Here is a 144,179-nt window from a genome sequence, read left to right on the forward strand (position 1 = left end):
GAGTTAATCTCTAAGCCTTTGCAATATCCTGCCTGAGAAGGATCTGTTTACCTGGGGGGGCCTCCAGACGAGCTAGAGATGAAAGGTCAGCCAGATGGGTGGTCAACCATGTGCGTGTAGTTAAGCCCTCAGTTAAAAATCTGAACCCAAGCCTCATGTGAGCCTCCGTGGTTGGCAACACTCCATGTGTATTATCCTACCCGCTGCCGGGAGAAGTCAGCTCCATCCAGATTTCACCGGGAGGTGGCAACAGGAAGTTCCATGCGTGTAACTCTCCTGCACCTCTTCCCTTGGCTGATTTTAATCTGTAGCCTTTTGCTGTGATAAACAGTGGTCATGAGTATGACAGTTTCAGTGAGTCCTGTGAATCCTTCTAGCAAATGACCAAACCTGAGGATACTCTTGGGAGCCCCTGAACTTGCAGTCAGTGTCAGAAGCGAAGGTAGTCTCAGAGACACCTGCACTCTGAAGGAATTGTATGGTCTTACTTTGTGGGGTTTGTTACTCAGCATTATGGTCCTGAGATCTATTCACAGTGTACCTTGTGAAGACGATTTATTCACTTCCACTGCTTAGGTAGTAATATTCGATTCACTTACTCTACTGCTGATGGACAATGGGATTTTCCTTCCAGTTCTGCCTTATAATTATTGATAGATCTGGAAGGAAAAATAGAGAAATCCACAATCATAGCACGAAATTGTGATGTATCTGTTGCAACTAATAAGAACAAGCAAAAAGACAAAAAATCAGTAAAACCATAGGTTTTTAATACACAATTAACAAATTAGATTTGATGTCATTCAATTCCTGAAACTCTTGAGGGCTTTCTCTGGGACTAATGATAATAAACATGTTTCACACACACACACTCTATTCTTGCACTGCTCTGAGAGCTGTTATCCCAGCTAATTGCAGAACAACTCCTCCAGCACTACAGCTGAGAAAACTGGAGCACAGAGAAGGGAGGGAGTTTGTCCAGAGTCTCCGGCTAAAACTAATGGCAGATCGAGAATTCAATTTCCAGGCTGAATCAAGAGCCAAGTTCTGAATTCCTATGCGGCTTTTTCAACACCTTCCATTTTCTGCCTCTTCTTGAGTTCAGGTATTTGCATCCTCCTTGAAAATCGCCCATTTCATCTAGATTTTAAAACTTATTAGCAGGAGCTGAGCTTCACATTGCAATGTGAAGTTCTAGAATTTCTGTCAGAATAAAACTGCTTTTTTTTAGCCCCATAATTTGTCTTTTCATATCATGAACCTTATACATTCATCTGGAGGGAACAGTTATAATCTTGCAGTGAAGATTCCATGACAAAAACAATCGTCGTCTCATCCGAGACCTATTCATCACGGCCAGTTTCAGAAAGCTTGACGCTGGAAAATAAACATCTCAACAATAACAACAGACACAATTGTCTGGGCGTCATCATTCACAGGAAGCAATTTTTCTTGAAGTAGTCTTAAGCGTAACTGCTATAAAAGCAATGCATGTTTTAAAAAGTACTTTCCTTTTGCGTGATCATTTGAGCTACGGTTGACTTTCTACCTTTGTTCTTCCTGGAAACTTGACCTGAGTGGTAAGTTGACTGAGTGTGAAGTATTTGGAGGTAAAAACTGCTGACTGCGCCCAGACTGGTACAAACCATGAAGGAACTGGAGACACCCGGTAGTGACACTACAGCTGTGGCTGTAAGGGCATAATTAAGTCTGACTGACCATTCTAACTTTTGCTACTTAAACAAAGGAGTTGTAAGAGCCCACTGGGGTTGCCTTTAACACCTGGTCAATACATCAGGAATACCAACTAATTCTCGGTAACCAACTACAGTCAGGATTCGTGGTTACCGCAGCCCTTTGGAAACGATCCTCTGTTCCCGGGGAAAACCGCCAAGTCCTGTTTCACTTCTCGCTACCTGGCACATTGGATCAATTTCATTTGCATACCGGCTGTCCTTCTTCCACAACGGAAGTTCCAGGAGGGCAGGAGCTTTCACTCTTGTTCACAGCTCCACTCACAGTACTTAAATACATAGTAGGGGTTCTGTAAGTATTTGTGGGATGAACGATCTGATGGGCTGAAATTCTACTGAGCACCTACTACGTGTCAAGCCTGCGTTAGGACGGTGAGGGGGGAGAGGTTATCGTCTGTGACTTTACAGAGCTAAGAGTCAAAGTCTTCAGACAATTCTCTACTGTCCAGAAATACTTCTTTATTAAAATGTTGTATGATTGCATCACTAAGATTCTACATGATTTAGTTCGCTGAGTAACCTTAACACCAAAACTTTGTCTTCAGAATGCTGCATTCTTACCCTGGGACCCCAAAAACTTCACAAACTACTTCAGTCACTTTTAAAATCCATCCCTATGCCTCCCTATTTAAGAGAACCGTTCCCACATTTATGGATACAATGGCCATACTAGTAGCCCAAATGTGTCCTAACTAATCTCTACTTCCAATTTTCTCTCAGGCGGTCTCCTTTCTTTGATTCTTTTCCACACATTTTCTCTTTAAAAAGACAGTAAATTTAGAGTCCTTTAAAAAATAAAGCTGAGCCTTTCTTTCCGGTGTGTATGTTCAGAGACGTCAGACCTTCTCAAGAATCACACACCAGTTCCCCTGATCGTAGTAGCTTCGCAGGACGCGGACGTTACTCAGAGTCTGGCAGGCGGCTTCCAGCTCCCCCTCACGGAACACGTGGTAGAAACGATGAAACACAGGACTTGGGTCATGGGATCCTCCCGGACCAAACGGCTCAGCAGGTTTGTCTTTCCCAGGGTTGCCCTTAAGGTGCCAGGGAACCAGTACGTCTTGAGAATGAAAAGAAGTCCTATTAGTGTGAACGGGGAGCTTGGAATCCGTAACTTCCCTTGAATTCCGCCCTCCCTCCTGGAAGTCACTGATGGAGGGCATTCGACATGCTGGCTCCTTATGGCCTGTGTCAGGCACTTGCTCCACAAGCAACTCTGGGCCTGGCGTATCGCTGCTGACCTCCTCCTCCTTCCCCTGGCTCATTCTGTTTTCTCTAAGATACTTGGATTTCTTCTTATTATATTCTTGTTCCATTGCCCAGACATAAACGAGTGCCTTCCCGCCAGGTCTCAGGAGTCGAACGAGTTCTTGGAGAGCGGCTACTCTGCGCTCCTACGGTAAAAACACACATTGCCATTTATCAGCCAAGAGGAGAAAGAGAGGAAACAGGAAGTTGGACTGGCGATAGCACTGCTTTTCATTACGACGAACAGCTTAGAAAATCTACCAAAATATAAAATAAAATAAAAAACAAAAAAGAAAAAAAAGAGACGGGAAATCTTCTGAGGGGAAAAAGTGTTGAAGAAATAAGGAAAAGGACATTTTTATTTGTGTTAATTAAATAGAGGCATAGAGGGTTTGCCACTTGGTTTTGTCCTGTGTTCAGTTCAGTCACAAGGTGCGTGGGGACTGCTGGTAATGCCAGCACAGGGCGATTTATAAAATTATCGCTGAGATTAAGGGAGAAACCACCCACACACAGGAAAAATAAGATTCTGTTTTCTTATAAGAAAAATATAAACTATTAAATTCACTTATTTTTTTTAAGTTTATTTATTTGTTTTGGGGGGGGGGGGGAACAGTGCAAGCGGGAGACGGGCAGAGAGACATGAAGATGTGGAGGTCGATCCCAGGAACCATGAGATCACGACCTGAGCCAAAATCAAGAGTCAGACACTGAACCAACTGACCCACCCCAGCGCCCCTAAATTCACTCATTTTAAAATTAGGGACCTGTGTGCCTAACTAAAAGCATGAGTAACATACCACCAGCAGCTAAATACCTGAATTTTGAGAAGAGAAGAAAAGCAGAATGGGAAGGAGAGGACACAGACGTCAGGGCTGCGGAGAAGGGCCGGGAAAGGCAGGTGGGGCATGGACAGAGAAGAGGCTCAGAGGCTGAGGAGAGACTGCTGGGGAGGCGCAGGGCGGATGAGCGCCTCCAGCCCCTGACAGCCAGAGCGCCGTGGCCCTGGATTTGAGGACACAACGATGAGGAAGGCCCAGGGCGGGTGGTGGGCGGTGGGCAGAGGGCAGAGGCCGACCGCAGCGGGGCACCTCACCTCCTTCCATGCGCTTTCTCAGCAAAGGGGGCAAACCACATAAGAGGAAAGAGAAGGGAAGAAAAGAAAAGCTAAAATAGGGTCCACGTGGGTGAAATCCATGAGCATTTCCTGCCACCACAGCCACAAGGTCTTGGAGAGAGAGAGAGAGACAGCACTCACCGCTGTTGCAAAATGGTGAATAACAGCAACGGAGACGCAGGCATCACAGGCCCCGCCGCGGATGGGCACAGCCAGCGCGTCGCAGACGAAGGCCTGGAAGTGCCGCTCTCGACAGATGTCCACGAGGCTCTGGCTCCGATCACAACCGATCTGTAACAGGCAGAAGCGACGAATCTCACAACCCCTTGTTTAAACGTCACGGGAAATTACGAGCACTGGGCTTCTTCATTACCATAAAGTGAGGGCGCAGACCTCGTATGCACCGTGAAGCAGGTAAAGCCAGGGTTTACCAGTTCCTACAGCCGGCACAAAGTCAGATTCCGTCGTTTAGGGGGCAGCTTTTATGATCTCACCAGGTACCAGACTGAGCTCAAAGTAGCGAACGGAAAGAAAACGACTAGTATAAAGATGGCAGCAGTGGAAATGGAAAGGCCTAATTGCCCTCTAATCGATCACCAACCTAGATCCTTATGTGAGATCGCACGTATAAAAACGAAAACTATTCTGTAAACGCAGACATTCGGTCCTTTGTGGGGACCTACAGATGTCCCTCATCACTACACCAACGATACTGTGCTGGCCCAGATAGCAAGAGGGTGGCTGGGATTTGTGCCTGCTTCTTTTTACTTTTCAGTACATATTACTGTACAATCAGAAAATAAAATCCCAAAACAACAAAAAAGTAAAATAACTTATTTCATTTTTTAAAGCTATTGAGTCTTGTTTTGCTAAACACCTAACCCATATAAATCAGGAATGAAGTGCTGAATTCAAAATCTGTCAAGTGCTATGTAATTACACCTTGCAGTCTAAGCGAACCGTCCCTAGGGAAAGGCAGCATGAAGGCAGCTCGCAGCCTCCCTTCATGTCCCTTGGCAAGGACCTCATGTGCCTTTCTGCCTGTGTCTGCTTCTGCGGGAAGCATCTGGGCACCGCGGCAGCCTCTCTCCTCTCTACTTTGGTTGTTACTGTTGTGTTCAGTTTTGCTGTTTGATTCTGAGGGCACCATGTGTGTGCACACATGTGTGTGCGTGTGTGCGTGTGGAGGGGAGGGAGAGAGCATGTATGCAGTGTGCACACGTGAAATGAGGGAGGACAGGGAAGGTGGGCAGGGCATCAGAAAGGTTAAACCACTAATTAATAATTTTCCCCAGACAGTTCTTTACTCATTCTCTACAAAAGAGAAAAAGAAATGTGAAAGCAGGTTTCATCAGATAGCAGTGGCCACCTCAACCTTGTGTTTACTCATCTGAATTTCTGATGCAGTGAGCACTGATTGTTAGGGTTCCCTTGGTCTATGTGAGAATAAGGAGCATGAGTCCTCATGTCAAAACAACTCTTTTTTTTAAGTTTTTTTTTTTTTAATGTTTTTTCTTATTTATTTTTGAGACAGAGAGAGACAGAGCATGAATGGGCGGAGGGCCAGAGAGAGAGGGAGACACAGAATCCGAAGCAGGCTCCAGACTCTGAGCTGTCAGCACAGAGCCGGGCCAGAGAGAGAGGGAGACACAGAATCCAAAGCAGGCTCCAGACTCTGAGCTGTCAGCACAGAGCCGGGCCAGAGAGAGAGGGAGACACAGAATCCGAAGCAGGCTCCAGACTCTGAGCTGTCAGCACAGAGCCAGACGTGGGGCTCGAACTCATGGACCGCAAGATCACGACCTGAGCTGAAGTTGCATGCTTAACCGACTGAGCCACCCAGGTGCCCCTCAAAACAACTCTTATTAAGTTAATGGACACTGCCAGGCTACTCATACTTAGTATGAATTTGCTCAATTTCTAGTTGGTATTAAACAGCTTCTATATTCTATCCCAGAGCTGCATTTATTTTCGAAGCATAATAAAAGGTACCACACTAGAGGTAAAATATAGCAATTTCCCTTTGATATATTTTAAGACAAAAAAGTCCCAGGGTACCTGCGTGGCTCTGTAAGTAGAGCAACTGACTCTTAGTTTGGGCTCAGGTCACGATCACATGGTTCGTGGGTTCGAGCCCCACATCAGGCTCTGTGCTGACAGTGTGGAGCCTGCATGGGATTCTCTCTCTCCCTCTCCCTCTGCCCCCCAACCTGTACTCGCTTGCTCTCTTTTTCTCTCTCTGCCTCTCCATCTCTCTCTCAAAATGAATTTAAAAAAAAAAATGAAAAAGTACCAAGGGCCCATTAATAACAGGGGCCCAATTCCCAAATGATTGCTGTCTTTAACTATGTAAGATACGTTAAGTGCTTTATTATTCCTTGTATTTATTTTCACCCATATTCTACACCACTGAGCTAGCAGTGACAACATCAAGATGACAACACCACTGAAGTAATACGCATATTACATTCTAGAGTTTGCCACTGTTTTTATAATAAAATTCAGTTCACGGAATCAGAAGTTTCAAGTATGTCCGACCCTGACAGATTGCTATAAATCTAGCTGAAAGTCGACAGGAAAAAAGTGCAACTTTACTACAGAACAAATACCAGGAGATAGAGCTCAACATGGAAAGAAAGTTATTACCCAAGAACCATAGATAAAGCAGAACACGGAGAAGAGCAGCCAAATAAAACAAGAGGAAATGTCCCTCTTCCCGCTGCCAGGCTGCTACCGTTACCTGTACAAAGTGCCCCTGTGTGGCAGTGTGAGGGATGGGACAGTCTCAGTCACAAAGCATCAGGTGTAGCGTAAACGTGATTCGTGCCGGGCTGAGTACTTTCATCCTGCACTTAACTGGCCTGAGTCTTTCATATACTACAGTCAAGTCATCACTATCTTTTTCTCTTTTCTCTTTTTAAATTTCCTTAAGTTTTTATACCAAGGATTGTACCCAGTACTTGAAATTCTCCTTAATGATGTTGCATAATGTCAACAATATGACAGAAAATGGCCTAATTATAAATACTAGCATTCATTAAAAGCTCTGTTAATTCTGTATGGCAGATGGAGATCAATGACATAAAAACACATACAGGTTGGACTTAAAATGTGTGCTTATACTCCTCTATACTTAAAAAAAATTTTTTTTCACTTATTTTTTTTAAGTAGTCTCCACGCCCAGAGTGGCGCCCTAACACAAGGCTTGAACCCACGACCCTGAGATCAAGATGTGAGCTGAGATCCAGTCAGACACTTAACCAACCGAGCCACCTAGTGCCTGAACTTGTTTATAATTTTTAAAATCTCCAACAAAACGTTAAACATGCAATTCTGGAAGGGCTGATAAAAAAAAAAGAAAAAGTATTCAAACTAGTAATCAAAGGGGCAAACTAGAAAACAAGATCTCGTTTTTCTCCCTCGAAGGTATCAAAAATATTTTAAAACCACAGTACACCATGGTGACGGCAGTAACGAAACTTGCTCTCAAAAGTGCTAGTGATGTTACAAATGGACTCCACCCATTTTCAAAAGCAGTTTGGCACACTGCTTTTCAAGGAAGATAAAAATGTTCACAACTTTTGACCCAATAATTGTTCTTCTAAAAATTCATCCTAAAAAAAGAAATAATCCAACATATGGAAAAAGCTAAACAGGATTTAAAAAAAGGGGGAGGGGCCTTTTACTGGGGCGCCCGCTAAATCTTACAGCAGATTCTCTGTGCTAATGTACCCACCGCGAAGATACACCCTGAGTCAGGTACTGTTACGACACTGCAGATGAGGAAACCTCCTCTCAAAGCACGTAGGTAGTTTGGCTCAAGTAAGATAGTTAAGCGGCGGAGCAGAGATTTAAACCTGGGCGTCTCTCACTCCAAAAAGCCGCGTTCTTCCTTCTTGTCACAGTGTTTCTCAGGGTAGATTCTCATTACTGTGTTATTTATAACAACTTCACACTGAACATGAGGAACCATCGAGTAACTCAAAGAGCATCATAAAGTCCGGGAACCATGTAAGGCCACACAGCAAAATGGAAATATGAAGCAATACAAATGAGTTATTGAGCTGTACACATACTCATGACAATATAAACATTACAGGAAAACACTGGAACGATCTTTCTCACAACAAACTGGTTTATTAGGGTGTTAAGATTCTAGGTAAACACCTTTCCTTCCATCTTCGGAACTGCAGCTACATTATCTTTATTACTTAGAAAATACAACATTTTTAAAACTACTAAGAAAACAAGCAATTACAGGGAGATCAGACGGGCAGTACACAGTTGAGAGAGCCAGGGAAGAGTCAAAGTCAGTCCGGTACAGTGAAAACAGCACTCGGAACTCGCGAGCTGAAGGGTGGCTCCAGCAGTAACTAGGCGAACAACCTAGGAAAGCCATATGGTATCTCAGAGCTTCTGTTTCCTCATCATAAAAATGCCTACTTCTCAAGGTTCATATGAGAATCAAACAAAATGATGTAAACTAAATATTTCACTAACCACAGCAGGGCTATGCAAATGCTATCGTTATTATTATATGGAACAAAGAGTGGACAAAAACTCGCATCCCAGAGTCTAGATACAAAGAGAGATCCTTGTATCCTCAAGGTACATTACTCTGGGTGAAGGCCCACCCACTTTGATGTTGTCGCATTTCCTTCAAGATTACACAACACGGCACTGTGTATACTCTGCTTTCCATGTAAGAAATTGAGGGTGAATTCACAGGTTTGCTCCTCACCATTCAACAAACCATTAATAAGCTTCTATCACGTGCCCAGTAGGTGGACAACAAACAGACATGATTTCAGGGCACCTGGGTAGCTCAGTCGTTAAATGACTGACTCTTTTGATTTGGGCTCAGGTCACGATCTCATGGTTCGTGGGACTGAGTCCCACGTTGGGCTCTGTACTGAAGGCACGGAGCCTGGTTGGGATTCCCTCTCTCCCTCTGTCTCTCCGCCCCCTCCCCCCTCCACATAAATAATTTTTTTTTTTTAATTTTCTAAATCTCTCTTAGCAGAATGCCACAGAGTACAGACTGTGCAGCTGGAGATGAGGCTCCAATACTTGTCCTGACACCATGTAACCATGAGCCTGTCATAGCCTGACTGAGCATTCGGTTTCCCATTTGTAAAATGGAGGGAGTAATGCCAGTCTCCCACATTGTGTGAGAACACACAGCACAGCACTCAGCTCACGGGAGGAACCTGTCGATGTTAATATCCCTTCTGTTCTTTCCTTTATTGGCGTAGTCAACAGTTAAAACACAAAACCAAACCAAACCAGAAACGTGCAGAAAAGGTTTATATAAACATATCTCCAATTCTTCTAATTATAAATAGGTTCCTGGAGTTATTCTTATATTTGCAATCCAGACTATTTATTTTATTTTCTTTTCTTATTTTTTTTTTAATTTTTTTTTTTTTTTAACATTTATTTATTTTTGAGACAGAGAGAGACACAGCATGAACGGGGGAGGGTCAGAGAGAGGGAGACACAGAATCTGAAACAGGCTCCAGGTTCCGAGCTGTCAGCACAGAGCCTGACACGGGGCTCGAACTCACGGACCGTGAGATCGTGACCTGAGCCGAAGTCGGCCGCTTAACAAACTGAGCCACCCAGGCGCCCCTGCAATCCAGACTATTTAAAGCAACCAAGAAAGTCCCTACAATGGATGAGTCAGGCTGAGCTCTGGGTTCATACTGTCTCACCTCTTATTGGTACTATTATAAAGGCAATAAATCTCTTGAAGGTCTCAAGTTTTGCTTACAAAATTTAACTCTGGAAATAAAGACAACAGCTAGTGCTGATGACAGAAATGAACAGTAACCGATGATGTTATAAAAAATGAAAAGCAGTTTATAAAAGTATCTACAAGAGAGCTTAAGCTACTATTTCAAAAATGCATTTCAGGGGCCCTGGGTGGCTCAGTCGGTTAATCATCTGACTTCGGCTCAAGTCATGATCTCAAGGTCCATGAGTTCATGAACCCCGCATTGGGCTCTGTGCTGGCAGCTCAGAGCCTAGAGCCTGCTTCAGATTCCGTGTCTCCCCCTCTCTCTGCCCCTCCCCCACTCATGCAGTCTCTCTCTCTCTCACAAAGATTAATTTTAAAATAATAAATAAATAAATAAATAAATAAATAAAGTGCTTTATTAAGGAAGTATGTACTAATACTATTAATGACTTTTTAAATTCTGAGACTATCCTATGTTCTAATACCTAGAATGAATGTCTCGGGTCACATTTCCTCCTGAATGTCAAGAAACATACATATTTTCAGGCTCAAAGACAGCTGCTCAAAGTACATTCAAATACACAGGTTGGAGCCTCAGCAGCTTACAAGAGCAGGCTCCCCTATATTGTATATAATTTCATTTCTGGTGTAATGAAAACTGTAAGTCCAACCAGACTTGTAGCTTTCATTCATTCACTGAACCAACACTTACTGAGCCTGCCTGAGAAGTCAGACAGTGCAGGAGGCTCTGGGAATAGCAGACAGGAAGGAATACACGCGGACAGCCACTGATTAAAATGAATACGAGCAATGGAAGGTAACAGTACTTGTGGGTTTCCCACTCTTCTAAATATATTCCTTCTCGAATAGCTTCAGATTTATACCTCAGTTTACCAAGAAGTCATTTTTCTCAATTGTAACAGGATAATGTTATCATCATGACTAAGTCAGTGTGGTTGACTTCAACCTAGCTTCTTGGTCACAGATGCTGCCTGACTAGATAAAGTTAAGGGTTATCATCAAGAAAGTGCAAAAGCAGGGGCGCCTGGGTGGCTCAGTCAGTTGAGCATCCAACTTCAGCTCAAGTCATGATCTCGCGGTCTGTGAGTTCGAGCCCCGCATCGGACTCTGTGCTGACAGCTCGGAGCCTGGAGCCTGCTTCAGATTCTGTGTCTCCCTCTCTCTCTGTCTCTCCCCCACTCATGCTCTGTCACTCTCTCCGTCAAAACTAAATAAACATTAAAAAAAAAAAAGAAAGTGCAAAAGCAGAGCTCATTGAGAAACATTTTGGACAGTGCCTTAAGATTACAAAATCAGAAATATCACTTTGATTTTAAGTGGCATATCAAAACCTACTTCTTCAACATGAAAAAACATAATTCATTCGATCTTTCTCTTTATAAACTAAAACTTCATCTAAACATAATGACAATATACAACTACTAACATTTTATCGTGATGAAAAGCTATGCTTTTATCTCTTAATGCACAAACCTTTCCTCAAGCACAGGAGTAACTTACTTTGTTGACATAGGTGTGTGATGTCAAGGATGAGGTGCAAACACATTACGCACAATCTGATGTGCTACAGTAGCCCGTGCGCGTAGATGGCTCTCATTCTCCTCGCCTACTGTCCTCACTCTAGTCCTCCCTCCCTAGTTTGAGAAAGGGAAGCTTCAGTCCTCCCAGAGCAGCGCTGATGTATTTATAATAACGCACTAGTGCAGGGAGAACTTTCTACTTCCCAGCATAGGAGAAAAAAAAGTCGACCTTAGAAAAAGGAAATTACAGCAACTGAAAACAGAAACCCTGGCATAAGAGACAGGTGAGTTTCTGGGCCTAGCACTGTAACCTCGGTCACATTTTTTAATCTACTTAAGCTTTAATTTCCTCAACAGTAAGACACCAGTAAATAATAACCTTTATATTTTCCTACTATGAATAAAAGCACACTATATTTGGCATCAGAGGCATGGGTTTAAATCCCAGGCATATTCCCTAATTCTACAACATTAGGGAAGAATACAGTCTGTGAGCCTCCGTTTCTTCATTAGTAAAAAACCAGATGAAAATATCTGCTTGACAACCGACAGAATCGGAGAAGATATTTGCAAATGACCTATCATGTAAAGAGTTAGTATCCAAAATCTATAAAGAACTGATCAAACTCAACACCCAAAAAACAAATAATCCAGTGAAGAAATGGGCAAAAGACATGAATAGACACTTTTCCAAAGAAGACATCGAGATGGCTAGCAGACACATGAAAAGATGGTCAACACCACTCATCATCAGGGAAATATAAATCAAAACCACACTGAGATACCACCTCACACCTGTCAGAATGGCTAAAATTAATAACTCAGGCAACAACAGAGGCTGGTGGGGAAGTGTAGAAAGGAAACCCTTTTGCATTGCTGACGGGAATGCAAACCGGTGCAGCCACTCTGGAAAACAGTATTTTCCGAGTTTTTTTCCTCAAAAAATTAAAAATAGAACTACCCTATGACCCAGCAATTGCACTACTAGGTATTTACCCAAAGGATACAGGAGTGCTGTTTCAACGGGGCACATGCACCCTAATGTTTATAGCAGCACTATCGACAACAGCCAAAATATGGAAAGAGCCTAAATGTCCATCGACAGATAAATGGATAAAGATGTGTTGTGTGTGTGCATGTATGTGTATGTATATATGTATATGTGTGTGTGTATATACATATATATACATATATATACATGTATATTGCTGAGTAATATTCCATTGTGTGTGTATATGTGTATATACATATATATACGTATATACGTACATATATACATACATACACACACACACACACACAATGGAATATTACTCAGCAATCACAAAGAATGAAATCTTGCCATTTGCAACAACGTGGATGGAACTAGAGTATATTATGCTAACTGAAATTAGTCAGAAAAAGACAAATATCATAGGACTTCACTCATGTGGAATTTAAGATACAAAACAGAGGAACATAAGGGAAGGGAAGCAAAAATAATATAAAAACAGGGCGGGGACAAAACATAAGAGAGTCTTAAATACAGAGAACAAACTGAGGTTAGCTGAAGGGATTGTGGGTGGAGGGATGGGCTAAATTGGCAAGGGGCATTGAGGGGGACACTTGTTAGGATGAGCACTGGGTGTCACATGTAGGGGATGAATCACTGGATTCTACTCCTGAAATCATTACTGCACTATATGCTAACTAAATTGGATGTAAGTAAATAAACAAACAAATAAATAAATAACAGGATTAAAAAAACCAGAAAATATCTGCTTTAACTTTCTCATATTTAGGAGGATCAAAGCAAAGAAAATGGCTTCTATAAATATCCTTTCCAGGGGCACCTGGGGTGGCTCAGTTAGGTGTCCAACTCTTGATTTCCGCTCAGGTCATGATCTCATGGCTCATGGGATTGAGTCCCATGTCAGGCTCTACGCCGACAGCATAGAGCCTGCTTGGGATTCTCTCTCTCCCTCTCTCTCTCTCTCTCTCTCTCTGCCCCTCCCCCACTTGCAAGCTCTTTCTCAGAATGAACATTAAAAAAAATGTAAATATCCTTTCTAACCTGTAAAGAGTTTTACAGATATAAGATAGTATTACTGATAAGATAATCTCAGGAAGCAAAATCTAAGGAAAGGGAAGGGGGAAATTACAAATAATGGCATGCATGCCCACAAATTCTCGGGGAATAAATAAGAATGAGTGCTCATTAATTTTCCACCTGTTGGTTACAACTTTTCTGTAATGGCCTAATCAACAAACAACATTCTATCATAAGGCAGAAGGTACTAACAACCCTTACAAATAAAGCAAAAGAGAGCCAGAGGCAACAATTACTTGCCATATATAACTCCTTATTGATGCCAAGATACTTTCCGTTTCCACAGCCAACATCAGCCACTAACGAACCACGGGGCAAAGCTTTCAAAAACTCCACCACATGCGGCCAAGGGGTATGTCGTGTGCTGCTGAAGTGCCCAGCAATCTCCTCATAGACTCGGTGGACATACTCTTGCTCCAGTTGTGAGGCTTCTCTTTCGCTCTCTGGAAATGATGGGGGGGTCGCCTTCATCTGGCTGTCACAGACCAAAGGGTAACCTAATGCGAAGATGAAGCAATAAAAACCTTTCATTTTTATCCAAGTGATTCATAAGGTATCATGTTTTCTTAAAAGAACAAGCAAATCAATCCAAATTTGGTGACGGGGGCTAAGCAGGCTCTGATTTATCAGTTTAAAAATAGCTGGTACCTAACAAGTCTAATTAGATGTGCAAGGGTCTAACACACACAGAAGGGGAAAAATCCATGTGCGACAGAAATGACCGCAAGTCTGCAGGCCATATAATGCAGGTGCCTATCACCACTCAGGATTAAGGGTCCTCTCATTCAGGAAAGCTTCCTGATGGGCCTGGCCCAAACAGAAGAAATTTAGCTGAACTAACATGACGTAGGGCTTTTCTCTTGGTGGGCAGAGGAGATAGGACTTCTGGGGCCCTCAGACTCTCAGAAAAACAAGCCCTAGGAGCAAAGTGCATCATTTGGTAATGATCACAGACATTTAAACGAGCACTCTTTGAAACAGTTTATATGTGTGTTCTCAGTTCTCATAGGAACATCATGAGCTGGTACTAATGCATCCACTTTACAGATGAGGCAACTGAAGCAGAGAACATCAAATAACAATCCTCAAGCAACAAAGATGGCAAGTCGTAGAGCCCGAACTACACCCAGCCGGTGGGAACGCCGGAGCCCACATTCTCAGTGACTACAGGTGTCGCCTCCTTCAGTCGAATCAGCCAACTCCAAGGAGAACACCATCAAGTCAAGATGACGAAGGAAATTTAGGATACACTGTTATTCTAATTAACTGAATTCTGAAGTTGTCCTTTGTTCTCTGCAATCATGTCTAATACTCATTTTAAATCCTTGTCTGTTCTCTGCTGTCCTATAATTTCCCTTTATCTTCGGCCAAAGTCCATGATACACATCGTTTAATTCTGGAAAATAAAGGAAAAAGGAGTGGTGTCCCTGGAGAAACCACAGTCAGGACAAAGGAAATAATCAGAAATCGTGAGGCAGCTAAGAATTGGGCTGCAGTGTTCACGGCTTCAGGAATTCTCCCTGCCTATAGAGGGTGCTGAACCTTGAGCAACGGGGCAGGAGATAGCTCATCTATGCTAATGTGTGAGGTGGAGCTCTAAACAGTTTATGTGGACGTTTCAGAAAAGGGCAGCCACAGAAAGCCTGAGGGCTCTAAAACGTACATGTGAAAACCGACAGGTTACCTTATCTTGGTCACATCAGAATCCAACACAATATACATTAGAATTATCCTAAACTGATCTTAGGAACATTTTTATTCTCTTGGAGATTATAAACATCTAAGTTAGCTAAAGAGAGGAGCAACCCTTATCCTTAAAAACCCACACATTTTGACAAAGAGTGTCTAAAAGATGGCCTTGAACGTGAAAATCATCTGTAAACTGAATATACATTCAGAGCTTCTACAATACGCCTTACATTTAATTAATGTCCACAACAAAGAAACATTTGCATAAGAAAACCGGCTTGTCTTTCCAACTAGACTTCAGTTCCTGGAGAACATGAGCCATGCTTTATTTTTCAGTATCTTATAAAACTACTGGCAGTTTACGGGGCGCCTATCTGACTTCAGCTCAGGTCATGATCTCGCAGTTCGTGAGTTAAGGCCCCCCGTCGGGCTCTGTGTTGACAGCTCGGAGCCTGGAGCCTGCTTCCGATTCTGTGTCTCCCTCTCTCTCTGCTCTTCCCCTGCTCATGCTCTCTCCCTTCTTCAAAAATAAATAAACGTTAAAAAAAAATTTTTTAATAAAAAAATAAATAAAACTACTGGCAGTTTAGACACTCAACAAATACTAAATAAGCTTTTTTTTTAATTGATAAAAACTTTGATGTTTTAAGGTAGCAATGACACTTTTAGCAAAAGAAACAAAAATCTGAAGTTTCACTAGATATCAAATATAGCAATTTCAAGTTTTCTAACAGATACTATTTACAAAATGAAAGGGATTTTTATTCACTGAGTCTAAGAAATACAGGTCATGATGTACTTGTATAGATAAGTAGAAATAACATACTCCTGACATGTTTTTGAGCACTTCTTTTATTCCCTTCTAGATTTCCAAACTGACCAAAACACAAACCACTGTTTATCCCCCTAGAGTTACCTACTTACTAAGGAACAATCTGTCATCTCTAACTTCCTCACTGGGTTAATGAGAAGTAATTTAGAAACAAGACAAGCTGTTTCCAATAAAAACTATTTTTGTATAAGTGATATTTTAATGTCCTACAAGTGTGACTCCAATAAATAAAATATTTATTCGGCATCCAACTATGCTCAATTACTATATTTAGGGAAAATAAAGATGAATAAAATGCAGTCCCTGCCTTCAAGGAATATAAACTCTAATGGGGATGGGTTAAGAAAAATCTACATTAAGTACAACACTAAGCAAAATATGGAAAATACCCTTAGTGAAGTTAAGACCGAGCTCTCCTTGGTTCTAATGGGACTTTAAAAGATTTTTACACTTGATTTACTCCATTGTACAGTGGAACCAAAATTATATACTTACTACAATTACAAGGTGTTTGCCTCACTTTCCTAAATGTAAATGATGTCCTTATTCCCCTCTTGCTTAAAGTTAAGTCTCCAACATCACTGGTGATAATTCCACTTTTGTGACCCTTGGATGCTTGAACAGTATCAAATTTTCTGGGTGTGATTCTAAAAACGACAGTCAAAATAATTTATTTAACACTGCATTCATAAAAGTATTTCAGGTCCTTTTAAAAACAGTAAGGGAACAGAGCAAATTTAGAAGAATTTATTGCAAATATCTACTGGATTTCCTGAATTGTTAAGCATTGCAGAGAAAACAAAAAATAGAAGTCTCTATCTTTTAAAAAGTTATCCTCAGGGTAATCACATTAAAAGAATGTCCAACTAACAAATTATTCAAGAGATACAAACAGAATAACTAATATTTAATTAATACCAATTATGAGAGAAAAAAATAAGGAACAGATGGAGCAAAGAGGAAACAAACTAAAAAAAAAAACCAAAAACAACAAAAAAAACCCATTTAAATCCAATCAACAATTACGTCAAATGTAAAAGGACTAACATATCCAACTAACCAAAGAATGTCAAACTGGATTAAAAAAATAAAGTCCAACTCTATGTCAATTATAAGAGATGCATACCTTAAAATAAGGACAGATAATGGTTGAAAAGAAAGACTGAAAAACAGGATAGAACAGCACTTTCAACAATAGCCAAATTATGGAAAGAGCCTGAATATCCATCAACTGATGAATGGATAAAGAAATTGTGGTTTATATACACAATGGAATACTACGTGGCAATGAGAAAAAATGAAATCTGGCCATTTGCAGCAACGGGGATGGAAGTGCAGGGTATTATGCTAAGGGAACTAAGTCAGGCAGAGAAAGATACCATATGTTCTCACTCATATGTGGATCCTGAGAAACTTAACAGAAGACCATGGGGGAGGGGAAGGGGAAAAAAAAAAAAAGTTAGAGAGGGAGGGAGCCAAAACATAAGAGACTCCTAAAAACTGAGAACAATCTGAGGGTTGATGGGGGGGTGGGAGGGAGGGGAGGGTGGGTGATGGGTATTGAGGAGGGCACCTGTTGGGATAAGCATTGGGTGTTGTACGGAAACCCATTTGACAAAAAATTTCATATTAAAAAAAAATTTTTTTTTAAATGTCTTTTCCACCCTGAATTATACTGGGGTCTTTGTCAAAAACCAACTGATCTTATATATGTGGATGTATTCTGCCCCAATGGTCTGTCTAGACACCAACACTATACTCTTTTGATTATGTAGCTTCAGTAAATTTTAAAAACTGGGTAAAATAAATCCTCCAAAACTGTTCGTCTGTTTCAAGATTGTTTTGATTATTCTAGATCCTTCCTATTTCCTTATAAATTTTAGAATCTGCTCATCAGTTTATATGAAAAGAGTCTTAAGATTTTAACTGGAATTACACTGAAACATTAGATCAACTTGGGACAACCTCTGAACAATATTAAGTTTCTATCCATGATCACGGCATCTCTATCTCTTCGTTCTTTCTGGTCTTCTTTAATTTCTCTCGGCAGTGTTTCATAATTTTCAGTGTATATGTGTTGCATATCTTTTGTTAAATTATTCCTAAGACTTAAAACTTTTTTAAAAAAATGTTTATTTATTCATTTTGAGAGAAAGAGTGGAAGCAACCTGGGGGAGGGGCAGAGAGAGAGAATCTCAGGTAGGTTCAGCACTATCAGCACAGAGCCTGATGTGGGACTTGAACCCATGAACTGTGAGATCATGACCTGAGCCAAAATCAAGAGTCAGACACTTAACTGACTGAGCCACTCAGGTGCCCCAAGATTTAAATCTGAGGCCAAGTTTTCTGCTTGATTTACCCTAGCAAGTTTATCTCCCTATAGAGGTGGGTTTTACATTCAGAGAGAATGTGCTAAGCCTCAAAGGTCTGAGCAAATTATACAAAAGCATAATTTTATACTTAATGTGTTGATTTCTCTTTACTAAGAGCCAGATACGTTTTTTCTACACACCTAAAAAAGAGAAAGTTCAACTATATCATTAAAATGGATTTGATCCTGAAGTGAAAATAATGTATTTCAGCTCTGTTTTCATTTTGTCACTGTTATACTGTTTCTTCAATTTGTTGTTAGAACCAGAATTCTCAAAAGGCAACAAAAGCAAAAATAAACAACTGGGACTACATCAAACTGAAAACCTTCTTCTGCACAGTGAAGGAAACCATCAACAAAATGAAATGGCCAGCTACAGAATGAAAAAAAACATTTCAAATTATATTGGTAAGGGGCTAGTATCTAAAATATATAAACAACTCATACAACTCAATAGCAAAAAACAGTCCATTTAAAAATGGGCAGAGGATCTGATGAGACATTTTTCCTAAGACATACAGATGGTCAACAGGTACGTGACAATGTGTTCAGTATCACTCATCATCAGGGGAATACAAATCAAACCCACAATGAGATATCACCTCATACCTGTTAGAATGGCTCTTACCAAAAAGATAAGAAATTACAAGTGTCGGCGAGCAGGCAGAGAAAAGAGAACCCATGTGCACTGTTGGTTGGAATATAAACTGGTGCAGCCACTGCAGAAAACAGTATGAAGGTCCTCAAAAAATTAAAAGTAGAACTATCATATGATCCAGCAACTTCACTTCTGGATTTTTTGTTTCCAAAGGAAACAACTTGAAAAGATATCTGCACTCCATGGTCACTGCAGCATTACTTACAACAGCCAAGACTTGGAAACAACCTAAGTGCTCATCAATGAATGAATGAAGAAAACGTGTGTGTGTGTGTGTGTGTGTGTGTAGGGGAGAGGGAAGGGTAGTGAAATATTATTCAGCCATAAAAAAGAAAGAAATCTTTCCATTTGCAACAATGTAAATGGACCTTGAGGGTACTATGCTAAGTGAAATAAGTCTGGCAAAGAGAAACAAATCCCATATGATCTCACATATATATGGAATGTAAAACAAAAACAAAGCAAACTTGGAACACGTGGGTGACTCACTTGGTTAAGCATCCGACTCTTGATTTTGGCTCAGGTCATGATCTCACTTGATTGTGAGATCAAGCCCTGCATACAGGTCTGTGCTGACTGTGCGGAGCCTGCTCGGGATTCTCTCTCTTTCCCTCTATCTCTGCCCCTCCCCCACTCGTATTCTTTCTCACAATAAATAAATAAACATTGTTAAAAAAACCTTACAGGTATGCTGAACAGACTGGTGGCTGTGGGGTTGGTGGGGGCGGGCCAGGGTAGGCAGAGCTGTGCAAAATGGGTGAAAGTGGTCAAAGGTACAAATTTCCAGTTACATAAATAAATCCTGGGCATGCAGTGTATAACATGGTGACTACAGTGAATAACACTGAACTGCATATTTGAAAGTTGCTAACAGTAAATCTTAAAAGTTCTCATCCCAACAAAAAAAGCCTGTAACTACATGTGGTGATGGGTGTTAACCAGACTTACTGTGATGATCATTTCACAACACAACACATACAGATAAAGAATCATTATGTTGTACACTTGAAACTAACACAATTTATATGTGAATTATATCTCAATTTTAAAAAGAATCAGAATTCCCAGGCTAATATCTTTTTAAACCACATCATAATTAATTCGGGTACTAAAACGAAGTATTTTACAGGTCTTGATGCTATTTTAAAAAGAATTTTATTTCAGGGGCACCTGGGTGGCTCAGTTGGTTAAGCGTCCCACTTCAGCTTAGGTCATGATCTCGTGGTTCTTGCATTCAAGCCCCACATCTGGCTCTGTGCTGACAGCTCAGAACCTGTAGCCTGCTTTGAATTCTGTGTCTCCCTCTCTCTCTGCCCCTCCCCAATTCTCTCTCTCTCTCTGTCTCAAAAGTAAATAAATATTTTTTACAAATTTTTAAGTATTCTATTTCATTTTCCAAAAATTAATTTTTGAATCTTGACCTAGTATGCTACAACTTTATTATATTCACGGTTTAGTTCTAACGTTTGTTTAGATTTCCTAGGATTTTCCTACATCCACAATCATAAAGAGTTTTACTTCTTCCTTTCAAATCTCAATAATCTTTACATCTTTTTCTTGACCTACTATCCTATGTAAAACACCCACTATAATATTTAATAGAGGTAGTGAGAGCAGACATCCCTGCCTTATTCAGAATCTTAGGAAAAAGCATTCCATATTTCACCATTCAATAAAATGTTAGCTGTGGGTTCCTCACAGATAGCCTTTATTCGACTGAAGATGTTTCCTTCTTGTCCTAGTTTGCCAAGTTTTTATCATGAATGGATGCTGAATTCTGTCACATACAATTTCTGCATCAATCAAGATGATTAAATATTTTTTTTTCTCCTTTGTCCTTTTAATGTCATGAATTACACGTTTTGGTTTCCAAATGTTAAACCAATCTTGCAATCCAGGGATAAACTCTACTTGGTCATGATGTATTTATATATATATCTCATACAATCGGATTTTCTAATATTTTTTAAGAATGTTTTCTCATCTCTGTTATGACAGATATTGGTCTGTAATTTTCTTTTGTTGTAATGTCCTTGACATGTTTTCGTGTCAGGGTAATGCTGGTCTCATAAAACAAGTTAGGAGAGTGGCTCTTGGAAAACAGCTTGCACTGAAGGCAATTTTTTAGAAGCAAAAGCAAGCAATCATTGCCTGATTTTATATGATTGTTACCCTGATAGCTGAAAATGATTAAAGCTATGGTATTAAATGCATTCAAGATATTTTAGTACAATGAGTATCTTGAAACTCTTATTAGCAAGTAAATTTCTCTATTGAGGACTAAGTAGTTCTCTGTTATGGCTATTTTTTTTTTTTTTAAATATGAAATGTATTGTCAAATTGGTTTCCATACAACACCCAGTGCTCATCCCAACAGGTGCCCTCCTCAATGCCCATCACCCGCTTTCCCTTCCCTCACCCCCCATCAACCCTCAGTTTATTCTCAGTTTTAAAGAGTCTCTTATGGTTTGCCTCCCTCCCTCTTTTTTTTTTCCCCTTCCCCTCCCCCATGGTCTTCTGTTAAGTTTCTCAAGATCCACATAAGAGTGAAAACATATGGTATCTGTCTTTCTCTGTATGACTTACTTCACTTAGCATAACACTCTCCAGTTCTATCCAGTTATGGCTGTTTTAAGTCAATTACTTCACTTGCCTACAATTAAAGCTTAGACAAAGGCCAAGCAATACTTAACTGCTTTTCTGAGATTTTCCGCAATGGGTGATCCATAGGTTAAGAATAATGAATTCTTGGGGCTTTTGGGTGGCTCAGTCAGTTAAGCATCTGACTTCGGCTCAGGTCATGATCTTGCGGTTCATAGGCTCAAGCCCCGCATCAGGCTCTGTGCTGACAGCTCAGAGCCTGAAGCCTGCTTCAGATTCTGTGTTTTCCTCCTCTCTGGCTCTCTCCTGCTTACATTCTGTCTGTCCCTCTCTCAAAAATAAATAAACATTAAAAAAAATTTTTTTAAAGAATGAATTCTTTAAACAGTACTGAACATCCTTTTTTTCCTTCTGTACTCAAATTATAATCTAGTTGAAAAAAATCTTAAATAAAAAGATAAAAACATTTTTTAGATTTAAATAATAGTTCCATAGAAGAGACATCTCAAGGATCAAACAATCTTTAGGAGTTTAAGGGAGAAATTATTTCAGGCTAATGTACCCAGAAGTTTTATAAATTATAAAGGAAGTCAAGGTTGAGCTCTACTGTAAAAACAAAGGAAAGGAAGCTTACTGCACTGAGGGCTGGCCCAAGTGGAAAGGCTAGAGGGTACAGAGGGCACCATATAAATTCGGAGGAAAGAGAGCAATCGAGCCCAGCTGGACCATCATGGTTAAGGGCACAGATCCTGAAGCCAGACTGCCTGGCTTCTCATCTTGGCTCTGACACTTAATGGTTCTATGACTCTGTACAAGTTCCATAACCTCTTTATGTTCCAATTTCCTTTAAAAATGGGACAAAGCATGGAACAAACTTTCCACTGTGACAGGATGAGTTAAGTCAGCAAAATGTGTGAAACTCTAAGCACAAGGGCTAGCACAAAGAAAACGCTCCAAAAGTAATTTAAAAGAAGAATCAAAGAAATGTATAAATAAGGGCCTCCCCAGGCAGTCGAATACCCTCATGGAGTGAAGCAGGTGGGCTTGTTTAGAAATGTGTCATTTGATGGGGCGCCTGGGTGGCTCAGTCGGTTGAGCGTCCGACTTCAGCTCAGGTCAGGATCTCACAGTCTGTGAGTTCAAGCCCCGCGTCGGGCTCTGTGCTGACGGCTCAGAGCCTGGAGCCTGCTTCGGATTCTGTGTCTCCCTCTCTCTCTGACCCTCCCCTGTTCATGCTCTCTGTCTGTCTCAAAAATAAATAAACATTAAAAACAATAATAGAAATGCGTCGTTTGCTGTTAAACACACTGGAATCGTTTCATTTCAAAACAACAAAGTGTTCTCTTCCACCCATTCTAGCTTTCCATTCTCTACTTGTAACACAGACGAGATCTATTTAGTTTTCAGGTGACTCTGTCACAAGATAAACACAACAGTGCAAGCACAGTGGTAAGTGACAGGGGATGCTCAGCCTCAGTGTAGGGAACCACAGAACCAGGCAGGAACTGCAGAGAACTTGAGAACGTCCGCCTCATCTAAAGAAGGCCACTGACTTAATAAAACCGCGGCCAAGGGCTGCTAGGGCCCATTGTTGTCACATTTCCCAATTTTCTTTTTTTTTTTTCTTTTTTATTTTTTTAAATGGTTATTCATTTTTGAGAGACAGAGAGAGACAAAGCATGTGTGGGGGCAGAGAGAGGGAGACACAGAAATCCAAAGCAGGCTCCAGGCTCCGAGCTGTCAGCACAGAGCCCGATGCTGGGCTCGAACCCATGAACTGTGAGATCATGACCTGAGCCGAAGCTGGATGCCCAACTGACTGAGCCACCCAGGCGCCTCACATTTCCCAATTTTCAAAGGACGCTGAAGACTCAGATTTTTATGTGAAAGCACCTGATTTTCTTACGTACGCAATTTTTTAACATGCTACCACACATACCACCACTACCCCAGCCAGAGAAAACACACCTGACCACTATATCTGACCCACGTGCTGCCCATCTGCTGTAAAGAGCATGGTGACTAGAACAGGAAATATGAACTAGATCAAATTAAGAGTTTGAGGGGCGCCTGGGTGGCGCAGTCGGTTAAGCGTCCGACTTCAGCCAGGTCACGATCTCGCGGTCCGTGAGTTCGAGCCCCGCGTCCGGGCTGTGGGCTGATGGCTCAGAGCCTGGAGCCTGTTTCCGATTCTGTGTCTCCCTCTCTCTCTGCCCCTCCCCCGTTCATGCTCTGTCTCTCTCTGTCCCAAAAAAAAATAAACGTTGAAAAGAGTTTGTAAGTAACATTTTAGGGCAGACATAACTGCCCTCTGGTCAATCTTGCAGAGATAACTCCTCTTAACAATGAACAGCACAATATACTTTGGATGAGAAAATAAAGTGATCAAAATGATGTTTAGGAGAATTAATCTGTACCATCACCCAGAATAGATTAAAATATGTTTATAACACAGGCTTATGAAAAGTCATTTTTCGTTTTGTATTTGCTGAAATACCACTGCTCTTAAGTTTAAATGTTACCAACAGTAAAAATGCTTAAACCTAAAAAAAAGAAAATGTGAATATTCTCAAAATTCTAGGAATACTTGAAGCCATTGGATCACCTCACCTTTTTCATTTACTGTAAGTGAAAATATTTTAGATGGCCATGAAAAGAAAATCAGGTAAATTTAAGCCTCACTGCACAAAATCAGGCCATCCGTTTTTACGGTTCACATTCAAGACAGGTTACAAATTCATTTACATGTTCATTTCCTTGAATTCTTATAAAAATGAATCAGTTAAAATCTTCAAGCAGGACATTATTAGTAAGTGAAGAACTCAGCAGTATTTTAAGTAGAATAGAAGTAAATTTTAATGGTATGATGTCTCCCTTCTCAAGACTAAAGATATATTCTTATCAAAAGTGCATAAACCCATTTCTTTGACATTAGATTCAGTTAAACAAACTCAAAGTGAGGGACATTCTAGAAAACAACTGGCCCCTTAAATATGCCAAAATTATGAAACACAGAGAAGTTGAGGAACTGTTTCAAATTAAAGAAGACTAAAGAGAACTGACAAGTTAGCATGTCATAGGCAGAGTCCCAGATCAGAGGGGAAGGACACTGTGAACTCACAGACGGATCCCAGATCAGAGGGGAAGTGTACTATAAACCACTAGGAAAGATCCTCTGCTTGACCAAACTTTAGTTGGCCTTCTCTGAGCCTGATTCAACCCCATCCTTGGGCAAGAGCCCAATTTTAGAAAGAATCCTGCTGAGTCAGTTTAACCAGAATCCCCCACTCTAGATATCTGATTGTCCTCAATAGCCAAACATATTCCTCACTCCCCAACTGGCACCCCCAGGTGACCTCTGATCTGCAAGCATCCTATGTGGATTTAGCCAGAAGTGCCCCCACCCCCGGGCCCCCGCTCTGGCCCCATCACTGGTGTTTCCTCTTCATAATTTTCCCTCTACTGACACTGCCCCACCCCCATCCCAGCTCCTTGGCTATCAATCCTGACTTTTCCTTGTTGTATTTGGAATCCGGGCAAGTTCTATACTGTGGTCCCTTTTCTCCTACTGCAACAGTTTGAGTAAAATCTGGTTTTGCTACTTTAACTACTGGCAGTCTTTGGCAGGACTGAACTATGAAGTACAACCAGCAAAATCTGTAGATGGTTTGTGTAAGACTGTGCTAAGAGTATTTTTATCAATGTTGAGTTTTCTGAATTTGAGTTGCACAGCAGCCTTCTATCATAGGGTTTGGCAAAGTTTTTCTGTAACTGGATCAAATAGCCATTAATTGAGGCATAGAGGGCCATGTACAGTTTCTGTGACATATTCTCTGTTGCTTTTGTTTCTTACAACCCTTTAAAAATGTAAAAACCAAAATAATAATCACAATCATAATAATCCTAAATTTAAAAAAAATAAAAATAAAAATGTAAAAACCATTCTTGGCTCAAGAGCTGCACAGAACAGGCTATGGGCTAAATCTGGCCAACAAGCCATAGGTTGCCAACCCCTGATGTAATAAATATACTTGCTCTTAGGAAAACTGCAATGAGGCATGGAAGAGTAAAGGATCATAATGTCTGCAACTTGTTCTCGAATGACTCAGCAATAACAATAATAACGATAATATGTACGAGAGAAATAAAACACACCGTAAAATGTTCACAAATGGTAAATCTAGGTGAAAGGTGAGGGGAGTTCATTATACCATGCTAGCAACTTTCCATTAAACTTGACTTTTATCAAAATAAAAGGGTAAGATTTACCAAAAAAGGGGCATAGATATCTCTGGGGATTTAAACCTGGACACCTCAATGTGCAGACATGGAGCCTGGTTCTGACAGCTCAAGCAGGAAAGAATGAGAACTGTCACAAAGGAAGAGGTATTCTGTCATCAAGGTCACTTCAATACATACCCATGTGTCCAGAGGTATCTAGATTCTCCGGTCATCACCAGCAAACTCCGACGAGGCAACATAACGGGCACCGTGATGCCGTCTGGGTGCTTAAAGTCCATGACAACCTTGAAGGAAAGACAAAAGCATAAAGATGAATCAAAAATGTCATGTACTCCAAGGGTAAGAATGATTAATTGATTCTGGCTTTCCAGGTTAACAGGGATTCAGACACGATAATGCTTACAGAAGAGTATAGCACGGTGGTCTTCAAACTTCTGTGCACATAAAAATCAACTGGACGGCTAAAAAACACCCTTCATCCATAGCCTCAAACTTAGCAGGTCTAGGATGAGGCCCAGGAATCTGCATTTCTAACAATCACCCCAGGAAATTATGATGCAGGTGGTCTGAGGACCATACATACAATGCAAAACACGAAGGCAGTGGTCAAATGCTAGGACTGGGGGCTGAAACATTCATATCCTGACTCTTCCATTTACTTGCTATATGACCCAGGACAAGTCAGTTAACCCCTCCGTGCCTCAGTTTCCTCAGTCCTTATAGGATTGTTACATGAATTAAATATATAATGGACATAAAAGACACTATCTGGCACATAATATAAAAATTCTGTAATTTAATTATACACAGGATATTAATAATTAATAACACCCCCCGCAAACAACTATTAGATGCCTATTCTCATATAACCCGTTTTGCCTTTAAAGTCATGCAACATTTTGGATACTGAAGGCTAATTTATAGGAGACAATCGAAGAACACAGGAACATTTTCAGTAACTCTTTCTAAGTTGTGCTCAAATATTATTATGAATAACAACCTATTAAGATACAACACCAGGAAACTATTTGTCCTCAGGAACCCAAATGCCAAAGAGTTCAGTCTAAACATAGCAGCAGCTGACAAAGGTGACTTTAAAAGGCACACCATGGGGCTAAAAAGTATTTTTAAGTGAACAATTCAATCCACTTGAAAAATAAATATGACAATGAAGTATCAGCAGGATGAATGGAACTTAGCAAAGCATCTTTGTTAAAGGTGAACTTTTAGCACACTACCTCGCATAACAACTGTTACCGACTATTATCGGTTCAAAGTAGACAACAGATACGAAAATTCCTCGTAAACTACAAAGAATTATAAAGACCCAAGGTGCTTTTCTCCCTTTCGCATCTCTCCTGGGAAATAGGGAAAATAAAGCGAACTGACAGAATTTCATTTTCTAACAATTATCTGTTCCAAATGATCACTTTTGAAATTTCAAAAAATCATGCTCTAAAAATATTCTATTTATAAACACTGCAGATGAATTCTTAAGTTGTAGGGTGAAGTATAATGATACCTGCAACTTTCCAAAATGTATACGTAAGACGATGGACTGATAAAAGAATGGATAGACAGACAACTATTCGATAAAGCAAAAATGTTAAAAAGTTAACTGTAGAATCTAGGTGGTACATATATAGGTATTTGCTATACAATTCATTCTATTTTCCTATATGAAAATTTTCATACTAAAAAGTTGAGGGAAAGGGAGAAAAACCCACTCTGACCCATTTTTATTTTTTTTTTAATTTTTTTTTTAACATTTTTATTTATTTTTGAGACAGAGAGAGACAGAGCATGAACGGGGGAGGGGCAGAGAGAGAGGGAGACACAGAATCGGAAGCAGACTCCAGGCTCTGAGCCATCAGCCCAGAGCCCAACGCAGGGCTCGAACTCACAGACTGTGAGATCGTGACCCCAGCCGAAATCGGATGCTCAACCGACTGAGCCACCCAGGCGTCCCTGACCCATTTTTAAACCAACACATGAAGGTTTCAATCTTCTGAAGAAAAACCAAGGTCCACGTAGAGGACAGAATGACAAGCAGATTTATTAATTTTTTTTTATCAGAGAAAATCATTTGTGGCTTAAGGAAATGAAAACTGCTGACAAGAAACTATTCTGAGAGACTAGACTCCCATTTATTCCTTAGATGAATATTTATTTTTCACTGTGTGAGCTTTCAAAGGCCACAATGGTAAGTGAGAAACATGTCCTTGCCTGCCCAGAGGTTACAGTTCCTGGCTAATTAACACTCAACATTTGTTACAAATCTACAGTGCCTATTTACTTGTAAAATGCAAACACATTTCCTTCCATCAACAGAGAGTAATGATCTTAAAATTCGGAAATCTCAGTTTAGACAAATGATCAGAACTAACAAGACAAGTATGAACTTGATGCTAATTATTTGGGAAATATTTGTCCTGAATACAGAAGCCAAGTTTCAAGGAAGAAAAATACACTACCAAATAAGTCAAATTTTACGGGAATTAGGTTACAATATACATAATACTTATCATTATTATTGATGATAATCATTATTAGTTTGCTAGACAGGCTCACAGAACTCAGGAAAACAGTTCACTCACTGCTTACCAGTTGATTATAAAATGATATTATAAAGGATCCAGATGAACATCCAGATGGAAGAGACGTGCAGGGCCGTGTGTGTGTGGGAAGGGGCACACAGCTTCCATACCCTCTCTACTGTGCCCTTCTTCCAGCACCTCTGCTGTTCATCGGCCCGGAAGCTCTCTGACCCCCAGACTATTGGGATTTTTACGGAGGCCTCATCATGTAGGCATGATCAGTTGCTAACTCTATCTCCAGCCCCTCTCGCCTCTGGAAAACAGGGAACAGGACTGAAAATTCCAAGGTCCTGACCTTGGCTAGGTCTTTCTGGTGAGCAGCCACCATCCAGGAGCCCACGAGGAGTCATCTCACTAGGACAAGACACTGCCATCCCCCAGGGAATTCCAAAGGACTTAGGAAGTCTGTGTCAGGAACCCGGGTGAGTTACCAAATTAGAACAAAAAATGCTCCTAGTACTCTTCTTATTTAGGAAATTTAGAGGTGTTTTTGGAGTTCTGTGCCAGGAACTGGGGACATAGACTAATATACCTGTTTTCTATTACCTCACAGGTATACAATGTGAGAGTTTGGTTTTTTTTTAATTTAAGAAAGTAATTTTTATTTATAAAATTAAAAGAAAATTAAATTTTTCTTAAAACAGTCTATCATAAAAGACTGTCATTATCATCATGTTTATTTAAGGTATCTGTATCTTAACAAAACAAGGCTTGTTAAGACTAAAAAAAAAAAAAACTTTTTAAAAAATTCACAAAGGATTCACAATCGATAATGCTCCCTGCAACTGCTGAATCATTCTGCCAATGTGACAGCTTTGCTCCACAGGAGCTTTTTCCAATTATTCTTTTTGGTTTTACCTATTTTCCTTATTTTCCGAGATGGCAGAGTCAATAAAGATCAAGGTCCCAGCAAGCTCGTGGGGCATGATGGAGAATAATGTTCAGTTCAAAGCAAGCAAACAAAAAATCCTAGACTTTCTGATCTTATAAAACCTTTATGCATTCAAAGTACAATAGAAGTGAAAACCCCAGACACAGCCATCACTCTATCCTCAAGGAAAGATGACTCACGACAGAAAAGTACATGAAATAAATAGATCTCCGTGTCGGCTAAACAGGAAAATGAAGAGTACATTGCTCCTGGGAGCATTTCCAAGAAAGAAGACAAACTTAATGTGGATCCTTACTGGTTAGAAAATTGGGTTGAGATCATGAACATTCTGAAACCCTGAACGGCATAGGCACGAGAGACAATATGATGTAAAGCATGACATGTGAGTCACACAGAACGATGAAGACTGATAGGGTGGAAGTCACTATGTTTGACTGAAGAAAACATCCCACAGCTGAGAATGTAGCAGGAGCTAGAGCAGTGCACCTGTTCCCCATTTCCTGCCAAATATAAATCTTCTGTAATTGCACTGATGTTTTCATTGGATTCAAATGAAGCAAGAATTTGCTTATTTTAAATGGCAAACAAGGGGGCTCCTGGGAGGCTCAGCTGGTTAAGCGTCCAACTCTTGGGTTCAGCTGAGGTCACGATCTCATGGTTTGTGAGTTCAAGCCCCACATCGGGCTCTGAGATGACACGGTGAAGCCTGCTGAGGATTCTCTTTCCCTATGTGTCTGCCCACTCAATCTCACCCCCACCTCTATCTTTCTAAAAAATAAATAAATGAATATTTTTTAAAAATGGCAAACAAGGGGCGCCTGGGTGGCGCAGTCGGTTAAGCGTCCGACTTCAGCCAGGTCACGATCTCGCGGTCCGTGAGTTCGAGCCCCGCGTCGGGCTCTGGGCTGATGGCTCAGAGCCTGGAGCCTGTTTCTGATTCTGTGTCTCCCTCTCTCTCTGCCCCTCCCCCGTTCATGCTCTGTATCTCTCTGTCCCAAAAATAAATAAACGTTGAAAAAAAAAAAAAATTAAAAAAAAAAAATGGCAAACAAGTGACTCTACATGTTTCATCAGGGCCATGTCTACCACATTTGGACAAGTGGGAAAGGAGAAAAGGAAAAAGGGAGAGAGTCACGAATGCAAATACACAAGACCGAAGCTATAAAGTATTTACAAGGAAATACAGGTCATGTCAAAAATGTCTGTTTACATACTTTCCTTGGACCACAAACACAGAATCCCAGGGTATCATGAGATATATAGTCCATTGTGGGGGAGAAGAGGAACTTAGAACATTTTTAGTAAAACAAATAATAGTTTTTTGTCTCTCTACAAAAAATGACGCCCCTAAATGTGTACTTTGCTAAACTGAAAAGTAGCTGGAAGAAAAGCCTGCTGATACGCCATATTATTCCAGGGCAGAGGAACTAATAGGAATTTTGTCTGGGACACTTGGAGAACACTGGCTGATGTCAATGACCTTTCAATCTCTTACCCACGCCATATAAGTCTGCTTAGTTTTCATCCTTTAAGGCAAGTTAAAATCAAAGACCAAAACAAACCTATTTCCCTTCCTGGACTCCTATTGGCAAGATATGTTTCCAAACAACAACAAAAGCAGGAGCCTTGAAATTTGCTAAATTTCTTGAAAGCTGAGAAGTCAAGATTACCAAGTCTTGTGAAACTCAAAGGAAAGAAACTGTGGCAGCCACACACCCTGAACATACTAGACCCACGGTCTCCCATTTGAAAATCACTGAAAGAAAACAAACTCTACTCCCTTGTTGCACAGTCAGAAGCAATTTTGTAATGTCCAGGCCTCAATATTCTTGTCGTGAGGAGCAAAGTCGCGCATTAGAACATATAGATGAGATGGTACTTTGTGGCACAGCAAAGTGGTCCTTCAAGAAGTACGTGCAGGAGAGAACTACCACTGTGGCCCAAATGCCCTCGTTCCCCACTGCCTCTGAGAGAGGATGCGAGAAGCAGGGCATCATCTGAGCTTCTGGTGTGAAAACTTTCCCCGCTGGTCAGATACCACGTCTGCATTTAGGATCCATGCCTGGGAACCTGCCTACAGTAGTGGATGTGTGAAACAAGCAAAATCAGGCTAAAATTTCAGAAGAAAACACCACAAACAACTCTAGAGCGTATGTCAGCAAATTCCACCTTTCGAATACAACTCTGTCTTCCAAAACTAGGTCTCCACTGCTGAAAGAATAGAGGCTGGCATCTCTACATCTTCCCCAAATACACATGATTTTGAACCGTTTTGTCTGGCTGAGCTCAAGTAGAATATAAAACAAAAGTGGAAGCATTTTTTAGTTTAAATGGTCTAAATACATTTGCAAAAGGCACAAAAGAGAGCAAAGTAAACACTGCACAACGGAAGAATACACTTGAAAAAGAAAAGATGCTGAATTGGACACACTGTAGCCACCACTGAATATTGTAAATGCTTAGCTTAAATGTCTGTAATATATTCATGCTCACGTGTTTGCACTGGGACCACTTGCTATCAGCTTTCATTTACCACACGGAGGCTTCATTCCTTTGCAGGAACTGTAAAGTGAAAATCCACATTCCCCAAAGTCGAAATCCAAAAACAAGAGACAATCACAAATCACTTCAGTAAAATTAAGTTTTGCTTTATATATGACAAAACTCCAAAGGTAATGAAACATTTTAGCTCTAAAAAACATTATTTGGGGGCACCTGGGTGGCTCAGTCGGTTAAGCATCCGACGTCGGCTCAGGTCATGATCTCACGGTTCATGGGTTCAAGTCCCACGTCGGGCTCTGTGCTGACAGCTCAGAGCCTGGAGCCTGCTTTGAGTTCTCTCCCTCTCTCTGTTTCTCCCTCTCTCTGCCCCTCCCCACTCATGCTCTGCCTCTCTCTCTCAAAAATAAACATTAAAAATTTTTTTAAAAATTATTTGATATTTTATGCTTATTTACTTGTTACATTCTGTCTAGTAGATTACACTCAACAAATATTTTTGAATGAACAAATGAATGAATAAATTCACCATCAACAATTTATTTGAAAAGAATAGGGTGATGTACCTTCCATTTTTGGACAGAAAGCTTCCAAAATTCCATTTAATTTTTTTCTGAGCTTTCCTCTTTAGGCAAAATAAGTCAACAGATTCACATACACAGATAACCACAATGAGACAGCTAAAGCAAAAAGAACAATAGTAGTCACGAGTATATCTACTCCTGAGGCCCTAGCTTACTTCTCATGAAGCAAAACCCACTTATTAGAATAGCTTCCATAGGTACCATAATGAGGTACTACTTCACATCTCTTAGAGGGAAGGGAAGGGAAGGGAAGGGAAGGGAAGGGAAGGGAAGGGAAGGGAAGGGAAGGGAAGGGAAGGGAAGGGAAAGGAAGGGAAGGGAAGGGAAGGGAAGAAGGAAGGAAGGAAGGAAGGAAGGAAGGAAGGAAGGAAGGAAGAAAATAAGGGGAGGGGAGGGGAGGGAAGGGAAAAGGGAAAGAAGGAAGGGGAAGAAAGGAAGGAAGAAAGAAAGGAAAAAAAATAAGGGAAGGGAAGGGAAGGGAAGGGAAGGGAAGAAGGAAGGAAGGAAGGAAGGAAGGAAGGAAGGAAGGAAGGAAGGAAAAAAAATAAGGGAAGGGAAGGGGAGGGGAGGAAGGAAGGAAGGAAAGCCAAACAAGTATTAAAGAGTTAAAGACGTGGAGAAAAGAGAACCCTTGTGCACTGCTGCTGGGAATGCAAACTGGTGCAGCCACTGTGAAAAACAGTGTGGAGGTTCCTCAAAAAGTTAAAACTAGAATTACTCTCTGATCCAGCAATTCCACCTCTGGGTATTTACCCAAAAGAAATGAAAGCACTGGCTCAAAAAGATATCTGCACCCCCATGTCCACAGCAGTATTATATACAACAGTCAAGACATGGAAACAATCTAAGTGTCCATCAAAAGATGAATGGATAAAGAAGGTGTGATATTTATACACAGTGGAATGTTATTCAGCCATTAAAAAGAAAGAAATCCTGCCATGTGTGACAACATGAATGGACTCGGACCAGGAGGGCATTATGCTGAGTAAAATAAGTCAGACAAAGACATGCCATATGAGCTCACTTAATATGTAGAATATAAAAAAATTAAAACACCAAACTCACAGATAGAGAACAGATTGGTGGTTGCCAAAGGCAGGGAGTGCAGAGTGGGTGAAATGGGTAAACAAACTTCCAGTTATAGAACTAGTAAACCGTGGGGAGATAAGGTACAGTATGATGACTAATAGTAATACGGTGGTGTATATATGAAAGTTGCTGAGAGATTTTAAAAGCTCTCATCACAAGGGGAAAACACTGTAATCATATGCAGGGATAGATGCTCACTAGAGTTACTGGGGCTTACTAGATTTACTGTGCTGATCATTCCGCAATATACACATATGCCACGTCATTATATTGTGCTCCCAAAACTAATACAATGTTATATGTCAATTACATCTCGATTACAAAACAAAAAACCCCAAAACTATGAAATATACACTAAAACAACAACAACTCACTGCTGGTGCGATGATTATGGTACATCAGTGTCGGCAGTAGGGGTGGCAGCACCAGTAGCTGCCGTTATTGTTGAATTCTTCTCAATTCTGTACAATTAAAATTCAAAAATTATATGCCAACTTCAATCTGTGACAGAGAGCACAGAAAGGAGGTGACTTCTCCATGGTCCATTAAGAGTTACCAGTAGGGATGAGCTACAACCCAACTCTCCTGACTTCTCCAAGGATGAACCCAATCCCTGTGTGAAAACATAAGGATCTGGACACAAGGCACACAGACTTTAACTTTTTCAGTTTCTAGCACTGCACTGGAACATTTGATTGAATGATGATTACAACTGCCATTGGGTGCCTATATTACCTCATTTCTATTTATTCTGTGAAAGATTAATATGAAATCCTACTGCCTTTGAAGTTGATATTGTACAGATTTAGCATTTTAACATTTTCTAACTCAACGACTCAGAATTCTAGCTAAATATCATAATTGTCTGTAAGCCTTCTATAAATATAGAGAACTGGCCTTCATCTCAGACATTCTGAATCAGAATAAACCACAGTACCTGCTCTGGAAAAAGATAGTCTAGATAGTCTAGAGAAACATCTCTAGATATCTCTAAAGAACAGAAATGAACCACAGGGACCTCAATAATATAAATATCAGAAACAGGCTATAAAACAAAAATTCTTACCAAGTTTACAGATATAAATGCTAAACCTGGAAATTTCAGCAGAGAACTGGAAATGATTTTTTTTAAAGACACTGTAAATTTGAAGAAAAACCAAGCAGATACTCTGAAACTGACAAATACCATGACTGAAACTAGGCCACTGATGAATGAGTTTAACAGCAATCAGACATGGTTGAAAAAAAGAATTAGTGACAGAAGAAAACTGTCTCTAACAAAATACACTAAACACAGAAGAGAGGGCAAGCAAAATAAAGTCTATAGAAAACAGGCAGATGGACAGAGAACAGAACAGAGGCAAAAATCTATAGGGATAATGGCTCAGAGTTTTCCAAAATTGATGGGGAGTAAAAAATCCACAGGTTCAAGAAACCCAATAAGTCCCAAGAATAAATAAACCCATAAAAATAAACAGAATAATCAGGCACATCAAAATAAAAGTACAGGAAACACAAGAGAAAGAAGAAAATCTGAAAAGAAGCCAGAGAAATAAACAAAGGTCATGGGAGTGATAATGTGAGCCACAAGGAAGTCAATGAAGTCTTGCACGCACTATAGGAACTGCCAACCTCAAATTCTATACCCAGTGAAAACAGCCTGAAGGATGAAGGTGAGGTGAAGACACCTGCAGACAGAATAACAGGGGCAGACAGCAGTGCACCCAGACTCAAGAAAATTTAAAGGTTGTACATTGTGGAAAAGGAAAATGATCCCAGATGGGAGGTCTGAGATCCAGGAATGAAGAGAAAAGAAAATGGTAAGTATGTCTAAATGATCACTAATGGTATAAATCAGGGAAGTAGCTAAAAAAAAATGAAGAGAATTCAACTGCACAGTAATAACAGTATGTAAATTATAAGGGAGTCTCAGAGTTAAAGTGTTCTGAAGTTCTTATACTATTCAGCAAAAAAGTAAAGATTCCAATTAAGCTTCAACTCTGAATGAATCTCAAATAATTGTGATGAATAAAAGAAACCAAACAGGAAAGAGTATATACTGCATGACTGCTGTATCAAAACTCTGGAAAATACTATGTAATCTAAGATATTAAGGAACAGGAGGACACAAGGAAACTCTTGGGGATGATGGATATGTTCGTTATCTTGAGAGTGGTGAAGCTTTCATGAGTGTTTATTTTAATATGTGCAGCTATTGACAATTACAGGTAGGAGCTGTTCTTGGAAGAAAATATTGTGGGGTACAGTGAAAATAGTACTTGGAAGCAAAATTCACAATTTTAAAAATGTACATCAAGAATGTTTCCCAGGTTCTACACTGATCGACTGGAGGAAATTAAACAGAGCAGAGAACTGAGGAAGAGACAAAGTCTGTTTTGTTTTGTATGGGAGAATAGCAGTGGGTGGAAAATGGCTAAAGACAAAGATAACAAGTTCATATTTAGAAAAAAGAAAACATCTTTTAGAGAGCTGGATATTCACATCGAAAATCTGAGGTGGGGACGGGGTAGTCAAGGCTGGAAATGTTTTTCTATCTCCCAAATTGCTTGTGAAAATGCTGTCCACATCAATAAAAGCTCTTTTAAGGAAGGAGCCAAGATGGCGTAACAGCATGGAAGCTTTTAGTGTGTCTTGTGTCCATGAAATACAGCCAGAGCAACACTAAACCATCCTACACACCTAGAAAACTGGTGGAGAATTAACACAACAATGCACACAACCTGAACCACAGAATTCAGCAGGTACATGGCACGGAGAGCTGAACTTGGGGAGTGAGAAGCCGCAAAATGTAGGGAACTGCTTTTGTGGGCAGAGAGAGGACAGAGACTGGGGATGGGGTAGAATACAGGAAAAGCACCCCTCCCCAAAAGCAGTTGGAGAGAAAGTAGAAAATTGGAAACAGCCGCAGGGACTAAACTAAAAAGGGAGAAAGGAGAAAGGAGAGGGTTTAAATTCCTTTAAGACTGTAAACAAGGGGAGCGCAAAGGCTGCAACTCCACAGCTCGATACCTGGCGGTGCTCTGGTGGGAAGGGTGAATCCCCAGGAACAGAGCGGGGTATGGGAGCTTCTCAGGACACACAGGGAAAAGCAGTTCCACTGCTGGAAGGACATTTGGTAGAGACTGTTGAAGCCACCTGGTCCCAGAAGACCCCGGAAGGCGGCCACATTCGCTGGTGCTGGGACAAGGTCGTTAAGGGTACAGCCTGGTGCCAGATTTCGGTTGCGATTTTCCATAATCCTTGAGATGCTGCTGCTACGCTATATCTCACGAACTTTTTCTGGGGCGGGCTGGCATCTGGCTGCAGTCTCGGGGCACCGGCAACAACAGGGTCCAGCGGGTGTACCTGGGTACAGCCTATATTTGGCCATTGCTTGGTGAAACCCTCCTGCAGAGGGGAGGAATGGGTCAAAGCCGCAGATCTTGGAAGTAAGGGGCCGGGGAAAACGGCTGCATCTGAGACAAGGCTTGGGAGAGAGGTACTGCCTGGGGTCTGGTCAGAGAGAGTAAAGAAGCGGGGAGTGGACGAGAGCTGAAGGCAGACGACGGTGTGCAATTGCCTATCCAGGAGAACACGCTGGGCAGCTGGGTGGCGCCATTTTCACCGCTCCCGAGCATGTGAATACGCACCTATGAGCGCCGCAACAATCCACCCCAGTAGGCTAGCAGCGCCATCTAGTGGAGAGCGGAGCTGTTATACCGAGTCCCGCCCAACTGGGACAGCTTCGCTCTTCAAGAACACAAACCTCACTGCCGGCTTAATTTATGGACTATAAAGAGCTACACAGACTGACTTCTAGGGGAAAATGAAGCAATTTCAGTCCTACTTCAATCTGTTAGCAGATTCATCTATTCATTTTTCTTTCTTTTTCCTTTTTCTCTTTTACAAATCTTTTCTTTTTCTTGAATACAGAAAGAGAAAAAATTCATTTTTATTTTCAATTTTCATTAAAAATGTCTTTAATTTTTATTACTATATTTTTCTTTTGTGTAAATTTTTTCTAACTCTACTTTACTTCCATCATTTTATTTTAGTCTACTTCAGTGTATTCACCTTTTCAAATTTTCAAACAATTTCCTTTTTTTCCTTTCTTTTTCTTTATTGTTTTTTTTCTTGAATGAAGAGAAAAACTTCATTTTTACTTTCAATTTCTATTAAAAATATTCTTATTTTTCATTACTATATTTTTTGCTTTTATGTAAATTTTTTCAAATTCTACTTTACTTCCATCATTTTATTTTAGTCTACTACACCGTATTCACTTTTTCAAATTTTCAAACAGTTTCTTTTTTCTTTTTCTTTTCTTTTTTTATCTTTTTTCTCTTTTTTGTTTCTTTTCCTTTTTCTTAAATGCAGAAAACAAAAACATTCATATTTATTTTTAATTTTTATTAAAAATATTTTTCTTTAATTTTTTTCTACTATATTCTTTACTTTTGTGTATGTTTTTTCAAATTCTATTTTACCCCCATCATCTTGTTTTAGTCTACTTCAGTGTATTCATCTTTTCAAATTCTCAAACGATAACCTTTTTTTTTCTCTCCCACCCCCCTTTTCTTTCTCTAATCTGTCAAACCACTTTCAACACCCAGACCAAAACACACCTAGGATCTAGCATCATCTATTCGATTTTTGTGCATGTGTGAGTTTTTAATTTTTAATCTAAATATTTTTTTAATTTTAATTTGTTAATTTCAATTTTTTCTCACTCATTAATTCCTTTTCTCCATTCAAAATGACAAAACGAAAGAATTCACCCCAAAAGAAAGAGCACGAAGAAACAAAAGCCAAGGATTTAACCAACACAGATATAAGCAAGATGTCTGAACCAGAATTTAGAATCACGATAATAAGAATACTAGCTGGAGTCAAAAATAGATTAGAATCCCTCTCTGCAGAGATAAAAGAAGAAAAAATAGCCAGAATGAAGTTAAATATGCTATAACTGAGCTGCAATCACGGTTGGATGCAGCGGCAGCATGGATGGACAAGGCAGAACAGAGAATCAGTGATATAGAGGAAAAAATTTATAGAGAATAACAAAGCAGGAAAAAAGAGGGAGATTAAGGCAAAAGAGCACAATTTAAGAATTAGAGAAATCAGTGACTCCTTAAAAAGGAATATCAGAATCATAGGGGTCCCAGAAGAGGAAGAGAGAGAGAAATAGGGGTAGAAGGGTTATGTGAGCAAATCATAGTGGAAAACTTTCCTAACCTGGGGAAAGACACAGACATCAAAATCCAGGACTCCCATTAGATTCAACAAAAACTGACCATCAACAAGGCAGATCATAGTCAAACTCACAAAATGCTCAGGCAAGGAGAGAATCCTGAAGGCAGCAAGGGAAAAATGTCCCTAACATACAAGAGAAGACAGATCAGGTTTGCAGCAGACCTATCCACAGAAACTTGGCAGGCCAGAAGGGAGTAGAGGGATATATTCAGTGTGCTGAATCAGAAAAATATGCAACCAAGAATTCTTTATCCAGCAAGGCTCTCATTCAAAACAGAAGGAGAGATAAAAAGTTTCCCAGACAAACAAAAATTAAAGGAGTTTGTGATCACTAAACCAGCCCTGCAAGAAATTTTAAGGGGGACTCTCTGAGAGAGAAAAGATGAAAAAAAAAAAAAATATATATATATATATATATACCAAAAGCAACAAAAGATTAGAAAGGACCAGAGAACACCACCAGAAACTCCAACTCTACAAGCATCATAATGGCAATAAATTCATATCTTTCAGTATTCACTCTAAATGTCAATGGACTCAATGATCCAATCAAAAGACATAGGGTAACAGAATGGCTAAAAGAACAAGATCCATCTATATGCTGTTTACAAGAGACCCACTTTAGACCTAAAGACACCTTCAGATTGAAAAGGGATAGAAAACCATCTATCATGCTAATGGTCAACAAAAGAAAGCCGGAGTAGCCATACTTATATCAGACAAGCTAGACTTTAAAATAAAGACTGTATCAAGGGATGCAGAAGGGCATTATATCATAATCAAGGGATCTATAGACCAAGAAGACCTGACAGTTGTAAACATTTATGTGCCAAATGTGAGAGCACCCAAATATATAAATCAATGAATCACAAACATCAAGGAACTCATCGATAGTAATACCATCACAGTAGGAGACTTCAACACCCCACTCACTGCAATGGACAGATCATCTAATCAAAAAACCAACAAGGAAACAATGGCTTTGAATGACACACTGGACCAGATGGACTTAACAGATATATTCAGAACATTTCATCCTAAAGCAGCAGAATATACATTCTTCTCCAGTGCACATGAAACATTCTCCAGAATAGGCCATGTACTGGGACACAAATCAGCCCTAAGTAAGTACAAAAAGATCAAGATCATACCGTGCATATTTTCAGACCACAACACTATGAAACAAGAAATCAACCACAAGAAAAAATTTGGAAAGGTAACAAATACTTGGAGATGGAAGAACATCCTACTAAAGAATGAATGGACTAACCAAGCAGTTAAAGAGGAAAGTAAAAAGTATATGGAAGTCAATGAAAATGATAACACCACAACCCAAAACCTCTGGGACTCAGCAAAGGCAGTCATAAGAGGAAAGTATATAGCAATCCAGGCCTTCCTAAAGAAGGAAGAAAGATCTCAGATATACAACCTAATCTTACACCTTAAGGAGCTGGAAAAAGAACAGCAAATAAAACCCAAAACAGGCAGAATACAGGAAATAATAAAGATTAGAGCAGAAATTAATGCTATCGAAACCAAAAAGACAGTAGAAAATATCAATGAAATGAGAAGCTGGTTCTTTGAAAGAATTAACAAAACTGATAAACCACTAGCCAGTTTGATCAAGAAGAAAAAGGAAAGGACCCAAATAAATAAAATCAAGAATGAAAGAGGAGAGATCACAACCAAAAAAACAGAAATAAAAACAATAATAAGAGAACATTATCAGGGCACCTGGGTGGCTCAGTCGGTTAAGTGTCTGACTGCCGTTCAGGTCATGATCTCGCTGTTTGTGGGTTCAAGCCCCACATCAGGCTCTGTGCTGATAGCACAGAGCCTGGAGCCTGCTTCGGATTCTGTGTCTCCCTCTCTCTCTCTGCCCCTCCCCCACTCATGCTGTGTGTCTCTCTCTGTGTCAAAAATAAATGAACATTAAAAAAAATTTTTTTAAAGAATATTATGAGCAATTGTATGCCAATAAAATGGGCAATCTGAAAGAAATGGAAAAATTCCTAGAAACATATATACTACCAAAACTGAAGCAGGAAGAAAAAGAAAACTTGAACAGACCCATAACCAGTAAGGAAATCGAATTAATAATCAAAAATCTGCCAAAAAACAAGAGTCCAGGGCTAGATGGCTTTCCAGGGGAATTCTACCAAACATTTAAGGAAGAGTTAACACCTATTCTCTTGAAGCTGTTCCAAAAAAATAGAAATGGAAGGAAAACTTCCAAACTCTTTCTATGAAGCCAGCCTTACCTTGATTCCAAAACCAGACAGATACCCACTAAAAAGGAGAACTATAGACCAATTTCCGTGATGAACATGGATGCAAAAGTCCTCAACAAGGTATTAGTCAACGGGATCCAACAATACATTAAAAAAAATATTCACCACGACCAAGTGGGATTTATACCTGGGATGCAGGGCTGGTTCAATATCTGCAAAACAATTAACATGATGCATCACATCAATAAAAGAAAGGACAAGAACCATATGGTCCTCTCAATAGATGCACAGGAAGCATTTGACAAAATACAGTATCCTTTCTTGATAAAAACCCTCAAGAGGGGTGCCTGGGTGGCTCAGTCGGTTAAGCGTCCAACTTCAGCTCAGGTCATGATCTCACAGTTTGTGAGTTCAAGCCCCGCGTCGGGCTCTGTGCTGACAGCTCGAAGCCTGGAGCCTGCTTCGGATTCTGTGTCTCCATCTCTCTGCCCCTCCCCTACTCATGCTCTGTCTCTCTCTGTCTCAAAATAAATAAAAAGCGTTTAAAAAAAATGTTTTTTTAATAAATAAATAAAAATAAAAACCCTCAAGAAAGTAGGGATAGAAGGGTCATACCTCGAGATCATAAAAGCCATATATGAACGACCCAACGCTAATATCATCCTCAATGGGGAAAAATTGAGAGCTTCCCCCTAAGGTCAGGAACAAGACAGGGATGTCCACTGTCGCCACTGTTATTCAACATAGTATTGGAAGTCTTAGCCTCTGCAATCAGACAACACAAAGAAATAAAAGGCATCCAAATCGGCCAGGAGGAGGACAAACTTTCACTCTTCGCAGATGACGTGATACTCTATATGGAAAACCCAAAAGATTCCACCAAAAAACTGCTAGAACTGATTCATGAATTCAGCAAAGTTGCAGGGTATAAAATCAATGCACAGAAATCGGCTGCATTCCTATACACGAACAATGAAGCGACAGAAAGAGAAATCAAGGAATCGATTCCACTTACAGTTGCACAAAAAACCCATAAAATACCTAGGAATAAATCTAACCAGAGAGGTGAAAAATCTATACACTGAAAACTATAGAAAGCTTATGAAAGAAATTGAAGAAGACACAGAAAAATGGAAAAAGATTCCATGCTCCTGGATAGGAACAACAAATATTGTTAAAATGTCGATACTACCCAAAGCAATCTACATATTCAACGCAATCCCTATCAAAGTAACACCAGCATTCCTCACAGAGCTAGAACAAACAATCCTGAAATTTGTATGGAACCAGAAAAGACCCCAAGAGCCAAAGCGATCTTGAAAAAGAAAACCAAAGCAGGAAGCATCACAATCCCGGACTTCAAGCTATACTACAAAGCCGTAATCATCAAGACAGTATGGTACCGGCACAAGAACAGACACTCAGATCAACGGAACAGAATAGAGAGCCCAGAAATGGACCCACAACTGTATGGCCAACTAATCTTTGACAAAGCAGGAAAGAATATTCAATGGAATAAAGACAGTCTCTTCAGCAAGTGGTGCTGGGAACACTGGACAGCGACATGCAGAAGAATGAACCTGGACCACTTTCTTACACCATACACAAAAATAAACTCAAAGTGGATGAAAGACCTACATGTAAGACAGGAAGCCATCAGGTGCGCCTGGGTGGCTCAGTCAGTTGAGCCTCCGACTTCGGCTCAGGTCATGATCTCGCTGTCCGTGAGTTCGAGCCCTATGTCGGGCTCTGTGCTGACAGCTCGGAACCTGGAACCTGTTTCAGATTCTGTGTCTCCCTCTCTCTCTGCCTCTCCCCCACTCATGCTCTGTCTCTCTCTGTCAATAATAAATAAACATTAAATATTAAAAAAAAAAAAAAAAAAAGACGGAAAGCCATCAAAATCCTCGAGGAAAAAGCAGGAAAAAACCTCTTAGATCTTGCCCGCAGCAACTTCTTAACTCAACACATCTCCGGAGGCAAGGGAAACAAAAGCAAAAATGAACTACTGGGACCTCATCAAAATAAAAAGCTTCTGCACAGCGAAGGAAACAATCAGAAAGACTAAAAGGCAACCGACAGAACGGGAGAAGGTATTTGCAAATGACATATCAGATAAAAGGTTAGTATCCAAAATCTATAAAGAACTTATCAAACTCAACACCCAAAAAACAAATAATCCCGTGAAGAAATGGGCAAAAGACATGAATAGATGCTTCTCCAAAGAAGACATCCAGATGGCCAACCGACACATGAAAAAATGCTCCACATCACTCATCACCAGGGAAATACAAATGAAAACCACAATGAGATACCACCTTACACCTGTCAGAATGGCTAACATGAACAACTGAGGCAACAACAGATGTTGGTGAGGATGCGGAGAAAGAGGATCTCTTTTGCATTGTTGGTGGCAGTGCAAGCTGGTGCAGACGCTCTGGAAAACAGTATGGAGGTTCCTCAAAAAACTAAAAATAGAACTACCCAACGACCCAGCAATTGCACTACTAGGCATTTATCCACGGGATACAGGTGTGCTGTTTCGAAGGGACACATGCAACTCCATGTTTAGAGCAGTACTATTAACAATAGCCAAAGTATGGAAAGAGCCCAAATGTCCACGGATGGATGAATAAAGAAGATGTGGTATATATATACAATGGAGTAGTACTCGGCAATCAAAAAGAATGAAATCTTGCCATTTGCAACTACGTGGATGGAACTGGAGGGTATTATGCTAAGTGAAATTAGTCCATCAGAAAAAGACAAATATCAGATGACTTCACTCATATGAGGCCTTTAAGAGACAAAACAGATGAACATAAAGGAAGGGAAACAAAAATAATATAAAAACAGGGAGGGGGACAAAAGAGAAGAGACTCATAAATATGGAGAACTGAGGGTTACTGGAGGGGGTGTGGGAGGGAGGATGGGCTGAATGGGTAAGGGGCACTAAGGAATCCACTCCTGAAATCATTGTTGCACTATATGCTAACTAATTTGGATGTAAAGTTTAAAAAATAAAAAACAAAATTAAAAAAAATAAAAATAAAAGCTCTTTTAAGAGGTTATCTATTTGACCAACCAACCGGCTCCATTACTTCTAGAAAGTACACTCACACCCTGAGTGTCTGCTGATCCTCGGCAACTCTCCGACACGCTCTCGAACCTCTACTCTCACCGGCTGGGCTGTACCTGAGCAAGTGAAGCACTCTGTGCCATCCACAAATGTTCTGCGGTTACTCGATTTAATCATCTGTTATGAAAACTGATGAAACTGACTTAAGAGAAGATAGGTTTTTTTCTCTATAAATCAGGTTGAATGCTGTTGAAAGACTCAGTAGAAGTGGGCAAAATAATAAAAGTTGTAACAGATGTGACAGTTCAATAATAAAACCTTAGAAATAGAAACATCAAAACCTAAGACCTTAAAAAACCTAAAACCTATGGAAGGTTCCATAGATGTCTTTAAGCTTTCGCTTCACTTTAAAGGAATGAAAACTGGAAAGACAAGGCAGACCGTGGACTCTCACAGAAAGGACCTACGTCAAAATACTGGTGAGTAAATTTATATGTGAGGTAAAACAAAATGTTTACAATACATATGTATCTTTACTAATATTATCCCCAAATCAGTGACTTCTCAATAAGCAGCCAACCAGTGGATCCAACTACATCTCCTAAAATTGACTCTATTGTAGTTTTCTGCACTCAACTGATAAATTTTATTCTAGTTCTACATACCTGGAGTGACAATAATGCTGCTATCTTGCTACGAAGCAAATGTACGAATTCTACCTGAAAAGATCCAAGAATTGGTACTTAGAAGACCCGAATACAACAAAATGTTCTATTTTATGATGTCGCACCACGAAACAGACTCTGTTAGCAGATTACTGGCCAAAATAGACATATCTCTTTGCCATTATCCTTACTGTAAGGGCATGAATATTACTGCATATAAAGGAGATAAAGAGTACACTTTAAAAACTGTCAGCAGACCCTCATTTGCCCAACTGACACAAAAGGGAATTTTGGCTCCCAAGAGACCTTGTAAGATGAGAAAATTACACAAATATAGGAATCTTCCGAACACAAGTTTGAGAAAATACTTAAGTGAAAACAGAATTTGATTATAAAAATGAACATGACCAAGTAAGGGAAAGCATTTATTTCTGGCCCACACACCAGCAGACCTACTCATCCACAGAAGTTCTGAATGTTAGGGACACACTGGATAAAAAGAAAAATGAAGATGTGGCCCAATGCCATGTTGACTGTACTATAACGAAAATAACCGTCCAGGGCGCCTGGGTGGCTCAGTCGGTTGAGCGTCCGACTTCGGCTCAGGTCATGCTCTCACAGTCCGTGGGTTTGAGCCCTTCATCGGGCTGCGCTGACGGCTCAGAGCCTGGAGCCTGCTTTAGATTCTGTCTCTCTCCATCTCTCTCTCTCTGCCCCTCCCCTGCTCACATGTGCTCTCTCTCCCTCTCTCCCCCCTCTCAAAATAAATAAATAAACTTTGAAAAAAATGTTAAAATTTTTAAAAATAAGGTAAAAATCTTAAAAGAAAAAAGAAACCAATATGAAAAATATTTACGGATAAACCAACTTCTTATAAAATTAGTACTTCTCTAAATATCTCTGTGTTTAATTCCAGCAGCGATCTGTGCCCACTGTGGTAACCGTCTGGACAGTCTTTCCATGAATCTTGATGTGATACATATGGACTTTGCAGGATGACAGAAGGTAACCAGACTTGCTATGGCTGATCAGTTTGTAATATATGTAAATATCAAATCATTACATCACACCTGAACTCAATATAATATTGTAAGTCAATTATACTCAAAAAAATTAGGAGTTCTCAGAAATTTTCTAGGAAAAGCAAGCAAGTCAAGAGCTAAATATAATCTCAAAGATTTTGGGCAAGGAGAAACAAACAAAACAAACACTAAAAAAAAAAAAAGGTTATGCTGACAAATTATTACTGGGATAGACACTGTAATAAATTTCTTAGAACAATTAAGGATGTCAAGGCTGAGAACATAGAGAAAAAAAGGACAGAAGTCTGGGAGCCAGTTCCAGTCGGGGGTAAAGAACCAGCAATTGCACAGTAGGAAAAAGCAAACACACAAGGCCCAGGTGTGACAGTGGGTAAATTCAAGAGGAAAAGCTGAGGTCACTTTTCTGGTGACCACTGGAAATCTTATTTTGAGGCCATGGGAATGTAACCTTCCTTTTGATACACCTTCCAGGAAGGAGCCCCAGAAGTAGCTCCCCCTTAGTAAGATGTCCCTACATGTACCCAGTGCTCAGAGTTAGAACGCAGTCCGCATACGCTAGCCCCCAATCCTTCAGCCAGGCAAGAGCTGATGTTAATGCCATTTTTCACATGAGACAAAGGGCTCCAAATACAGTCAACTTTTTAAATAGCGTGACAAACTTACCTGTCGAGTGAATATTTTTCCCCAAGTTAGAAAGATTCTCTACCCCTCAAAAACTCATTTACAAGAAAATCTGCTGTTCTTGTCGTAATGTGTAACATGGATGCTTTCCTGCTCTTACAGGCCAGCTGTAACCAAGATCCCCACCATGCAAACTGGCAGCTAACAGTTATGTGCCTTCAGAGACACCAAGCGGAGACAACAATTACAGCAGATTATGGGTGCAGCTAAGGGGCACGTTGTCCCTTCTCTACAACTTTCGGCTGTGGGGGACACTTAGTTCCCAGTCCTCCTATTTCCCCAGGAGGGGAGGGAAAGTCCCCTGGAGTGAAAGTACAGAACATAGCAGGCTTTCCTCCCCACCCCACTGCCACCCCTAACTTCCCAGGAGAGAAGGCCTGGCTTCCACTGAGTGGCTTGCCTGGGGCCATGCATCTGGCTGAGCTCTTTCCTCTCTCTTTCAGATCTAGCTGGCTTGCAGAACCTAATACATGCTCCTCCAAGTCCTGTTTTAGGGGAAGTCTCTGCCTCTATGAGGAAGGTGTCCAGCCATCTGGCTGTGCCAGGGACAAGGACGACGTGTCTCTTAGCTCAAAGGGGAAGTATTAACACGAACACGGCTACAGATCTAGGGCAGTCTGATCTCCAGTTATGTCTCCTTTCTCAGTTCAGTACACAGTTGAGAGGAAAGGACAAAGATGTTCTTTACTGATCCCCTAGAGCCATAAGCCAGTATTAAGAAGATAAAAATAAGCTAGACGAAGAAGACCTTTTTCTTTTTCCTACCCATCCTCATTATTTTTTAAAGCATTTAACAAAAAATCCACACATGTAGCTGATACAATGGTTCCGTCTCATCAAATGACACCAGCTTGCTTGTCCCAGAATCAACATGATCACACGAGTTCAGCACGGGTTAACAAGCCAAAGCACTTGGGGCACCTGGGTGGCTCAGTCAGTTAAGTGTCTGACTCTTGCTTTTGGCCCAGGTCATGATCTCACAGTTCATGAGTTCCAGCCCCGCATCAGGCTCTGTGCTGGCAGCCTAGAGCCTGCTTGGGATTCTCACTCACACTCTCTCTCTCTCTCTCTCTCTCTCTCTCTCTCTCTCTCTCAAAATAAATATCCTTTAAAAAAACAAACAAACAAACCCCCTAGTCAATAGTATCGGCCCTCAGCAGCAAGATTAGATTTTGAAGCAACCTCTAGTTAGATCAGATGACCTCATATGTTAAGGGTTCTTCTGGACTTAAAGTTCTGATTTTTAACTAAAACTCTATCTGCAGTTTGCAACCATCACTGGAAATCACACTTTTCACATCTTCTTTAGCAGTTCAAGTAAAGTGCAGCGATACAAACAAGTCAATGAATACACATGAGCCACTTATTCTTTACCTGTAAAAATGAGGATATTACCGTGTACTGCTCAGGTGTCGTGAAGAGACCAAATCACTTAATATACGTGAAAAAGCATCAAAATTCTGGACACGCACATTTCTGTTTTGTTTCCTTTCTGCGTGGCCGGCAGCTACCGCCTTCCGCCACTAGATGGCAGTGCTGCATGGGTAAGGCCAGTCTGGATTGTAGTCAAGGGCTTCAGGTGACATGTGTGAAAAATCAAATTACAGGGGTTTTCCTGGCATCCGATAAGGTAATAGAGTTGTAGATAGCTAATAAAAATGTGTGAACGTTTACCTCTGACCCCAGACTGAGAGAAACAATCTCATCCTCAAAAGCAGAATGTGTGTCAATATGAGCAGGAATTCCTGGGACAGAAAATAAAATAACATGTCACTTCATTTTTCCTTTTAGCAGATTTAAGACGACTCTAAATACAGCCGCTCATTACTATGGTTGAGAACACTGTGTGACAATCGGGAGTGTAGGATAATTTTAGTTAAAAGGAAACATTTAGGGTGAATGTGACTAAACAAAATCAAACTAAATCTCAACTAAAAACATCTTAACTTCATGATGAAGTGCCACTGGCACTCAATTTTGAAACCAAAACGTGAGAGTCACTGCTGACCTAGGACAATGACCCGGTCCCGGCCCGAGAGAAAGGTGTGAAAGATAAATACCAAAGCCACGTTCTCCTTGAACACTGGATCCCCAAGTACACGCAGGGCAAAAGCGACAGACAGGTGTGAGGACCAAGCCTATCAATAATTAACATGCGGCTTCCTCTACCCATTTCTCATCTATGTTAACTGAGTATTTCCTAGAAAAAGGAACTTTGCCACATGGTATGAGTACAGAAAACAAGTAAGATGTACCCCTGTCCTCAAGGAACATACAGACCAACAGAAACACTGATAGGTAAACAGGCAATTATAACACATTGTGATAAAAGCAGGAAAAAACACAAAACCCCACAACGTCTGACATTAGTCAGATCCTTAAGACCATTTCATTACTACAAACATCAAATGAAGATGCTACTAAATGCAAAAAAATCAGGACCCTAAAGATTTTTTCACTGACGTACCATCCTAGAATTGTCTTCACGTTCTGAGGGGAAAGAAGAGAGAGACCAGGTATCTGTAAATTATTTGGAACCTCTATCACACTTGTCTCCTATGTCCTTAAAACAATCTCCCCTCTCTCTAAATGAAACGTAGAGAAGTGAGTGAACAAAAAAAAGAAATCACAAAAAAAAAAAAAAAATCACACAGCAACTATGTCAGCCTGCTTACCTACACTTTGAGAAGCAAGTCCCTCAAGGGATTAACGTTTGCCTTACGTGTAACAAACACAAGCAAATTACTGTGAAGAGATAGTTTAAGATAAAAAATAATATCTTTGATTTTAGGGAGTTGCATACTCTACTTCGTTATGAAATATGTGGTTGGAGTCTTAAAAGAAGAAGCACTCACCATGTCCAGGTTCATACTGGTTTACAGTCAACTGATCGGGTTTGTGTTTAATGTAACCTTCTTTCAACCATTTCTCCAAAATGCCATCACAAATGTCAGGAAGACCTGATGTCGGTAATCATAAAGGTGAAACATATTAAAATATTTACTTTGCATGTTTTACTCAAGAATAAAGTCACTGTGAGAAAAATCACACAGCTTTTAATTTCGCAGTCAGATCCAAATGCAGCAATAGACCCATAACGCAAAACAAAATAAAAACAAAACCTTCTTGAGAAGCTTCTGAAGTTATTTTATTGATTTTAATCAATAAAGTATCCAAAAGAACACTTGTGCTGACAATTTTGGTATTTTGTAAAACAGCAATAAGATTATAAAAGTTACTATTATATACTAGACATTAGCCTGACCGCTCTTTTTAAATTATTTTAATTATTTTAAATTAAATTTAAATCTAACTTAGTTATTCCAAGTCATTTCCCTTTAGAAAAATACAGTTTTCAGGGCACCTGGCTGGCTCAGCTGATAAGATCATGAGACTCTTGATCTCCGGGTTGTGAGTTCAAGCCCCATGTTAGGTACAGAGATTACTTTAAAAAATAAAATATTTAAAAAACAAAAACAAAACACAGCTTTCAAAGTAGAACCAACTTACTTTCACTGGAGTCAAAAATAACAGAAAGTTAAAAATTTTACAGCATCCAATGTTGGCGTGGCGGGTGGGAGAGGAGGTACACGCTTGGTAAGAATATGTCGACACAGCTGCTTTAGGGGGCAATTTTTCAGTATCTACTAACATTTTTAAATGAACACAACCTTGATCTAACTATTCTACTTCTCCTGGCTTACTGCATGACAGGCGGGCACAAAGACACTCACAGCAGCACTATTTATAACAGCTAACAACTAGAAACAACCTAAATGTCTACCAACAGGGAACTAACTGAAAAAGCTACCGCTAAACACTGAATAAAATTAAAAAGCTGTATTAGATCTCCCAGACATTTAACGAAGGGAGAAGAACAAGCAGAAGGATACACGTAATATGTGAACATACCACATATAACCACAACATAGTGAGTATGACATACTAACAACTATCTACCTTTACAGGTGTCCCTGGTGGGATGTAAACTCATTTGTTACAGGACTGGAATAAAACGTACTAGCCGGTTAACAGTACTACTTCTGAGAAGTATGCGAATAAGGAAGGTGTTCAAGAGGGACTTCAGCCTTGGCTATATGTATCCAGTTTTGATAACAAAACTGCACTACGTATGTAATTTAAATGTTTTAAATTTAACCAATTATCTCACCAGTTTACCTAGAAATGACAAATGAAACATACTATGACATCCTTCCAATAGATTAAATCTTTCTTTTCTGACTCAGCATTTGTCACCGATTCACAATTACTTACCCCCCGGTAATGGCTTGCCTCTATCCACATTGTTGTTTTCATAGTGGAATTCATAACCAAAGTGCTTTACTCTTCTGTGCTTTAAAGATTTTTGAACTATACGAAGAGAAGAAAATAAACTACTTGAGAGAAAAAGAATTGCATTTCTTTGTATATTCGAAGTCAAAATTGTGAGTAAAGATTCCCTTAGTAATAGTAATTTTTGCTAACTGCTAAATTATTGTCGTTAATAAAATTAACCACTCTACCTCAACTCTGCTACATTTTCAGTCTAAAATTGTGACAATCCCTTTTTTCACTCCAGTCAACTTTAAAGAGTTAAACACAAACACTGCCAATCACAAGACCATTAAAGATCCGGAAAGAGTGAGGGTAACTAATTTGCAAGACTCTCCAGGAGGCTCTTACTGCATTGTGAACTGGTGATTCCTCACAGGAAATGTGCCTTAGAGGGGAGAGGATCAACTAAGATAGTACATGTGAAAGGGCTTATCTGTGTTAGCTCTACAAAAGTTAGCTAATAAATATTAATTAGTTTGGAGCTTAAAATTGATAGTTATATAAATGTCATTTATGATTAATGCTCCTAAGAATTATTGGTATGACTTGCCTAATATTAGATCTAGGCTACTTCCAATAATTTTGAGGAAATATTAGAAGTTTTAATAAAGCAAAGGAGGAGGAGGAAAGAAGGAGCAGTAACGTGGTATTTTGCAGAGACACTTAAATAACACATTTTAAAAGTTTTACTTACCATTTTGATTGCCTGTATCTTCTGTCCAGTTAATACTTTCCAAAAGCATTTTCTCATCCTCAGAAGAAATAATTTCTTCTACGACCATGAGGCCTGGAGGTAAGGCCTGAAGCCCCAACTCTTTCCATTGTGCTGTGGGAAACCAAATTAAAACAGTCACATACAAAACTTACAGTTTCTAAATACAAATAATTCTGTTCATAGCCATTTATGAGATCTTAAAATTCCCAATCCTTATATTCATAAATAAGAACACTAGAGGCACATGACATAGGAAAATATAAAAATAAAGACCAAGATAAAAATCATGGTACATTTTATCCACTACAGTTACCAACAGCAAATAAAACAATATTTACTTCAATATTATTAGAACACAATAGAGTTTTTTGTTTTTTGTTTTTAACATTTATTTATTTTTGAGAGACAGAGCATGAGCAGGGGAGGCACAGAGAGAGAGGGAGACACAGAAACCGAAGCAGGTTCCAGGCTCTGAGCTGTCAGCACAGAGCCCCACGCGGAGCTCTAACTCACAAACCGCAAATTCATGAGCGAAGTCAGATGCTTAACCAACTGAGCCACCCAGGCACCCCACGATTGAGCTTTTTAAATCTCACTAGGAAACAAGGTTTTTCATAATATCTACAATATGCTCCTCTATTTAAAAGCTAGATTGTCTGTAAATATTGAAAACACAAATTTAAATGCTCATTTTGGCCCTTAGGTTCTTGATACTAACTATGGTCAAGTAACAGAAAAAGGTAAAGCAACAAAAAACTTATTCTAAAGAAATAAAAATATCATTGTAGGATTGATGCATTAAGGAATTATTTGGTATATATTAAAATAATTTAAGTCCTTGTGTCCTTAAAGTTTAAGATAGATGCAACCGTGAAAGAAAAAGAAAGATAGAATTCATGATTAAAGGGAACAGTGCAATTCACATTTATCATTAGGGATCTCACTGTTCATGTTAGACTTGATTTCTAAAGCTTTTCTGCTGAAGAGTTTTCATCTTTGAATCATGTAATATAAAAATTCACAACAATAATAATATAAATGTCTACTAGATTTTATTACTATTTCAGAAATACAAATAGTGAATAACCTGATAAATATTTACCAAAGTGTTTACTGTATGTCAGGCATTATATTATTTGTTTAAATTATGTAAGAAACACTTGGGGAAAATTCCTTAAAGATAGGCAATTTATAGTATAAGAAATTCATACTTAGTTTTCTAAAAATACATTTAAAAAAAGATTAAAAATACCCCTTGTATTTGTTACTCAGTGGCTCTCTGGTGGTGATTATCAGAACATCTGTGACACAACTCTATTGTCTATTCATTTCTACCAAGAATTATCTCCAAGGTGGGGGCACCTGGGTGGCTCATTCGGTTAAGTGCCCAACTCTTCATTTGGGTTCAGGTCATGATCTCACAGTTCCCGAGTTCAAGCCCCACATCAGGCTCTCTGCTGACAGCATGTAGCCTGCTTGGCATTCTCTCTCTCCTCTCCCCCTTTGCCCCTCTCCTGCTCATACTCTCTCTCAAAATAAATAAACTTAAAAAAAAATGTTTTAAAAAGAATTTTTTCCAAGGTTATAAACATGATAACAATAGTCTTGAAAGTACATCTGTATCTAACACGGGATTTCAAATAAAGAACACTCTAGAACTCACTTTGGGCAATTTCTTACAGGGTGTTCAACATACTGACTAGGAGAAAACCCAAAGACAGTATTTTCTAATTAAAACTTACTCCCAAACCATTCAGTTTTCAAAAGCCAATCATAAACACATACTAGATATGGTTTTTTTTTTTCAATCTGCAAAGCTTAAGCCAGATTTTAAATTAAACACATACAGATACTGAAAATTATAACACCTAAAATAGATCTTTAAAAAGTTTTAAAAAGTTTCCTTTGAGTCTTACTTTACCAACACATAAATTTGGTCAGATTATGTTCACCTACCAGTCCCCAGGATACCTGAACAAAACATGACATTGTCTGAAGAGGTGACAAGTTAGGGGCACGTGGGTGGCTCAATAACGTAAGTGTCCAATTCTTGGTTTCAGGTAAGGTCATGATCTCATGGTTCGTGAAATCGAGCCCCATGTCGGGCTCCTCGCTGCAGTGTGAAGCCTGCTTGGGATTCTCTCTCTCTCCGTTTCTCTCTGGCCCTCCCCTGCTTGTACTCTCTCCCTCTCTCAAAATAAATAAATAAACTTAAAAAAAAAAAAAAAAGAGGTGGCAAGTGAATTTAATAGGAGATCAGATGTCTAAGTCAAAGTTCATCTCATTTTCATGGGACAAGGGTGAAGAGACATAATAATCTCCCTAGCAGTTTTGTAAATCAGCCTATAAAGCTTTTATTTAAATTAGTTACCTTAAATAAAATTAAATTAAAAAATCAGTTCCTCGGGGCGCCTGGGCGGCGCAGTCGGTTAAGCGTCCGACTTCAGCCAGGTCACGATCTCGCGGTCCGTGAGTTCGAGCCCCGCGTCGGGCTCTGAGCTGATGGCTCAGAGCCTGGAGCCTGTTTCCGATTCTGTGTCTCCCTCTCTCTCTGCCCCTCCCCCGTTCATGCTCTGTCTCTCTCTGTCCCAAAAATAAATAAACGTTGAAAAAAAAAAAAATTAAAAAAAAAAAAAATCAGTTCCTCAATCCCACAATCATGTTGGACAGTGCCACTATGAACGTGTGAACATTTGCATCAACACAGCGAGTTCTACTGGACGCTGCCACTATAAAGCTTTAGGGGTCTGGAGGCTAATGGGTAGCTTCCGTAAATGGAAGTCTGGCACACAGTCATCTGAATCACAATTAATTCTAAAGTGCTAAACTGAAAGCTTCTGGGTAGATTGCAAAACTGATAATCTGAATTCTCACCATTAAATTTTGAAAAACACAGCAGGATTCCAAAGTACGTGACATACATAATTCACACACTGTTGGGCTGGTAGGCTCAGCTCCTTAAAGGGAGGCTATGTCTAATTCACGTCCCTTCAGCTACCTACCCCATGCCTGGAACAAACTAGGTGCGTGAAGAGGGTTTGAAAAGAAAGAGGGGGCACTTAACTGATGTCCTGTTTGGTTTCACAAAAACCACACCTCCTCACTTAGGTAAGAAAAGAAAACTCACCCAAAAGCAACAACTATGTTTTAAAAGATGCCCATATGCTAATACCTTTTTCCACAAAATTGAAGTACAGAATGATCTTTTGTCCTAAATCATCCACTATTTCTTTTCCGTTGAGGGTGGCGTAGGCTTTCTTGGATTCTTCTGCAGTTTTGTAGCTCACGAATGAGTAGGGCTTGTTAGGAGGCATTAAGAGAGCATCTACTGGTCCACACGTCTCTAACACTGGGAGCAGCTGGTTCCTACTCACACCATTACCCAATCCACCATTGGCCACAACCAGGCTCTTTGAAACACACACACGCGCACACACACACACACAAACAAAAAACAGGAGCAATTAGTATCAACCCATTTATTTTCAAATAAGATTTCAAATTTTATTTTCAAATAAAAATAAGGCTATTTTTAAATTAGATTTCTACAAAGGTGTAATTAAGATGGAAAAAAAGGTCTCCTTATGGCGGTTATTTGGTTTTCTAATTTCATACACAGTATGTAAAACAATTTATTAAACACTGAGGATTAAAAAGTACACCTACGTGTAAATAATAGATGATTTTTAAATAGCCCTTTCAGCAAAACATTCCTTTTTTAATGGCCACACAAATTAAAATAACATTTATTACTGTTTATAGTTTAACACAATGAAAGAGAAAGGAGGTAGAGAAGGAATAAGAAGTTACATAATACTTTTTGCCAGACCTTACACCATGGATGCTTTTACCCACTTAATCCTCGTTAACATAAGCTTCACAACAAGCCTACAAGGTGGTTAATGTTAACCCCGCTTCACAAAGGAAGAAATTGAAGAGATGAAAAACTAGGTTAAGATAGTGATTAGGGGGAGTTGTGTTTCCAACCTACTTCTGTCATTTTCCAGAATCCACACTTTTGACATAGCCATGCTACAATGTTTACTAAACACTGAAGTAAAGGTACGGACTCAAGGAAAAATCAACCACAGCTTCTACTGAACATAAACAGGAAAATTTTCCTCTGTGTCTGAGTAATTCAGCCATTTTACAATTAAAACTTTTTCCTTAGTAAGCTTCATGATTCCTCCCTGTTATTTGCAGTCCTGCATTAAACTTTATTTCAGGGATTTGTTTGAGGGGTGGGAGTGGGGGAGGGGGGGAGAAGCTTCCTGTTTTTATTCTGATGCTTATGGCCCAGCACCTCTTATAATCACAGCACCCCTTAAAAAACATTCTTCTGGGGCACCTGGGTGGCTCAGTCGGTTAAGCAACCAACTTTGTCTCAAGTCATGATCTCGCAGTCCGTGAGTTCGAGCCCTGCGTTGGGCCCTATGCTAACAGCTCGGAGCCTGGAGCCTGCTTCAGATTCTGTGTCTCCCTCTCTCTCTGCCCCTCCCCTGCTTGCACTCTGTCCCTCTGTCTCCCAAAAATAAATAAATATTTAAAAAATAAAAATAAAAAATCCTGTGGAGAAAAATAAGCAAGCCCAAATAAGAACACATTTTGGAAGCCATAAATGTGGGATTAAAGCTTCTAGAAATCCTAAGAAAACAGATCTACCAGAAACAAGCCTCCAGGGCAGGAAAGAAACTTAACCCATTTCTTTCCTTACCACTTCTCTTCACGACCCCGGAAGGAAAAGAAAGCAAGTTGCACTTGGGAGGCGATGAGACGCGAGCAAGCCAGCTTCATCTTCTGAGCATCCCACAGCCTCGGTGGCTCTTGGCACAAACAGTAAAGCGTGTGCGGGCAAACCACTTGTAATGTTATGTATTTCATCCTCTTTACAGGATTTTAGTTTAATTCTCTGAAGTCATTGATATGGTGCTTAATGAAATCTAAGTATGGGCCTTTTCCTCGCTAATTTAAATCCCCCTCAACAGAGCACTCATTTGTCAACCTTAACTCGTCACAGGAGACAGCGTGATCATGACGTAAGGGAGGAGAACTGGTCCGAGAGTCAAGAAACCCAAGTTTTAATCCCAGCTTCATCTTCTCAAAGACATGTCTCTCTCCTGCTTTCAGTTACATGATGGCTGAGCTTCCTTCCTACTCTTTACAACCAGAAAAGATACTTGATATTCACATGGAATTTTAATGACTAGTAAGTACCATCACATACATGTTCCCTTTAGCATCTAACAATCCAACAGAATAAAAAGGATGCAGGAACAGGTCTTTACAAATGAAGAGAGCTGAGATCAGAGGCACTGCCCGTGTCCAAGTAAGAGGAGAAGCTAAGAGTTAAAGTAAGTTCTTCTTAACCCACAGTCCAAGACGTCTCATAGTCCCATATATATATGGATATGGATATGATTGAATTATGGTCACCAGAAAATGAAAAGGCTTTGTAAATAAGGTCTAATAAGTTAAAAATGTTTTATAGGGGGCGCCTGGGTGGCGCAGTCGGTTAAGCGTCCGGCTTCGGCCAGGTCACGATCTCGCGGTCCGTGAGTTCGAGCCCCGCGTCGGGCTCTGGGCTGATGGCTCAGAGCCTGGAGCCTGTTTCCAATTCTGTGTCTCCCTCTCTCTCTGCCCCTCCCCCGTTCATGCTCTGTCTCTCTCTGTCCCAAAAATAAATAAACGTTGAAAAAAAAAAATTAAGGGGCGCCTGGGTGGTTTGGTCAGTTAAGCGTCCGACTTCGGCTCAGGTCACGATCTCGCGGTCCGTGAGTTCGAGCCCCGCGTCGGGCTCTGTGCTGACCGCTCAGAGCCTGGAGCCTGTTTCGGATTCTGTGTCTCCCTCTCTCTCTGCCCCTCCCCGGTTCATTGTCTGTCTCTCTCTGTCTCAAAAATAAATAAACGTTAAAAAAAAAATTAAAAAAAAAATGTTTTATAGCATATGATCAAAATACTTTATAACAAAAATGAAGTCAGGCATAGAGGGGAGAAGACTGAATTAGGTTACAAAAGACCTAGCTCTAGTTTCCTGTTCAGCCACACTATATCAAAGGATGCATCACAACCTCTCAGAACCTTAGTTTTCTCAACTATCATGTAAGAATTCTTAAGGAATTAAATATAATAATGAATGTAATGACACTCTGTAAACCATAAACAGTTATACAGTGTATATATACAGTGTATCATTAATATGCACCCATAATTCAACCAACACAATCAATGGAAATTCAAAGTATGTCCCCAAATCCGGGGTTAGCAGGTATTACTGTATGCACATTTGCTAGAGATGTATCACATGACTGAACAATCATAGCCACCTCCTCTGAGCAATTACTAATGAATATTACTGTAACAATAACATGGCAATACGTTTACATTCAAATAATAGTTTTAGGTCACCTGGGTGGCATACGATACTGTCTCAATGCCTTCATGTCTCAGCAAAGTATGCCTGGCTTTAATCTGTTTCCTTAAGAACTTCTTCTCAGTTTTATTCAGTTTGTAATTACTTTGATGGTTGCTGTCCATGGCAGTACTAAAAAAAAAAAAAAAAAAAAAAAGAAAAGATACAAAATGTCAACCTTAAGAATCCCAAAAAGAAATCTAATGATGCTATTGGTATATTCTATAGTTTATAGATACTTCTATGTGACAATTTTTAAAAATGTTTACTTTACTTTTCACCAACCAAGAGAAGTGAAAACAAACAGATGCCTGGACAACAAAGAAATATTTAAGAAGGTAACAAAGAAGCAAGGACATCTAAGAGTATCTCTGGAGGTTCTACAAAACTTTCCAATGCTTTAGCTCTATTAAATGCACTCTATCACCCACAGGTATATACCCCCTTACTTATGAAGGCCTAGGTAAAATGTGCCACAGACAAATTTCACAAACATAATGTTAGGAGAGAAGAAAAAAAAAAAAAGAAACAAACGAAACAAAAAAATTCACAGAATATATAGTACGATTCTACTGACATACCTTCAAAACCCAAAATAAGCCATATATTGTTTAGAAATACATACATAGCAAAATGCAAGGAAAAACAAAGAAATAATAAACAGAAAATGCAGGAGAAAAGTTATTCCTGCGGGGGAGGAGAGGAAGGTGATATAAAAGGCCCATACAAAGCATCAAGGTCTTTCTTAAGTTACATGGAGGTTCAGGTATATTTTATTTTTAAGCAGTACATGTTATATAGTTCTATAATTTTTAAATACAGACATAAGAACCCCTAGAACCGTGTCTGCCTTCTACTAAAATATGCCAGTCAGCAAGTCGTTACCGAGCACTTTCCCAAAAAGGCCTTCACACGACCCAAATCAGGACCCTACGTCATGCTTTATTACAGTAGCCTACTTATTTGAGTCACAGAATTTAACATAAGTTGTGATGATTCCTTTGTTGGCTTAATTCCCCCCTCAGGAGGTAAACCCCAAGAGAGCAGGTGCTCAAGGAAAATGTGTGGAAGGGATAAACGGACGATGATGGGCAAATACACACGTGCCTACGGACGGTCTCAGCGCGTGCAGCCCACAACTATAACAGGCAGCTTACACGTAGCTGAGGAAAACACACAGACGCCAAGCAATGAAAGAATGACACATGTTTCTACAATTGTTAGCTGTACAGTCTTCAGATGTGCCGTGAATTAGAAGAAAAATAAGATTGACATTAACTGGAAAAATCTGGGGGAACTTCCAATCAGAAGCCGACTTGAGCTGAGCCCTGAAGGACAGGAGGAACCCAGAGCCATTTGGAAGGAGGGTATCGAGCGAGACAACAGAAGCTCAACACAGAACTGGATGTGTCTGGCAAAGGCAGTGAGAGGTAGACAAAATTTTAGAGCAGGGAATGCTGGCTGATCCGCTGATCCCACTCGTCACCCACTTGAAAGCCTCCAAAGTTAGCAAACAACATAAATGTGGGAAGTTAAACAAAATCATACTCCAAAACAGCTCATAAACAGCCCAAACTCTAATTAGCCATCTTTACGTCTAGAGAGAAAATGCTGAGTCAGTTGAAACAACAGCCAGGAAGGAGCTTACCTGGCACACGGGGTGCGCGTGAGAGAGGCAAGGCCGCGACAACAGGCGGGCTGCACAGCGCAACAGGGGCGGGGGAGGCAAGAGGACCCTCGATAATCCAGCCCACCAAGTGGAAACCGACAGGAGGATGGGGGTGGAGGAAGAAGAAAGGAAAGAAGAAGAAGAAGAAAGGAAAGGAGGGAAGAAAGAAGAAAGGAAACGGGCAGGGGAGGACGCGGGGAAAGTTCTAGTACGATCAGGAGGGCCTGGTGACTCCCCAGACGTGAGGGAAAGAGGAAACACAGACCACTCGCTAACACGGCAGCGTCTCAGGCTAGTGATGGCACTCGACACCGGACTGACTCCAAACGTCAGAAGAAGGTCAGGACGAGACGGCAGTGGGGAGGATTCAGGACAGAACGTGTGTGAGGTCGTGGCGAGGTACGGAGTTGCGGTGCCTGGCTGGCGGGTGACAGTGTGAAGTGGCTAAAAGGAGAAGAAACCAGGTGACAGAGAAAGCTTTTGGTGTCCTCAACAGACAGGCAGAGGGCAGCTGAATGGGTATTTTTAAAACTGCACGAATTACAATGATCTGTTTCCAGCATCTGGTCCCTGCCACTGGACTATGCGCTCTTTGAGGACCAGGATTACATGGCCTCCCGGGGGCCTCTGTGACTGCTAAGGGACAGTGTAACACAGTGTTCAGGGGTCCCGGTTGTCCACTCAAATCTCCGCTCTACCACTTATTAGCAGTATGATCCTGGGTGAGTTACTCATTTCTGTGCTTAGGCTCCCCACCTGTGAAATGGGGATAACAGTGCCTGTTCCTGGCACGTAACTCCACCTAAACCCTGCACTAAAAAATCTGACCAAACTCTTCTATGGCTTCCAGCAGCATAAAGCCAGGATGTCCCCAGCACCCCCATTAAAAGCCTGCCTGAGAAAACTAAAAATGCTGCCAGGAAAGTGTGCCATCTGTCCCAGCAACACCTGTCAACAGACCCCTACCTCCCCTTCTTAAAGTATTTATTGAAAGGGAACTACAGTTGTGAATATGTATCTCTTGCTGCTCAGAAGTGTTGCTCTCAAGGACCTAAGGGCCACTCCTTTGGAATGTAGTCATCGGGAAGGACGGGGCCTCTGTCCCAGTATCCAGGGTAGGACAGAATCCTAACTTCGATAACTGCTAGCAGCAAACACGGCTGGCTGGTACTGCATTTGCGCGGACCAATCCTTTGTAATTCTTCTCTGGCCCTGCGGAGTCCCTGCTCTGCTCTCCCTTCCTAGTCTCCCTTTAAAACATCCGAATCATTTCTCACAAACTGGAACGGAGCTGAGCTCTTTCTCCTACTGTCAGTAGTTACTAATTAAAACCTGTTTTCACCACTTTAACTAGTGTCTGGCTGTGTTAATCTCTGACACTATGTCACAAATTTCTTAAAAGGATTAAATACGCCTATTAATAATTATTTGGTGACTTCCAGAAGGGCCAGATCAGAATGGTTTAAGAAGACAAAGGAAAGCTGAGGGCCCTCAAAGAACTATCTCATTGCCATTCTATCCCAAGATCATGATCTTTGGAACGGCATTTTTGCAGTGTGAAATGGAAAACAAGGGATGAACGCATTAAGATTTTTTTTTTTTTTCTTTACATGCCACATGAGCAAAGACTGCAAAGTGGAAGAAATGAGAAAGAAAAGATGCTGGATACATGTTCGTAAAAGTATGACACTAAGAGCCCAGTGCCAGCAGATGGAGCCTCGTGACCACACTCTGTCATCCTCTTTCCCTTCCTCCCTCAAACAACATCATTACACGCGAAGAAAGACAAATCCGGGTAGCCACGGAGGCTCGTTTCTTCCCGTTACAGGGACGTGGCAACGCGCTGGCCCAGCAGGTCTGAGTCACCTCAACCAGGAGCAGGCTGCTAGCAGCTGCTGAGGTCTGGAGGCGCCCTCTTTCTAAAAAACCCACTTCCCTCACCAAGAAATTTCTACCACTGCACAAAGGTTTGGATGCTGCTTGCCATGTTGTGGGAGTGTGACGGGAGTGAGATCATGATTTACCAGACAGCCTACTAGCCATGGTGAGTCCAGTCTAATCAAAGTCTAAAGCACATTCTCTGTAGGACACAAGAGTTTGGAGATCACACAGACTCTGCTAGTAAGCTGAACCCCGACATACCCTATTGGATATCCTCCTAAGTGGTAACAGTAGTATGTGTCATCCTCCTTGAACAACGGGGTGCCTATAATTAACCAAAGAAGTATAGAAAAATGTTCCTGCTGGCATGTGGGTGGCTCAGTCAGTTAAGCATCGGACTCTGAATCAGGTCATGATCTCATGCTTTGTGAGTTCAAGCCCTATGTCGGGCTCTGTGCTGACAGCTCAGAGCCTGGAGCCTGCTTCAGATTCTGTGTCTGTGTGTCTCTCTCTCTGTCCATCTCTGGCTCGCGCTCTGGCTCTCTCTCAAAAATAAAAACTTAGAAAGAAAGAAAGAAAGAAAGAAAGAAAGAAAGAAAGAAAGAAAGAAAGAAAGAGAAAGAAAGAAAGAGAGGGAGGGAGGGAGGGAGAAGGAAAGAAAGAAAAATGCTTCTGTGCTTGTAGGCAAATTCCTATCAAATGAGCCCTGTTTACAAACTACAACACAGGTATATAGGCTGCACACACAAATCTCCAGAACATACAAGATTAGTGATAAGGGTTGCCTCCAGGAAGGGGAAATGGGTAGATGGGTACAGGAATGAGAGGGAGCTTTCTTCTTTCATAACTTTTGAATTTAGCAGCTATTCAAATTGCATTCCTATTAAAAAAGAAAATTAAAGGGACACCCAGGTGGCTCAGTCGGTTAAGTGTGGGACTTTGGCTCAGGTCATGATCTCACAATTTGTCAGTTCAAGCCCTGTGTCTGAGCTGACAGCTCAGAGCCTGGAGCCTGAAGCAGGCTGTCTGTGTCTCTCTTGCACTGTGTCTCTCTCTCAAAAATAAATAAACATTAAAAAAAATTTTTTTTAATAAAAAAAAAATTAAAAACCTTTTTTTGAAAGAGTGAATGTAAGGGTGAGGGGAGACAGGAAGAATAGAGGGAAAAAAAGAGAACCTTAAGTACGCTGCATGCCCAGCACAGAGTCCAACTCAGGGCTCAGTCTCACCACTGTGAGATCCTGACCTGAGCCAAAATCTAGAGTAGGAGGCTTAACTGAGCCACCCAGGTGCCCTGAAAATTAAATTTTTATAGTGTTTATTTTTGAGAGAGAAACTGAGTGGTGGAGGGGCAGAGAGAGACAGAGATCTCAAGCAGCCAGCCTGATCAGGGGCTCCAACTCACAAGATCATGACCTGAAACAAAACCAAGAGTCAGATGCTTAAATGACTGAGCCACCCAGGTGCCCCTGAAATTGTAAATGGTTGTCATTTCACCGTTTTAATTCTTTGAAGAACACCTACTCTGTATTTTCTTACTTTGAAGAACAACTACTCATTATTTTCCTCTCTTCTTCCTCTGACTTAACAGAAAGTAAAATAAATAAAATAAGAAAAGTGGAGATTTTGTCTGTATTTCGTCCCTAGGATCTAGGGACACCTGGCTGGCTCAGTCAGTTCAGCGTCCCACTCTTGATTTTGGCTCAGGTCATGATCTCGCTGTTCATGAGACCCGGCCCCACATGGGGCTCTGTGCTGACAGCGAGGAACCTGCTTGGGATTCTTTCTCTCCCTCCCTCTTTCTCTCTCTCTCTCTCTCTGTCCCTCCTCCACTCGTCCCTCTCTCTGTGTCTCAAAATAAACTTTAAAAAAAAAAAAAAAGTAAGAAAAACAACAACAACAAAAAACAGGATCTGGCAACAAGTAACCACCCAATAAACGTTTACTGAGTAAGCCTATACTCACTAAATTTACCTAACCTTGCCTTCTTCCCTCCCAAACCACTCAGAATTGAGTCTGGCGGCCCTCTTCAATGTTTCACTAATGCATAGTGTATCTCTATCTGTGCAGTTTTCAGATTGTATCACAACTACCCGTCTGCGTGATGGGCTCGCCCAGAAAAATGCTGTCTACTTGAGGTCACAGAGAAAGTGCCCGGCAGACAGCGGGAATCGGTAAACGCCCGTAAAACGAAATCAACTAAAACCAGAGCCTTGGCACCACCAACGGCCAAAAGGCCTCCGGGATTGCTCAAACTGGAGCACAGGAAGAGCGAGCGGTGGGAGCCGCCCAACCCCACGAGCAACGCCCTTCTTTCAATGCACAGGTCGGACAAGCCCTAATCGCGCCAGACGAACACTCCCCAGGCCGCGACCGCCAGTCCCCAACCCCACAGCAAACCCAAGAGCGACACCGAAGTCACGTGAGCTTCCGCACCGCGCACACACACACGTGCACCTCACACAGCGGCACGACCAGACGACGCACAGACACGCCGCAGCCCACGGACCGTCCCAGGGGCCCGCTCCGGCCACCCCTCCCCTCCCTCCGTGCCGAGGCCCACGGGGTGAGGCGGTCAGAGGAGACCGGAAGAGGCCGACAGGACAACGCGGGGTTGCAGCCACCCCTCCCGCCTCTGACAAGTGCCTCACATCTCCGCCACGGCCCAGGTTGGGCTCTCACCGCGCCGGCGCCCTCTCCTTCGCCAGCCCTCACCGGTTTGTCCCCCAAAGCGGCGGCGGCTACAGGCGCATCCCCTCACCTGGGCGCAGCCATGTTGGAGGAAACTGCACTACATTTCCCGTGAGTCTGCGGGGCGGCGAGGAGGGCTCCCACAATCCCCTTCGCCGCCCCGAGGGCCTCGGCCACTCCCCCGGCCTAGATCCGCCGCCCGTAAATGGCTGTGTGGTGCCATCAACGTGTGGTTGTCTTATTCTCGGGAATAGTGAGTGTTGGGAGTGCTCCTTACTTTGCATAGCTCCCCAGGTGGGCACTGCCAAGCCGATTGTGTCCCTCGGTCCCTCAATGATGCTCCCCCTGTCCCCCCTACTCCTTGGGCCTTGAGCACCTTTCCTCCCGAATCTTCTAAGAGGGACGGGCGAGGACCCTGGGGTCGAAGGTGACATCGCGTGGGCCGCAGAGAGGACAGGGAATATGCACGAACGTGCCCGGGGTTGGTGAGTACCACACAGCGACAGGAAGACGTATGGAAGAACGCCGAGGCGGGGGTAGGGCAGGGAAGAGGGGCCGCCCGGAGTCAGGGAAGACGTTCTGTGATCACAGAAACCATCCTGTCCTGCGGGTCTGGGACCAGAGCTTCCGCTGGGAGGCGGGACGAGGAACTAAAGAAGACTATTTAACAGGCTGTTGCACTGGTAAAAAAAAAAAAAAAAAACACACACGGTAGCAAACGGTTAACCAGGACCCAGGCTTGGCGCACGGAAAAGAAAAAGGTGTTAACAGGAGAGGATGAGGGTTAGCCATTGTTGCGGCTCCAGTGTTATCCGTGTGACACGACTGCACTGATCACCATTCAGCCCGCATTGTATTAGGAACCGCGTGAGCGCAGGGAAGGAAGTGGAGCCAGGAGCCCGGAGGAAATCACTTTCTGCAGCGCTGATGTGCTGCCCCCATCCGCACCCCAGCACAGTGGAGCGGCAGCGAAAGCTGAGGTTGGACCGGCCCGGGAAACATGGCCCCAACGAGAGTGTTGCTGAGCGGAGGAAGGGTTTTCACGGAGAGGAGGTTAGAAGCAGGAAAGAACAGAAGTCGGGAGGCAGAAAGGCAGCCACTGCAACAGTCCAGGAAAGAGTGTGAGGGGAAGTCCCAATTGCAAAAGTGAAGAGGCCAGGTGCAAGCTGGAGAGGTCAAGTCACCCTCACCACGGCCACTACCAAAGAGGGCATAAGGAACAACCTCTTCAGTCTCCCCATTGCGTTCTTACTTCTGCACAACTGGATGCTTTCAAAAACACACTCCAACAGGGCTTTGCGATGATGGCAATGTTGTAGGCGCCCGATATGTTAGCCACTAGCCATATGTGGCTTTTGAGCATTTCAAATGTGGCTAGTAAGTACAACTTAAGAACTGAATTTTTAGTTTTAAAAAATTTTATTGAGGGGCACCTGGGTGACTCAGTCAGTTAAGCGTCCAATTCTCGGTTTCAGCCAAGGTCATGATCTCACAGTTCATGGGTTCCAGCCCCCCACCTCCCACCCCCCCTTTCAGGCTCTGTGCTGACAGGGCAGAGGCTGCTTAGGATTTTCTCTCTCCCTCTTTCTCTGCCCCTCTCCTGCTCAAGTGCTCAATAAATAAATAAATAAATAAATAAATAAAAATTTTTATTGAGTTTTGATTCAATTTTAACAGCTGTGGGGTGCCTGGGTGGCTCATTCGATTGAGCATCCAACTTCGGCTCAGGTCATGGCTTCAGGACTCATGAGTTTGAGCCCCGCATAGGGCACTGTGCTGGCAGCTCAGAGCCTAGAGCCTGGAGCCTGGAGCCTGCTTCAGATTCTGTGTCCCCCTCTCTCTCTGCCCCTCCCCCCACTCATGCTCTGTCTCTCAAAAATAAACATTTAAAAAATTTAAACAGCTGCATGTGGCTAGTGGCTCCCAAATCGAACAACAACATAAAATATCTCCTGTTGGCCAACTTCAATTGTTTCATGTGCTTATCCACCCAGCTGGAATGTGCTGAAGGTTTTTTTAAAAAAAATTTTTTTTTCAACGTTTATTTATTTTTGGGACAGAGAGAGACACAGCATGAACAGGGAAGGGGCAGAGAGAGAGAGAGACACAGAATTGGAAGCAGGCTCCAGGCTCTGAGCCATCAGCCCAGAGCCCGACGCGGGGCTCAAACTCACGGACCGCGAGATCGTGACCTGGCCGAAGCCGGACGCTTAACCGACTGCGCCACCCAGGCGCCCCTAAAGCTTTTAAAACTTTTGAGCTTCTTAGCCTCCATGAAACTTCTCTTTCTTAGGTCTCTACACATTCCCATCCCTCGTTTTCAGGGTTTTTTGCTAGCTTGCCTTCATCTTTCCACAATTAAATGCAAGCAATCCTTCAGGTTGTGTGTTTGACGCTTTTCTCTTATTCTGTAGTCTTTCCCTACTTCCCCAGAGTTTGAAAGACTTGTGAATCATTCCTTCATCTTTTATCTTCACCCCTGACTTCCTTGTAGGAGGGAGTTTGGTTTAATGAAAACAACACAGGCATTGGGGAATGACCTGAAGTAGAAACTACAAAATGGCATTCACCTTTTGGGACTGATATAATAATTACTATAAAGTAGCCATTAGATGGTTGTTTGTTCCTTTTCTACCCTTCAGGCCTTAAGTTACAGACACAAATTTCTAACTACCTGCTGTCCATCCTTGACAATATAGCCTTAGAAAGAGGTGGATACGTATAAAATTATGCATGCAGTAGCTCTTGGGTGGCTCAGTCAGTCAGGTGTCCAACTCGATTTCGGTCATGATCAGGTCATGGGATGGTCAGGTCATGATCTCATGGCTCATGGGATGGAGCCCCACATTAGGCTCTGTGCCAACGGCAGGGAGCCTGCTTGGGATTCTCGCTCTCCCTCTCTCTTCTGCTCCCCTGCTCACGCTCACTCTCTCTCTCTCTCAAATAAGTAAACATTTTTTTAAATTTTGCATGCGATCCTTTTTATACTGGCCCTTATCTCTTGCTTGGAATACTGCATGGATCGTGTCTCCCAGAGAAGAGGACTCCCTGGAGCAATTTTCAGCTGCATTAAGACCCTGTCGTATTGCATTATGTAACTCCAGGGTCTTCCATAGTCTTGTAATAATAGAAATCCAATCAATGTTGAGCTGAAAAGAAACTTAATTTGAAGATAGAATTCATCCTTACCTGTGCCAAAAGCTTTACATGGTGATCTATGATCATTTCTCTAAGGCCTTAAATGCTGACCTAATGACTCTTTCCTTAGTAAACCTCATCTCAGCGTCATGATTATTATTGTCCTCTGAGTGACTGATGCAGGGGTGGCAACATTTTTCTGTAAAAGAACCAGAAAGTAAATATTTTCAGCTTTGTGGCCACTGATGGTCTCCGGTCACATACTCTTTTTTTGTCGTTTTTGTTTGCTTTTAAACAACCCTTTAGGGGCGCCTGGATGGCGCAGTCGGTTAAGCGTCCGACTTCAGCCAGGTCACGATCTCGCGGTCCGTGAGTTCGAGCCCCGCGTCGGGCTCTGGGCTGATGGCTCAGAGCCTGGAGCCTGTTTCCGATTCTGTGTCTCCCTCTCTCTCTGCCCCTCCCCCGTTCATGCTTTGTCTCTCTCTGTCCCAAAAATAAATAAACGTTGAAAAAAAAAATTAAAAAAAAAAAACAAAAAACAACCCTTTAAAAAATCTAAAAACCTTCCTTAACTCCCCTGGCTTATGCCAGCAGGATTTGGCTCATGGGTTATAGTTTTCTGACTCCTGGACCCTGTAATCCTGACCCCAGTCTCAAGGTGAAGCTAACATTGGCACCACCACTGAAGACATTTATAATGAATTAGTGTGTAAATGAATTTTATCAGGCTAGTCACTACTACATTTTAAGCATGGAAAAGCAGAATTCTGTCCCACAGTAGAGCTCTGGGAATTAAGGCTAGGAGCAACATATCACTCAGAATTGCTTTTAGTTGCCAGGGACAGAAACCTAGGCAGACGGCTTAAAAAGTATTTTTTCCCTCAACTGACAAGCCATCCAGACCAAAACAATCACTGGTTTTGGTCCTCCTGTTCCAAAATGTCATCAAGAACCCAGGTGCTTTCTACACTCCCACTCCACCATCCTTTGTATGTTCACTTTTTATCCTCATTCTTGATGTCTCCTGGTTACAAGGTGGCTGCTGCTGCTCCAGATATCTTGTCATCATACTAGTGTCTCTAGCTGGAAAAAAGGAGCAGAGTCTATGTCTTTTTCATTCAGGAAATGGAGTCCATTCAGTCCCATTGGGCTCCCTCTTATTTCTTTGAGCAGACATGAGTTGCATACTGCGGTAGGAAGAATAATGGACCCCCAAAGATAACCACACTCTAAACATTGGAACCTGTGAATATGCAGGTATAATCAAAGTTTGCAAACTTTAAAATAGAGTATCCAGGGGCCCAATATAACCACCCAACTCCTTAAACAACAGAACATCTACTCCAGCCAGAGCAAGACAGTTCAAGTGGAAGAAATCAAAAAGATTTCAAGTGTGAAGGATTTGATATGTTGTTGCTGTCTCCAAGAAGTAAGAGTCTGTGTGCAGCGTCTGGAGAGAGGCTTCTGTAAGCTAGAACCAGCCCCCAGCTGGTAGCCAGCAAGGAAATGGGGACGTTAGTCCTACAGCCACAAGGAACTGGATTCTGCCCACAATCTGTATAGGCTTGGAAGCAAATCCTTCCTAGAGCATTGTAGTCAGGGCCCAGCCAGCTGACCCCTTGATTCTGTGCTTATGAAACTCAGAGCAGAGAAACCAAGTGAGCCAGCACAAACTTAGGGCCTACAAAACTGTGAAGTAATAGATGTGTGCCTATGTGTTACAGCAGCAATAGAAAAACATGTGTTTACCCTCTGACCGATCACTAGCGTGGCATTTCCATGGCTGCTTTAGGCTAATCATCATTAATTCCATGGGGCTGGGATGAGGCCCATCCTCCCCGAGATCAAGAGACCTTGATGGCATAAACTCTAAAATTAGGTTTCTGTTAGCAAGAAATAAACAGGAAGACAACTGTTGGGTAGACAAGTGACAGCATATTCCATAAAAGGACTGAACAGTTGACCTGGCTGGATTTATCTTAAAACCTAAGGGACAGCGTTGCTAGAAGGGTGAGTGCTGTGATAAACTAACACAGCATTCAAAGGTAGGATTCTTTTTTTTTATAATTTTTCACATTTATTTATTTTTGAGAGACAGAGAGACAGAGCACAAGTGGGGAGGAGACAGGATCCGAAGCAGGCTCCAGGCTCTGAGCTGTCAGCACAGAACCCGATGTGGGGCCCAAACTCACAAACCGTGAGATCATGACCTCAGTCGAAGTTGGACGCTCAACACACTGTACCACCCAGGCGCCCCCAAAGGTAGGATTCTAATAGCATTACATCTCTACCTCAAGACTCCTCAATCAGAAAATATTTGAAGATGTTCCCAACAGACCCTGAGACTTCTTACATTTTTACTATGGTTCCAAATTGTGATGCCATTTCACGGCACTTTCAAACTCAATTCCTATGCTTAGGAGTTTTCTCATTTCCCTTGCTCCCACCCCAGACCATTTGTTCCTGGCTACCTTCTGGCTTTTTCCCCGCTTGTCCCCACTGGCAAGTTTTATTATTTTTTCTTTTCCTCCTTATGGTTTTAAAAATACACTTTCATTTCTCAGTCTTTCCACTTACTCTTCTGCGTCTTATTTTATCCCTCCTAGGTAAATGACAAGTTTGTATCAAATTTCCTTTCCAAACTTTTGTCTCTGCTGCTTCCCAGATCGCTGGCTTCTTCAAACTCCAGCAAGAATGCATATTGGGGCGCCTGGGTGGCGCAGTCGGTTAAGCGTCCGACTTCGGCTCAGGTCACGATCTCACAGTCCGTGAGTTCGAGCCCCGCGTCGGGCTCCGGGCTGATGGCTCAGAGCCTGGAGCCTGTTTCCGATTCTGTGTCTCCCTCTCTCTCTGCCCCTCCCCCGTTCATGCTCTGTCTCTCTCTGTCCCAAAAATAAATAAACGTTGAAAAAAAAAAAAAAAAAAAGAATGCATAATGTGAAAGCATTTGATGTTCACAGTGACATTTCAAGACTGAATGCATTATTCATGCTCTGGTGATAAAAATTCAATGAAAAGTTTGCGGGTTGTCATATGGTGAAATTCCCATGCAGTAATTAGAGGCAAAAAAAAAAAAAAAAAAAAAAAAAAAGGAAAAGAAAAAAGGAAAGGGGCCAACCTGCAATTTGTTATACAGAACGTAAAACACTGCTTGGAGGATTGTTTCTGGGATTTTTTTGGTCAGTTACAAAACATAACATTTTAGCTGTAAAACAATGTTTTAATTGCCCCCCCCCACCCCCGCCAACACACACACACAAGATGATTTGTTCTTGAGGCTGAAGACCTGCTTACTTCCCAGAATATTTTTTTTTTCTGCAACCTACTTTTCATAAATAGAATAAAGAGCAGACCACTCTGGGTACAGGAAAACCTTTGGGGTGGCCAGAGTACTGGGATTTATGGCTTTAAAAAGGTTAGGATCGAGGGGCACCTGGGTGGCTCAGTGGGTTAAGCATCCGACTCTTGATCGCAGCTCAGGTCGTGATCCCAAGTTTGCGGTTCATGGGTTTGAGCCTGGCATCAGGCTCTGTGCTGACAGCATGGAGCCTGCTTGGGGTCCTCTCTCTCCCTCTCTCTCTCTCTCTCTCTGCCCCTCCCCTGCTCGCTTGCTCTTTGTCTCTCAAAATAAATAAGTAAACATTGAAAAACATAAATTAATTAAATAAAACGTGTCCCTTTACAAGACAAAAATTATCTTAAATATTTAAAAAACAATCCATTTAAAAACGTCTACCTCGATGGCTTCCTGTTATCATTAATCTCTCAAAAACACACTGAAACAAAAAGATACTTGCCCAGAGACGGTAAGCTTCCTCATTAACTGTGCTAGATATAAATCCACATTTCACATTCTCATGACGATTGCTTCTTGTTACATGTGGTTAAATGGTCTCGGGTTTCACCTTGTGGCTAATGACGACCTCAGGCTAGAAGCATCAATTCTGCCATTTTTCACTGGTGGGGCTGGACTTCTCTTTATTCCCCCTCACTGGAGGGAATTTAGAATTTTCTAGCCCACTTGTCCATTTTGCAAAAATAGTTTTTGGATTACGTAAGCACTTACCAGGCACCCAAATCACACCGTGCTTAAGGCAAAGCAGGGAAGGCAGCCACGGCAGCCCCTGTGCCTGAGAACTCCCACACCGCTACTCTTTTAGAGCATCTCTCCAAGTCCCGGACACGTGACGATCTGACGCGCAGGCCTGACGAAGCCTCCAGTAGATGAACCGTGAGTGGAGATTCACTTGCTTTATGTAACACGATTAGCAGAATTTCCAGCGTCTTCCAGATACTCTCAGCCGTGCAAATGCACATTAGAGACCACCGCACGAGGGCATGTTTCTCCCGGCGTGGCCCTCAGACTGGCCGCCACCAGCATCACTGGAGTCCTTGTTAAAAATGAAGAGTTACAGACCCCACGAGACGAACCTAAGTTTAAATAGCTTCTCTGAGCCCCGGAGGAGTATAGGGTGCATCTCAAAATCTCAGGGGGCTAGGGCCCAACAATCCGCACATTTCACAAGCCATCCTGCTGCTTTTGCAAACGCTCAACCATTGAAGAAAAATTCTACCAAGAAAAATTCCCAGAGTAACAGAGTGCCAGGGTTCTAATACATTTGGGATTTATTTTAGGTGAAATGTTTTCAATGTATAAGGTACAATGAGGGACCAAGAAACCAGATGATACAGCATTCAGATCATCAAATTAGAGAACCCATCAAATGTCTGTCTCAGAACAATTTTAATTATTGCCATCTCCACAGCCCATTTATAGATGTAGGAACTGAGCCTTAAAGACAAAGTGTAAGCTGGTTAAATAGGGGACATTTTTAAGAGACTGATTTACACTCACGTCTGTGTTCTCACATGAATGAAAGAGCTCAGTTTTTTATATGTTAAAACGTATCTATCTACTATTTTTTGGCAAGTACTAACACTTAACATACGTTATCATTTAATCCTAACAACAAAAACAACCCTAGGCATAAGTTTTATGTTCTCAATTTTACCAATGTGGAAACTAAGGCTCAGAGAGGCGAAGCAGTTTTCCCAAGATCACACAGTTAGTGACAGAGACACGAGTCAACACAGTGTCCCTCCTTTTCCATTTGTATGCATTAAGTTCAAGGACACTACTGTAGGAAAATGCCCATTGATATTCTGACAACTACCCAAGTGTTATTGAGACAAATATAGACAGGACAAACATGAAAAAATGTCTTGTCTAAATGGTTGCATCTTTTAAGCAGCCCATGCAAGAATAATTTACAGAGTATAACTTTTATCCTTCCATAAAGAGAGTGAGTCCAGAATCTTGATTGCAAGTTTAGATGCTCTATTACCAATTTTTTTTTAATGTTTATTTTTGAGAGAGGGAGAGAGACAGCGTGAGTAGGAGAAGGGCCAAGAGACAAGGACAGAAAATCCAAAGCAGGCTCTGTGCTGACAGCAGACAGCCCGACACGGGGCTCAAACCCACACACTGTGAGATCATGACCTGAGCTTAAGTCAGATGCATGACCAACTGAGCCACCTAGGTGTCCCTCTAGTCTCAATTTTTTTTTAAAAAGGCAAGCAGTATTAATTGTCTTGTTTCTTCAGCTCCTCCAGCTTCCAGCGTCAGAAACAAAAGATTGGCTACGATCAGTTTCTCTCCCGTTGAAAATCATGGCCTCAGAGACCATGTGGTTAATAGGAAGTTAACTAAACCTAGAATTTACTTTTCAACATCTCTAGGAAGCCTGTTGACAGTCTCAAGATGAGGAATTAATAATTAATTAGCACTGATTACGGAGCTCTTCGTGAAATTTAACACACCGTGATGGAAACAGATCGCTTTGAAAAATCATTTGAAACCAGAAACTTAGTGAAGTTGAATTATTAACGTGGGGATACAGGTGACCATGATCTCAAATTTTTAAAAAATGTTTTCTGTGCCTGCCAAAATCACTGTTGGAGGTTTAGGGGTCTCCGACAGATTTCTTGGGTCATCCCTCCTACTACAAATTCATCCATAGTTTTAAATGCTCTTTCGGTCCAACCACTGTAAATGTTATTGTGGCAGTGGCCTCGTGTTAACTGGCTCTGATCTAACCCGAGGAGACTGCATGGGGTGAAGCAGTCAGACAAGCCTCTGCTGGGAATTCAGCAATTCCAAACAAAAGGAGTTAGGAATGAATTGTTTAATAAATGGGAATCCAGGACCTAAAGAAACACAGGAAGCACGGAGCCATATGTAGTAGGCACCTCCAACCAGGAGATGGCAGCAGCAGAAGTGGGAACTTGTAGGGGGGAAAAAATAAATGGAATCCTGAGCAAATCTCCACACTCTGAAATCAGGACCCTGCCTCAAGACCTCCGGAATCACTAGAGGCTCCTGGCAGGTACGGAAGCCTTTAGGAGGTACCTTGTCACTGAAATGATCACAGGTTTCTCCATTCAGAGTCCCAGCAGAAAGGGTTAGGCATATTGAACAGATGCCACGAAGCCAGGGTAGCAAAGGGTCTCTCAGAAGTCAGGCCAGTTCCTACCAACAAAAATCAAGCAGAAGTAACAGAGATACCAAAGCATTTCAGTAAGAAGCAGAAATGATGAATAGGGATTTGAGTCCTAGAACAAAGCAGAAAAGCAAATCCTTTTTTTATTTTTTTTAGTGTTTATTTATTTTTTGAAAGAGAGACAGAGAAAGTGCAAGCGGGCAAGAGGCAGAGAGAGAGGTGAGAGAGAATCCCAAGCAGGCTCCATACTGTCCGCACAGAGCCTAACGTGGGGCTCAATCTCACAAACCATGAGGTCAGGACCTGAGTCCTGATCAGAGTCAAGAGTCAGATGCTTCACTGACTGAGCCACCCAGGTGCCCCAGAAAAGCAAATCTGACCGGGAACAGAAAATGTTGACAACACTGGCCAGAGCCAAAGATCTAGGCTGGGCATCTGGGTCCATGAGTTCTTGAAGTAGTGGTGGGGAGCACCCCCAAGGAGGGAGTCTGGTCTGAATTAGGAGGTATTTTGGCAACACACAGCCATCTGTGTTTGGGGGTCCTTCAGTTTCTTGAGCCCTACTGAAGTGGTCTGTGAGAGCAGCTAAAATCAAATGGTGCAGATCACAAATGTCCCCTTACTTTTCATTAACTATTAAAGTAAATACAGGAATAAGGAACGAAGCCAAGGTGTCATTTAGATAAACAAAGGCCAGTGAATGTTTTTTGCCAGGATCTTGAAGAGATTGTTGTTGAGGCTGGGTCAGACCTCATCACCACAAGGAGAGACAGTGTTACCGCGAGGAATTCATGTCTAGCGCGATGCCTTGCATCCTTGGCTGTGCTATCTTATAAAGCACGGCTCAGTCACAACATGATCTAGAATGGGCATTAGTTCTAATCAAGTCGATGGCAGAAGGTGATGGCTGGAGCTTTAAGTTCCTAGGGATGTGGACGGTAGAGAAATAGGGTCAAACGCCTAACTGAAGAAGAGCCAAGAAGCTTTGTTTGATGTTCTAAACAAAAACACTCAGATTTCAGCCACCATTGCCATTTCCTTAGGGAAAATGTGCTTCAGGAATACTCCCTCCCTTAGCCACACTTTTTGATTAAAGCAGGGTTTTACCAGGTTGTCTGTCTGGTCCAGAGCCCAGGATTAAGCACCAAATCAGTCACCTATCCTTCTTTTAAGGAATAGGACCTTGTGCTGAGCCTCAGATACAGAGTTTGGCCTCAGCAGAGCTCCTGCTAGGTCCAACTCCCTGCTCCTTCACTTCAGATTCCAAGGTCCTATCTCCTGGTCAGTCAGGTCAGGAACAAATGCTTGGCAGAGATGGTCCCCAGGTCAAGGATGATAAGCAAGCAAAACCAGAGTCAGAAGACGCTGGGTTTGTTTCTTGCACAAATGGGGCCGGAGAGCCTCCAAGGAGTCTGATATATAGACATTCCTTAGGAATTTGAGTTTCAGACTTTGATAACCATGATCTAGCCCCTGGGGCCATTAAAAATAGTGAGAACCCCCTCCTTGCTCCCATATACACTGTGGGGGAGACTGAGGACGTCATCCATTAGCTATGGAATGCCTGTCTCCACACTAAGAGATCACAGACCATGGAAGAGGTAGATTTCATGGAAGGCCCAATGCTCAGGTGTGTCAGGTTAGAATCAGGGTGTGCGACGCCAAATAAGAAGTGCTGGGACCACTCTCGCCACTGTTATTCAACATAGTATTGGAAGTCTTAGCCTCTGCCATCAGACAACACAAAGAAATAAAAGGCATCCAAATCGGCCAGGAGGAGGACAAACTTTCACTCTTCGCAGATAACGTGATACTCTATATGGAAAACCCAAAAGATTCCACCAAAAAACTGCTAGAACTGATTCATGAATTCAGCAAAGTTGCAGGGTATAAAATCAATGCACAGAAATCGGTTGCATTCCTATTCACCAACAATGAAGCGACAGAAAGAGAAATCAAGGAATCGATCCCACTTACAGTTGCAGAAAAAACCATAAAATACCTAGGAATAAATCTAACCAGAGAGGTGAAAAATCTACACACTGAAAACTATAGAAAGCTTATGAAAGAAATTGAAGAAGACACCAAAAAAAATGGAAAACGATTCCATGCTCCTAGATAGGAAGAATAAATATTGTTAAAATGGCAATACTACCCAAAGCAATCTACATACTTAATGCAATCCCTGCCAAAACAACACGAGCATTCTTCACAGAGCTAGAACAAACAATCCTAAAACGTGTATGGAACCAGAAAAGACTCCGAATAGCCAAAGCAATCTTGAAAAAGAAAACCAAAGCAGGAAGCATCACAATCCCGGACTTCAAGCTGTATTACAAAGCTGTAATCATCAAGACAGTATGGTACTGGCATAAAAACAGACACAAAGATCAATGGAACAGAATAGAGAACCCAGAAATGGACCCACCAACATATGGCCAACTACTCTTTGACAAAGCAGGAAAAAATATCCAATGGAATAAAGACAGTCTCTTCAGCAAGTGGTGCTGGGAACACTGGACAGCGACATGCAGAAGAATGAGCCTGGACCACTTTCTTACACCATACACAAAAATAAACTCAAAATGGATGAAAGACCTCAATGTAAGACAGGAAGCCATCAAAAAACCTCTTTGATCTTGGCCGCAGCAACTTCTTACTCAACACATCTCCAGAGGCAAGGGAAACGAAAGCAAAAATGAACTACCGGGACCTCATCAAAATAAAAAGCTTCTGCACAGCGAAGGAAACAGTCAGTCAGCAAAACTAAAAGGCAACCAAAAGAATGAGAGAAGACATTTGCAAACAACATATCAGACAAAGGGTTAGTCTTCAAAATCTATAAAGAACTTATCAAACTCAACACCCAAAAAACAAATAATCTGGTGAAGAAATGGGCAAAAGACATGAATAGACACTTCTCCAAAGAAGACATCCAGATGGCCAACCGACACGTGAAAAAATGCCCCACATCACTCATCATCGGAGAAATACAAATCAAAACCACAATGAGATACCACCTGACACCTGTCAGAATGGCTAACATGAAGAACTCAGGCAACAACAGTTGGCAAGGATGTGGAGAGAGAGGATCTCTTTTGCACTGCTGGTGGGAATGCAAGCTGGTGCAGCCACTCTGGAAAACAGTATGGAGATTCCTCAAAAAACTAAAAGTAGAACTACCCTACAACCCAGCAATTGTACTACTAGGTATTTATCCAAGGGATACGGGTATGCTGTTTTGAAAAGGCTCATGCACCCCCAGGTTTATAGCAGCAATATCAACAATATCCAAAGTATGGAAAGAGTCCAAATGTCCATCGATGGATTAATGGATAAAGAAGATGTGATTGGGGCGCCTGGGTGGCGCAGTCGGTTGAGCATCCGACTTCAGCCAGGTCATGATCTCGCGGTCCGTGAGTTCGAGCCCCGCATCAGGCTCTGGGCTGATGGCTCAGAGCCTGGAGCCTGTTTCCGATTCTGTGTCTCCCTCGCTCTCTGCCCCTCCCCCGTTCATGCTCTGTCTCTCTCTGTCCCAAAAAAAATAAACGTTGAAAAAAAAAATTAAAAAAAAAAAGATGTGATATATATATATATATATACAATGGAGTATTACTCGGCAATCAAAAAGAATGAAATCTTGCCATTTGCAACTACGTGGATGAACTGGAGGGTATTATGCTAAGTGAAATTAGAGAGACAAATATCACACGACTTCACTCATATGAGGACTTTAAGAGACAAAACAGATGAACATAAGGGAAGGGAAGCAAAACTAATATAAAAACAGGGAGGGGGACAAAACATAAGAGACTCTTAACTATGGAAAACAGAGGGCTACTGGAGGGCGTCGGGGGGGATGGGCTAAATGGGTAAGAGACATTAAGGAATCTACGCCTGAAATCATTATTGCACTACATGTTAACTTGTATGTAAATTTAAAAAATAAATTAACAACAACAACAAAAAAGAAGTGCTGGGAGAAGTACAAGAAGTAAGTGCCTGTAGGTGAGGTTTTGTATGGACCTGGGCACTGAGGCTCCAGCTCATAGTGTCACTAAAGAAGTAGTCAAGGTTGACAAAGGTCCAGTGCGATTAGAAGGGCAATTTCCATCCCGAGCATTGGCCAGGAAGCCAGAGTCCCAAGTGATATACAAATGCCACCAGTGGATAATACAAAGCAGCCCAGACAGGGGAGAGCCGTCAGCCCTTTGCTACGCAAATGAGCCACCCCCAGCTTGGGGCGCACTGGACACACGGCTGGGAAATTCCCAGACTCCTACGGTTGACCTAGGTCCGCTGCAAACACTGGGGGCTCGAGCCCCTCTGTGCCGCGATGCACTTCAGTTTCACCTGGAGAAAGACTTCTAACCCTGGATTTAAAAGCTGGTTTACTGCTTCTCTGGCACACCGGCTTCGTTTTTCTCCTCCAAGATTTGTCAGGGCCTTTTCCACAAAGGCTGTCCTGGGGGCTGTTATTCACCCAGCAGGCTGCTTACCTTGAGGCTCTTGACCTTCGGCCGGATTTTCATGTGATCAGACGAGCCCGCGACTGGATTCTAGGACCTAGAAAAATCAGAAAAGGTTAGGTCAGCGGCAAACAGCTAGTCAGACTTCTCTAACTCCTCCACACGTGTTGAACTGTCAGAGCGGTGGGTCGCACCCTGATGAGACGGCCCAGGTGCTGGGTCTTGAAGAGGTGATCCTTCTCGGTGAGGAAGGAGACGTAAGGCCTCAGAGCAGCGTTCTCCCGAAGTGACCGCTGCTCTGGACTCCACAGAGCCAGTGTTCCCAGGGTGCAGTCGGGGCCAGGAAGGTCCAGGTGAGGCTGCTAGGACACTCCTGCTCTTCTTTGCAAATCAGGTCGCCAAAAACAACTCTCCGGGCCCGCGGTGACACAAAGGCCTAAAAGATACATGTGCACGCAGGTGAGGACAGACCAGACTCAGTTAGTCTCATAGCAGCTAAGACCAGGAGAAGCCACCCGCAGGCAGAGACGGGACCTCTTCAGCCACTGTTGTCACGGGCTGCTTAAAGCCGAAGGGAAGAGGCAGAACCAGAACCAGCCCGTCAGGGTGGCCGGGAGACAGTGCACCCAGGAAGCCAGGCAGACCCATCGGTGACATGCAGGCAACGGGGTGGCAGAGTTGGCCCCAAACGGCGAGAAGGAGACAAAGATTCAACAGCAGGCAATTACGGGAAACCCAGCGAACCTGTTCAGGGAAGTGGACCAGCAGGTAAAAGCCCTTAGTCACCGGCCTTGAAGGACAAAGTCGACTCCGCAAGTTTCGGTTTCAGGGAAAGCGAGTTCCACGATGCGGGCTCAGAAGCAGCGGGCAGGAAACGCGTCTGGAGATCCCACAGGCGGGACGGACACGGAGCGGCCAGGAGGAGCCCTGGTGGGGGCTTTCACTCCCTCCAGGGCGAAGCGGCGGGGGCAGGTTTGAGCCTACAGGTGAGAGGTCAAGGACGGAGGGCACGTTCAGGAGGCTCCCGCTGTGGGAACGTCGGAGAGCCCGCAGGAAACAGGTGGTTAGGTCTGGCTGACACCACTCCTTCCCTCGGGGGTCAGGTAGGTCCCCCTCGACTCGTCCACTTTTACATCGTTCATTCAGTTTTCCCCAGGGAAGCGACCAACTGTTGGAAGGCTTCCACCGTTCTGTCTTCCATTATAGCCCCCGGGTCGAGCGCGGCACGTGAAGAGTGCTGACACGTGTTTGTAGATGTACTCTGCTCGCTGGTGGAGAGGCAGCGAGGTACATCAGAGAACGCGGTACGGGGGTCACGAGCGAGGGGCATTTCATTCCAGCAGTTCTGGGGGTCTTTCTGCACCTCACCTACATCTCCGTAAAATGGGGCCGTGAGACCAAACTCCTGGTTTTTACGTTGCGTTTCTCGGAGCCTCGGGGTGTCCTAGTGATACCACAGGCGGTCGCCAAGCACGGAGGGGAGGGACACTGGCCTGCGCCCGCTTCATCGACAGCACATCCGCCTTTGTCAGTTTTACGTTTGGGGGTTCACCGTAGAAGGCCGTTCATATGGCTTCGGTGGCTAAAATTTTTAAAAATTACCTGACTCAAATATTTCCAAAGTCCCTTTCGCTGTAGCATGACATGATTTTGCAATGTCACCGACACGTACCTGGGACGAGGGCCTTACCAGCAGGTGGTGGTCCGGCCCAGCCTAAGGACTGGGCCTCCCTCTCCCTCCCTGGCCGCCGCTGCCCCTGCAGCTTCTCATGAGCCTAATCGTGTCCAGACAGCAGGGAAAGGCACCGGGGACAGCCGTCCCTCCACTCCCTTGGATACATCCCCGCCCCTTTAGGCTTCTCCCCTCCACAGGACTCTTACCCGCGCCTCCTTTGCCCGGTCTACGCTTGCCTTTCTTCTCGCACTCTGCCTGTTTAGACCCGAGGGTTCTGGAGAGCGCTAAGAATTTCTGCAGGTGAAGTCTCTAGACTAATGGCCTGAGCAGTGGAAAAGGGGGAGCGGTGGGGCAAGGAGGAAGGGGGAAGACAAAAGGAGAGAAGGCAACTGAGGAGAGCAGCTGGGGGAGGTGTGCATGGTCTCAGCAAATGGCGACAAACCCACGTCGTCCTCCCCGGCTTCCAAAATACGCCCCAGGCTGCCACTATCCATGGGGCTGCTTCTAACAATCAGTAAAAAAAAAAAAAAACAAAAAAAACCCACAACAGAATAAAACTCGCACTCATCATCCCTTCTACCAAACTGCAGTCAACTACATGACTTTGAGAGACCATATCCCCTGTTCGTTCCAACATGCAGGCAGACCGCCTGGAATCTTGCCAGCTTTGTGACCTTGACCTCACCTTGCCTCCAGTTCCTCATTTGAAGGTGAGCATCACAGAAGAACTCACCTTTATGGTTGTTACAACGATGAAACGGCCCGATGCCAGCAAAGAGTTCGGAATGAGGCCTGGCACAAAGTAAGGCCCTATGAACAAGGGACATTCTTCTAGAGAAATATTTTGTTTTAAGACTCTTCCCCCAGACCCGTCCTCTGCATCGTGCTCCTCTGTAAACGAACTGGCCCAGTCTCTCGTGGCCTTACCAGGCCTACCACAGCCTAATCAGTGTTCCTGGTAAATGATGGCAAACATTGCTTCCCTCTCTGGAGTGCCCATTAAATGCCTTCACTGTCATGCTAGTTAATATAGTTCCACTTAGGCAGAAAAGAAAGGGGGGGGGGGGGATAACCACCTCGTATTCTATTCACAACAGGCTTGTTTCGAAGGATTTAAATTAGTGAACAGATTTTCAAGGCGTCACCAAAAGTTAAAACATACACATTTTGTTATTTTATTGCAAGAATATAATAAAATAGGAACCAAAGGAACTGCCGTTTATGCTTTTGCCGAACTTGGCTGATCTTCTAGGCACGTGGTTCTTAATCAGCTGTGTGTATTAGAGTCACCTGAGAGAGTTTTCCAACACGTACAGACCTGGGGCCCACACCCCAAGGATTCTGATTCCCTAGGCCTAGGTGATGTTCTAGCATGTTTATTTGGGAAGTGTTTACCCAAGCGATGTTCCGATGCAAAACCCCTGCTGCAAGTATTCCCGGCCCCTTCCCTCCTATTCAACAAAACTCAGTTTCTTTTTTTTTTTTTTTAATTTTTTTTTTTCAACGTTTATTTATTTTTGGGACAGAGAGAGACACAGCATGAACGGGGGAGGGGCAGAGAGCGAGGGAGACACAGAATCAGAAACAGGTTCCAGGCTCTGAGCCATCAGCCCAGAGCCTGACGCGGGGCTCGAACTCACGGACCACGAGATCGTGACCTGGCTGAAGTCGGACGCTTAACCGACTGCGCCACCCAGGCGCCCCCAAAACTCAGTTTCAACTAGAATGAAGACATTGCCCACAGTTTTGATGGCACTCTCCATTTAACGAGGCGTCCTAGGAATCTCTTAGCCAATTCTCCCATCACAGAAGAAAACGCCTGCAGTTCAAGTCCATCACATAACCGTGGAATTACGTTCCGTTAGGACGGAGCAACCACTAACTCTCCTAGTGGGTTCCTCCTCCATTTTAACGAGAGCAACAACAGAAAAAAAGAGCCTTTGTGGGTAATTTTGTGCCTTACTTCCTTCACCTGAAGCCGACGCTGAAAACATAATGGCATGGCTGTTGCGATTGTTATTTTTCTCTTGGGTGCCTCCGCCCCTAGTTTCTTAATTTATGATACTTGTTTACATTTACTTATGAGGCACCCCAGTCACTTAGAACTTTGGTGTAGAAACAAGAGCGCAACAGGGAATAGGAAAAATATAATGAATTCTACTTGATTTAAGTAAAGCATGTGTTTGACTTTCATGAAAGGAGAGATGTTATAAATAAAAAAGACATATTGGTTCACCTACTTGTAGCTCCTCGGCATCAAAAGTTCTCCTTATTACCATTGGCTGCTTCTCTGCCTCCGAAAATTGTTGATCATCTGGCCATCTGTAGCAGCTCCTTCCATACTGGCACTAAGCAAACACTGGCTAAAGTGATCCGGCAAACTAAACAGGGATTTTACAAGAGGACAGTATTTCCCAGCACATCCAAACACAAATTTCTCGTCCCCTTTATTCCCAAATCCACAGAAATCAGTTAAATCTGGGGCACGAGAGCCCCCATGTCAATTGGGTTCATACAGAAAGTGCTTGCAGCGGCCCCTGCTACCTTGTGGGAGCGGTGTGGCGATGTCAGTTATTTTTATTATTTTTTATTATCTTCAGGTGTTGTTATTATCATCCCAGGGCTACAACTACTTTCTAGGGCCTAACTACGCGGCATCTCCCTAAAAATGTGTCTCATTTATAGCAGGCCCTCAAGAAACACTCTGTCATCTTAGCCACGGAAGTTAATGGTGAATGGATACATAATGTTTTTGAATTCCAGAGCTGCTTCACAGAAGAAACGCCCTTCCTACGATCACAAAAGAGCAGGTACTCTCAGCCCGGCTGTTATGCGGAATTTCAAGGGCTGGAAAGTCAAACTTTGAGATGCACATCACCGCAGGCGGATCCCTAGTGTGACTAACACACTTAAAAACCACCAGCTGCATACCCACACCGCACGAGTCACAGGGTGCTGTCCCGACATGCCCCTGGGCTCCAAGGAGACATGCTCTGTGATGGAAAAGCTTTGCTGTGTGTATGGAATTCCCAGACATACTAAAGACACACAGACTCAGGCACTCCCTCTGGTGGGCTCCCCTCAGGCACCTGTCCATCTCTCCAGTCCACCCCTTAAATTTATCTGTTTCCGTGATTCTTTTTTGCTACTAGACTGCTACTATTTTTGAGGCTGCTCTCCACATTATTTACCTTCACATCCCCACTATCCACCAGAACCTAGCACATAGCACTCAATGAATCCAGCACGAAGACAGGATGTCATGGTAATCTTTTTTTTTCTAGTTTGCATATTAAATTAGTAAGAGAAATACCTCCACGTATATGGTAACACATCTTCTGAACCAAAAATTGAGACTCATCATCTGAAACGGAATCTGACAATGAGAGAAAATATTTTTTTAATGTTTGTTTATTTTTGAGAGAGACACAGAGAGAGAGCAGGAGCAGGAGCGGGGGAGGGGCAGAGTGAGAGGAAGACAGAATCTGAAGCAGGTTCCAGGCTCTGACCTATCTGTGCAGAGCCCAACACGGAGCTTAAACCCACGAACCTGTGGGTTCGTGAGATCATGACCCGAGCCGAAGTCGGACGCTTAACTGACTGAGCCACCCAGGCGCCCCGAGAGAAAAATATTTGAAAATGTGGTGAGTCTCAGAGAATTCTGGACAGATAAATGCCTTGTGAATGTCCCAGTCCCATCCTTCCCTCCTCCCTCCATTTATCTGCCCATCCATCCACTTATCTATCCATCCGTCCCTTATTTATTCAAAATACATTACCTACTCATCCTTCCAAAATGGGGGGTGGGGAGGGGCTCTGTTGCTTTCGACAGGAAATAAATACATAGTCACAAAAATTACTTTTTTTTGCTTCTCAGTACAGAATTTTTTGCCAATAGGTCACATAATATAGGATTTAAATTAGTGAACAGATTTTAAAGGCATCCCCAATACTTAAAACTTAACTCAAATTCTTCTCTACCACATAAATGTTACAGAAAAAGCCACATTTTATTATATTTTTCCCTCTTTCAGCAACAAGCTGGTAGATTCTGAAGAAAAAATAAATTTAAAGCACCAACAACTATAACTTGATCTTCAGGGTTGTCTCACCTGAAGATGAATCAATTACATTGATTTTGAGAAGAATCAGAATTATTCAGTTATAAAATAAAAACGAAAACTTCTGCTCTACAGACATTTAAAAAAAAAGCCGTTAGGTTTGATGTTGATTGTGACGTAAATCGTATATTCAAGTTTAAGGCAAGTGGTACAGTACACATGTCAGGTAAACATATGGAACTTTTATTGGAAAATAGTTTGGAATAGAAGAACCCCATAAATTCAGTCTGTGGTGAAATGAGAGACTTGCAACAACATTATGTTGTGTAATATTTGTTATCATGTCTCCACTGTAGCCTTTCAATAGTTTTAGCATGACCAAGCCATCTGTTTTAAATGCAATATTGCCAGAGATTTTTTTTTATCTCTTTTAATTATTATCCTAGACTATGCGTCCAACAGAATTCTTTTAACTAAACTAGGTCCTAATTCAAAAATTTTCACTGCATCCACATAGACTGCTCACAAAAGTCACCAAAATGCTGTCCACTGGTAGTTTTTTTTTTTTTTTTTAATGTTTATTTATTTTTGAGACAGAGAGAGACAGAGCATGCGCATGGGAGGGGCAGAGAGAGAGGGAGACAGAATCCGAAGCAGGCTCCAGGCTCTGAGCTGTTAGCACAGAGCCTGATGCGGGGTTCGAACTCACAAACCGTGAGATCATGACCTGAGCCGACGTCGGACGCTAAACCGACGGAGCCACCCAGGCGCCCCTGTCCACTGGTAGTTTTACCGTGTAAAGAGCATAACATGACAAAATTATTTTAATGAAAACTATATGTGAAATTAATGATTGAGAAAAGTACAAATTTAAGATTCTCCATATGCCTCCCGACCCTCACTCAGTTTTGTTTTGTGTTTTTTTAATGGAAAACTCTTTTTCCTTCTAGTGATGAGAACTGTCCCTTTCTCTAGGAATGGAGACTTCAATCCCCCATGAATTAGAAACCAGGAGCCAGGGGCACCTGGGTGGCTCAGTCAGTTGAGCGTCCGACTCTTGATTTCGGCTTAGGTCATGATCCCAGGGTCGTGGGATTGAGCCTATTGGGCTCTGCCCTGAGCATAGAGTCTGCTTGAGATTCTCTCTCTCTCTCTCTCTCTCTCTCTCTCTCTCCCTTTACCTCTCACCCCCCACTCTCAAATTAAAAAAAAAGAGGGGTGCCTGGGGGGCTCAGTCGGTTAAGCATCTGACTCTTGGTTTCAGCTCAGGTCATGATCTCACAGTTCATGAGATTGAGCCCCACATCCGGCTCTGTGCTGGCAGTGCAGAGCCTGCTTGGGATTCTCTTCCCCTCTCTCTGCCCCTCTTCACTCGTGCTCTATCTCTCTCTCTCAAAATAGATAAAGAAAGATAAAAAAAAGAGAAAAAAGAAACAAGGAGCCATTTCTTTGCCATTCTGGCCACATCCTTTTTTTTTAAATGTAAAATTTATTGTCAAGTTAGCTAACATACAGTGTATACAATGTGCTCTTGGCTTTGGGAGTAGATTCCCATGATTCATCACCTACATGTACCACCCAGTGCCCATCCCAACAAGTGCCCTCCTCAATGCCCATCGCCCATTTTCCCCACCCCCCTACTGCCCCCCCACTCCCTTCCCCTCTCAGTTTGTTCTCTGTATTTAAATTTTGTTTAATGTTTATTTTATTTTTTGAGAGACAGACAGAGACAGAGCATGAGCAGAGAAGGGCAGAGAGAGAGGGAGACACAGAATAGGCAGCAGGCTCCAGGCTCTGAGCTGTCAGCACAGAGCCCGATGTGGGGCTCAAACTCAAGAACTGCAAGATCATGACCTGAGCCAAAGTCAGACGCTCGACTCAGCCACGTAGGTGCCCCTCTTCTCTGTATTTAAAAGTCTCTTACGGTGTATATATATACACGCACATATATATATATACTTTTTTCCCCTTCCCCTCCTCCATGGTCTTCTGTTAAGTTTCTCAAGTCCCACATCTGAGTGAAAACATATGATATCCATCTTTCTCTGCCTGACTTATTTCACTTAGCACAGTTCCATCCATGCTGTTGCAAATGGCCAGACTTCATTCTTTCTCATTGCCAAGTAGTATTCCATTGTATATATAAACCACATCTTTATCCATCCATCAGTTGATGGGTATTTGAGCTCTTTCCATAATTTGGCTATTGTTGAAAGCGTTGCTATAAATATTGGGGTACATGTGTGCCTATGCCTCAGCACTCCTGTATCCTTTGGGTGAAGTCTGGCCACATCCTTCTTGGCTGTGTCCCCCAAGTCAACCAGAAGCAACAGAGAGTTGGGCACTGCTGTATCTATCCTGAGATCCCTGAACACGGATTCCTTCAAGTCTGACCACCTGAGCCATGAGTTCTGGTTCTCGGCGGTCTTTGAAGATGCTGTAAACAATACAGCTAATTTCACTGTCCCACCTAAAACAATGTGGAGCAGGGTTCCAATCCCAGGATCAGCAACAAGCAATTTAAAATTTAATACACATGAAACTCCTTTACACCACTACTGAGATCCAAGAAGTTGGCTAGGCTTTGACCGGTAAGGGAAATGATGCCATATATAGAGCCATCCACAAAGCCAAGGACATTCCCACTTACTTTTATGTATTTTAGGTCATGTCATTTTTCAATAAATGCCTTTTCTTATTTGTTGTCCATGGGAAAATACGTGTTTTTGCAGGTGTCTTGAATTGTCCTTGAAGTTTATCTTGGCATCCAACCAGGTAACTTATCTTTCCAGAGTTTTACCAAAGGATTTCACTGCAACCTAAGCAGCATCAATTTTCACGAAGAAATGACACAGCTTCTTAATTCGAATCACAGCTTGATTTTCAAAGACTAATAGAAGCCTACATTTTCTCCCATCCACTAAATTTGACTGTCCTCCAAAACAAAAACAAAAACAAACAACAACAACAACAAAAAAAACTCTTCAAAAATGTTAGTTTGCTCCTTAAATATATTCTAGTCTAGAAGCTGCCACATATTAAACGTCCATGCCCCAGCTCAAGGCTGCCCACCAGGAAAGGCCATTGTAGGTTGGGCCCACCAAAATTTCCACGTAGGAGCATCAGACAGTGTCAGTCAGTCACAAAATATTCCAACGTGTGCCCTGTTATCTGACATCAGTTTCTTGCTCTTGGATTCCTGCAGGGTCAGCCACCTTTTGGAGATTAATTGAACTCCCCTGGACTTGGCTGATAAGACTGAGCACCAGGACTCCCAGCTATTTGGGGCCTGCATTGTCATGGGGCAGTGACATCTTAAACAAAAACCAGGCCCAGAGGAGTCTGACAGGGTGATTGAAAGGGGAACAGAAGGAGGTTTAGTAGAGATTTAATCCTATGTTAGAGAAAACCTGGAGAAAAAGCCCACATTGTGTGCGTGTGTGTGTGTGTGTGTGTGTGTGTGTGTGTGTACACACGTTTATACCTCTCTTTGGATAGGAGTTCCTCAAGATCGTAGATGGTGTGTTATCCATCTTTGTCCCCCCAGTTATCTAGCACAATACATTATATACACTAGGTGCTCAATAAATGATAAGTAAACGTGTTGCATTTTGGACCAGTGTTTAGGCCCCCAGAAAGCCCTCACTATCCCATATTTTGAGAACTACTAACATGGCAGGCAACGTGTCTAAGAGCTTTATTGTACTTGGTTTTGAGAATCCTCTGGCATGATGATTAACACTCACATAATCCCAGGCACAATTTTATCAACATAGATATTAACAGGCATACCGGGTCCAGCTGCCGCTTCCATTTTGTACCCAGAACTCCACAGGCTTATAAAATCCATGCTGTTGGAAGACAGAACGGCCTTAAATTGATTTCTAAACTTGACACAACAATTAGGCAAAAGGGGACCAGGCCCAATACTTTTGAAGCCCAGAGGCTGCCTTTCTGGTTTCATTATGATGCCAATATTCACAACACATGCATCTTCCACCAGCCGTTCTTCAAGTCAAAAAACCCAAGACCGGAGTTAGATTAAAAATAAATACATGGGCCCTGACTTCAACCCCACCCACAAAATGATCCAGGCAGGAAACTCCCACTTGCCCATTGCTCAACAGAACCCTTGCTAAAGATAGAAACCTCTGGGTGGGGAGGCTTTTATTCAAATACATTCCTAAGGATGATGTTCAGTGAGAGATCTCCTGAGCAGGGCGGCATACCCACCTGCCTGGAAAGACCCAGACTCTGCATCACCTGTAATGAGCTGATGTGGAATCCCGTAGATGATGGAGCACAGCATTCCCCTCCTCCTCAGCTCCACTGCTGTAATTAGGGCAGGCTTTGGTGGCACAATTTCCTCCTCTGTAGATCGTCTCCACTCATTATGTCTAAATGCTACATCGGACGATCTCGGTTCCTTCAACTACCACGTCCATTGATCTCACGGTAATCTGTTAAATACGATTTTGATCCAAAAACAATGCAGCTAGACTCGTGGCTAACGTCTATTGAGCACGATGGGCTAGCCACAAAGCTAAGCACCTTACAAATCATTCATTTAATCCCGCCAGCAACACTCTGAGGCAGACGTTCTTCTCATCATCCTCACTTTAGGGAGAAAACTGAAAACGATGAAGCCTACATCCCTGACTTTCCAGGCTGGTGCTTTCACTTTATGTAACATTGCTGTAGCAAATGTCACCAAACACTTGGCTTCCTTCATTCCAACAATTAATTGCTTCCAAGCCACCTGGGCAAGAACCCTCACCAGTTTGGAAGCCCGGGAGGACTTGCTGGATGAATCCAAAGATGCAGCAGTCTGCAACAGGCTGTTACCTGAAACTCTACGCGCCTCTCTGTATTTCACCCTACGACACTGTCTATCCGTTGAGTGTTCCAATGTTGATTAACTGACGAGAAATGCTTTATTTGCCTGTGACAAAGCTGCACGTCAGAGGAGTTTTCCTTGAACGGCACCTAGCTGGTACTCTACTAACAGATAAAAGACGTCTGATGATGGAGATATTTAGAAAAGCTTTTTCAGTTAGCAGGCCATGAGGTCACACATCTTTGTGTCCTTACAAACTTGGCAGTTGTAACTGTAGCCGTGATGAGGCACAAAAGAAATGCCTGGAGACGGGAAAGAGCGAATGAGTTTTCTTTAAAGAACCCCTAAGAGCATTATACTAGACCGTCATTTTGAGACATCTTAAAAGGGCAGTGGTGTCAAATCAGGTCTCCTAACAAACTCTGAGTATGTTTATCAGAAGATAGAAGGTGGTTGAGAGAGATAAGAGAGAGGAAGTTGGTGATAGCCAAAAGGGAGGGACCAAAGATGGAAGAAAATAGTCTATTGGACTGGACTAGCCCGTGAGAATAAGGATAATACCTACTCTGCTGAGAAAGAAGAGGAAGAGGAATGAGCTGATGACCCTTGATGGTCTCTCTTCGCTGCTACAGTGGGGAGAGCCAGAGGTTCATTGTTCAAAATGTGGTGGGTGGGTGGGAGTTGGAAAAGAGACCCAATTTTAAAGATAGTTGCTGTGGATTGGAGGAAGCAAGAGTGATACTGTTTTATAGATAATAGGTTGTGGCTTTAGTTAAAACACACAAATTTGTAACAAATTATGGCTAAGGCTCTCTAGAATGCTCTGTGGACCCTAAAGTGCAGAAATCTGTGCACTTGTGGCAGGAGGGAAATCGTGGAGTAGAAAAGGATGAAATGGAGCCGAACCCCAGCCTTAGTAGGAAGAATAGTTAGAAAAGAACTGTAGTCTGAGGAGGCAAGAAGAGTTGAGAACCTGGATACATTCATTTATTCATTCCACAATCTTATCTTGAGGATCTATTGTATAATGATCACCAGCTAGTGTGGCTGTCTAAGGATGAATGAGATCCCGCCCTACAGGGTGTCACGTGACAAGGGTGTCATCAATGCCATGGAACACATGTATATGCATCCGCTTCGGGAAAGTTGGTTCTTCGTGGCTCCAAGTCTGTCTCACACTCAGATAATAAGAGAATCAGAGAGAAAAGCTTGAGTCATTCAGATTGTGGGTAGATCCAAACAGTCAAATGATGTACGACAGAGAAGAACTATTCACATAAACAGAGGCCAAAGGTCGTGAGAGGGTGAGGGACTGGGAGTGGTGTAGGATCCTGGGAGAGATGATTGGGATTCCGGAGATATGGGCATTCAGGCTGAATCTAGCCATTGGAGAGGAGATTCCTTGAAGTCAGAGAAAGGCTATAACTTGGTGTGGGGATTAAACTCTCTGGCCTACCCCTCACCATCTTCCATTCATCATATGGGATTGCAGGTACCTACCTAGAATCGTTTGGGATTAGGACAGTTTTAGCTGAGGGAGTCAAAAGAGAGGTGTAAAAATCAGTGGTTCAACACAAGTAGGTCAGCAGCCAGGTCCATGTAATCTGGTGGGCCTAGGGCCAGTATTAATATTTTTATTGATACTTCTGGAAGGACGAATCAGGACTGCATACATTAATTTGATGAATAACACAAACACAAAAATAGTCTTGACCTGTTCCTCGGTGATCATTTACTGTCTGGGTGCTTACCACCTACCTTCCCCACAACAGACTATAATTTCCTTTCATACAGGCATCCCTCGCTTTCTGCAATAGTTGTGAAACGCGGACCACAGCGGAATGCAGGCCAATTAAACTACTCTTAGAAGACGATAGAGTGCAGTTCTTATGTAGGTAATCCTGCCCAAAGCGCATCCCACCTATACACGGCCTTGGTCTAGCTTTTCTCTAGAGGTTTCTTCAAGGAAGTACAAAGAAACTGGAGAGTTGAACCACAAGGTAATAGTGGCTAATGTTTTGTAACAAAAAGTTGGAAAGATCCAAGTTTCAGGTTATTCAGTTCAAGGCAACAGCACAAATGCTCACCATTTAAAGATTAGCACTTACCCCCCCCCCCCCCTTTCATGAAAACGGAGGAGTGGACGCGGGACCCGCAGGGACTCTTGTTCAGTGCACATCTACCTCGTACCAAGTGCTTCGTTTGACCGCATTGCCTCACTTAACCCTCACAACAGTCCGGAGAGATCGGGACCACCACCCTCCAGGTCACAGAGGTGTCCAATGGCTAGGGAGCCAGGGTAGGAAATGACACTGAAAATCAAGGCCGACCTCGAAGCGCATCCTCTTTCCCTGACCTATGCTGCCTCTAACGTGAGCAGCTTTTTGCTTAGGTAGGGAGGAAACGTTCTTCATTGAACACCGAGCACCATCCCAAAGCAAGGCACGGGCTTCGGAGCAGTCCTGGGCCACCGCTATTGGGCGGTGAAGCAATGCTCCCCAAAGAGTCCCAGACCACGAGGTGGACCATCCCTCCAGAACAATTAACCCCGGGGTGAGGCTAGTGTTTCCGAAGCCCTGGTTGAAATGCAGATATGTGACCCGGGAGGACGGACCGATCTCTCCATTACACCTAATGAAAGAGCTGGCCCTGGGAGAACTTGACCCGACCGGTCCAGGAGTTGGGAAAGGCGACGCTGCCCTCCCCCCCCCCCCCCCCCCAGGCACAGGAAGGCAGGTGGGGTGGGCGTCTGGACTGCTGGAATCCCTGGGAGAGGCCGCGGGCCCGCAGCTGAACTGACAGCAAACTTTGACTTCTGGACAATTCTCTGGGAAGGGAGCGGGGAGCGCATCTCGCTCCGACAGGTCCCCGGGTCCGCGCGCCTCCCGCGGATGGGCCCCGTGCCACTGACCTGGGCCCGCGCGGCCGTCTCGCTCCCCTGCCCCCAGCGCCGCCCCCCTCCCTCCGCTCCCCGCCGCGCCCCTACCGCGCCCCCGCCACGCCCCCGCCCCGCGCCCGCGCCCCCGCCCGGGGACTGGGCATGCTCAGTCGCCGTCCGCGTCGCGGTCCCCGGGAAACCTCCGCGCGCCCTCCGCGGGCGGCTCTCGGTCGCCTCCCCGCCGCCGGCCGCCCGGGCGCCTCCCGGCGGGCTCCGCTCCCCGCGACCCAGATTCCGGGCCCGCCCCCGCCCCCGCCCGCGCCCGCCCGCCCGCAGCCAGTGCGGCAGCCGCGGCTTCCCGGTGCAGCCGCGGCGCGGGGGGACGGACGGAGCGCGTGGAGCGCCGCCGCCGAGGGCGGGGATGGAGACCCGGCCGCCGCGCGCTCGGACCTGCTGAGCGTCCCGCAGCCTCCGCAGCCGCCGCCGCCGCCGGGAGCCCGGTGAGTCGCCGCGCCGGGGGGCCGACCCCGGAGAGGCAGGGGCGCGAGGGGCGAACGCCCTTGGGGAGGAGGGACGTGGTGACGGGGACGCGGCACCGTGCGGGGCGCAGCGGCGAGGTAGGCTCGTGGCCAGAGAGGGGCTGGGAAGGGAAGCACGCCCGGCCTCGGTACGGGGGCTTCGGGACCGAGATCCTTCCCCGCAACCTGCCGCCCCAGAACCAGCACCCGGGGGGGGGGGGGCGGGGCGCGGGGCCGCGCGGGAGGCCGTTTGCGTTTCGGCCCAGGCGCGGGTCACCTAGCGACCGAGCGAGGGCTCTGGAGGAAGCTTCCCCGGCGGAGGCCGGAATGGGAGGGGGGGACGCCGAGGGCGGCCTGGGCCCCGCGAGCGGCAGACACGGGGTCCTGGGGCTCCCCCGGGGCCGTGCGGGGGCCGCGGGCAGCGGGTCCGCCTCGCCCCCGTCCCGGAGGGGCCGCCGGAGGGGCCGGCGCGCCGCACCTCCTGCAACTGCCGGGAAAGTCCTTAGGAGAGCATCGCTCCTTCCCAGGCAGGTGGAACCGGGGAGCGTGGTGGTGGCGTGTGCGGTCGTGAGTGCCTTTCCCCCAAGTGCGGGCTGCGCCTGCCCCACCTCCGAGCGGAGGTCGGGTAACACGCCTTATGAATATTTCAGGGGCGACCTCGCAGGCTCGCCTGCTTCAGATCAAGTTTAATGAATGTGGTGCTGAGCCTCGCCGCTCTCTGCACGGGCAGGTGGGCGCCCCGTGCCCTTGCGCTTTCCCAACAATCCCATCCCTTTTCTCGCACCAACCAGGAGAATGACGCCACTAACCCCCGGTGAGCTTTGGAATGGGACCACAAATCGCGTGTGTCATCTGGAGACTAGTTTTGGGCAGGCATCCAGGCATTGTTCTGCATGCCTGCAGTGTGTGCGTGTGGTGCCGGTGGCTTGACAACCGTCCTTAACCGGAGCGGCCAATATGGTGGAAAGCAGGTGCTGAGCTTGTGTCGGGATAGACGTCTTAATTCATTATCGTCTTGTGACACCCGGTGGCCACGGCGGACTTGGTCACTCTCTCCCTCCAAGTTGAATCCGAGAACAGTCTAGATGAAATTTTGAGGATGGCACACTCCGTATCCGTCCGCTTAGGGAGCTGTTCATCCCTAATGCTTTCTTTCATGGGAATAAGGAGTCAGTGTCTTAAGTAACGAGCAATCGCTGTCAAGAACGCTTAAACAGGAACACATTAACGTAGGAAACTTTCAGGACTGGAACAAGCTGTTCGTTTAACTTCCATTGCACCATCACCTTGGGTCAACGGCACACAGGGCAGTCGGTCCTCTAAAATGGTACTCACTCCTTTGCAGAAGAAACCTGCTTTTCCCTTCCTTAGAGAGACAGGTATGTCTTTTAAAACGACCTGCGAGGCATTCTGCTAACCAAGATTTCAAGCCTCCAAGATTTACAGGATGCTGAAAGAGGCGACTCTTTTCGCGTTCCAGCCCATTCTCACGGAAGCCCAAGCGCCTGGGTTTACAGATGCTTCCCAATTGGGGAAGGCTTCTCCAGCAAAGACACACACACACTGCGGTTAGATCACGGGCTCCACCCCCGCCTGCCAGGCTGCTTCTCCCCAGCCTGTTAGTGAGGACAGTCTGTCTTCGGGTGTCTGATTAATGAACAACAGAAACCCCAAGATGACTTAGGTATCTTCAATATTGTCTTTTGCTGGTTTAACTGAAAATATGAAATATTTAAAAACTGTTATTAATACATGTAGCTAGGACTTGACTCAGGCATAGTGATAATACGAATAGCAGCTTTGTAAGAGATTTGGAGCAGTACCACCGTATTCTTAATAGATATTAGAAAGGAATCATTAATAGATATTAGAAAGGAATCATTAATAGATATTAGAAAGGAATTCTATAAATTGGCAAAAGAAATGAAAATTTTATATAATAAACAGCACTTGCTAAAGTATGTCGCTGAGATGTCCAGAAAGAAACCCAGCTGCATTAACAGACACAAAATCTGCCCAGTTGAGAAGTTTGCAGAGTTGGAACACAAATCTCCAAGCGCTCTAAAGCATTCCTTGAGTCCTCCGAGAATTTTTAAGGAGTCACTGGTAGAGTGGTCAGACTTAGCAAATAAAAATACAGGCTGCCCAGTTAAATTTGAATTTCGGATAAACAATGAATAATTGTTCTTAGTAGAAGTATGCCCCCTGTGACATACTTATACTTAAGATCCATATTGTTTACTTGAAAATCAGTTTTGACGGAGCAGCTTGCATTTTATCTGGCAACTTTAGTCACTAGAAATTTCTCACTCCTCATTTTTGGGTCATGTATGGGTTGAAAAAATAAAGTGGAGCAGGAATCATATGCTGTTCTGCAGACAATCTGGGACAGGCTCAGTTCTGGTTCAAGCTATTGAAAATAACTCATGCTGAAAAGTTAGTAGTTACAGTTCAACACGTATCTGTCGAGACCCCCTGCCTGAGCTGCTCGTGAGAGGTGCCAGCTACAGAGTGGGGGAAGTGTGTGTGAGGGGGCGTCCACATAGAGACCTGAGGCCTGCTAGGGCCTGTGTGTGTTGCAGCCTGGGAGCCACACGGAATTCTGCTGGGCAGCTCCAGGCAGGGAGTGAGAAGACCAGCACGTTGGACGTTGGACGGGTCTGGCCTTGAATCAGAGAGTGAGATCTTATCCTTATCCTGGGAGGAAAAACACCCCTGGGCTTACACCTTGTGGAGGGGAGCTGGACCGGAAGTTGAAGGACTTTACCTGATGGCCTCAGCTGGAGGACCGAGTGGAAAGTAAGAGGAGGAAAGTGAGAGACGAGAAGGGGATTCTAAAAGAAAGACTTTAAATAGTTGGGGAGTTGGGGACTGGAGGGAGCAGTGGGGACAAATGCAGAGATCCAGAAATGGTACCTGGACGAATGCATTTTGCTGCATTTAACAAAGCAGTTGGTCTGCCCTTTGATTAATACCCAAAGTGCTCCTTCACTGTTCCACCACCATCCTGGTTTCTTCGGGTAAAAAGTCATTGTCGAGTAATACTGGAGTATACTATTTATATAGTATTTTGTATACAAGTAGATCTTAAAGTGTAATATTTGAGATGTTGATCGATATTCACTTGCTTCTGGCACAAATTCCTGACACAGGATTAGCAGGTGTTTTAGCTTTAACAAATCTATCACCTCAAGTAGGAAAAGATACTAAAGGGCAATGACTGCGTGATGTGGTCCAGCTATCTTTAAGGAAGCAGATTCTGATGGTGGAAAGAATGTAGGTTTTACAGAAATAGATTCTGATGGTGGAAAGAATGTAGATTTCACAGAAATAGCACTATGTGAAAATGACCAGATGCTTGTAGTACCAGAGAGTTCCCGCTCAGAACATTCCAAATGCAATTAATTCCGAAAAAATAGGACACCACTTAACATTCGCGTCTTCGAAAACCCAGCGGGCGCTTTCACTATTGATCATCAGCACAGGAAGTTTCCAGAGAAGTTGAAGATCAGACCAGCACAGGCCACGTAGAGAAGTGCTACTCATATCTTGAAGGTTCCAATTTGCCAGTCTCAAGGAAATGACACCAGAGTGCCATTCGAGATTGCGCTTGTCAACAAATCTGGTTTGTCAACCATCTTCAGAAGAAGCTCCTATGCTTGAGTGTCCTCCATATGGTTACATTTCCACTTCATATTTTATAATAAGTTCTTGAAAATCACAAAAATTACTCTATGCTGAAATGTATAATGAAGTAGTTAATTAGGATCTTTCTTATCAAAGGATTATTCTTTAAAATAGAGCCAAAAAAAATCCTATTTCAGGTATTTGTACCGTTCCTCTTTGTAATGTCTACCAAACACGTCTTGCCTTATAATTCTTTTTATTTTTATTTTTTAATGTTTGTTTATTTTTGAGAAAGAGAGAGACAGAGCGTGAGCAGGGGAGGGACAGAGAGAGGGAGACACAGAATCCGAAGCAGGCACCAGGCTCTGAGCTGTCAGCACAGAGCGCAACGCGGGGCTCGAACTCATAAATCGCGAGCTCATGACCTGAGCCAAAGTCAGACACTCAACCGACTGAGCCACCCGGGCGCCCTGTCTTGCCTTATAATTCTGATAGCAGATGAGGAAAAAAAGTGATCTAGCACATACTAAGCTTGCTAAAATTTCCAGGCAGTTAGACCATAGGTTGTTTTTTTCAGCAAGATTTCACATGGATATGGCTTATTAAAGAACGGCTTACTGCAGTGGTCTCTAATGACTAGCTTATGTGCACGATCACCCCAAGAGAGCTTTAACTGAAATTGTGTGCTCAGTTCACAGTCTAAGTCCTCAGTAAATACTCTGAATTTAAAGAATCTGAAGACAGTGTGTTCTTGCATCCCGAGAGCTTTTAACCCTCCAGCGCACTTCTGCTGACCACAAGCAAGTCTTATTTTACCTCATTTCTGTGCTGTGAAATGGAAGATACGCACATTTAGAAAAGAAAATCGTGCCAGCTCCAATCCTCTATGTCTATAAAATAGATGCTAACTGTGACTACTGTTCTGAGGGATAAATAATTTCATTTTCAGGATAATTAGACAATCTGTGTATTGTCTGTGTACCCTCCAATGTTTTAGACACCATCAAGATAATTCACAATTTGCTCTGTTTCATTTTTTGCTTTTTTGGTACAAAGCAAGATGATTGTGGTAAATGCTTAAGAAGGACTCATTAAACCCCTTTAAAAAATCAGTCTCAAACAAGCTAATAACTGCAGAATTCAAAGGTCTTTATATAGCTTTTAAATGTTGTTTCCCTCTTAATTACTGGTATTAGGACTTGGTTAATTAGAAGTCTTGGTATAAGAGCTTACTTCAGCTGCTAGAACTCTCCCTCCTATTTCCCTCGTACAAGTAGATGGCAAAAGGCTGCCATGTGTTTTGAAGGTTTCATTCATGATGAAACGAATAATTTATTTATCCCACAGCTGTTTTTTGGCTTAGCTTATATCAGTGACATCATAAACCCTGTTTCCTATTTTTTTTATATCACCACTTGGCATTATAAATATTTTAAGTGTGAATCCATCTCTGCAATGAATTTGCTGCACAAGTACCTTTCTTCCTTTTTCCTTTAGAAGAAGAGTAAGAATGTTCTCCCCTTCAGAATTTAGAAGACAGGTTTTCTGAAGATTCTACATTCCAGTAGAACACTTAAAAAGTTTATTTATCTTGAAAGAGAGTGAGAGTACGCAGGGAGAGGGGCAGAGAGGGAAGGAGAGAGAATCCCAAGCAGGCTCCGAACTGTCAGCACGGAGCCTGATGCAGGGCTCCAACTCACAAGCCGCAAGATCGTGACCTGAGCCTAAATCAAGAGTCAGACGCTTAACAGACTGAGCCACCCAGGTGCCCCTCCAGTAGAACATTTCAATTTTAATTAGATTTTCTTTGGCCTTAGAATCCATTTAAGTTACCAAAAACTAAAAAAAAAATTGTTTTTACTTAAGAAGTTAAATCATACATTCTCTTAAAATGGTAAGCATTTGTCAAAGTTGTTTTAATTAAAATGTGTATTATGCGCATCGCTAGTCATAATTTTTAAAGCCTGTATTAAACTGCCTAACATAGAATTTTGACTTTCATATTGACTCATGTGTGATGTGTATGCGGCCCAACAGTAAACCCAGTATATAAAAATCAAGACTTAAAAAAGGATTGGGGTTACAGTTTTTGCTTCACTGAAGAGTTCTTTGTTGTATCAGAAATTTCTCCTACTACTTTAAACTGTGTTATCGATAACGTAGTGTGTTTAAAATAGAGCTAGACCATCAGATTTTTCTATCGACAACATCCTTCTGGAAAGCATCTGTAAATGGGGCTGTGGAGTCATCTTTGAGGGGGAGAGGCAGAAATAAGGTCTAGGATGTGGTCTAATAGCTGGGTTGACCAGCTGTACCCAAAGAATGTTCACAGGCGTGGAAGCCAACATGGTTTCTGTTGGCCTCAGACACCGACATGTCAACGTTTTATCAATGACTCAGGTATACTTGACCATATGCACGTTAGGTTTGCTGATGTTGCAAAGCTCAAAGCACTAGTGTGTTTGAATGACAGTCTTTTTTTTTTTTTTTTTTTAATTTTTGAAGGAGAAAGAGAGAGAGAGAGAGAGCATGAGCAGGGGGAGGGGCAGAGAGAGAGGGAGACACAGAATCCGAAGCAGGCTCCGGGCTCTGAGCCGTCAGAGCCTGATGTGGGGCTCGAACTCACACACCACAAGATCATGACCTGAGCTGAAGTCGGACGCTTAACGGACTGAGCCACCTGGGTGCCCCTGAATGACAATCACTATTAAATCTGATATCCCTGAGCCCAGAGCAAGGGCTGAAACTAAGACTGTACTTAAGAAGAAATGATGTTTTCAGAGACTCTTAAACATGGAGAACAAACAGAGGGTTGCTGGAGGGGTTGTGGGGGGGGGGGATGGGCTAAATGGGTAAGGGGGCATTAGGGAATCTACTCCTGAAATCATTGTTGCACTACATGCTAACGAACTAGGATGTAAATTTAAAAATAAAGTATTTTAAAAAAAGAAGAAAAACAGATGTTGGCTTCATTTAGGATGTAAAATCAGTTGCCCAAGGACATGGGAGTGGCAGTCCTAGTTAACAACAGTTTGGGTTGTAAAAAGTAGTTTTAGTTCACTTGAGTATTAACCAACAATACAAAAGAAATCAACGCTAACTTTGGTTAGACTCAGAGACGAATAGAGTCTGTATCAGAAACACACAATATAACACACTATACTCAAATTGATGCATGGCGAGGGGCGCCTGGGTGGCTCAGTCGGTTAAGTGTCCGACTTCAGCTCAGGTCATGATCTCGCAGTCCGTGGGTTCGAGCCCCGCGTCGGGCTCTGGGCTGATGGCTCAGAGCCTGGAGCCTGCTTCCGATTCTGTGTCTCCCTCTCTCTCTGCCCCTCCCCCGTTAATGCTCTGTCTCTGTCTCAAAAATAAATAAACGTTAAAAAAAAAAATGATGCATGGCAAGCCACCTGTCAGGGATGTAATAAGAGGGACTCTCTCTGTTGGGCTGGACGCTGGCACCCATGACCTCAAAAGCACCTCCTAAATCTGATTATGCACTTTACACTGAGCTCCCAGGCACTTCTACGTGAATCTGCCAATGTCTAATTCAGTCTGGTACTATTTATGTAATATGTAATTATTATACATCCTTTTGTTGATCTATAATATCTATTCTTATTCTTTCTACTTAATGATGATTCCCTAGGTAATTAATCAATCATCACTTAAAGTAAGTGCCTCCATTCTGTGACCACCTCGGGTTCAATTTAAAAGGCTACTTACAGGTATTCTTTCATTACCTAAGATCAGAATTGAAATTCTTAGTTCAAGAAGGTATGTATACTGAAGAGCCATACAATGGGCATGTGTCCAGGCTCTAAAATAAAATCACACAGCACACCTAATCAACTCAGAGACGGAAGGCGAGCATGTCCCCCCCTGTTCTCTCTGTGTACTCACTACTCCGCACTGTGTTTTGGTTTTCAAAGGTATTTGTTTATAGCGTAGGGCGGACACTTTTCATTCCTTTTGAACACTGCCTTCTGAACCCCCTTCCCGTGTTGGGGGCTGTCCTACATTATGAGGCAGAGCCCGCCCCCCCACCATAGGAGCTAAAATGCTGATTCATCATCCTTGCATCCTGGGCCCATGACCCAGACCCTGCCCTGGGGGCGGCTCTTCCAGACAGCAACACCCCTTGGCCAATGCTGGGGGACAGCAGTGTCTGCTCCAGAGTCTCGACACAGTGGCATCAGAAGTATCTTTACTGGACCAGCTCCGTGTCATCATTTCAAGAGTTATTTTTGGCTACCTAACCTCTAAACCTAGTTCTCTACCCCTCCTGGAGATTCGGTGGGTTACCGTCGGAATAAGTTCCTTTTCTGCTTAAACAGACAGAGCTAGTTTCTGTCCCTTGTGATAATAAGCCCTGTCAGAGGGTGCAAGTCCGTGCTTATGCTGGCGTATCAGTCGGTCACTAGGACCTGCTGAACGCGATGCACTCTGAAAAACACTAATGGAAATGTGTGTTCATTTTCCGAGTACTTCTGGAATAAAGCACCTTGCTTGGCACTGGAGAGGAGAGGCACACAAAGCTGGTATTTTCAAATCAGTGCTATGGGGACAAGCAGGAGGAGGCAGGCACACCACTGTCAGAGAAGATGGAGGCAGGTATCATTTTGAGGGTTTACTGATTCTAAAGATTGATTTAGCATGGGGCCAAAGGGTTGAGATAAGAAAGGATGCTTGGGGGTGGGCACCTGGGTGGCTCAATCGGTCATGATCTCAGGAGTTTGAGCCCTGCATTGGGCTCTGTGCTGACAGCTCAGAGCTTGGAACCTGCTTTGGATTCTGTCTCCCTCCCTCTCTGTCCCTCCACCCACTCACGCTCTGTCTGTCTCTCTCTCTCTCTCTCTCACACACACACACACACAAATAAACACAATTTAAAAAGAGAGAAAGAAAGGATTCTTGGGAAAATTCCAAGAGGCAATTTTTTTTCACCTTAACATTTATGAAATTAGGAAACACTGCTAGAACGTGTCATATTTTAATTGCCACTTTTTCTCCTAAACCCATCTACCATATTTCACAAATACAAGATGTCACTGGTATACACTGTTTTTAACCACTAACAAACAAGCCCGGTAAATATTTTTAAATGGCAATGCCTAACACCATACAGAGGCTCTACAGTCGAGGGTGTAAAGTCTCTACAAGAACTAAGTCAGTCATGGAAATGGGTTAGATGCCAAATTCCTGTTTATTTTTGTTGTACTCTCCCAAGGCTGTTGAAGAGTCACAGATTTACCTCTAACTTCTGATATGAACAAAGTCAGGTGTTAATCATCACTGCTTGGCTAGAAAAATGCCTAATATGCTTACAGTGATTCTCAGTTTTGTTGATGGTGCCTTTTTTTTCTTTTTTTGGTAAGTTTCTATTTGGAAAATGTCAAATATATACAGAAGTAGACAGAATAGTATAATGGATCCTAATACTCAATAATCATCAACTCATGACCAGTACTGTTTGATTTCTAACCTATTGTCTTTCCACCCATTTTCTTTTGAAGCATATCCTAGACACATATCATACCATTTGTAAATATTTGTGTACGTATCTGTAAAATACAATGACTCTTCAAAAACACAGGATCACAATAACATTATATTCTGGAAAAATATAGCTATAATTTGTGGCATCTTTTCTTAATAACAGATTTTGTGTTAATTAATTAGGTTTTAAGCTGTTTTTATCTTTGGAGGTTTTTAAAAAGAGAAACAAATTAAGTCCACTTTAGTGTCCACTGATTTCTTTTTAAGAAATTAATACAATGCTGGTAGGTTATACTGCAGCTCTGAATAGTGTTGATCTCGATTTTTCCATTCTGTAGCTTTTATATGAATGTGTTCTCTAGTTGAGAACTAGAACTGCTGTTCTTGCCATTTCCAAAGCAATCTTCAGAAAAGTCCTATCTACGCCTTTTCTGTTTTCGTCCCTAAAAGGAGGATCCAGAATCACTGTCCAAGTGGCTCGGACATGCTGTTAGATGATGGGCACACCCACACTGAACCCCGCCAGCATTTGTTAACACAAACTCCGTGACTTTCCTGTTGAATGTTTTCAGTGCGTTTTCATCCGTGTCACATCCAGCACTCAAGCTGCAACTTATGGCCTAGTCGGATACTGTTCTAGAAAGAGGATGGGCTTTTTGAATCCCCCCCACCTATTGCAGGCAGCTCTCTGGTTCCTTAGTTTCTGGTTCCTTAGTTCCTCTGAAGCCTTAGTTTCTTTTTCTTTTCTTCCTTTTCTTTCTCTCTTTCTCTCTCTCTTTTTCTCTATCTCCCTCCCATCTTTCTTTCTTTCTTTCTGTATGGATTCACAGAGATTAAGGGCACTGGACCTCAGGAGGCTAGGAGTACCATCTAGTGTATGTCATCTTTAAATTTAAGTTTCTGTTTTTAGCAAAGTAATACCTGTCCCTTAAAACATCACATAAATATCTGTCAAGTAATCTGTCAGTTCATTTTTCATGGAGACAGCCTTTGTTAAGCCCCCATTCACCATCATCCTGAGAATTCTTTTCCCCTTTCTCAAATATAGGATCTGATTGCTGGGTCCAATGTCTTTCTCATTCTCTACCTTCATTTCGGTACAATGTTTCCTTTAGAAACTCCTTAAAAGGCATGCTTGGGAGGTACATGGAAGGCCTGTGTGTCTGAAATTGACTCCATTCTTTCCTCATCCCTAATATTTTGGCTGGGTATAGAAATCTGAACTGGAAAGAGTTTTTTTTGTCAGAATTTTTATTCTTGCTTCCATGTTCCCACTGACAAACTGGACACTGATTCTTAGCTCTTTGTGTGTGAACTGTTTGTTTTTATTCCCCCACTGGATACATTTATGTTGTAAAAGTGCATATTGATATGCTTTGGTGAGCATCTTTTGTTGTTTAAGGAGCTGGGTATCCTGTGGGCCCTTTTGATTGAAGATTCAGTTCCTCAGTTCTTGGAATTTCTTGTATTATTTCTTCAATAATTTTTTCACATACTTTTTCACTTTTATTTCTCTCTGGAATATCTGTTGTTTGAATACTGAATCTTTTTCTCCCATTTTTCATCTTTTTTGTCAATTTCTTCTCAGCAGATTTCCTCAAATCTGGGAGATTTCCTCAACTTCCATCTCTGTTGTTTAAAAAAAAATGCTAAGAACATTTTCTTATTCTCTTAATGTGAATTTTTATTGTTTCTTGTGTCTCTTTCATGAGTGTAATATCTTTCTAATACCTGTGAAAATTAATTATGATGTATTGATTATTTTCTTCTCTTTGCATTGTTTGTTTCTTCCAAACTCCCCCTTTTTTCACTTTTCTTTGAGTCTCTATAATTCAATCAAGTTAGAAACATTCCCTAATTCTTTGATAATCCCTGGCTGTCCATTCATATTTAAGACTGAGGCACTAAAATGCTGACTGGAAGCTTTCCATGGGGCTTGTTGGCCATATGGTGTCACAGCAGTCCAGGGAGGGGCTGGTGCTTCACTGGGGGAGATCCACCTCTGTGTTGGGTAATTTCCTGAGGCATAAATCCCCAGTAGCCTGGGGAGAAGCATTATAGCTGCCTCTGACCAGGGAGTTGAGTGGAAGAAGAAGCCTGGATAAATCTCACCTTTATCATGCAGACTTTTACTTAGCTCCTTCTATTCAGGATGACCGTTCAATCTCATTTTCTTGTGTCCAGAAGTTCAGAGCCTCTCTAGCTCAACCTCTTCAAGGATAAATCTCACCTCTTCTGACAGAATGGAATGCGGCTATACTTGCTTTCCAAGAATGGGGAAGGAGCTCTACCTATTCCTTAGGAAAAATGCCCTCCAAGCCTCCTGTGTTGGCTTCATTCTACACGACCACTTTTAGAGGAACTGGGCATCACTAACTCCTGAATATGACCAAGATTCCATATTCTCAATGGTACTGCCTTTGGATCAGTTCCCTCACTGCAGGCTTAATCAGTTAGGCTAAGTAAATTACCATTTGTTCATCCTTTCAGCCTCTAGAAATCTGCTGATATCTCACGTACGCTCCTATTGCCCTTAGCCTTATGGATTTACACCTTTTTGATTTCTTTCTTCTCATGTCAGTGGGATTTGGGGGGGGGGCATGTTTATTTGTTTACTTACTAAATTTTTTTTTGAGAGAGAGAGAGTGTGTGAGTGGGGGAGAGGGGGAGAGGGGGAGGGAGGGGGACAGAGAGAGAATATGAATCTCAAGCAGGCTCCACAGTCAGCTTTGAGCCCAATGCAGGGCTCATTCCCATAACTCTGGGATCATGACCTGAGCTGAAATCAGGAGTTGGACACACAGTTGACTGAGCCACTCAGGTGCCCCTTTTTCTGCCATGTTTAAATGGAAGTCCATGACAGAAGCTTTAAGTTAAAAGGGATTATAGATGTAAAATACTGTTAACTACAGCAGCAATAATTGCAGTGAGACAATTCCTACTTAGTAAGGACCTCATGCTGCCTGTGTGAACTTCCATAACGACCACTCTTGTTTGTTGCTCCTCTGAGCCTCTAACCCACAGTAAATCTTAATGCTCTCTTAACCTACTCATACCACTTTCTTAGCAAAGTATTCCACCTCACACACACTACTATAAATAATATGTACTCCCCCCTAAAAAAGAGAATTTCATATCATTGATCAGAATTTTGCGTCACATCCACGAAAAATCCTAACAATGACATACTGGTCAGGAACCCTTGTCTAAGAGCATAGTCCAGTTTAGTCTGACGTGGCTGAAATGTATTTTCATTTGAAACAGCTCAGAGCTTCTTTTTTTATGTTTATTTATTTTGACAGAGAGAGAGAGAGAGAGAAAGAGTGGGAAGAGGGGCAGAGAGAGAGGGAGACACAGAATCCCAAGCAGGCTCCATGCTGTCAGTTCAGATCCTGATGTGGGGCTCGATCCCATGAGCTATGAGATCGTGACCTGAGCTGGAATCAAGAGTCGAAGGCTCAACCAACAGAGTTGCCCTGGTGCCCCTGAGACAGCTCAGATCTTCTACATGGACTTCAGAAAGGCCCTAGACTCCATGTGTGAAATCTGCTAGATTTCCTACGCCTGGAGGACAAAGACTGTATCCTGTTTATTTTGTGTCTCTGGTGCCTACAAAGAACTGAACATGATAAGTGAACACGTTTGTTGACTAGCAATTAGAGCCAAGGTCTTTTCCTACCAACTGTGGCTGTCTGGCCTTGGACAAGTGATTTGTTGGATTTGACTGAGGTCCCAAAAGACAAGGTCACCTTGTAGAGGTGAAGAGGAAGGAAGGGGTCAAGAATGGAATACTAGGGAACTCTTACACTTAAAAGGCAGAAGAATGTGAAATGGGTGGAACCAGGAGAAGGGGTGATCATGGAAGGCAAAAACAGGCCGCAGCATCACATGAAAGCATATCAACTATGGTAAGGTCAAGGAAACGGAGCTTGGACTAGACAGTGCTCTGCCTTCAATGAAGCATTTCCATACTCACTCCTTCACTCTTGCTGTAGATGAGGTGTGCTCACGTGTGTGAACGGTGTGTGCTGTGTGTATCGTGGAGGGGCTGTGATAGGAGAAGGGAACCAGAGCCCAGAGCCTATGCAGTAACCAGCTGGAAGCATCTCTGGTGGGTTAAGAAGGATGCGAGTTGCTCCTATGTAATCAACCTCTAACAGATCTTGGAATTACTTAGCCTGGTTTAAGCTGAATAAAAACATTTGAGTTGGGGAATAAGAATCCTCTGGTGTGATTTGCTGCAGGCCATTCGTGCTCTTTGTCACCAACCAATGGAATCTTCTGCAGAAACATCATGGCCTGGAATTTGGAAATAAGTAGGTGACTTCAGTCTGACTATATTTCACCTATCCTAAGACTTTTTTCCCCACTAAGCCACTGAAATCGGGCTGCAGCAAATTAGCAGCATTTTATCCTTCCTTAAGGACACATGACATAATGGCGCATCTTATCCTTTATGGCACTGATGAGATACCACCGGGAAGAATAAAATAATATGTACTCAGCAAACGTTTGTCGTCATGCATATTAAGTCACAGCTCTAAAATACGTTTAAAACTACTTTTTTTTTTTAATTTGTTTTACACTACGAATAGTTGCTGCAGCCCAACCTAATAAGTGACTGGGGTCAGCGACTGCCTTAGGGGCGCAGTACCTGTTTGCCTCCAGGCCCCTGGAAATGCCCTAATTCGCTTGGATTTTCCTGTCAAGTGTTTCTAACATATGTCCTCATTGTATTATCATTATATGAAAGAGAAAATTTAATAAAAAGTATCAGTCTAGATTCGCAAAATCATATCCATTTAATTTTTACGTAGTCATAAGGTTACCATTCTTTTATTGTGGTTTTATTTAGAAATTTGACTTTTAGGGGCATCTGGGTGGGTGGCTCAGTATGTTGGGCATCCAATTCCTGATTTCAGCTCAGGTCATGATCCCACACTTCATGGGTTTGAGCCCCGTGTCGGGCTCTGTGCTGACAGCGTGGAGCCTGCTTGGGATCTCTCTCTGCCCCTCCCCTGCTTGCATTCTCTCTCTCTCTCTCTCTCTCTCTCCCTCTCTCTCTGCCCCTCCCTGACTCACACTCACTCTTTCAAGATAAATAAATTAAATTAAAAAAAAATTTTTTTTAATTTAACTTTTAAAACTCAAATAAAGAATTGAGAATGTACAAAATCCACACAAGTATTTTTGTGGAAAAATGAATTAATACCTAGAGTTTGAAATGCCCTTATTCTTTTAAAGATGAAAGACAAGTTTTATCAGTTCTGCTTTCCCCGCCCTTCACTCCCTCCATGAAAACAGTGCAGACACGTTGGCAACCACAGGGAAAGCCAGAAAATCACTGTACCTTTAAAGTGGATCATTAATATATTTGCAGGCAGCCGTGGATCCTGTGGCTGGCAGGGGCCTCCATTGCCATAAATCACGAAAATAAACCCTGGATGAGTGTTTTATTCCTGAAGAAGGGGAAAGAAAACCTTCCTAGTTGTCATTTTCATGAGTGTCAGCAGAGCACTTTTCAAGCTAAGCAATAGAGGAGGAAAGTTCTGGAATGTGGCCTCAGGGAGAATGTTATGCATGAGCGTTATACCTCTAACGTGGCATGCTGGACAGCATGTGTGAAATGTAATCTGAAAGATTTGTCACTTTTCCAGGGTGGTGAATTTTCATATTGCTTGCTCTCTCTCATCTGCATACCTGTAATAAAGTCAAAAACTGCACGTTATACATGTTTCAAATGCTCAAAAATAGCCTTAGAAATTTTTCTTTCCTTTCTCTTCCCTCCCCTGCCAATCCTCGCCCCCCCCCCCACCTCCCTTCCTATTCCACATGGTGACTATGTTCTATCCTCTGAAGACTGACTCCCTCATCTGTCCAGGGCTCCCTCGCACTGACACAGTGCTTCTTAGGACTTGTCAAGTAGGAAGCATGATGGAAACTTAGCCACTACCTGAACTTGCTAATTCAGACCTATTTATTCACCTCATTTGGGTCTGATACTTGGCCCACCAGATTTAAGAAGACTGACCTCCACGTCCTTGTGTTTCGTGGGTGGGCTCAGCCAGAGCCCAGCCCCACACACGGCAGGTGGCTTAGCAGCCACTCCTTATTCCCAGCCCTCACTGCCCTTGCCTGTGATCCCACAGAGACGTGCCTGTTTGGGAGCAATTCTGAAGTGGTTATATCTTAAAACCACCTGAGCTTCAAACCCTTCTCCTCCGCTTACCTTCCCCACCTAGACATACAGGTCTTCCGCCAAAGCGGAAGAAAGGGTGGAAAAGAGGGGCCCGTATTTCTTTCTGCCAGAGTCCCAAATCTTTCCTTGACTGATGCAGGGATGTCACCACTGTGATTTCATTGGACTTCAGCAGAGCACAAGTAGCACACTCTGAGACCATTCAAGAGGGAAATGGAAATTTCCCCATAGGTTAAGATCATTTATTTGGAGTTTATTATTGTCATCAGGAAAATTTTCTCAACTACTTTTAGAAAATATGTAAAGTGACATAATATAATAAGGACACATAATAAACGAAATTGAACCAAATTAACCTTAGGCTTTCTTCTGATACCCAAAGTGGCTTTTGATCAATCGTATTTTTAGGGGAGAAAACTATAAAACTTAGTATTTCTGGACCTTACCGTCCAATGTGCCATTGTTTTCTTCTCTCATCTGAAATGAGAAGAAAAGCTCACAGTGAGGAAATTAAATCAGTGGCAAATGATTTCCATACCGCTGACCTTGAACTTACCATCTGCAGGGTTAAAGTGGGGGATATCCCCCCTCCCTCAAATGCTAAATGGACTTTTTTTTCACTACTGATAAAAAAAACTTTGTCTTTTAAATCCACTCTGGGTTGGGGGGAAGGGTAGTGGAATGTGTTTTCATCTCCTGATTATAATGACATATTTTGAGATTGACCCGTTTGATTGATTTTTTTTCTCCTTAGTTGTGTTGTAGCGTGAAAAGAAAACAACAAGAAGCAGTTAGGGAACTCTAAAGGGGAATGGAACTTATTTTGTTTTTCAGTGACATCAAGAAAACTCGTTCAAGTTAGTATATACCTCCTGGGTAGATTTGGAATATTTTACCAACCATTACACAGATTTTATGTGCAGCAAAAAAACAAACAAACAGTAAACAAATATCTTCATCTGCAAGGTGGAAACTAAAACATACAGAGGTAGACCGAAAGCAAACCAAGAGAAAATGCTGATTTGAGGACCGTGTCTCGCTGATCAATAACTCAAAGAATAATTTGGGGAGAGTGAAATCACCACAGCAAATGGCAGTCTGGCCCGAGCTTGCATTTCATTGGATTTTCCCCAAGGGAGCTCTAGGTTGACTTTGAGGGGAAGGGTACTTTTACTGCTAGTTACTTCAGAATTATACTACCAAGGATTCAGATGTCCTTGGAAATGTGGTCTCAGGAAAGACTATAAAACCCACCCTTTGGAGCTCTGTTGTGTAACTTCCCATAAAAGGTTCTCATTGGGAAACTTTCAGATCTGCAGTGTATTTGCCTCAGGAAAGGAAACGGGGTGGTCTTTAGTGCAGGAGTGACGCTTATATTCAAGAGTCCCCTAGCTCACTCCCAGAGGAACACTAAGTTTTCGTGTGCAGATGGACATCCAGGCCTTGATTATCCCCAGCTCTGCACTTTAGCTGGAATTGAATGTGCTGTTCATTTCTTTCAATCTTAAGTCAGTCCAGAATTTTCCCTCCGTGGTTTCCAGAGGCAGCACAGGGGAGTGATTAATAGCGTCTCAGGAGCCACGCTGCGGGGTTGGGAATCCCAGCTCTGCCAGTAAGTAGTAGCTGTGTGACCACGGAAAGCTGCTTCACCTCTGTGTGCCTCGACTTTCCCAACTGTAAAATGGAGACACTATTATTCACTGCATAGAGTGACTGTGAGGTAAGCTGATACAAACAAAGCTCCTCGAATACTGCCTGGTGCACGGTAAGCACTTGGTAAATGTTAGCCAGCCACAAGACTTTACGCTGACATTACATTTTTAAATTAAATTTTATTTCTTAAATGTGTTCCATACAACATTTAAAAAAAAAAAACTAGGATGACCCCAAATTAGGGAAATTATTGAGAGTGGAGCACTGTTTACTTTGTGGATTGTCTTTTATTTACACATAAATATGAGCCCACAAGCATTTTGGGTTGTTATAGGGGATTCAGTCAGTTAGAATTTGAAGGCTACATATGTCGTTTTTTTTTTGTCTCATGTAGGGATTATGACTTTAAAGAAGGTGTTTCTGTTCCCTCTAGTTGAGTGTCTAATTCAGTCCCTGTGATACTCAATAGAGAGGTCGGTTTCTAAGAGGCAGGGTCACCCCGAGGTACTCTACAAAGAGCCTAGGAGGTTTTTCGCTCAAAGGGGCCGCAGCAGGTTCTTTGATACCAGAAGAGACGATGAGTTTTCAAAGCTGCAGACCACGCCTGCCGTCCCTTTCTTCCCAGCTGGAAAATAAAGGTACAGAGGAACCTAAGCCCACACACAGCACTGAAGTGTCACCTGATCTCTGGAGGTGTTTGATGCATGGGGCACAGTCATCCGATCCTTCCCTGCGGAGCGGGTCAGGGCAGTGTCCTCACACTCGTGGAGACGAATCACTGCACGTAAACGGAAGATTAGGAGACCCAGGATTATGGTCATATTGTTTATTTTGGTTTAAAAAAAAAATCTAAGGGGTTTTCTTTTTCTTCCAGTGGGGACATTTTTCGTTTATGAGTGCTGTTACGGAATAGTGCTGTTAAAGACACGCATTTCTCTAGAAGGGTACAGGGTTCCTCCCAACAAATCCATACTGAGCCTCCAGTGTGCCAGGCACTGTATCAGGCCTTGGGGCTTCCCTGGGGCCCGAGAGGGGCATGCAGTCCAGAGGGGAAAGAAACACAGAGCACATCACCTCATTACAGGAGGAGAGATTTAAATACAGCAGGTAATCCTGGTGTCCACCTGGTTACACGCCCCTCTCGAGAGGCAGTTTCAGGGAAGAGACGGCACACAGAGCAGTCCCCACACTGTCCTTGCACCCAGGGAAACAGGTGGCATTGGAGCTCACATCTGACCAAAACAGGGCAAACTTTACATAAGTAACACCTGAATAAATCTGAAGTAAACAGAAGAGTGAATATCAATGTTTTTCAATTAGTGAGACGGATACAAACAAGACACGTGCCTTCATTAATTGAGTGAAGGTCAACAGGCATGTGTGTAAAATACTTGGGAAGTCTCTCCGAGCTGCTGTTTTGTTAGAACGCTGTGCACATCAGAAGCAGCCTCCAAGTCTCCCTGACCTCTCTGGCCCTGTCCAGCACTCGAAAAAAATGCTGCTTTGGCAACAGAGGAATCGGTTAACTCAGTACCACTCAGGGAAAAGCAACTCAAAAGACATTTTCTTAAATCACAGTGGCTCAGAGTATCATACTTTGCACGCCAAACTATCTGTTGCACGCTCCTACCATTCGCACAGATTGTCTACTTAACAGCAAATAGGCCATTGGCAAGTGTGCCTCCTTTAAAACAAAGCTGGATTTAAAAAAATAAAGTAACCAGTAATTTTTTTTTAGATGAAACATTTAGCGAGGTTATTGAATGAATACACAGCAAGCAGTGAGTTAAACAGCATTTACACAAGCTTTCCACTCAAAGCCATTTTTGGTGTTTCCTTTTTGGGGGACACATAATTAGAACTAATCGTCTTTGTCTTCTGTTTTGGGGGCAGATAATTGGAACTAATTGTTATTTTTCCATCCCTTCACTTTTCCCGTCCAACCCGTAAGTCCAGTTGATTCTACCTTCTGAATATTTCCCACTTCAGTGCACTTCTCTCCACCACCACTGTCGGTGGCCCAGTTCAGGTTACAACTTGCCAGGATTTATCTAAACAGTCCCTTCAACGTGAATAGACACTTCTCTAAAGGAGACAGCCAGAGGGCCAACAGGCACATGAAAAGATGCTCAACATCACTCCTCATCAGGGAAATACAAATCAAAACCACACTGAGATACCACCTCACGCCAGTCAGAGTGGCCAAAATGAACAAATCAGGAGACTATAGGTGCTGGAAGGATGTGGAGAAACGGGAACCCTCTTGCACTGTTGGTGGGAATGCAAACTGGTGCAGCCGCTCTGGAAAACAGTGTGGAGGTTCCTCAAAAAATTAAAAATAGACCTACCCTATGACCCAGCAGTAGCACTGCTAGGAATTTACCCCAGGGATACAGGAGTGCTGATGCATAGGGGCACTTGTACCCCAATGTTTATAGCAGCACTTTCAACAGTCGCCAAATTATGGAAAGAGCCTAAATGTCCATCAACTGACGAATGGATAAAGAAGATGTGTTTTATATATACAATGGAATACTACTTGGCAGTGAGGAAGAATGAAATCTGGCCATTTGCAGCAACATGGATGGAACTGGAAGGTATTATGCTAAGTGAAATAAGTCATACAGAGAAAGACAGATACCATACGTTCTCGCTCATACGTGGATCCTGAGAAACTTAACAGAAGACCATGGGGGAGGGGAAGGGGAAAAAAAAGTTAAAGAGAGGGAGGGAGGCAAACCATAAGAGACTCTTAAATACTGAGAACAAACTGAGGGTTGATGGGAGGTGAGGGAGAGGGAAAAGTGGGTGAGGGGCATTGAGGAGGGCACCTGTTGGGATGAGCACTGGGTGTTGTATGGAAACCAATTTGATAATTATATTTAATATAAAAAAATAAATAAAATTTAAAAAGTCCCTTCAGTGATTCTTCACTTAACAAAATGACCTTTTATTTTAGAAGATAATTTAATAAATATTTAACTTATTAGTATTTAATAGAATTTGATAAATAATAAGTAAAATATTAATAGTAATGAGTACCAACTCATTGAGTGCATGTTATATACCTGTCACTGTGCTAAGCACCTTACATGCTTTGGTTCATTCAATCCTTAGTACAACCATACAAGGTAGTTATTAATTTCTTGCCCCACTTAAGAGGGTGAAAACTAAACCCTGGAGAGGTTAAACAAATCGTCTAAAGTCACTTAGTTAGTGGTAGATCCCAGAGATGAACTCTGTCTCCAAAACTTGTGCTCTTAACCAGCATGCGCCATATTTGTGAATGTGCTCTTAACCAGCATGTGACATATTTGTGAATTTTCCCTTATGTGGTAAATCTCCCTTGTAGCATTAAACTATATTGTATTAACCCAGCATGATGCTAGCACATAAAAATTCAAAAGGGTTTTTTTTTTTAAATGGGTAAATTCAGGAAGACTTATGTAGAGAACAGGAAGCTGAATTATTATAATATTTCACTTATCCCACGTCCTTATGACATTTTTTTAGATAAACCACTTTTCTAGATAACTGAAATTAAACCATTTAAGGATATATTTTTATTTTCACAAAATCTTTCTGAAATGTATTTCATTCTTTATTTCTTTAGTAGTATGACCGTCCTAATATATTACCTTAATGACAACTATTGTTATAAGAAACAGATGTTGTATATAGTATTTATTTACTATTTCCTTTTGGGTTGTGGTTTTAATTACCATCTATATGCTGAGGAAGCCCAAATCTTTGTCTCCAACCAGGATTTCTCTCTTGACTTTCAGATCCACATATATCCACACTACCACTTGACCCTGCAAGTTCAAAATGCCCCAAAGACCCCTAAATACACCCAGACCCTCAGATCTGCATCTCCAGAATTCTTCTCTTAGTGAGTCTACTCTCTACGCATAGAGATAGGCATAATGTTTGACGACTCCTTTTCTTTCACTAATATTCCCTAATCAGTAAATTAACAAAAGTCCTCTTGATTTTACCTCCTAAATATCGCTCCGATATCATCACATTTCTATCTCTGTCCATTGCCTTAACCTACCATTATTATCTTTAATGTTAACAACCCTCTAACTGGTGCCCCTATCTATAATTCTACCACAATCTAATTTATTCTCCATACTATTTTTTTTTTTTTAACTACAAGTCTGATTGTGTCACATCTCAGTTTGAAAACTTTCAATAGTTCACCACTGCTCATGGGATAAGGTTTGAATGTCTTCAAAATTGCTTACAAAGCCTTCGATGATTTGAGACTTTCTTGTCATCCCTTTTTACCTGTCCCTCTCACCGAGCACAACCAGGTCATATAGAACATTCCCATCTACACATTGTGTATTCTCTTGCTTCTGGGACTTTGCATGTGTTGTCTGGAGAACCCCTGACCCCTCCATCTAAGGTAGATATCTCTCATACTCACGAACACAGCACCTATTTCTGCTTGTAATATTGTGGTTAAGTACCTATTTGTTTCTCTATATTGTCTTCTCTTCTGCCTCCCTCAAGGCCATTGGGGCTGGAAAATGGAACCCATGCCCCACATGTTCACCTATATCCCTAGTACCTAACTCTGTGTCTAGAGCGGAGTTGGCACTAATATTGTTTAAGTTTTAGTATAGCATTAGATTTATAGAAAAGTTACGAGGATAGTACAGAGTTCCCTTATATTGACACCCAGTATTCCCTATTGTTAACATGTTACATTAGTATGATCCATTTGTCACAACTAATGAACCAGTATTAATACCTAATTATTGGGGCGCCTGGGTGGCGCAGTCGGTTAAGCGTCCGACTTCAGCCAGGTCACGATCTCGCGGTCCGTGAGTTCGAGCCCCGCGTCGGGCTCTGGGCTGATGGCTCAGAGCCTGGAGCCTGTTTCCGATTCTGTGTCTCCCTCTCTCTCTGCCCCTCCCCCGTTCATGCTCTGTCTCTCTCTGTCCCAAAAATAAATACACGTTGAAAAAAAAAAAAAAACCTAATTATTAACTAAAGCCATGCTATTCAGATTTCCTTAGTTTTTTGGTTTTTCTTTTAAGTTTATTCTTTTTTTTTTTTTTTTTTTTAAAGGCAAGGGGACAGATTCTCTCCTAGAGCTTCCAGAAGAGAACATGGCCTTCTTAATGCCTTGGGTTTTTTTTTTTTTTTTTTTTTAGGTTATTTATTTATTTTGAAAGAGAGGGAGTGCAAGTGGGGAAGGGGCAGAGAGAGAGAGAGAGAGAGAGAGAGGGTGAGGGAGAGAATCCCAAGCAGGCTCACACCACCAGTGCAGAGCCCGACGCAGGGCTCAAACTCACTGACTCACAAACCAATGAGACCACGACCTCAGCCAAAGTCAGAGCGTAACTGACTGGGCCAGCTAGGAGCCCCTATGTTTATTCACTTTTTAGTAATCTCTACACCCAACATGGGGATCAACCTCACAACCCTGAGATCAAGAATAACACGCTTTTCTGTCTGAGCCAGCCAGGTGCCCCCACTGTCTTTAGTTTGTAACCTAATGTCCTTTTTCTGTTTCAAGATTCCATCCAGGATACCACATTACACTTAGCCATGCCTCCTTCGGTACCCCTTGGCCATGACAGTCTCTCAGACTTTCCTTCTTTTTGGTGATCTTGGGAGTTATGATGAGTATTAGTTGGGTATTTTGTGGAGTATCCCTCAGTAAGAATTTGATGTTTCTAGCATGATTAGACCAGGTTGTAAGTTTGGAGGAGGAAGACCACAGAGGTCTTTTTCGTTGCCATTTTCTTGCATCATATTCAGGGTACATAATGTCAACATGACTTGTCGCCATGATGTTAACCTTGCTCACCTAGCTGAGGTAGTGTTTGTCAGGTTTCTCTAGTGCAAAGTTACTGATTCCCTCCCACCCCCCCCCCCACCTTTCTATTTTGTACTCAAGGAGTCACTGTGGCCTGCCTACATTTAAGGGGTTGACAGGCTCCACCTCCTTGAGGGCAGAGTATCTACACAAACGATTTGGAATCCGTTGGTGCAAGAGATTTATATATTCTCCCCAACTTATTTATTCAGTCATTTATTTATATCAGTGTGCAATCATGGGTATTTATTTTATACTTTGGGCAATAATCCAATATTTTGTTACTTAAGTGGTTCCAGCTTTGGCCATTGGGAGCTTTTCAGTTGGCTCCTGTGTTTATTTGATATATCCTCGATTTCTTTTGAGCACTCCCTTACTTTCTGGCACAAGACATTTCAGGCTCATCTTGAATATTCCTTACCCCAGCCCTAGAATCAGCCATTTCTCCAAGGAGCCCTGGTTCCCTTTATTGTAAACTATATGCACACCCATGATCTGGGCTCTGGGTGAGTACTAACAATTTTTCAGAAAAACTGGATCCATTTTTAGAAACCACAAAAAGCACAGAGACTAATGTATCTTCCCACCACCCAAAATAAGCCAATGTTTTTCTGCTTTGTTTTACCTCAGATCTATGTTAAGAAATAAAACACTTGAAGTTGAAGGTCATTTTCCCCCAGTGGCCTTTTCCCCAGTCCTAAACCCTGCCCTCCCCTCCCAGAAGCAACCACAATCTTAAGCTGATGTGCAGACACTTTTTTTTCAAGCATTCACGGAACAGCTACAGAAGCATACGTATTAAAGAAACACCTGGCTCTTCTTCGGTCTGAGCTGCCCACATTCCCAGACTGTCCTGGCCGGTCGTTGTGTCTCCGCCCTCAGCCACCATCTGTACACTCAGCTCCTCGCCTGCCTGGCCGGGGCAGCTGGGGCTCCACTCCTCTCTTCTCTCTGTGGCTTCCAGCCACTCTCTTCTCTGGTCTCTACCTTTCTGTCTCATCCTGACTTGAAACTGCGCTTCCTCCTTGTGGGGGGAAGAAAACCAATGCTCTGCAGACTTTGTGAAAGCAAACTGGAAACTGGAAATGGCTAGACAAATAGAAAATCTCACGGTTTCGTTCACAGTGCAAAAAAAAAAAAAAAAAAAAAAAAAAAGCAGAACAGGGCCGGGGACATAGGATTCATTTGTTTGGAGGGCTTGGCTCTTTAACATCTGATTTTTAGCTTAAAGACGTTACCAGTTGCTTCTAATTATTTTCAAGTTGTACTTCTGGAAGGCTGAGGTTGCCAGATTTAAGATTACCAAATATTGGGGCGCCTGGGTGGCGCAGTCGGTTAAGCGTCCGACTTCAGCCAGGTCACGATCTCGCGGTCCGTGAGTTCGAGCCCCGCGTCGGGCTCTGGGCTGATGGCTCAGAGCCTGGAGCCTGCTTCCGATTCTGTGTCTCCCTCTCTCTCTGACCCTCCCCCGTTCATGCTCTGTCTCTCTCTGTCTCAAAAATAAATAAAAACATTAAAAAAAAAATAAAAAAAAAAAAGATTACCAAATATCTGGAAATTAGGATAATTATGGATAATATGATTCTAAAAAAATTAGGATAATATGATTCTTCATTTCTATTTTTCTTACAAATACTGTTCTTCAGAATATAGGAACAGGGACACCTGGCTGGCTCAGTCAGTAGAGCACCCGACTCTTGATCTCAGGGTTGTGAGTTCAAGTCCCACATTGAGCGTGGAGCCTACTTAAAAAAAAAAAGTAAAAGTAAGATAAATTTTAAAAATACAGGAACAATGCCCAAAATAGAGAAAAATCTTACTATTGAAGAGACTGTTTATGAAACTAATTATTTCCCCATCAAGGGACTTACAATGAAAGGCTAATTATGTCATTACAAAGTAAAAGCCTTTGGCTATGATCTCCATCCACCAAACTGGATTGCTATGTGAGCAGTTCAGTTGATAATGTTCTGGGTGCTTTCTGTCTGCTTACTATGGTAAGCAGAAATCTCAGGTTTGGGATTTCCAGCTCCATTAATAGTAAATATATTAAATTTGTTCCCACAGCGGACACTTACGCTGACAAAGGCAAATTTGGAAGCAGCTCCTTGAGGACAGTGTGGATAACACCTAATCAAAACCGGCACAATGAAGCACTTCCTGCGGTAAGTATTTATGGTTCCCTGGTTGAGCTCTCTAAAATGGAGAAACTTCCTTCCCAATTAGGATAATATTCCTGTTCACCATTTGGGATCCTATATCCAGGTCTCTTAGGATTGCATCAAACAGTATTGTATTTTGGCTAAGAATAATTTGGTCACGGGTTCCTCGGCTACCCCGTCTGCAAACCAATACGACGGAGTACTTAGCAGCAGGACGTGACACAAGACCGTAAGCCAGCACAGGCGTCAAAGCCTGGGGCAGGTGTGCTTTGGACGACCTGGATGCCATGTGTCTCTAAAGCATTTAGGATGACGTTTGAGGGATTAGTAGCCAAGTAGTCAATATAATTTGTATAGAATTATTTTCCTGAGAAAAAGTAATTTTATTTTTTTTTTTTATTTATTTTTTTTTTTAATTTTTTTTTTCAACGTTTTTATTCATTTTTGGGACAGAGAGAGACAGAGCATGAACGGGGGAGGGGCAGAGAGAGAGGGAGACACAGAATTGGAAACAGGCTCCAGGCTCTGAGCCACCAGCCCAGAGCCCGACGCGGGGCTCGAACTCATGGACCGCGAGATCGTGACCTGGCTGAAGTCGGACGCCTAACCGACTGCGCCACCCAGGCGCCCCTGAGAAAAAGTAATTTTAAATATCCCTTAATTTAAATTTTGGTTGGCTGGCCATCCATGCGGGCATTTTCAAATGTTCCTTTTTGGTTAAAAAAAAAAAAAAAATTCTAAGCTTTTGTTCCTCCTGACTCCTGATGCCTCTGAAATCTACATTAACCATTGGTTCCCTCAAGATTGTGCTGTATAGAGTAACATCTATGCTGGTGCGTTGTGAGGTGATACTGTTTTGTTTTGAAAGCCATTTGGCTGGACCTATGATTATAATTATTTTGACGAGTATTTAACTGCCATTCACAATCTAATGAAATTCCCAGAGAAATTTTACATCTTATTAAAATATGACCAAATAGTCTCCAAAGTTATTCTGGCCCCCAAAGTTAGAAAGCAGTACACACTTCCCAGAAGATTGAGTTTCTTTTCTCCAAGATGGGCTACCTCTATTACACTTTCTGGCCCCTGGTGGGCTTAATTCTTTGAGAAAATGGTTTCTTCCAGTGGCTGCCATTTACGATTTCCTTTTCCTCACTGATTTTGGTTGCATCACTGTGTCTGGAACACCTACATCACTTTGTGTGCAACTCACTGTTTTGGTGGGGTCTTAGAAGTATGTAAGCTCTCAGGAGGTCACTATTAAACCGTTTACAGGCATTAGGTTTCGACTGACTGTACAGAATAGTCCTCAGCCTGTGTATCTCAGCTGTGCAAAGGGACAGTACTTGAAAAAGCACTAGGACATGGGCCAGCAGAGCACTGACCTGACATGGTTTTGGTTGCCATGGGAATTAACCCACCTGTTTACACATTCACGAAAAATTGGTATTTAGGAAACCCTCCTGAATGTAAACATGGTGTCTTTTCGTTGTAGAAAGCTTTCGGGTTACACGGAGCTGAGAGGTCAGGAGCTCCTTTTGAAAAGGGGGAGATGATAGTGATGACGTCTGTGGCAAGACTGACAGTACTAGTAGGATTTCCTCTTCAGGCTCTTACTTTAGAAAAACTTGAGCAGCCTCAAAACCAGCCATTTCGGGAGAAATGGTAGCACTTGTTTCTGTTAGTTTTACGCTGAATAGCTGCAACACTGGGTTTAGAAGAGACTGGAGTATTTTACAATTAGTGTTTGAGATTGAGATGTGGCGTGGTAAGAATCTGCTGTAACTTCACACAGGCCAGTGCCAAGAATAACAGAACTGGCACGTTGCAGTCACTTAGGTGTTCTGATATAAATTCTTCTCTGTTAACGGGACACATATTTTATACATATTACCTGATATCAATTATTTATATGACACTGAAGCTAGGGTAACAGATTACGTATCAAGAAAGAAACTTGAGGATTTTCATTGACCTTTGGTTTTGAAGTCATAAAAGGAAACTCGATCACTGCCGTCCTTAGTTGATCGTTGCTTTTGACCTTCGTTTGTGTTTTTAATGCTTCTTAGTAAGTTATAATGTGTGCGTATTCATTATACGTTGGTGTTTATGGAATCTGGAAGGGCAACAGGGCAAGGAGTAATAACCCTGAATTGCAAACCCTATCGGGTCATTTAGATTGCCTTTTCTCCCCACTGTAGTCCCCTCCCACAGATGTGGTGCAATTTTGACAATCTTTTCACTTGAACCAAAGAGGTTATGTAAGCATAGCCTGAACAAATTAGGCATTTATTCCTGAGCTCAGCAATACATTATGCAGAATAAGGAACTGATTCTGAGAAGCATTCAGCATTATTTAAAAGCCCACAGAGTGGTTAATCTGTCAACCTCTGAGTTGTTCTAGAATGAAACACTGCAGCTATAGCTCCAGAAGAAACGAGGTTAATCTTAAACCGAGCTGTGGAAAAAATGGATTTTAATCCACATGTAAGTTACATGGTACCCAACTCCGCTCCTTCTAGCTCACTGCTGCAATCGGATCTATTAATGGTGTACCACTTAGAGCAATACAGAGTGGAGAAAATATTTGATTAAAAAAATATTATATATTAGAAATAAATGCTCCAGGATTAGTATAGCAAGCTGAAGGGTGTATTTTAAATTAAAGTAAGAGTAGATACAGGGTAATGGATAAGTAGCCCGTGGTCTCTCAGTGACTTTTAGCCATGGTCTGCATTAAAAAAATACAAAGATAAAATGGAGAAGAAAGTGTGTTTATGTGTGATCAGAAAAAGAGGGGGCACTTTTTGAGCCCCAAACAGAACTGAGGCTTAGGGTTTAGTTTACATATTTTATTAACAGGGATGGCTTACTGAAATTATGTTTTTTACAGTAATCAGAACAGTATTAATTTTGAAATTTTCTAATAAAGGGAATCTTTTAAGTTTATTTATTTTGAGGGGAGGAGGGGCAGAGAGAGAGGAAGAGAGAGAATCCCAAGCAGGCTCCATGCTGCCAGCACAGAGCCCAATGTGGTGCTCAATCTCAGCAACTGTGGGATCATGACCTAAGCCGAAATCAAGAGTCAGATGCTGAGCCACCCAGGCGCCCCAAGGGAATCTTTTAAGTCACCCCATAAAAATGATTGCTTCCAACTATCCCAGCCTCAGGGTCTCACTTTCTTGGCTGTGGACTTCACTGCGTACCTTCCTTCCTTGGGCAGAAGACAGGGAAAGAATGTATTCGTCACACTCCCACCTTCTTGGGAGAACTTTTGAGAAATAAAACAAAGTTACACCCAAGTCCTGACTGTAAAGCAACTGAGGGGAACAAAGAGTATTTTGCTGCCGTCATTAGGTAAATAAAGGCTCCCAATTAGCAAAAAATACTGTAAATTGGTTTTTTAAGTCATTCACACTTGATTAGTATCTCCGTCCACTGATTCATTTAGTGAGCTCATACTGCTAATAATTCCAGTACTGTACCACATTTTTAATTCTTACTTTCTCTTTATTACAATTGTAATAAAGTACGAATCGCTATCCCACAGTACAGAGCAGGGCAAGAAGGCTTCGCAAGGTGAAGTACCTCATCCAGGGGCACACAGATAATTTGAACGAGGCCCGCCTGACCTCAAAGCTGTTTCTCACCGTTTCTGCATCGCCCTCATGTGTGCCTGTGGTGAGGCATTGTGGGGGATATGACAGGAAACACGAGGTGGCCTCTGCTCTAAAGGAACCTACCACTTGCTAGGGAGAATGTGCTAGGCCCATGGACACAGGAGTCACAAGTAAGAAGGACTGTGATCGCCGACACGCATGCATGTCACCATATACGTATGTACATAAATATGCACGCACGCATATGACGTGCGCACACAAGCACACACACATGTGCACCTACACACACACATATTTTAAATTATTTTCTTCCCTGCGCTAAAACAAAACAGCAACAACAAACTGTTTCCACACCCTTGTTGAAATATGTTAGCCTGAAAGGTGTTCTAGGCAGTTTCCTGTGGGTGAGATTTTCAAGGCCACCCCTTGGGCCACTTCACTTTCATGAAGCTCGTCATCCAGAGCATGAGGCCAGGGATACTCAGTGTCAGTTTGAATTTCACTTCCTTAACTCTGGTATGTTTGTCTTTTGTTCCGAAGTGGGGGGGGGGGGGCGCCCTCATGTTCCCCATTGTTTTTGCCTCCTTATTAGGATGATCAGGTCAGCAGGGGTGGGCTTTCCCCATCCAGTCTCAGAGGAAGGTACTTTCTCTCCTTTGCCTCTCTAACTAACACTCTGGGCGATTTCTTGGAGAGGACTGTCACACTGTTCTTGTTTTTACGGTCATTTTCCTTACCAGACTGGAAGTTCTTTGTGGACAGGGATGGCATGTGATTTGCAGTGAAACTAAGCTCTTGACTCACATTCCCTTCTTCCCCCCTGCCACGCCCTGTCCTGTCCTGCCCAGCCTGTCTTCTCGTTTTGTATCTGTAAACTACCTTTCAGTGACCATCTGTCATTTTTCCCCCCACCGATTCATTGCTAATCTCTTTCCTGCAACTACTCTAGGTCTTTAACTCAACAGAAATTAATTTATTCATAATACTGAGAACATCCTCTACCCTGCTCCTGACGGTTACTACACTTAAAAATTCTCTTATGCAGTGAATCCATAACAGTAACAGGCCCACTCCTTCTCCCCTCTAGAACATTTTGAGGCCTATTATGGATGATGACTTTCTTTTATTTATAGATTTAATTTTCGTTCTCTTTAAAATATTTTTATCTACAATAAAAGTTTATATTTGAGATTATGTTTAAATAGTCTTTTTAGTTTCTTTTTAAAAATGCTTTTTAAATGTCAAAGTATAATGTGTTTGTTGATTGCCTTATAAATAAGTCAATATAAGTATTCTCCAAACAGAAAAACAAAAAATCTGAATCTTAAAAATAAGTTTTATAAAAAAAAATAAATAAGTTTTATAAAATGTATGTATTTAAGCATCACATTTTTTTTTTAATTTTTTTTTCAACGTTTATTTATTTTTGGGACAGAGAGAGACAGAGCATGAACGGGGGAGGGGTAGAGAGAGAGGATGACACAGAATCGGAAACAGGCTCCAGGCTCTGAGCCATCAGCCCAGAGCCTGACGCGGGGCTCGAACTCACGGACCGCGAGATCGTGACCTGGATGAAGTCGGACGCTTAACCGACTGCGCCACCCAGGCGCCCCTAAGCATCAAATTTTTATAGACTAGTGAGTCATCAATAAATCAAGATAAGCCCATGCCTCCTTTTCTTTGAAATGAAAAAAGGATAAGCCATTATTTATTGTTTTCATTTTTTTTAATATTTAATTTATTTTTGAGACAGAGAGAGACAGAGCATGAGTGGGGGAGGGGCAGAGAGAGAGGGAGACACAGAATCCGAAGCAGGCTCCAGGCTCCCAGCCGTCAGCACAGAGCCCGACGCGGGGCTCGAACTCACAAACCGCGAGATCATGACCTGAGCAGAAATCGGCCGCTTAATCGACTGAGCCACCCAGGCGCCCCAGTATTGTTTTAGTTATCCCTCCGTCTGCTCTTGGTCTCTACGCCCTCAGATAAAATTTCCCTGGAAAGTAAAAACAGTGCCCTTTGCTGTAGCAATAGAATTTGAAATAGTGCCAATCCATGATAAGTTTATACCCACTACTTTTCAAAGGCAGTGTTATCTCTTCAGATAAACAATGATGGAAAAGACCAGGGGACCCACCTGCCAGACGGAGCACTGGGTCTCACCGCTGTTCAAGGCGGGGAATTATTCTTGTTCTTCTAAGGGCCCACAAATAGTTTCTTTGTGATTTACTATTACCAGTTCATACATCAAATCTACTCCAGTTTCTCTTGCTACTAGGAAGCTCATTGTAGAGAGAGGCCCATTTACTAGGCCAAACCCCTATTGACAAGTTAATTCCCAATTGACTGCCAGTAGCCCTAGTTAGGAACCTCAATAGAATATTTTTTTCTAAAATTTTTCTTTTTTTTTTTTCTTTTTTTTTTAATGTTTATTTATTTTTGAAACAGAGAGAGAGCATGAACAGGGGAGGGTCAGAGAGAGGGAGACACAGAATCTGAAACAGGCTCCAGGTTCCGAGCTGTCAGCACAGAGCCCGACGTGGGGCTTGAACTCACGAACTGTGAGATCATGACCTGAGCTGAAGTCGGACGCTTAACCGACTGAGCCACTCAGGCGCCCCTTTTCTAAAATTTTTCAAACATCGTTTTAGAAAATGAATGAAATGTTGGAAACATTGAGCGGTTTGTTGTTCTCTATGGCCATTCAGATGAAAAGTGTTTTGTTTAGGCAACTATGGTTTGAATCAAGAACTGTGATTATTTTATGTGTCCTTCCTCACCAGTAGTGTACTTCTTATTTATTACAGGATTTCTTCAAGCAAGAATTAACTTTCATTAGCAAACTCATTGAAACTGTTCAAAATAAGCCACTTTTCTCTTATTATTCCAAAAGAAGACGTCAGTCACAAACTTAAGATGATGGCGTAGTGTTGCACCACAGGTACCCACACACCCCCTCAGCCCGCAGGCCGGGGCTAGTGGTTCTAGGTGATTCTCCTGCTTCAATGGTCCCATCCCTGCTGAGTAGATTCCTCTAACAAAGCACCACAAGACAGGAGCTCTCTTTTATCTGGTGTTAGAGATATGATCCATTTTGAGTAACTTACTTTGGATGGCTATTCTGGTTCAAGCTAGGGAATGAATGTGAAATAATAAAAGCGACCCTAATTGGCTTGGGGAAAAACACCGCTGTGACCTCAACCATAAACTTCACTCTAGAACATACTAATAAATGGTTGTAATAGAAAATATTGGAAATGAAACGTGTAAGTAGTTCTTATTATTAAATCAGCTTTTCCCAGTGCTTGTGCAACGCATTGATGTTAGTTAGGAAGCCACAGTAAGTCCCTCTGGAACACTCTCAAAATGCTGTGATTAAAAAAAGAAACAACGGGATCAAACACAAAAACTGCTGTCTCTGCATGTGGCTATGAAAACAGGGGCTAGGGGGCGCCTGGGTGGCGCAGTCGGTTAAGTGTCCGACTTCAGCCCAGGTCACGATCTCGCGGTCCGTGAGTTCGAGCCCCGCGTAGGGCTCTGGGCTGATGGCTCAGAGCCTGGAGCCTGTTTCCGATTCTGTGTCTCCCTCTCTCTCTGCCCCTCCCCCGTTCATGCTCTGTCTCTCTCTGTCCCAAAAATAAAATAAACGTTGAAAAAAAAAAAATTAAAAAAAAAAAAAAAAAACGGGCTAGTTTTAATCTGGATATTCTTCCAGTAGTCTTGAGAATTTTGTGGCTGTTCCTACAAAAGGTACTAGATCCTTTCAGTAGTAAGTTGAGAATCTTCCATCACAAGTAAGAAAACAAAGTCTAGCGTTATGAAGAAAAAAAAGCAAAAGACTCCCCTACCTAAAATTAAGCTTCTCATTTTGATGATTTAGGCCAGGAGGGAAAAAAAACAAGCAGAATTATAAAGCCCCTGAATATAGAGTTCGGATGGTGGAGAGCGTGTGGCTGTAATTCTCAATCAAAGAGTAGGAACAGAACTTCCTTTCTTTTCTCCTAAACCAGCCACTGGTGGACTTAAAAAGCATTTAAAGATCCATTTCTTAACTTCTTCCTTTTCAGGGCAGACATGCCAAATGAACTTATGAACATTCTCCCAAAATATTTAATTATGTTTATTCTCCCTGGACCGTCAGGAGTTTTTGCATAAACTTGACGATTTAGGGACTTCAACAGGTCCAAACGTTCAAAAAGTGAGCCCCTGACAACAGCTGATGGTGAAGAACAGTCATCCTATGGAAGCTTTGCTGATCTGGTCCTTTCTCGCAGAAACAAGTTGGATGTGGTGTCTGTCATCAAAACGAGGCTTCCAAAGTAAAAGGCACCACTGGCATTTCCATCTCTGAAATCTCTGCCTTAGGTTTATGATCTAATTACAAAATAAATTATATCTGTCAAAATACCGTTTGATCTAATGATCTGGCTTGAAAAAATATATAGTATGTAGACAGCAGAGCAAGAAAATATACAGTGCTAGCACAGCAAGCTGGCCTTTTAATGAAATACTTGTGGGTGTCTGGGCCCATTAGGAAAAGAGCTAAAATATATTCTTTTTTTTTTTTTCAACGTTTATTTATTTTGGGGACAGAGAGAGACAGAGCATGAACGGGGGAGGGGCAGAGAGAGAGGGAGACACAGAATCGGAAACAGGCTCCAGGCTCTGAGCCATCAGCCCAGAGCCCGACGCGGGGCTCGAACTCACGGACCGCGAGATCGTGACCTGGCTGAAGTCGGACGCTTAACCGACTGCGCCACCCAGGCGCCCCTAAAATATATTCTTAATAAATAATATAATTATCAGGACTCCTGGCCTAGAAATTACAAAAAGGTAAAGAAGCAGTGTATAAATTTCACTCCGTGATGGAAGGGGGCATTTCTCTTTCACAACCTGTGACACTGGTTGTGTGGCTGCGTGAGAGGGATGTGACAGACCCCAAGAGTGCCGAGCCCTGAGACATGAGGCAGCATCGCCAGCCCGTCGCTGGAGATCTCCGGCTACGACGGGTCTCCCTGTCTTTGACAGTGTGAGCCTCAGGGGAGCTGGAAACAGAAAAGATCAGAGCAAACAGAACATGATGTCTTTTCTTTCCTTTTATGTAAGACTGTCTTAATGCAAAACAGTTCCCCAGGCGTTTTCTTCTCACGGGCAAGGAGGCAGCGGGAGAAATTACAGATGGGCTAGATGCCACTGTCCACGTGGACACCTCCTGCCCCTCAGAGGACACGGCTAGGCCCCAAGCCACGTCTCTGTATGGATCTGATGGAGACGTTGTATGAGGGAAACTTTCTAGTTTAATTTGAGCTATAAAATGCTCTGGTGCCTCGTACCCTAAGCAGAGTAAATACAAAGGTACCCCTGACTGATCAGAACCCTTTGTCCCCAAGAACCTGTCATGGAGTCCTGGCTCGCGGACTACGAGGCTTCATCTGAGGAGCCGGGCCACGTGCTGTAAGCAAGCTCCCTGGGCCCCAGAAGGACCGGTCACGGGAAGCTTTTACCCTCGACTTCGTCACAGGAATAAGGCCGACCAGGAACAGCAATACCAGCTGGCCCATCACCAGCTAACAAAGATACTGCTCAATCCTCTCTGCTGGCATAGCTATCCAGTAGTTGGAAAAACGGAAATTTTTTTTTCCGAGAGAAAGCTCAAGTTTCATAAAATTTTCATGCATCTAATTAAGATGTTCCACTAAATTTATATTTAGGTTACCTTTTTTTTTTTTAAATCATAATAGACCTTAGGATGTATGTGACTAAAACAGCTGAATTTCAGACTTTAAAAGGTAGGAAATCCATTTTTTATCTTTCAGCAGAAGCTAACTGACTTCACATAGAAATCTTATACACACTCTCGTAATGGCTTTTGGTGATCATTTATACACTTTAATTGTTATAGCCTTTTTTATTAAACAAAATAAAATGTACTTATACAAAAAATGAAAATATACTTAGTGGAAATTGAAAGTAAAAAGTACTCGTAATTCCTTTCCCCATTAATACCACTGTTAACATCTGTGTGTTTCCAGTGTCTTTTTCTCCTTGTTCAGACATCACCATTAGATTTTTTGTAACAGTTTCCATTTTTTTTTTTTTTTGACTTTTTAAAGTTTATTTGAGAGAGAGCAAAAGCAGGAGAGGGGCAGAGAGAAGGAGAGACAGAATTCCAAGCAGGCTTGGGATCAACACAGAGCCCAGTAATACAGGGCTAGAACTCCCAAGCCATGAGATCATGACCTGAGCCAAGATCAAGAGTCAGACACTTAACTGACCGAGCCACCCAGGTACCCCAGCATTAGAGGTTTCTAAAACATAAAGTCGATCATTTCATGTATGTCTCTTCCGAATTTTTCCTATTTGTAAGCATATCATGACATTTTCTCACGTTATTTGATATCCTAGAACATAATTCCGTTACCTACAAAGGATTCCATTGTGTTGTCTTATGGTAGCAGTTTGGTTACTTACTGTTTCCTCCACTCCCTATGCATTTATATGATACAGATTCCAAGCCCTTGTACACATTAGCCTACTAGAATTTTTATTTTTAACACAGGCTGTTCAAGACATTAGAGCCAGAGCAATTAAGCAAAGGAACACAATCAAGGTGACAGTTCATATTCACGGATGGATCACATCACTAAGGCTACTAGTTAACAACTCTCATTCACCTGCGTGACCCCGGATCACCTTAGGGTAGGGCTGGAGGGAATCAGTGAACATTTGAGAAAAAGAAACATCTTTTAGAAATGACACTGACAGGAAGTTCTAGAAATAATTCTGCCTCCTAGGAATGCGTGGTATGCAGACGTAGATTGAATATAAGTTCCTGGACGAGAAATCCTCTTTACCTCTGTAGCTTGAGTCATGTTGAGACTCTAAACAGTGTCATGAAGTCGGAGACATTCACATATTAAAAATAAAATAAGGGGTGCCTGGGTGGCTCAGCTGGTTAAACGTCCAGCTTCATCTCAGGTCATGATCTCGTGGTTCGTGAGTTCGAGCCCCACATCAGGCTCTGTGGTGACAGTTCAGAGCCTGGAGCCTGCTTCGGATTCTGTCTCCCTCTCTCTCTCTCTGCCCCTACACTATTCACACTCTGTCTCACTCTCACTCTCTGTGTCAAAAAATAAACATTTTAAAAAGTTAAAAATAAAAGTCAGCATAAAACACAAGTCCACATGTGCCAGAGATGTAAGGACACGATTGGTGACTAGATACTTCCTGGTTTGTTGAGGAATTACTGGGCTGCTCTAAGGCAAACTTGGTTTAACGGGAGCCAAGAACAAGCTTGTCAAGAGGTGGAGTCAGGGGAAGGTTTAAATCAGAGAAGGCTGACGAACTCGTTCAATGAACTTGCCTTCTGACAAGTGCGAGAAGCGGCAGCAGAGAAGACAGGTGGCACACAACCGAGTCCTCAAGGGGGACGACGGCGCCTAATGGAGAGCAGACAGGCGGGGGAAAGAATGAGAGCGAGGGAAGAGTCAAAGCAGGCACTAAGGAGGGGCTGCACACGAAGCAGGGCCAGCTGAGGGGCCGTCTACAGCGGCAGGAGGCGGGTTCAGCCATGGCTCGTTCTTCCCCATGGCTACGGGAGAGGCGACTCCAAAACACAGACGTACTGTTTACATGGTACCAATTCATTTTCGTGAGGTTTTTAGGCAAAGGTAAGAAAAGAAAGGATTCTTGGCTGTGTGTCCCCCTCGGTGTTTGGAATACCAAATTCAACCAGAATATAGGGCCTTCTAGAGTTGCCTGCGGTCATAGTAAGTGCATCCTCACAGACCGTGGGCTTCCCTCCCAGAAATGGGTTTTGTAGCTGTGCCAAGTAAAATAACACGGGAGCAGGGAAATGAATATGATTGTAAACCCAAAAGTCTAATGGTTGATTTTTTTTCTGGGCTTTTCCTGCTGGTGGTGGCTGCTTTCCATTCTCTTCCAGAGTTCTATTGGAAGGGTGCTGTCTTTTGTCTTTGACAGAATGTTGTTCCAGGTGTGCCTGTATTTTTACTGTAAATTTTTGTGGCGCTGCCTAAAATTTGTAATGAGGAAGCTGACTGGAAGATGTGAACTGCAACGGATCTGTTACAGTACCAAGCCTGGGGCTTCTAGAACCATGAAAATCGGTAAGTATGAAACGAAGAAGTGAGCAAAATGTAAGCTTGATGGGGTCGTGGGTGCAGCGCATTATATTTGTGTATGGTAATTTCTTCTGATAGAGAGGGAGAGAGAGAGGGAGAGCACACACGCACACGCACAGGGGAGGGGCAGAGGGAGAGGGAGAGAGAGAGAATCCCAAGCAGGCTCCGTGCCCAGCACAGAGCTCGTTACGGGGATCACTCTCATGACCATGAGACCATGACCTGAGCCAAAACCAAGAGTTAGACACTTAAGTGACTGTGCCACCCAGGTGGGACAGGCACCCCTGTTTTTAGTAATTTTAAGCCCCTTGTAAATGGTCATTTTTTCATGGCTTTTTTATTGTCACTTCTACAGAAACATCACTGAGGGATTCAAAAAGTAAGGTAAGTGAAACCGTTTCTGTATTTTTCAACAACTTTTCACTTGGAGGCTTACCTCCATCATCAAAAAGTAAACGTTTTAACAAATATATACCAATGGCAATGCAAACTGAGAAAAAAGATTGGTTTGCTCATTACAAGCCATTATACTCTTGACGACACGAGAGCAGCCACTGAATGTGAATTTCTAGGCAGATTTATGATGCAGTATTACTTCATTGTTGAATTCGTCCTCTTTTTTAAAAAGTTTATTTTTTGAGAGAGAGGTAGGGTGAGCGTGAGCAGGGGAGAGGCAAAGCAAGAGGGAGAGAGAGAATCCCAAGCAGGCTCCGCACCCTCAGCACAGAGCCTGATGTGGGGCTTGAACTCATGAAACATGAGATCATGACTGAGCCGAAATCAAGAGTCGGAACGTTAACTGAGCAACCCAGATGCCCCAAATCACTTAATTTTATACTCAAAATTTCCCAAGAAAATCAGAGAAGCCACTATGCTAGCTATCACAGCATACAGTTAAGCATCCACATAAAAGAGAAAAATCTGGTTTTTTTTTTCAAGATTCTTGAATATTATTATTTAATTTGATATCCTTAAGACTATGTGCTTCACTCACTCGTAGGCATACTGCCCATTAACAATGGAAACCATATACACTGGGTCAGAAAAATAAGCTATAATGTTTCAATATAAAGATCTTGAAAAAAAATTAAATAGGACAAAAAACTTACGTATTTCTGTTTTATGTTAATTATCTTAATCAGGAAAATTGCACTCCCCCTATTGTGAAAATGTCTGATTTTCTAGAATTCAAACACTAAATCAATTTTTGCTTTTAGCTTAGTTCTAGCTTAGTCTCATTTAGAAGTTGTAAGCAAATACTTGAAGCCCCCCATCTAAAGAGACCCCGCTTAAGCCACTGATGCTCGTGACAAGGGAACTGACTGAAACGTGTTTTCCAGCTGCTGCAGACTTCCGTGAGTGTTCACCCTGATGCTATTGAAAAAACTATAGAAGACATCATGGAACTGAAAAAAATTAACCCCGACATAAATCCACAGTAAGAATGTATTTATGATGTAAACACAGAGCGCGGGGCATGCATTGAGTACTTCTGTAGAGCTGAGCTCGCTGGCACGCTCTCCCTCTCTGTGCCCCCACCCCCACAATCATCTGCAATGTTTTTGACTTTCAGATGAAAAATAAGGGGAAAAGGTGCCTTTTTCATATTTGTAAATAGCAGCAACTCTGTACTTTTGTCATGATTTATGCGTAGGCTTCTGAGATGCCATGAATGTGAGAAATCTGATGGATGCCCTACGATCAGAAGATGAAATCAGGGGAGCCCATTTAGCAGCAGTCGCTCCGTGCGACGCCTATTTTTACATGAACAGTAAATGTTCACCTTGTAAATGTGCCTAAGTGGATCTGCTCCATCAAAAATATTCCTCCGGTTTACGACAGGCTGATAATGTTGGCGACGGGTCTTAATGCTTGTCAAGGAGACTGGCGTGTGTGGGAGGGATAGATGGTTTTTAGATGAAGCCTTTAGAACTTTGTGATTTAGTCGTCTTATCTTGGAAATATTAAAATGCATTTGGCATCGTACGTGATGTTTAAAATTAGCTTTGTATTTTCCATCGGGTACAGGAGTTTCTCAGTGAAATTTTGGGCTAAGGATGTTGGGTAGAATAAATTCTGGTGCAGGTATATTTAGAGACAATTTAGGTAGGTAACAATCAACCTGTCTTTCGGATGGGATAGGCGGGAACTTCGCATGTTATCGCTGAGAAAGGCTTTTAATTGCTAACGACGGGGAGCTGTGGTTGAAGGGAATGTCAGAGTGCGCTCTGTATACGTCTGTCTCTTGGGGGGATTCTGGGGACTCGTGGGGGCTCATCACAAAATTCCATCTCCACATGGTCTCCAGAGCATCCCTCCGCAGACACTTCAGCTAATTGGGTGTCTGTTCCTTATTCAGTCATGAAGCGTGATTTAATTATACGGCAAATGTCTTTTTGAAACCTCTGACACATATTTTATTTCTTTGGGAAGGTAATAAGAAGGCAATTCATTATTAAACGAAGTGGAACCAAAAATTTAAGGGTGCGGTTGGGCATGAGGGATATGAGACTCACAATCATATTTGGAGACTGGGTTAGATTTAATAGCAGATCTTCTCTGTCTCTTCTGTGAAAGTTAGGTTTCATTCAAGAAGCATTTCCTTGCCCTCTATTCTTGTGATTTCCTTTAAGGGGGGAGAAACCCTGATAAGTGGTAGCGTGTGTTTTTACATCTCAGTATGGGCTTCAGTGCTTTTTTCTACACTGACACGACAAAATGTGATTTTTAGAAATCCAATTTCTGGAAAAAATCAGGAAATAGAAAAGGCTGAGGGAAATATTTTCTATTCTGTCAAGCCATTACTTCTTTAAACCGCATGTCTTTTTTTGGTTTTAATTCCAGGGTAGTTAACATCCAATGTCCTATCAGTTTCAGGTGTACATTTTTTTTCGGTTGGTCTCATTTTTTCCCTTTGCTTGGTTTCTTAAATTCCATATACGAGTGAAACCACACGGTACTTGCCTTTCTCTGACTTTTTTAAAAGTTTGCTTGTTTATTTTGAGAGAGAGAAAGCAGGGGAGGAGCAGAGAAAGAGGGAGTCCCGAGAAGGCTCCACACTTTTAGCGCAGAGCCTGACATGGGCTCAATCCCATGAACTCTGGGATCATGACCCAAGCTGAGATCAAGAGTCAGACGCTTGACCGACTGAGCCACCCAGGCGCCCCTCTCTGACTGACTTATTTCACTTAGCATCACACTCTGTAGATGCATCCATGTTGTTGCAAATGGCAAGATCTCATCCGTTTTATGGCTGAGTGATACTCCAGTGTCCGGATACCACATGTTCTTGATCCCTTCACCTGCAGGTGGACCCTTGGGCTGCTTCTGTAATTCTAACCACATTTGGTTTTAATTACATTTTTGTTTCAAGTTGAAAAATGACTACAGGGGCGCCTGGGTGGCACAGTCGGTTAAGCGTCCGACTTCAGCCAGGTCACGATCTCGCGGTCCGTGAGTTCGAGCCCCGCGTCGGGCTCTGGGCTGATGGCTCAGAGCCTGGAGCCTGTTTCCGATTCTGTGTCTCCCTCTCTCTCCGCCCCCCCCCCCCCCCCGTTCATGCTCTGTCTCTCTCTGTCCCAAAAATAAATAAACGTTGAAAAAAAAATTTTTTTTTTTAAAAATAAAAAAAAAAGAAAAATGACTACAGTAAACACGGAGTCGGCTCTCTTGCTCCATCCCGTTTCACTTCTCTCGCTCTCTTCCTCCAAATTAACTCTCCTCCCAGGCCTACGCCAATTCTCAAGGTGACCAGTGCCACTGTGCCCTTTTCCTAAATTTAAATCTGATTCGGTTTTCTTGGTGCTGTGGTAACGAATAATTATAATGGCCACTTCACTGAACATTCAGTTTTATTTCAGTTTCGCATTTGGGTTATCTGACCCTGCACTCTAAGTATGGAATGGGTATGCCATCCTAAGATGTGAAATTCTCTGTGGCTCCCAGTGTTAAACAATCTTTGAGCCACAAAAGTGAATGACCGTAAAGAAACTTACCAGGAATGCATCAATGTGAAACCCTACCTTGAGATTTAAAAACGCCGTCAAACAAGCATGGGAGAATAATTTGCACGACAGTAGTTTATGTGAACAAGGATCTTGGTGACTATGTAGCCACCTGTTGGATAAATTTGTTCTGTGACTACTGAAGGAGATGGTGTTTCACCTGCTGTGTGGTGATCACAGAAAGTAGCTAGTGATCCTCTGTGTATCACACTTGCCGGACTGTTTTCTGTCTGGGTGATATGTTTGAAGGGGGCCGTTATTCAAACAGTATCCATTCAGAGAAGACTGTGCAAGATGGTAAAACATGTGAAAACCGTGTCCCATGAGAGGGAACTGAAGGAATAGGGCACTTTTTTTTAGCACTGAAGATCAGACTACAAGGGAGAATCGCTGTCTTAAACCGTCGTGGCAGGGGAAAGTTGGAAATTAATTTCCTCAGAGAACAAACTTTGAACCACCTGGTAATAAGGAAGGCACATTTTGTTTCTGCGTGAGAAAAAGGCTTCAGACAAAGAGCGAGTCAGGATGGAGTGGGAAGTTTTGTAGTCAGCTTTTCCTCTTGGCTTTGCCTCATCTGCCAGGGATGCTCCCAAGAAGAAGCGCTTTTGTCGTTTTGTGTTGTTGTTGTGAATTTTCTTACCACTGAGGGCTGACACTCTCTCACACACATGTAAGGTGCTTCTGATTACAGCCGCCTGGAGGGGGGCAGGGCTAATGGGTCCCTACGAAGTCATGATCACTTATATTTTCTACATCTTACTTACATCACCTGCAAAAAGAACTCCCTTGTTTTTTAAACCATATTGTTGCAACTTGGCTTAAGAAATGGCCGGAATGAGACGAAACTTTTAGCCAAGTTCTTCAACTGTCTATCCATGTGGAGCTTTGGTAAGAAACTCAAGTAAGAAGTGGTTATGAGACCAGCACAGGAAATGTTACATTCCTTTATTTTTCTAAATAAACTAAGTATGGCTCTATGTTGAAAGAAAAAAAAGAAAAAGAGAAAGAAGGAAAGGAAAGGAAAGGGAAGGAAAGGAAAGGAAAGGAAAGGAAAGGAAAGGAAAGGAAAGGAAAAGAGAAAAGAAAAGAAAAAGGGAGGGAGGAAGGAAGGAAGGAAGGAAGGAAAGAAGGAAGGAAGGAAAGAAGGAAGGAAGGAAGGAAGGAAGGAAGGAAGGAAGGAAGGAAGGAAGGAGAGAGAGAAGGAAAGAAAGAAAAACTGGGCTTCAATTAAATGTATCCCGTGTGACTGAGGGTTGATGGAGGGAGGTGGGTGGGGGATGGGCACTGAGGAGGACACTTGTTATGATGAGCACCGGGTGTTGAATATAAGGGATGAGTCACTGGATTCTACTCCTGAAACCAATACTGCACTGTATGCTAACAAACTAAAATTTAAACAAAAATGTGAAGAAAATAACTAAATGAATAAATACATCCCATGTGAAAATTTCCTCCATTTTATATTATGAAAAGTCCTATTATGCACACAACCAGTGAACGAATGCTAAAATATCTGTTTTGTTTTTCCTCACGTGTGTTTCTTCTGTTTTTGAACACCTTAGGCTGGGAATCTCTCTTCAGGCTTGCCTCCTGCAAATTGTTGGCTACAGAAACCTTATTGCAGATGTGGAAAAACTGCGCAGAGAACCGTATGATTCTGATAACCCCCAACATGAAGAAATGCTGTTGAAGGTTAGACCTCGAACATATTTCAGTCCTTCACTTAGGTCAGCTGATGTCCACCAAGCACCTGCCAAGTGCTAGACGCTGCTCAGACGGGGAGGGTACAAAGATGAATAAGACGTGGGCACTGTGCCTGGTTGGTAAAGCCTACTTTTCTTGCTGGTTCAGATGTGGGAGGTAAATTCTTCCCGAGAAAACTCATGGGAGAAGTTAAATGTAAAGTCCTTTTTTTTTTTTTTTTTTTTTTTTTTTTGGTAATCTGAGAGCATCACAGGTGATTTCTCTGAGCTTTTGTATCTGGCTCACGTTTAGGCTGTTTAGCTGTACTGAAAGCCAGGAGGAGAAATAGCACTTGTCCAAGAGTGACCTGGGATTTCCATTTATGACTTTTAATAGACATCAAAGAAGATGAAGTTGATTTCTGCTTTGGCAATAGCCCTCCTGGGAAATTACCTAAGATCTTATTGCTGATTATTTATTCATGTAACTCGGAGAGTATTAGAAGAGGAGGTTAAGGTTTATACCTGGTTTATTAAAACTGTTAGAAGAACAATATACAGGGGCGCCTGGGTGGCTCAGTCGGTTAAGCGTCCGACTTCAGCTTAGGTCACGATCTCACTGTCCGTGGGTTCGAGCCCCGCGTCAGGCTCTGTGCTGACTGCTCAGAGCCTGGAGCCTGTTTCAGATTCTGTGTCTCCCTCTCTCTCTGACCCTCCCCCGTTCATGCTCTGTCTCTGTTTCAAAAATGAATAAATGTTAAAAAAAATTAAAAAAAAAAAAAGAAGAACAATATACAGTTCTGGCTGTCCAAGTAAAAACTTAAAAATCTCATATGATCTGACGGTGCATTATGAAATACCAATAAAACTTGACCTCAACACGAATCTGGAGCTTAAGAAATTAAGACCAACCTTCAGAACTATTCATCTAAAATATTTTCTCAATTCACTTCTGAAAACAGATGCTTTTTAAGATGGAGTGCTTCCTTGTCTTTGCTAGGATACAAAAAGACACTAACAAAATTGGAAGAAAACATTTGGTTAGGTGCCTTAACTTTATTTTATTGAAAAGTGTCACTAGGAGCTGTAATTTTAAGAATGTATCCTGCCGTGTTTTTGTGTATATAAATACGTAAGCAGATGACTCACTGGTCTCTGCTAATTTGTGCTGTATCTGATGTGAATCCCTAGAGCTAAAAGAAGCTTCATTCTTTGCAGTAGTTTTCTTCTTCCATTTCTGCTCTGCTTAAATTTACCTAACCTACTGGGCTAAATAAACTTCATTTCCTTTTATTGCCTATTTCATTCTATGTTCCGATTGAAGTAGTCAAGTTGAATTAAAATGACTTCAAGGTGAGAAACAAGAGGTGAATGAAAGAGAAACAAGACGGTGGAATTAACAAAGTGGCCACAAGCAGCTGAAGGCTTCCTTAGAGTGCCGTGATGCCTTCAGATTCAGACATTTGGGTGCCTGCGGTGCTCTGTGTTAGCTGATCCGTTGTGTGTGTGCCTGCTATACTGTCTTAGCTGATCTGTAGCGTGTGTTTGCTGGCACATAGCAGGTTTTCAACAAATACAGGTGAATGCATGAATCACTGTGGTTCACTGGATACTGAAAGTCAAGAACTTTTATGACATACCTTTCATCTCTGGTCATGATTTGATTCTGTATGTGTTATTTTTTATCGTCACAGCTGTAAGAGGTAAGCAAGGTGATGGTTTATAACTTTGCAGCTGAGCAGACTACAAGTATATCAGTCCAGACTCTGATCCACACAGCCAGTAAGTTACAAAACCAGGAATGTCCACTATTGTGCCAGGCACTTTGAGGAAAGGCATCTTTTTTACGCTTAAGTGGCTTGCAAGCGAACTTGGGACATACTATGCATCTACAAAAAAATCACTAAACCCTATCCAGACAGATCCCTCAAAATATCTCTTAAATGTTTTCCATGCCCACCAGCTTATTCTAGCATCATCTCCAGCTTGGGTTGTTATAGTAGCCTTTTAATTCTGCCACTAAGTGTTAGCTTCCTCCCCTCCGTCTTCTAAAATACTGCTGGAGGGATTGTCTAGTCATGTGATTCCCTAGGTTAAGAACTTCAGCTTCCCTGTGTCTGCCAGAATAAAGCTCATGCTTCTTAACGTGGCATTCTGGACCCTTTCCAATCTATTTCTCCAAGCTGTATCTCCTGTATCTACCACACTCATTCAGCTGACCCAGAACGGGCCATGCCATCCCATACATGAGCATTTGCTCATGCTGTTCCCTCTATTACCTATCCCCACCACAAAAGCCAGCTCTTTTTAGAAGTCCTCATTCGTTCAATTTTGAAATCTTCTCCAGTCTCCCCAGGAACACCTCGGAGTGGGATCTTTATTCTCTTCTTCGGTTTATTCACATTCCAAGCATGATCATAAAAACAGTAATCATAAAACATTCAGTGAATGTTTAGCACATGTTAACCTTTACAGTAAATGTTTTACAACATCATTTCATTTGATGGTCACAATAACCTCGTGGTGAGATACTGCCATTATCCCCATTTTCAGATGAGGAAAATGAGGCTGGGCAGTTAAGTACTGCGCAAGCTCACGTGGTAAGGAAGGGCTCCACGCTGCCTCTCAACGGAGGACCCATGTCTTGTTCCCATTTGTATTTCCAGAGGCTGGCCCATGGTTTGTGTTTAACTACCTGATATTGGCGTCTTTATCTTTAAAATGGACAATACCCTTGTTACCTACTCCATAAAACTTTTAGGGCAAGAGTCAGCAAACTAAAGCCTGTGGGCCAAATGTGGCTGCCACCCTTCTTTGTAAATAAAGTCTTGTTGGAACATGTCCACTCATTGATGTATGTATGGTCTGTGGCTGCTTCTGTACGACAGTGTCAAAGTGAAGTAATTGGAGAGTGACCATACGGCTACCAAAGCCTAAAATATTTAATATCTGGCCCTTTACAGACAAAGTATGCCAACCTCTGATTTAGAAGCTCTGGTAATATATTAGCCATATTGTTTAAGTGCTCTGACTTATAAATGTGGGAGACCATGATCAGTGCTTATACTCAGAGTCTTAAAGTATAAAAAAATCTGGATTTTAGGATCATTTAAACATTGGCTGAGATGAAAATGAAAAACATCACCTTATGTTCACACAGCACTGTCCATATGAGCTATTCAAATGGACATTTCTATTACACATTTGCTAAACCACATAAATAAAAAAGGGAAATTTTTATGTGGATTCATGTTCCTAATAGAAAAAAATATAGCCTAGAATTGAAAGATCCTCTCTTGTTGGGAAGAGATAATCCCATGGTGGCCTTGGTGAGAAGCGGCTTCTCCTCGAATGAATGGGTGGACAAACGGCCTTGTCCTTGTTCTTCTCTTTTTTAAGTGTCTAAGTACTTTGGGAGAGAGAGAGAGAATGCAAGCTGTCAGTGCAGAGCCCAATGCAGGGCTCGACCTCATGAACCGTGAGACCATGACCTGAGCTGAAATCAAGAGTTGTATGCTTAACAAACTGAGCCCCGAGCACCCCTGCCTTGCTGTTCTGCAGCAGACCTAAGTAAGACAAGGACAAAGTGCTGAAACAAGCTTGTGTCAAAGGCTCAGTGCGAAGAGAACAGAGTTCAGCAGAGCCAGGGCCGTGACAGAGGACGGTGTGACTCAGAGTGCAGCTTCCACACCCAACTTGGCATCTGGCACAGGAACCACCCTCTCTGTCTCTGGTCTCCTGCCCTGGCAAGTGGCTTTGTAGTAACTCCACTCCCAACAGCACAGTTTAGACGGCTGAGTTCCCCAGAGCACCCCTCACCAGAGGCCCACTGCCCTCATTCAGATTTCTGGTCAGCTCCCGACATGCCAGAAATGACCTCATCCTTCAGGGCCACCCTGCCTCCTACCCTTACTTTTTCAGAGAATAGCCTGTCTATCGGAAGAGAATCCAGTAGCTCAAGTATTCTCACAGGAAATACACCCATGGTAGCACTTTATATAAGTACTTTAGCATAATCGACTTTTCATTTTCTGAGAAAGTGACCCTTATTAAAGCAGACAGGATTAAGAACATAATTAAGAACACTTTTTAGCCATTAGTCCAATCTGTCGTGATACATAAAATTATTGAAGTGGAATTTCTTTTTTTTTTTTTTTTAATTTTCTTAACGTTTACTTATTTTTGAGACAGAGAGAGACAGAGCATGAATGGGGGAGGGGCAGAGAGAGAGGGAGACACAGAATCGGAAGCAGGCTCCAGGCTCCGAGCTGTCAGCACAGAGCCCGATGCGGGGCTCCAACTCACGGACCGCGAGATCGTGACCTGAGCCGAAGTCGGACGCTTAACCGACTGAGCCACTCATGCACCCTGGAATTTCTTTTTTAAGCATTTTATTATTCAAACTTCTTACTCCCCTAAACTAAGTATTGCCCCAATGAATGAGGTTTATAACCTACCTATAGAAATGAAATGTTTGCTTTTGCCATTTCACTCTACTCACTCAAGTGAAACCAGAGATTTTTAAACTGTGTAGGGCCCTGAGATTACTTCAAATTATTAGTCAAATGAATGTGATGAGCTTTACAAACTGTTTCCCTTTGTTCTTGCTTTTTTCATTGTGATAGCAATCAAATCAGTTCCTAGAGGAAAAAGAGACCTTTTCTCTCATTTTTTAGTACTCTTTTGTTGAACTCAAACATTTTCTGTCTTGATGAATGCAGAGCACTGGCAAATTCTCATCTGGGTGTTATAAGACGATTTCTCATGCTCATGTTTGCTACTTTGCTTTCAAGGGTGATAGATATACTTTCTTTCCTCTGAAATTTTTCTCTCAACCTTTATTTATTTTTTATATGTTTATTTATTGGCGGGGAGGGGGGCAGAGAGTGAGGGAAAGAGAGAAAATCCCAAGCAGCCCCCAGGCTCAGCACCAAGCCCAACATGGGGCTGGATCTCACAAACCTTGACATCATGACCTGAGCCAAAATCAAGAGTCAGACACTTAACCAACTGAGCCGCCCAGGAGCCCCTCTCATAGTTCAGACTGCATCCATCTGTTGTGCTACTAACATAATGTATCCCTTGAATTCTATCTTTTTGGTTAGTGTTTCCCTTCACTGAATATTACATTCTATACTGTGTCACATATGTGACAATTTACTATAAAGGAAGCTGCTTGTGTATTACTGTTCTCTATAGGATTTAAAATCCACATAACATAGAAAAAACAATTTCGAAGCTGAATTATGGAGGTGCCTGGGTGGCTCAGTCAGTTGAGTGTCCGACTTCAGCTCAGATCATGGCAGATCAGCTGTCAGCCTGTCAGTGCAGAGCCCACTTTGGATCCTCTGTCACCCTCTTTCCATGCCCCTCCCCTGCTCATGCTCTCTCAAAAAATAAAAAACATTTTTAAAAAGTTATGTCTGAAATACTAATATGAAAATTTTACATTTGTATTTGTCCCTGTCATAATAAAGATAAAATATAAAGTATTATTAATAGTCTAAAAGTAAATTTGCTTATATGCCCATCTCTATGTATTTGAACTAATAGTGTGAGCATTATGTATTTATACGGCTGTAGGTCTCTTTCTCAAGTAATAGTATGTGCTAAATCTATCTTTCTATAGAAAACCTAGAAAAATAGAACCAGTTTAAGAAGAGCATCATGTTTAAAGTTTGTATTTGTCAATTAATATATAACTGGAATCAAAATTCCCTTTGGTAACTCTGAAAAATGGTCATATATTTTGAGGTTTGTTCACGAACATGACTGATCTTCCTTCATCCAGTAGATGACACTTAGATGTCATCTACTTAGTAGATGACTTACTGTCCCCTCTGTTATAGGTGAGAAATGAAACTCAAGTCAGCCCACTTTTCTTTTGGTTAATAATGCCACGAAAAATTTTGCTATAGAGTTAGATAGCAATTTTCTGATAATTTAAATAATACATGGCCTCAAATTTTCCCCTTTTTGCCCTTTACCTTCATTCTCTTAAATATTTTTGAGGACCTTTTGTGGGAGATTATATAGTTCTATTTTTTATTAGAAATTAAATCAGGGGCGCCTGGGTGGCGCAGTCGGTTAAGTGTCTGACTTCAGCTCAGGTCATGATCTCGCAGTTCGTGAGTTTGAGCCCCGTGTCGGGCTCTGTGCTGACAGCTCGGAGCCTGGAGCCTCCTTCGGGTTCTGTGTCTCCCTCTCTCTCTGCCCCTCCCCCACTCATGCTTTCTCTGAAAAATGAATACACTTTAAAAATAAATAAATAAATCAGAAAGATGGAAAACGCTAAAATATAGGCGGACACATTCCATAACTACCAGGGTAATGACATCATCACATGTCATGTAGCCTCTGGAAAATTCCACTATATACTCACATAAGAGAGGGAAAAGGCAAATAACCTCTTGGTTTTATTATGACATGGTCTTTACTTCCCAGACGCCTTCAGAAGGTCTTGGAGTCCCTCCCAGGGGCCTTCAGACCACTTTGAGAACTCCTGCCACAGATAACTGAAATATGGTGAAACCTTTAACTATACCATATTTGCATACATTCAGCTTTGTAAAGTTCCTTCTTCAGATACCGAGTACAAGATCTGAGCCAATGGGAAAGAGGATTTGTGTTTGTATCAACAGGCTAATTTTCTGTCTTGTCCTCCAGTTATGGAAATTCTTGAAGCCTAATACTCCACTGGAATCTCGGATTTCTAAGCAATGGTGTGAAATTGGCTTCCAAGGTGATGATCCTAAAACAGATTTTCGAGGAATGGGACTTCTGGGCCTATACAATTTGCAGTAAGTAAATGGAGAAGGGTCAAGTATTAAAAAGTGATGTTGGTGGGGCGCCTGGGTGGCGCAGTCGGTTAAGCGTCCGACTTCAGCCAGGTCACGATCTCGCGATCCGTGAGTTCGAGCCCCGCGTCGGGGTCTGGGCTGATGGCTCAGAGCCTGGAGCCTGTTTCCGATTCTGTGTCTCCCTCTCTCTCTGCCCCTCCCCCGTTCATGCTCTGTCTCTCTCTGTCCCAAAAATAAATAAACGTTGAAAAAAAAAAATTAAAAAAAAAAAAAAAAAAAGTGATGTTGGGGCACCTGGGTGGCTCAGTCGGTTGGGCGGCCGACTTCGGCTCAGGTCATGATCTCATGGTCCGTGAGTTCGAGCCCCACGTCGGGCTCTGTGCTGACGGCTCAGAGCCTGGAGCCTGTTTCAGATTCTGTGTTTCCCTCTCACTCTCTGCCCCTCCCCCACTCATGCCCTGTCTCTCTCTCTGTCAAAAATAAACAAACATTGGGGCGCCTGGGTGGCGCAGTCGGTTAAGCGTCCGACTTCAGCCAGGTCACGATCTCGCGATCCGTGAGTTCGAGCCCCGCGTCAGGCTCTGGGCTGATGGCTCAGAGCCTGGAGCCTGTTTCCGATTCTGTGTCTCCCTCTCTCTCTGCCCCTCCCCCGTTCATGCTCTGTCTCTCTCTGTCCCAAAAATAAATAAACGTTGAAAAAAAAAATTTAAAAAAAAAATAAATAAATAAACATTAAAAAAAAATTTAAAAAGTAATGTTGTGGTCACGTGCAAATGATAAAGTTATTAGTTCCAAAAGCCACCCCGCAGAAAACTCCAAGGAAACACTGACGTCCTCAGGTGACTCAGGTTCCTAAGCGTCGAAGAGGTGCTTTCATGTTCCTTTTCTTTGGCAGACTTTACTGTGTTTTATAAGTGGATCTCGAATGTTTTTATTTTTAATTTTCTTTTACGAAAAGTTGAAGTATGTACAAAACCACACGGAAGACTCGAGAACCCCTTGCGCTGCCCGCGTGCAGTAATCATCAGGGTCCGAAATGCCCACGACGCTCCTTCTTTTGGCAGAAGCAGATTAACGAAAATCCCGTACCATCACTTCACCCTCCTATGGCAATAGGCAGCTCTAAGAAAACCCGTATTAACCTTATGTTAACAGTGACTCCTTGGTGTCATCTGTACCCAGTCCGTATTTCCCAGCTCTCTCAAAAAAGCCAAAAATGTCTTCTTATGGCCGTTTTCTCCTAATCTGGTTCCATACGAGATCCATACACATCGCACTTACTTATTATGTGTCTCCCCATGTACCTTTTCCTTTTGCCCCTCCCCGGGGTCACTAACTTGTGCAAGATTCCAGGTCAGCTATAATGTCCCATGGTCTGGATTTTCTGTTTGCACCGGTACCCTTGGCCTGTATTTCCTGAAAACTGGAGGTATCTGGAAAGGCCTGTGCTGAGTTGGATCAGAGGAATCACAGCCTGATGTCTCCATTGTCAAAGTCCCCCCCATCAGCCCTTTATCTGAGCATCTCATCTTTCACTGATAGTCACTGGACCAGTTAATTAACTGTGTAAAAAGTGCTTTTCCAATCCTGTGATTCTTCCCACAGTTGTTGGCTAGAATTCTGTAAAGACTCAGTTTCCTTCATCAACTATGGTTATTTAGTTTCTCTAAAATAGAGGCAAGACAGATGCTCAATTTTTCTATTTAACTGACAATGTTCAGAGTGAGGAAGGAGTTGGTGCCCTAATTCCCTTGTTAGTGATCAAAAAAAAATTTTTTTTGCTTTGGTTTTTAAGTATCATTTTTAATTCCTGGTTCTTATATGTTTATTATAATTCAAATAATAGTGCTCATCATTTTTTCATGTTTAAATTAAGTCATATGTAGTCATTATTTTTCAAGCCAAAGGGAGTCCTTTTAAGTTGGCTCTTTGTCCTTTGCTACCATCCTATTAGTGAAGATAGTAATGTATTTTTAAAAGAAACTAAGCCTGAGGTGCCTGGGTGGCTCAGTTGGTTAAGTATCTGACTTGAGCTCAGGTCATGGTCTCATGGTTCATAAGTTCGAGCCCCGTGTCGGGCTCTGTGCAGACAGCTCAGAGCCTGGAGCCTGCTTCGGATTCTGTGTCTCCCTCTCTCTCTGCCCCTCCCCCACTCACACTCTGTCTCTCAAAAATAAATAACCATTAAAAATTTTTTAAATAAATAAATAAAATTAAACACCTCTGTAAGATAAGCCACCATAAGCAAAGTGAAAAGACGAGCCAAGGCCGACACTCACATAAGTGACAGAGGATCCCGATCTGTACAGTTACTTACTTGTCTGAAGACATCTTTAGATATGCTGGACCAAAAAACCAGGAAACCTAGATGGCCAACAAAGTATGAAAAAAGGCTCAATTTCATTAATAATGAAACTATGTATCAAAACTGCTGACTGTGGTTTGAACTTTTCTGAGAGAAAATTCAAGAGCTTGTTTTAGGCTTCCGATTTATGTGGGAAATACGTACACATGAAATTAAACAACATTGCTAGCATTTTATTCTGTTACTGCCATTATGAAGTACTTTCTGTGATGCGTTTTAGAAGGTATGTCACTTTGTGTATTTTTAGGAAATTTCCCTTTAGGAAATTTGCCCTTTGCCCCCAGGGTGGCATTTTGCTTTTAGCACCAGGAGATATTGTC

At 42.5% G+C, this 144,179-nt stretch overlaps 2 protein-coding genes across 18 annotated transcripts in view; one reads left to right on the forward strand and one right to left on the reverse strand.

The window, feature by feature from the left end:
- Positions 1-749: 749 nt before the first annotated feature.
- ALKBH8 (alkB homolog 8, tRNA methyltransferase) lies at positions 750-78,399 on the reverse strand. 14 transcript variants are annotated; one of them, XM_045482662.1, is made up of 13 exons: positions 78,333-78,399; positions 59,900-60,067; positions 57,951-58,086; positions 54,718-54,955; positions 51,525-51,656; positions 50,771-50,866; positions 49,351-49,455; positions 48,170-48,240; positions 26,060-26,166; positions 16,506-16,657; positions 13,730-13,986; positions 4,261-4,410; positions 750-3,148 (listed from the first exon to the last, which is right to left on the reverse strand). In XM_045482662.1, the coding sequence occupies exons 3-13, from the start codon at positions 58,077-58,079 to the stop codon at positions 2,591-2,593; spliced, it is 1,995 nt and encodes a 664-aa protein (XP_045338618.1). In that variant the 5' UTR covers positions 58,080-58,086; positions 59,900-60,067; positions 78,333-78,399; the 3' UTR covers positions 750-2,590. The 14 variants fall into 14 exon arrangements, with proteins under 14 accessions (XP_045338618.1, XP_045338611.1, XP_045338616.1 ...); XM_045482655.1 differs by having other exon boundaries at positions 59,896-60,067; positions 78,333-78,398; XM_045482660.1 differs by lacking the exon at positions 78,333-78,399 and adding an exon at positions 67,385-67,493 and having other exon boundaries at positions 59,896-60,067.
- A 13,753-nt stretch (positions 78,400-92,152) lies between these two features.
- The window catches only part of ELMOD1 (ELMO domain containing 1), a 67,001-nt gene continuing 14,974 nt past the window's right edge, over positions 92,153-144,179 (forward strand). For 2 of the 4 annotated variants that reach the window (XM_045482670.1, XM_045482671.1), the window contains exons 1-7: positions 92,153-92,253; positions 117,153-117,250; positions 128,848-128,993; positions 129,364-129,392; positions 130,349-130,446; positions 134,575-134,704; positions 141,361-141,494. In XM_045482670.1, the coding sequence (XP_045338626.1) occupies positions 117,234-117,250; positions 128,848-128,993; positions 129,364-129,392; positions 130,349-130,446; positions 134,575-134,704; positions 141,361-141,494 (554 nt within the window). In that variant the 5' untranslated portion in view covers positions 92,153-92,253; positions 117,153-117,233. Of the gene's footprint in view, positions 92,254-117,152; positions 117,251-128,809; positions 128,994-129,363; positions 129,393-130,348; positions 130,447-134,574; positions 134,705-141,360; positions 141,495-144,179 lie in introns of those variants that run through there. The other 2 variants (XM_045482668.1, XM_045482669.1) reach the window with 1 other exon arrangement.

This window comes from Leopardus geoffroyi, chromosome D1, assembly GCF_018350155.1.
Source record: "Leopardus geoffroyi isolate Oge1 chromosome D1, O.geoffroyi_Oge1_pat1.0, whole genome shotgun sequence".
NCBI lineage: Eukaryota > Metazoa > Chordata > Mammalia > Carnivora > Felidae > Leopardus > Leopardus geoffroyi.

What these genes read in the sequence shown, in the direction of transcription:
- ALKBH8 (XM_045482654.1), bottom strand. An exon ending in CTTCAATTTTGTGGAAAAAG is followed by an intron (nt 51,657 to 54,717) that starts GTATTAGCATAT and finishes GGTTTCCCACAG; the next exon opens with CACAATGGAAAGAGTTGGGG. An exon ending in CTCTCAGTCTGGGGTCAGAG is followed by an intron (nt 26,167 to 48,169) that starts GTAAACGTTCAC and finishes CTTTCCTTCAAG; the next exon opens with GTTGTCATGGACTTTAAGCA.